The sequence below is a fragment of the Mytilus edulis genome, chromosome 5 (assembly GCF_963676685.1).
Source record: "Mytilus edulis chromosome 5, xbMytEdul2.2, whole genome shotgun sequence".
Classification (NCBI taxonomy): Eukaryota; Metazoa; Mollusca; class Bivalvia; order Mytilida; family Mytilidae; genus Mytilus; species Mytilus edulis.
In genome coordinates, this window is record NC_092348.1 from 14496904 (window position 1) to 14641082 (window position 144179).

At 32.0% G+C, this 144179-nt stretch overlaps 3 protein-coding genes and 2 long non-coding RNA genes across 5 annotated transcripts; 4 read left to right on the forward strand and 1 right to left on the reverse strand.

The window, feature by feature from the left end:
- The first annotated feature begins 18467 nt into the window (after positions 1–18467).
- On the forward strand, positions 18468–24569 carry LOC139524946 (E3 ubiquitin-protein ligase TRIM45-like). The gene is made up of 4 exons (XM_071320120.1): positions 18468–19280; positions 22239–22322; positions 24124–24198; positions 24425–24569. The coding sequence occupies exons 1-4, from the start codon at positions 18490–18492 to the stop codon at positions 24567–24569; spliced, it is 1095 nt and encodes a 364-aa protein (XP_071176221.1). The 5' UTR covers positions 18468–18489.
- A 3135-nt stretch (positions 24570–27704) lies between these two features.
- On the forward strand, positions 27705–34448 carry LOC139522299 (uncharacterized). The gene is made up of 3 exons (XR_011664375.1): positions 27705–27764; positions 32484–32513; positions 34094–34448. It is a non-coding gene; the product is annotated as an uncharacterized lncRNA (long non-coding RNA).
- A 4590-nt stretch (positions 34449–39038) lies between these two features.
- LOC139523043 (ERC protein 2-like) lies at positions 39039–68195 on the forward strand. Its single transcript, XM_071316793.1, has 12 exons — positions 39039–40200; positions 41083–41166; positions 46726–46809; positions 48927–49001; positions 50070–50141; positions 52229–52303; positions 57019–57081; positions 60103–60177; positions 65367–65441; positions 65663–65746; positions 66592–66642; positions 67942–68195. Exons 5-12 carry the CDS (start codon positions 50098–50100, stop codon positions 68063–68065), a joined length of 591 nt encoding a protein of 196 aa, XP_071172894.1. The 5' UTR covers positions 39039–40200; positions 41083–41166; positions 46726–46809; positions 48927–49001; positions 50070–50097; the 3' UTR covers positions 68066–68195.
- A 7260-nt stretch (positions 68196–75455) lies between these two features.
- LOC139523044 (protein IMPACT-like) lies at positions 75456–99380 on the reverse strand. The gene is made up of 10 exons (XM_071316794.1): positions 99242–99380; positions 97453–97572; positions 96882–96934; positions 93847–93909; positions 92560–92636; positions 91490–91615; positions 90495–90589; positions 84701–84874; positions 78312–78446; positions 75456–75784 (listed from the first exon to the last, which is right to left on the reverse strand). Exons 1-10 carry the CDS (start codon positions 99266–99268, stop codon positions 75734–75736), a joined length of 921 nt encoding a protein of 306 aa, XP_071172895.1. The 5' UTR covers positions 99269–99380; the 3' UTR covers positions 75456–75733.
- On the forward strand, positions 84999–89759 carry LOC139523037 (uncharacterized). The gene is made up of 3 exons (XR_011664551.1): positions 84999–85972; positions 87946–88130; positions 89625–89759. It is a non-coding gene; the product is annotated as an uncharacterized lncRNA (long non-coding RNA).
- Positions 99381–144179: the final 44799 nt, after the last annotated feature.

Consider the following 144179-nt stretch of genomic DNA (forward strand, 5'->3'; position numbering starts at 1 on the left):
ATACTACGTGAAAATTAAACATCGATGCCATAGTTGCTTGGGATGACATTTACTTCACACGGTATCATAGCTTTTTTCCTCCATTTGCAAGTCTTGGTTGTGCACGATCCTTTTCATTTACATCTTTTGTTTGCGAGTGAAAAGATAGCTTTTTTGTAGCTGCGTACAGTGATATCGAGGTTTTGGGCCATTCCGATATGTCTACGATGTTTTTAAAAAGCTATAGATCTCAAATATCGTATCATGACTGCAATACACCATATTCACAAGACAAATTAAGTAAAGTATGTTACTTTCCAGTGCCTTCAAATCTTGTGTAACAGTTCAAGAAATGTTTATTTTTTAAGTCACTCGTAATAAAACAAATCGGTATAAAATGTGTTTATCATAGTTTTCGTCTAGTAAAATAAAATAAAATTAACTATGTGAAACTTCTATATGATAGCGTCTTTTTAATGAACTGTCATACCATATGAATAGTTTATAAGTTTAAAAAGTAAACTGTAACAGAGTGTAACAGAGTGTTAATTACCCCGACCATACGCGTATGGTCCGACCGTACGCGTATGGTCGGACCATATGAGTATATACGCATATGGTCATGTCTAAATTATATTAAAATAAAAGTCCGAAAAAACAAATATGTAACACACAGGATGAAAAATGTTAGCGGAATTCCCTTACATAGGACAGTGGTGTAACAGTAAAACATAAGAAATAACCATAAAAATAGGTTGAAAAAACTTAATTTATCAGATGGATACAAATAGATATACATAAATGGAACACATAATGGACGTGGCTGGGTACTCAGAATTCCAACAATAAAAAAACACTAAGTACAAATATGAAAGTACTCGCAGTTACTGACAGCTAGTTCAAAGCCACTGACAACTAATTAAAAAATAATGCATCTAAGACTTAAGTGATTGTCTGTTTTTCGTCTTAAAATCATAAGAGAAACAGATTCCAAATCCAAATATCGTGCAACACGATATTTATTCTCTTGGCAATTAAATTCTAAATATTTAGCGATTCTCGCTTGAAAAAATTTAAAATTGAACAGCCTCCAGTAAATAAATATCGTATCACACTTGATGCAGGCAGTGGTAGAATCTATATTTCTAAGGTTAACAAACAAACGACATTTGAAATGAAATGAAATGTGTATAGCATATTTACTTTTCAAAAGTTGAAACATTTTATGCATAGCAATTTTATATACCATTTCAAAAATTGAAGTTAACAAAATATGTAAAACGGTTTTTTTTTCAATTTACACATCGTAGATCATGTGTTTTAGTAGAGGAACTATTGATATTTATTGAAGAAATTGTCAATTTGGTTTCAATGGTTTCATCTATGCAGGTGGCACGGTAGTATTTGCATTCCAGAATTTAGGCTGCTCTTTTGTGTACCCTACCTAATTTATTATATCTGAACAGTATGATTGGACAAAAAATACAGTTTCAACTGAACACACTTTCCCAAACTGAGGGATGAATCAGGTGTAGAAAAATATGAAATAATTTTACAAACAGATGAAAATGAATTTTTGACAATTTTTAAATTGCGTATTCACTGCATGATAAAAGACATAAAAGCACTAGTGGCTTTAGGTTTATAAAAATAGCAAAAAGAGTAAACGGTCATGATACACATTCAAATTCATTTCTGAATAGTAAAAGGAAAGTACTTCAGTTAACTATGAATGTAAATTTATTTGCAGTGTCAGAAAGTGGTGAAAATTCTAAAAAGGCTATCATTATCCCTTATGGGCTAGGAAATACTCGCGTGTCACCTGCAGACATGTGCCAAAACGCAGCAAAAATGTTGCTTAATATGCCGTCTAATTCTCTTATGTGGAAGATTTTAAAAATAAAAAAACATCGATGCATAATTTTTGATATTCAATTTTTTATCTGGTAAAAGTAAAAATGTATTTCGCATTTCTGTATTCACAGGCAAGCGGCTGCTACAAATCCAGAATCTCCCCCTTTTTTGTAAGTATTTTTTATATAAAAAAAAAGAAAATGGTAAGCAGCATTAAATAAGAGCTAGGGTTTTGTCAAAGAAAATTTCGTCATTTTTTCATGGCACCTTTGATAAATATTAACTTAATTAAGGCGTTGTCAGTTTGTTTTAAATTTATGAGTTTGACTGTCCCTTTGGTATCTTTCGTCCCTCTTTTAACTATGCTGAGAACCACCTCCGGTTGCGGGATTTTCTCGCTGCGTTGAAGACTCATTGGTGTTCTTCGGCTGGTGTATGCACTTTGGTCGGGTTATTGTCTCTTTGACATATTCCCCATTCCCATTTTCAATTTTATGTATGCATAAAGCTGTTGGTATTTCTTTTACTAGAAAAGGTTGGTTCTTAGGAGCGATTCGGACGCGAGAAGATTTGCTTCTTACAGTGTTGTTTCAATTTTTTCTCTGGCATTTCATTTAAATGTGCGTTACGGTCATGAATATTCAAACATAAATAGGTTCGTCATGTTCTAGGAAAATATATAACGAAACGAACTATATGCAAGCCGTCCATGGCCGATAATCAATTACATTTTTGGGAAATAAGTGCAACCTACACCTTTGAGGAGAAGAGGACGAAATAACCCTTTTGTAAATATTTCACTCGTGCAAAGCTCTGGTTTCTTGCGCGGAATTGGCTATTCTTTGGGTTTTTTTTATACGGTCTTGAACAATTGTGTCATATTTTGTATATTTAAATATTTTGAAATCAGTCAACACTTGAGTTATATCCATTGTCAAAATGCGCATCCGGTGCAACTTAGTACCGTTTATGTTATCAAAATGATGGTGTTAAAACATTCCCAAAACCCCAAAAAGTCAAAACGAAACAGCAATATAAATAGTCGAGGTAATATATGTCTAATCAAAACTGAAGATATTTTTTATATTTCTGATTGGTTTAAAAGAATTGACATTTTTAATTAAACGAGAGATGTTTTTGTTTCCTCTATTATAATTTAATATTATGATTATGATTGGGGCTGATATATGAATCAGTTGATGCCTTTTCGCTTTTTATTATTTTTATAAGTGTCATTATTGCGAATGTTATATGAGTCAATTGTAGTTTTTTGCAAGAAACTATCCACGTTTCAGTTATAATGAACTTAATTTGCTATAATTCAAGATTTTTTTGAATATGTCTTATATTCTTTTGTAGAGGTCAATGCTATGAATGTAAAGAAATTGGCCATTATCGTAGTGAATGCACCAAAGTTCAATGTTATCATTGTTACGAGAGAGGCCATTATTTAGCGAAATTTCCAAACAGAGTGTGTTTTAATTGTGAACAAAAGGGACACTTTAAAAGTGACTGCCCAAATTAAGATTTTAATATTATTGGTATCAGCTGTATTGAATAACAATATTTTGATTATGGTGTGATATCTCTTTCTATATGAACGCTCTATAATTCAATTATACAATTCAGCTTTAATGTGTTGTTAAAAGCAGGTGTACCCAAATCAAAATTGTAAATGATTTATTTTTTGCATATTCGATCACATAATGCATTTTATTGTTCTTATGATTAGAAAGAGATCAGTTTAATATTGATCTTCATATTTTTTTAAATAATTTATCATCTTATGAATTTGAGTCAAGAATACCGGGCTAAAGTGCTGTATGTTAATTAAATGAAAGTTTGTCTTTTCAAAACCTTGAAATCTTTTTTTTCTTTTTTTCTTACACTGTTCTTTTTAAGATTTTAGCTTTGACTCGGGAAATAGGATTTAAAATAGTTTGAAATGAAATTCAAATTAAATTAATAGTGTTATGACAAGTTTTTCATTCTTTCAATCAAATTCTGTTTTAATCTTAAAACAAATATGTGTGATGCTTTACATAATGACTTTATTAAGTAAAAAAAATGCATTTATACCACATAAAATATGTAGCCATCCTTTCATGGTGGTGACGTCTTTACCAAACATTTTGGTTTGTTCCTCTTAAAAAAAGAATGTGAGACAAAATATTTATAAAATCATCATGACAAAAATAGCAACAAAGCAAAAATATCGAATGAAAATTAAAACGGAAAGTCCATTATAAAATGGAAAAATCAGAAGCTTAAACACATCCAACAAATGGAAAACAACTGTCATGTTTCTGATTGATACAGGCATTTCCGTATGTAGAAAATGTTGTATTAAACCTGGACAGAAATGGTAAAGATCCATTTCTAAAAAGTTTAGTATTGTAATGATGAAGAACAAACAGACTGGTCATAAAGATTATATTAAATTAGATTAAAAGATTCATATTCAACAAGATTCTTTCCACATATATCGTGTGGCTAGTAGTAAGGAGGGTAGATGAAAAGGTATCAGGCGATTCCTTGATACTTGGCAAGTCCCTGTCTGCTTGGCATAGGAGACTTCCCTTTCAGGATACAGATAGACAAAACACAAATTGATCAACCTGTAAAAATGTTATCCATTTGTAAGTTGCTTCTGAAAGACGTGGCAATATTAAGACTTGAATTATCAACCTAAATGCCACGATCTCAAACTCAGTTGAAAAAATCAAATCCTAGGTATATACTTGAAATGTCCTTTCCAGGCCAGAACATCTTACTGATAAATAGTACTGAATATCCTTTTAGCTGGCAATTCTTTGTAAGTAACACAATATTTATATACAAACCACCAAGATCGTCCATGTTAAGTCGGAACTGTGCTTCTAGAATTATCGTTTGCAAGTTAAATATTTATCTTAAAATGCTTTATGGTCCGCTAAAGTCAAAATAACAACTAACACATATTATGATGATGCAGGCCACAGATGTGACAGTTCATGTTTCAAAATCAATCATATCAAAAGATACATGTATAAAATTTGCATACACTACAATTATAAGTACCAATTATGAATTTAAATATACACTACTATCATTAGACTTTACAGTCTGAACCAATGAGCATATTATGTAATAAATGAAAAGACAAATGTCATCAATTATTGAAATTGAATTTTTTGAAAAGTCAATCAATTTAGAGTTATCTCCCCTTGACTATAAATTTGTTAATAATAGTGTAACATTTCAACTTTTGGGAGCAGATACCGCTCTTTTTGTCTTCATCTAATTCAACAATTAAAAAACCTCTTTTCAAGGTGGAAGAAGGGGGAGGGGGAGGGGATTAAAATATTTTATGAAAATTGAATGTCACCAAATTTCTGTGTGTTCTTCCTTTGGCAGCTATTTGGAAAAGAGGCTGGAAATTAAAACATGTGCTTGAAGCAGCGCCCCCTTATCAATTGCAAAATTCCAAAGAGTTTCAGGTTAGATAATCACATATGTACCATCCGTAAATTCTTCTACATATTTCTAAAATTTACAAAACATGATAACACAAGACTGAATACAATTAAATTTAGTCTTTCATTGTACCATAAAGTCACCTATGCTGCACATAAGTGTATTTATGATCCGCTAAAGTCAAAATAACAACTAACACATATTATGATGATGCAGGCCACAGATGTGACAGTTTATGTTTCAAAATCAATCATATCAAAAGATACATGTATAAAATTTGCATACACTACAATTATAAGTACCAATTATGAATTTAAATATACACTACTATCATTAGACCTTACAGTCTGAACCAATGAGCATATTATGTAATAAATGAAAAGACAAATGTCATCAATTATTGAAATTGAATTTTTTTGAAAAGTCAATCAATTTAGAGTTATCTCCCCTTGACTATAAATTTGTTAATAATAGTGTAACATTTCAACTTTTGGGAGCAGATACCGCTCTTTTTGTCTTCATCTAATTCAACAATTAAAAAACCTCTTTTCAAGGTGGAAGAAGGGGGAGGGGGAGGGGATTAAAATATTTTATGAAAATTGAATGTCACCAAATTTCTGTGTGTTCTTCCTTTGGCAGCTATTTGGAAAAGAGGCTGGAAATTAAAACATGTGCTTGAAGCAGCGCCCCCTTATCAATTGCAAAATTCCAAAGAGTTTCAGGTTAGATAATCACATATGTACCATCCGTAAATTCTTCTACATATTTCTAAAATTTACAAAACATGATAACACAAGACTGAATACAATTAAATTTAGTCTTTCATTGTACCATAAAGTCACCTATGCTGCACATAAGTGTATTTATGATCCGCTAAAGTCAAAATAACAACTAACACATATTATGATGATGCAGGCCACAGATGTGACAGTTTATGTTTCAAAATCAATCATATCAAAAGATACATGTATAAAATTTGCATACACTACAATTATAAGTACCAATTATGAATTTAAATATACACTACTATCATTAGACCTTACAGTCTGAACCAATGAGCATATTATGTAATAAATGAAAAGACAAATGTCATCAATTATTGAAATTGAATTTTTTGAAAAGTCAATCAATTTAGAGTTATCTCCCCTTGACTATAAATTTGTTAATAATAGTGTAACATTTCAACTTTTTGGAGCAGATACCGCCATGACATATGAAGCTCTTATGGAGCTGAAAACGCTGCCCCAAAGTAAATCTGCATCATCTATCATCCTACTTATGCAAATGATAAAACTTATGATTCTATATACAGACATTGAGTCACTCGAATGTCATTATCCTAAAAAATCTACTTGATACGAATCAAAAATACTAAAAAGGAACAATTTACAGACATTGTGTCCTATCGATGTATCTACTTGATACAAATCAAAATATACTAAAACGACACAATTTACAGACAATGTGTCCTATCAACGTATACTAAAAAGACACAATTTACAGACACTGTGTCCTATCAACGTATACTAAAAAGACACAATTTACAGACACTGTGTTCTATCAACGTATATTAAAAGACACAATTTACATACACTGTGTCCTATCAACGTGTACTAAAGAGACACAATTTACAGACATTGTGTCCTAACAACGTATCTACTCGATACAAAACAAATATACTTAAAAGACACAATTTACAGACACTGTGTCCTATCAACGTGTACTAAAAAGACACAATTTACAGACATTGTGTCCTATCAACTTGTTCTATAAAGACACAATTTACAGACACTGTGTCCTATCAACGTATACTAAAAAGACACAATTTACAGACACTGTGTCCTATCAACGTGTACTAAAAAGACACAAATTACAGACATTGTGTCCTATCAACTTTTACTATAAAGACACAATTTACAGACACTGTGTCCTATCAACGTATGCTAAAATGACACAATTTACAGACACTGTGTCCTATCAACGTATACTAAAAAGACACAATTTACAGACACTCTGTCCTATCAACGTATACTTAAAAGACACAATTAACAGACACAGTGTCCTATCAACATATCTACTTGATAAAATATGAATTATCCCAGAAAGACACAATTTACAGACACTGTGTCCTATCAATGTCTCTACTTGATACAAACTAAATTATCCTAAAAAGACACAATTACAGACATTAAGTCCTATCAACGTATCTTCTCGATACAAAACAAAATTATACTAAAAATACACAATTAACAGACACTAAAAATACATAATTAACAGACACTGTGTCCTATCAATGCATCGTCTTGACACAAGTAAAAAAATAATAAAAAGACTCAATTTACAGACGGTGTGTCCTAACAGCATGAAAAGTGTATCTCCTTAATACAAACCAACATATGATAAAGAAAACAATTTACAGAAATTGTTTCACAAATAACTTTATTTCCTAATATATTCTTATAATTTTACTGTCTCATACAACTAAGTGCAAATGGGAAATTTTAAGATAACAGTCCTGGCAAGCTAGCTTCTGTCAACTTCCTCTGAGTAATAGTTGATCATCTCAATGGTAAACACATGATTTCCTGGTTTTAGGTTGTCCTTGTATCAGCTTAAATGAGCGTCATAATTCACCTTTCCCATTTGTCCACTGTTTCCATATAATACGAACTGTTAGTCTTTATGCGATATGTAATGAGCTGTGACCCACAAGCCCTGTACAAAATATAAAATAATAAACGGCAGTAATTCATTTTCAAAATATGTCATTACATGATCAGTTGTGAGACAAATAAACATGACTGAAGGTTAGAAAATTGTAGTTTTTGTTGTTGACTGTCATCCCACCCATTCTTAAAAAAGCATGTTATGCTAGGGTGAACATTGCTTTGAATAGAAGTTGATCATTCCTATTAGATATTGTCTGTTTCAATGCATCTATTGATTGATTCAAAATCGTACTAGTGATTGGAAGTCTCATATTTTGATTTCTTCCCTAGTGCACTGATTTCAGTACCTTATTGATAATGAATGAATCAGTTGGATCAGGCCAATTTTGCTCTTAAATATAGTTCTAGGTGTGTACTCCCCCATTGCGCTTCTCCTCTTTCTATTAATTTCCTAAATTCAATATCATAAAATTGCCAGTTCCCCCCTTCTCGTAACATTTCCATGATTAATTCCATATGGTGGGGAATTACAGACCCTAATTCAGGGGTTTTAGTGCAAATTATTGATATAAATTTATTCCAGGCTGATAGCCATTGGTTTAGAGTTAATGTTTTCTTGTTTTGTTCTTCTGTAATGGACAATTCAGGGTTGTCCGCCCTATGAACCAGTTGTAATCTGTATTTTGTCTCATCATTTTCCAATAGGGAATTGAAGTTAATATACTGTTCGGCCCAGATCTGTTGTTTTAATTTAACTGATATGTTTCCCCCTGGTTTGAGTGAGCAAATAACAAAGGCTGATTGTCCCCCAACAACTTGTTTATCAACATTTGGTTGTACAGCCAGAACCTCTGGGCTGACAACTTCATTGTTACTGTCATTGTTTTGCTCTCCATTACCTTGGATGTTTCTGTTCAGATTGTCCACATGACTTTGGACCTCAGCTGCCTGAACATCTGAATTGCCATTTTTTTTAAGCTATCTTGTGAAAAAATTCCTCCATCCTCCTTTCCATACGGCTAGCTACCCTTTCTGTTACCCTATTGGTCAACTCCTCCATGACATCTGGTGATATAACTGTTATATTATTTGGGGGGATTGAAGGCCCACTTTGTATAGCGGTTGAACTTTTCTTCCTCTGGGCAGCAGTCTTCATTTTCTTAATGGCACATGCAACTCCATACGAGGATTGTCTTTTTGGAGGCATTGTCTGGAATATACTTATGTTAACTTAATACGATAGTCGGATACTTTCAATCATAAATAATATCATAATAGGACTATTTTGTTTTATTGAATGTGTATTCATTTTTCTTTGTATTTCAGCTTGATTATTCATGTTATTGTTAACCTGTTTGAATAATTAAATAAATCTGGACGATACTCATCCGTTAAATTGTTTGTTTGTATTCAATAATGCAAGTTTCTGCTTTGTGTTGTTATCTTGTATTAATTTATGGTTAGTGCCACTTGAACCATGGTTATGCATCATTGTCATTTTGTTGCGATTGTCCACCGGAAGTTTACAAAATATTACAAAATTTTCGAGTGCGGCTCAGATACGTGTAAATTTCCGTTCTCTAATTATTTCATCTTTTGCAGGCATTGATAACTGCTCCTCTTATTGACTTGTATAAATGGTATTGACCTTTCGTATTCATGTACTCCATTAGAAATAAATTTATCTTTGCATGAATATTAATGTGTCGTGTCGTGATCCCGAAAGATAAATTTCGATGATTTTTCAACCTCGTTTTTTATCATTTTATTTATTTCTTGTGCTTTTCCGAAATACATATTCTTGTATGCCCCATCTCTGACACTTGTAATTTTCTCGGTTGTATCCATCTTTCTTAAATTGGAAATTAAAATATTTTATGAAAATTGAATGTCACCAAATTTCTGTGTGTTCTTCCTTTGACAGCTATTTGGAAAAGAGGCTGGAAATAAAAACATGTGTTTGAAGCAACGCCCCCGTATCAATTGCAAAATTCCAAAGAGTTTCAGGTTAGATAATCACATATGTACCATCCGTAAATTTTTCTACATATTTCTAAAATTTACAAAACATGATAACACAAGACTGAATACAATTAAAATTTAGTCTTTCATTGTACCATAAAGTCACCTATGCTGCACATAAGTGTATTTATAAGTCTTAAGCTCTGCACTACTTTAGATAATAAAACATTCATAAGCGTACATTATCTCACTTTATTATTATTCAAATAGTTTACATTGATGATCGTCACCAACCAAAGTCAACACACAAAAGAGGATAAAAATACGACAGGTAAGTTTCAATTGAAGAAATCCCCAGTATCTATGTAATGTGTAAATAAAAACGCAACAAAGATACTTTATACATATGTGTTGAAACACCTATTTCTGAATTAAAATAACTGTTGGTGTATATCACTTAAGGAATCACCGTTTAGAATTTTTCCTCTAAGTCCGGTATTTTTTTTTCATTTTTTTTTAACATAATTAGTTTATTTGCCAATACCATGATTGATCCTGTAATTAGAAATGATTCTTGTTGCTGTTGCCCTTAGTTAAAACATACAATTTCCTTAACAATGAAGAGTTAGAGACGATTTTTTTTCTGTACGTAATGTGTTAAGTCTTTTCCTTTTCAATTTATGCAAGTTTGATGTCAATAGTATTTTTTTCTGTTTAAAAATGTTAAAACGCCTATATCCGGTCAACTATTCATGTTTCTGTGTTAAGAGTACGTAATTCGGAATCAATTGGGTAATTCGAAAAATTACTATTTTCAGCACTTCGTAAAAACACAACTGAAAGAAGTCCATTCATGATGTATCCTTAAAACTTCATAAGATCGAACATACGTCCAAACTTGGCTTTTTCTTAATAGCTCGAAATTGTAATGGCTCTTTCTGAATAACCAAAAGTCGTATATTACAAACATGCAACTGTTGCTAATATCAGGTAACCCTTTCTGATAAAGACAACCGAATTTAAACCATCCGACCAAGGGGGGATTGTTTTTAATCTCTTAATCTCTAGTTATTACTTCTTGTGTGAATTAAATATGCATTAGTAAATTAATAACTTCGAAAATATATGGAGATACAAATATTTGTAAGAAAAGAATTAAATTTTGGAAAATGGACACAATAACATAATTGCCATTAAACATATGAAATGAAACACACATCTTATTTTGTCGAGACAGTTTGCGTTAAAAAAAACCCACCTAAATATTTTTGAAATTGTTGCGATTTTAAGATTTTCTCGTTTTGGCAAACTGATACAATCGTCTTATATATTAAAATCTAAAATCATGTCCAAACTTTCAAAATTTAAATATTAATAACAAATTAATTTTGATAATGAATAATGAGGATCCAAATGTACTATTTGCATTTTATAAATATATAGGAGATACCAAGAATTGAAGGACATCATAATCTGCAATAGCTAATTTCAATATAACTCTTTAATATGAATTTGGATACCATGTTACATACTTTTTGGAACTTTTGGATTATAGCTCTACATCTTTTATATAAGCTTTGGATTTTACATATTTTGGCCACGAGCATCACTGAAGAGACATTATTTGTCGAAATGCGCATCTGGTGCAGAAAAAATGGTACCGTTAATGTTATTACTACCACTGGGTCGATGCCTCTGCTGGTGGACTGTTAGTCCCCGAGGGTATCACCAGCCCAGTAGCCAGTGCTCCGGTACTGGCATGAAAATACGGACTTTTTTGTGTTATTAAATTTGCTGTTACAAAATGTTAAAAATTATTATAAATTAAGGAATGTATCTCCCTCGTGCAAAGCTCTGGTCCCTTTTACGGATTTGGCTATACTTTTTTGGAACTTTTGGATTATAGCTCTACATCTTTTATATAAGCTTTGGATTTTACATATTTTGGCCACGACCATCACTGAAGAGACATTATTTGTCGAAATGCGCATCTGGTGCAGAAAAATTGGTACCGTTAATGTTATTAAGCCTGCACAGATCATAAGAAGAATTTCAAATTCTCTGGCACCGTCCCTTGATGATCCTTGCTGGCTGGACACAGTATCTATAATCTTAAAAATATGTTTTTAAAATATATTTGAAATAATTTAGAAGTTTGACTCATCTGCATTAAGTACAAGTAGGGACTTCCCTTTAAGCACCGACTCTTGATGCTTTCTGCAGATAAGTCATATTAAATATCCTTTACTATAAAATAATCTTGTTATTTGCAGTATACCTCATAGTCAAATGTGCAAAGTTTTGTTTTTTTCTGTATTTTTTTTTCTGTTTTCTCCGCACAAACTACTAATGCCTCTTGTTTGTCTTTTCAAAGTAAAAATACACTAACCGGGTGCACTTGACTCAATGTCAACATAGTATTCATTGAATAATAATACATTGCTACTATTTTGTTGAGTGTATTTTCTGTAGTATATTATTTTATTTTTTTATTTTTTATAACACTTGTTACATATCTTTTATTGTCTGTGTATTGCATATGTTATTTTTTATAATAATATTGTCTGTATGCTGTATGCCCTCCTGGGGCCCTAATTTGGTAAATAAAAATATTCTATTCTATTCTATTCTATTCTATATATTGTCTGCTTCTTATGAGGATCATTATTCAAATATCGGGATTTATAGCAATAAGAAAATCTTGCTTAAAATTGTAGGAAGATATTTGACAAAGATTCCCTATCTGATATACAAGACTCCAAAGAGGCTTCAGGATTCCTATATAACATAAAAAATAATAATTTCACATTCTTCTGAAAATAGTTATCAAAGGTTCCAGGATTATAATTTAGTACGCCAGACGCGCGTTTCGTCTACATAAGACTCATCAGTGACGCTCAAATCAAAATATTTATAAAGCCAAATAAATACAAACTTCTCCGCCAATCGACAAATAATTCACACCAAAACTGTATAAACATTCATTAGAAATATTTGGCATATCGGGTTTAATTCAAATGAACATATAACTAACCAAAGTAATAATTAGATTTTTAAACATCTTTCTTTTTAAAAGTACAAAGCCAAATCTTATTCAAACAAAGGGAATAATTATTTAGAGCGCTTTTATTGCTCAATAGTTGATGACTGAGCATGTAGCAAACATAATGACAGTGATGCCACATATACTCCAATGGAAGTACAATTCTATCAATTTAATCAGACTCAATATACTCTGCTGAATATAATATTGTGATGAACATTTAATATTTGAAAACAGTTATTTTTATTTACTAGCATGCACTGTTTCGATAACACTACTGTTAGTCTATTAACCAAGAGAGTATCACCAGCCCTGTAGTTAGAACTTCGGTACTGACATGATTTATAATATTTCCTCTAAATTCCCTGGTATGAAGATAAGAAAAAGTAAAAGGACAAAAATACCGAACTCTGAGGAAAATTCTAAACTGAAAGTCCCTAAGTAAATTGCAAAACCAAAAGCGCAAACACATCTAACGAATGGATAACAACTGTCCTATTCATGACTTGGTAAAGGCATTTCCTTTTTTAGAAAATGGTGGATTAAACCTGGTTGTATAGCTATCTAAACCTCTCACTTGAATATCAGTCGCATAAAATTAGTTATATTGTCAACGATGTGTGAACAAAACAAACAGACATTATAGGTAAAAATGTTAAAAATAGTGGTACAGCTATCAAAATTGTGTTATAATCTTAATCATTACAAAATCAAGCAAATATGTCATCAAAAACAAACAAAATACATGAAATCAAAGCACATTAGCAAAAACGAAAGGGAAGATTTTTTTGTTTACCAGAACAAAATACAATGAAGGGATGTACACAGCTACTTTTGCATAGGTACTATTTCTGTACTAGAAAAATGCAGTACTGGAAATTTACTTTTAATATTTAGTACTATTTCTTTACTTTAAAACTAATGTAATATTTAGGTACTTGTAATTTACAGTACTCGATTTGTACTTAATATTTTGGTACAGAAATAATAGAATATTCCATGTTTGAAAATCATTACTTTAAGAGATTTGAAATAGAAATACTTTCAAAATGCTGAAAATGTAACGGTAGTAACCAAACATCTGTAGTTCCTAAATTTCAAATACAAATAAAGTACTGTAAAATACAGATACCTAAATATTACAATAATTTTAGAGTAACAAAATAGTACTGAATTTTAAAAGTAGATTTCCAGTACTACAAATTTTTTAGTACAGAAATAGTACCTATGCAAAAGTAGCTGTTTACAAGTATCGTGCCATTTCGAATGGATACTGCCAAAATAGGATAAACAGTAAAAGTATTTATCTACTAAGTCAAATAAAAGAAAACAGGGGGCGTTCCCCAGGGGACCTCTTGGATCCGCCTATGCCAATAAGTAATTAAAACGTGTGTGTTCATCGAAATTATATCGTCATTATCATTGCAGTCAGATTTTTCTTAGCTTAAACCATGTTATGCCTTGTTCAGAACTACAATTTAATCGTCTGACATAGATAGTGGATCATTTGTCATTGACTTTTATATTGTACGATAAAAACAATCAGTCTGAAGCTTTGACGTAAAATTGGATTAACATATACAGATATTATTGTAACATTAACTTATTTTCTGCCGAAATAAAAAACAAAGTGTATTTGTGAAAATAGTAGCATTTGGTCTGGATCTATTTTGAAATTATAAAACATTTATAATTCCGTAAACAGCATATTAAACTGATAAAATGCCTGCTATTTGATATGCATATCACTACAACGTTTAAACTTAAAGGTGATCTGTACTTCACGTGTGCAAATGATTTGTAGACATGTTAATGTTATTAACTTTTTTTTATTTCAGTTACTAGGAATTCAAAAAGATTGGATTCAAAACCTTATAGCCAACGAATACATGTTTTGCACCAAGCTTGCAAGTCAAGACTATATCAACAAAAAGCGAAGCTGAAACAGACAAAAAGGAAATATCTTTTGTACAACAAACAAAACAATTTTTTATTTTGTTTTGTGCAGAAAGTTGCATGTACATTCTGGAAAAGATTTTTTCTGTCTCTAGAAAATAAGATCGTCACAAATCTGACAGACACATCTCTTGTACATAAAATGGATTTGCCAATAATCTCTTGGGAGTACACTGATGTAGATGTGAAAAAATTCTCTAAAGCAGCGTTGAGGGTTCAGTCTTATTTGTTAGAGATCCTTATTCTAGACTCTTTTCTGGTTATATTGACAAATTATTATATCCAAATCCACATTACTGGAATGTATATGGAACAAAAATTATAAGCAAGTACAGGAAGAACGCTACAGTAGAAAGTATGGAATGTGGATATGACGTCACATTTGCCGAGTTTGTAGAATATGTTGTAGATACTTATGAATACAAACCACGCCTTCTTGAGGATCATTTTAGTCCTATACATCAACATTGTAGACCATGTGAAATTGATTATAAAATAATAGGAAAAATGGAAACTTTTAATGATGATGTGAATTATGTTTTAATAAGCTCGAAGATGATGATTTAAAGCGATTAAGTGCGGGACACAATTTTAATGAAGAACTGCTACATATTGCAAACGATTTACACTATTATGGGAATATCAACAAGACCTGCTTTGAAGAAGTTAATGTGTTTGAACGAGTTTTAAAGACGCTATATCTGCGCGGATTTATAAGCATGGACAGAGTGTCAAACTTCAATATTTCGACATTGAAACCTTCAAATGTTAATATTTTTTCTAAACTGTTATATAATAAAATATCAAAAACAGAGAAGCGACAGCAGTTGGTAGCACACTACAAATCTCTTGGAAAATTATTACTTGATAGACTGAGAAGCTTTGTGAAAGCAGACTGTGTATTGTTTGGATACGATGAACGTCCCGGCGATATTTTCAATCACTTATATCAATAAACTGCTTTCATGTGGCTAGACGGAGAAGTTTTAAGATAATCTATATTGTACTCACTGATAACCCACAGGCTAAAATAATCAGTCACTCCGTGACATTTTCATTGAAAAAATGTACAAATGAAACACGGTTACCAATATGGAGGGTTGAAATTATAGATAAACGATTTGTAATGAAAATAATTTTGCATCAACAATCTATACTATTAATCTATCTATCTATACTATTAAACGAGAAGACCTCATTTTGTGTGTCGCTTCTCTTCCTTCCACGATAAATTAATCATCATGCCTCTGTGTTCTATAGGTAACATGCATAGTCGCATTTGTCATCCATTTTTATGATTATTCAGATTGAGTTATTTTTGGAGAAAAACGTCAAAAAAGGAGTCTGAATATTGATTCCGTCATCAGACTGACTTTTAGTCATAGATAAGACTTCCGGTTTGACACATGCACAAGTACAACCAATCGTATGATAGATAACAAAAATGAAAAATAAATAAGCCAATCAGAGCGTTCTCCATATCATGGTGTTTAGATCGCAAGAACCACAACTATTATACCTCCTTAGAGAGGACAATTATTTTTCGCGTTCATCAACATGTAAACTACGATTAGACTACTTTAAATAAACTCATCATAGATACCAGGACTGATTTTAGTATATACGCCAGACGCGCGTTTCGTCTACAAAAGACTCACTTAATATATAGAGACTCTCTGTATTCTGTCTACTCTTTGAAATGTTTACTATTTAAGGGTTCATACCAGTTGCATATATATTAAAATAAGTAAAACATGTGGAAACAAGAATGTGTCCATAGTACACGGATGCCATATCGGCACTATATTTACTAAGTTTCGAGTTGATTGGACTTCAACTTCATTAAAAACTAATTCGACCAAACACTTTAACCTGGAACGGGACAGATGGACGGCCGAACTAACAGGATAGGGCTTTTGATACCTTTTATGAAATTATCCATACATATGTTTTACAAAAAAAACAGTTTACAAGCTGTATATATGCCCGCGATTTCGCGGGTGTGTTCTTGTACATTTTAAATTGAGTTAGATGTATCTGTATAATAGTATCGAATAACAATTAACATGCTTATTATTGCTTTCAACAACCAATGTTGTTATCTTTATTCACGCCTGTTAAACATTCAAATCTCAACCAAATTGTTAAGCGAGAAAAAATGGTTTACTGGCGAACATGTGGAAAAGTGATCCCGATGTAATTTCAAATGACATTGGTCCGAGTATTAAACGAGACACGCTCTCATTTAGTTTTCTATGGCATGGTATTCTCCGTTGTAATAAAAACCAAACACAGATTAACAATTAATTGACGAAAAGTCGACCTACCCTATCAATATTTTTTTATACCAGAAAAGCTCAATAGGAAGAGCCAATTAACATTTTTCTTATTTAACTATTTGGTTGCGATTTGATGGTGTTATTTTTATGTTAAACATGTTAAACTAGTCATTTCTTTCCTCTATTTCTTTTCTCAAAAACTGCTTGTAATTAATGTGACAAATCTTATCTTACATCATATATCAAAACAAAACTTTTGATAGAATACACATGTCTTCTGATCATTTAGCTTATTTGAACAATTATCACTTTGCTTTACGTTACAATACGAACTAAACCAAGCAGTTACGCTGCTCCTTGGCCACTTAGGCTTACAGCCAAATTTCGAATACGATTAATGTATTCAGACGCAGAAATCACAATTTGACGTTTCCATCAGTACCGAGTAAAGATATTCACTGACCATAAAGATGTCATTACTATGTTTTGAAGAGATATGCTTAATCAGTGTTTTCAATCACATGAGAACTATTGACAGATTCAAAATATTTACTTTTATTTATAGTCACTTTAATTCATCTTAACTGTAAAACGGGATTGTTCATTCATATGATCTGAAACATCTATTTTATAATGTAAAGTTTTATAAAGGAGAAAACCATACCCTTATAAGAGGCATACAATGTATGTATCGATGAAGATATGTTTCCTGTTTATACCCTTTTATTTTGTTTAAATATTTTACTTCGTTTGTTTGTAAAATAATCGTTAACACTTCAAAACAAATAAAGCAATATGACTTTAATTTCTAATATTAGATCAAAAGATCTGTAAATTTCAGAATGTTCACTTTGTAAACATTCCCCCTTTTTAGCTTATCACTAATGACTTAATTATCTAAGTGACTGTTTTTCTCCGATTGGGCATTTTGCGCACAATGTGTTTTTTTTTTGTTTTTTTAATTTTATACTCTTGGCTTTGAAATGTTAAGGTTTGAGAGTTTCTGATGAACAAAAATCCAGAAAAGCGCATCAGACGCAACAACGTTATAAAATAATTCCTCTTAAGGTATATTTGTATTCAAAAGGGTGTATTTTGTAGGCAAACGCTAAAGGACATATACATGATATTATGACATGATCAAATGTAATCTGTAATCTGTAATGCATAGTTTGATAAGTAACTTAAGAACAGGTGAATACTACGTCATTATTTACAAAGCAATAAATTACCTTTATATACCATTTCCGGAAACGTGATCAAGATAAATCGAAAAGGCTTCCTGCATGTCATGGCACAAATTTCTACACAAATCTGTCGTCTTTGCAAAGAAAATAGTGGTGTGTTTTATTGTTATGAATGTCAACATGCATTATGCAAAATATGTCGTGAACGACACGATTTGATCCCGGCCACAAGTGGACATACGATTACAAATTCCAGCAACATAGACCTTGCAGTTTTTAGTAAGAAGTCGAAATGTTCTACGCATAATAAAGAATTCTTATTTTTCTGCGTGAAGTGTAATGAGTTTATATGCAGTAATTGTGTGATATCAACACACAAAGATCATTCATTCTCTGGGATTTCTGAGGCAGTGGCAGAGGAAAGAGAACAGGCCAAACGAAACTTAACTGATTTAAGATCAAAAATTGAAACGACACCTAACATCCAGGATAAGGTGAGAAGTTACATTGACCAACTCCCAGCTGACAGCAAAAAATGTGTTGAGACAATACAGTCTGTCAGTAAAGATCTTCAAACCTTTATCGAAACAAGAAAGAATATAAAAATAACAGAAGTCGAGGATAATGAATTTTTTGCTCTCCAAACCCATGAATCATTTATTAAAGATGCTAAGACGTCGTATAGACGATACAAACAAATAACATCGGAACTTGAAAATCTTCTTTCTGAAAAACATGACCCAACTTTTCATTCATGCTTTGGAGTTATTAAAATTGACATGCAAAATTTAGCTGATGTACCAGCCGAACCATCTCTGACACCAGTGCAGTCTTTTGAAAATAAAATGTTGTATAAAGACATCATAGAATATATGGAATCTAAAGTCGATGGCAGGTAAGTTGATAATTTCAAAATTACATATCGTGTATGTTTCATTAGAATCCGTAATGTTGATTGGCTAACAACAATCACGAGACACTCTCATGTCAAATAATTCTTATATAATTTGCATATTAGGAAATACATTAATATAATTGGTCGAAAGGACTTCCGGTAGTTGTTCCTGACGTTGTTTATTTTTCGATAGACGACGTTCACCGAACGTCTTTTCGTAACCAATGTAAACAAGATGGCGGCAATAATAAAACAATACGGATCGACGCTATTTTCACTTCGCGTTATTCGTTAAATCAAATAATAAACATAAAACATTTGTTTGAATGATAAAAACAGTTTTTGTGGTTTATATTTGATCAGAAACCGAATTTCATGGAATAAATATTTTTACGTTGACCAACACATATATGGATGCGCCAAGTCTATTCAATGACTCAATTATACAATGTTTGTGTGATAGAGGTAACGAGGGTTGAAAAATTAATGCCTTTTTTCCAATTTTAAAGAATCACAAGAATTGAACGCCTTTTTAAAGGAATTTATTGGTGTATAAACTGGACCCAAGTCACTCACAAACATATCATATCAGTCCTTCGGACTTTTATTTGTTTGTGCGTGAATTGGTCGTGTTTATACACCAATAAATTCCGTTAACTAGAGGCTCTTAAGAGCCTGTGTCGGTCACCTTGGTATATGTGCATATTTAGCAAATAACACAAATGGATTCATGACAAAATTTAGTTTTGGTGATGGTGATGTGTTTATAGATCTTACTTTACTGAACATTCTTGCTGCTTACAGTTTTCTCTATCTATAATAATCTTGGCCCTTCTGTTACAGAGGATACTATTTTGAAAAAATTTACAAAAATTTACCAAATTAATGAAAATGGTTAAAAATTTACTATAAAGGGCAATAACTCCTTAAGGGGGTCAACTGGCCATTTTGGTCATGTTGAATTATTTGTAGATCTTACTTTGCTAAACATTATTGTTGTTTACAGTTTATCTTTATCTATAATAATATTCAAGATAATAACCAAAAAATGGCAAAATTTCTTTAAAAATTACCAATTGAGGGGCAGCAACTCAACAACCAGTTGTACAGTACATCTGAAAATTTCAGGTCAGATAGATATTGACTTGATAAACAATTTAACTGCTTGTCAAATTTGCTCTAAACGCTTTGGTGTCAAAGTTATAAGCCAAAATCTACATTCTACCCTTATGTTCTATTTTTAGCCATGGCGGCCATCTTGGTTGGTTGTTCGGGTCAGAACACACATTTTTGAAACTAGATACCCTTATTATGATTTTGGTTAAATTTGATAAAATTTGGCCCAGTAGTTTCAGAGGAGAAGATTTTTGTAGAATATTACAAAAATGTACGAAAAATGGTTAAAAAATTACTATAAAGGGCAATAACTCCTTAAGGGTCAACTGACCATTTTGGTCATGCTGACTTATTTGTAGATCTTACTTTGCTGAACATTATTGCTGATTACAGTTTATCTCTATCTATAATAGTATTCAAGATAATAACCAATAACGGCATAATTTCCTTAAAATTACCAATTTAGGGGCAGCAACCCAACAACTGATTGTCCGATTCATCTGAAAATTTCAGGGCAGATAGATCTTTACTTGATTAACAATTTTACCTCATCAGATTTGTTTGAATGCTTTGATTTCAGAGTTATAAGCCGAAATCTACATTTTACCCCTGTGTTCTATTATTAGCCATGGCGGCCAGCTTGGATGGTTGGCGGGGTCCCCGAACACATTTTTTTAACTAGATACCCTAATGATGATTGTGGCCAAGTTAGCCAGGTGAGCTAGAAAGGCGTTTAATCCTATAATATTATTTCCATGTGAAATACCAAAGCTATAAACGTATGTGCTATCCGTTACAATGTTATAATAATGCATTAAAAAACTAGCGAAGCATAACATGTAATTATGAGATGGTTCTTATCATAATTTTGTATAGTTGTAAAAACATTGATTGTGCGCACAGTTCTAATATAAAATGATTTTGTCAACACATAAAGATATCTCGATACATTCGAACAAAATTATAAGAAATAAGCATTCACTGGCTTATATAAGTAAATAAATATGATCTTGCAGCGAGTTTCAAATTTCATTTGCAAACGATAACTGGTATATATACATATTTAGTCATAGAAAGTTGCATAGCTAGGAACTTGGATACTTACAGTATGTAATAATTAACAAGTTCTTAAGAATTTATTGTATTTAAGTTATTGAATGTTTTGTAATTTTGTTTGGGAACTAAATCGAATCACTCCTGGTTAGCCCACCTTCACTTGCACTAATGAACAATAAGTGAATAAAAAGGTACTAGTGTTTTTGTATCTGCAAAATTAATACAAATATTGTTTTAATTATTCAATATAAGACGTAATTGGAATCAGTTGCCTTTTACTTTACACAGATACATATACAATTATAATTGATTCATAAAAAAAATTTCTAATCGACATTATAAAAAACCATATAAAATTGAAAAAAACGCAGTATATATATATATTAAGATCTTTTTATTGCATTTGTATGGTAAAATTTTAAGAAATAACGATTCAAATCCAGCCTTTAGTTAGTTTTCTATGGATTGTTTTATATTTGTTATGAACAGGCAGTCATCATAGAATTTTATGTAAATTAAAATATAATTCTAGAATGCAAAGTAACGGAATATTTTGAGACACTAGTTTCATGAGTTTAATTAAATCTAAATGTTTATTCAATACGGTTAATTTTTCTGTGTACAATTGCGGAAAATATTTTTCGAATGGTCATTTAGATTTTATACTTGTAAAATCTCTCAATACAGGAGAACATAAAAATGCTAATATTATACAGACATTAACACTAAAATACAAACAAACTATATTTTAATCATTCAAAACACCTTTAACATGTTTTATTGTAGCGTATGTCAAAGCTGCACGGATCTTCATGAGAGACTCGACAAAATAATGAAAGAAAACGAAAGTTATCAACAGCATCTTCGATGGTAAGATACTTTTGCTTGATACAATGTTGAAAACTAGTAAAAAAAACTAGGATGTATTTTTGGTTTGATTCTCTAGTTTACTTCTTTATTGTGGTCTGTTTTGCCTTTTATTGCCCTTACTCCCTTAGTATGTTTTAAAGGATGCTTATTCCTATTTTATAGGCCAGACTGTCGGCATCCCAATGGGAACAAACTGTGCCCCTCTACTTGCCGACTTGTTTCTTTATTATTATGAGGCTGACTTCATGCAGGAACTTCTTAGGAAGAAAGATAAGAAGTTAGCAATATCCTTTAACTCTACTTTCCGCTATATAGATGACGTTCTTTCACTAAACAATTCAAAATTTGGTGACTATGTGAAACGCATCTATCCCATCGAATTGGAGATAAAGGATACTACAGATACAGTTAAGTCGACTTCATATCTTGACTTACATCTAGAAATTGACAATAAGGGTCGGTTGAAAACAAAACTTTACGACAAAAGAGATGATTTCAGCTTTCCAATTGTGAACTTTCCATTTCTAAATAGCAACATTCCAGCAGCACCTGCATACGGGGTATATATCTCCCAATTGATACGATATTCCCGTGCTTGCATTCCCTATCATGATTTTCTTGATAGAGGGTTACTGCTCACAAGGAAGCTATTAAACCAAGAGTTCCAAATGGTGAAGTTGAAATCATCCCTTCGTAAATTTTACGGACGCCATCACGAGTTGGTTGACCGTTATGGAAAAACCGTTTCACAAATGATATCGGATATGTTCCTTACGTCGTAACTACAATCCCCTTTCCTTTCATATGTGACCTACCGAATTATTACTATTTACCGGATTTGTAATCACATAAGCAACACGACGGGTGCCACATGTGGAGCAGGATCTGCTTACCCTTCCGGAGCATCTGAGATCACCCCTAGTTTTTGGTGGGGTTCGTGTTGTTTATTCTTTAGTTTTCTATGTTGTGTCATGTGTACTATTGTTTTTCTGTTTGTCTTTTTCATTTTTAGCCATGGCGTTGTCAGTTTGTTTTAGATTTATGAGTTTGACTGTCCCTTTGGTATCTTTCGTCCCTCTTTTATAATCAAATATGTAGTGTCATATCAGTCTCAAGGTAGAGTGTTTCAGTTTTTTTTATAAACAAATCCGAGCTGTTGATACAGATTGTTATTTAACATAAACTTCCAAAAGATAAAATTAAGAATGGAAATGGGGAATGTGTCAAAGAGACAACAACCTGACCAAGCATGGAACAGAAAACAGCAGAAGGTCACCAACAGGTCTTCAATGCAGCGAGAAACTCCCGCACCCGGAGGCGTCCTTCAGCTGGCCTATAAACAAATATATATACTAGTTCAGTGATAATGAACGCCATACTAAACTCTAAATTGTACACAAGAAACTAAAATTCAAAATAATACAAGACTAACAAAGGCCAGAGGCTCCTGACTTGGGACAGGCGCACACATGCGGCGGGGTTAAACATGTTTATGAGATCTCAACCCCCCTATACCTCTAGCCAATATAGAAAAGTAAACGCATAACAATAAGCCCGTTAAAAGAGCATACGTTGATAGAGTTTGCAATCTTAATACAGCTTTAAGCAGTTTCTATAGAATTTTCTTACCAATTCGTAATAGATATATTCCTGTATGTATGTAAAGTTATGTATATTTTGTTTATGTGTATATTAATTTGGCTTGTGTAAATATTTTCTTCTAAAAAAAGAATGTATTTTCAATCCATTTCCCCTCAAACACTGTTGGCCACTGAGTGTTCATGTATCATTTTTTTTATAGCAATGCAACACACATGAGAGAGCAGGATGATGAAATCAGAAACCTGATAGGCGAAAACAGATATCTAAAGTCTAAGTATGAGTGATTAACTTAAACTGACGATTCTTTTTCGAAAAAAAAAGAATCTGTTCGTATTAATCCTTTTATTTTTTAATAAAATGCATCGAATAAAGTTCTTTTTTGTAAAATGCAAGTTTCTTTACTCTCTTTGGTTTATGTTTATTTTTCAAATATCTCGACAAATAAACATACATAAAATGAACAAGACATCAATATTATACTTTATTTATACTACTTGTAGGTTGAGCGATTCTGATGAACGACGATCCGAAGAGCGTCCAGCTATGCCATGGTCAGTATTGCTAGTTATGATTATTGTTAAGTGTTTAAATATTATATATAACATACCATATGAACTGATAGATATCGTATCTGGAAAGAAATGAAGATATCTTCATAAACCAAATCCAATAATCATTTGATAAATCCAAAATTATTAAAAGACTATTTGACTTATTTCTAATCAATGAGGATTTTTTTCAAAACTATTTCAGGTCCTTTTTGTTCACTAAGCTCTTCAACTGTTTTGTTTTCGTGATACATCCTTTGTTATGAGAGTTCCCAATGAAAGTAATACCAGAAAAGCGCCTCGGATGCATGCAATTTATCAAGTGTTTTTTTCAAATTGTAGTTTTTTGTCTATTTTCTTTTAAACTATTAAAAAATACAGAAACTGTTTACAGTAACACAGGATCTACACATAAGCCAATTTATTTGGGATTTGATTCGGTGCAGGAACTGTGACTGGTTAATCACAATTTTTTTCTCATTTGTATATACGATCTTCAAATAAGTCAAAAATGTATTTTTATTGACTTATTATGGAAATTATTGTTACTAGATGATTACTTTAAATCGTGTTTGCAGCATATTTTACAATAATTTAATTTTGTAACACGTCTACTGATTGGTTGATGTCGTTTTGTTTATCAGCCCGTAGACATAATTTTGTTATGTGACTGTGTGACGTCATCAACGTTTTTTCATGATTTACTCTGGTTTAAAATGGATTTAAGAATTTTTTCTGCCTATTCGAAATAACATAAAAAATGTGGTGCACACTTTAAATAACCCGCTATGCGGGTTATTCAGTGTGCACCACATTTTTGATGTTATTTCTTCATAGACAAAATAATATAACAGTCATTCCTAAATAAGTAAATGCATGAACCAAGTTATGAATATGATATTTGATGTGTTTCACTTGTTTTTAGATTTTAGTTTGTAACCCGAATCGGTTCGCTTAACTGATTTATGGCTATTGAACAGCGGTATACTATTGTTGCCTTTAATTGTGTTCCATACAGATTTTTATAGTCTATGATTTTGCTATTTGATAAAGGAATTTTCTTTTTGAAAATCCAGTTTTTTTAGGGTGTTTGCTTTACTATTTTTATTTAAAAAAATACATATCTGATAAAAAAATTGATTGAAGAGAACCTTCACCAATACAAGATTTACCAAAACAATATTCTTAACCGAATAATTGACGTCATATCCCTTTAAGGATGTTCGCTACTCTGTTTAAAAATAACAAGCTTTTAAAAAGACTGCTATGAATTGATAGTATATAAATAAAGAAATAATAAAAGCTGAAAAAAAGGGAGGGTCAGTGTGCTTGTTTTCGAGATTTAAGTCATATGGGAAATAATTCAATCTAGATTTTTCATACTTTTAACATTGGCACCTTTTTGTTCAAAAACTACGAAAAAATAACAAGGATTTTATAAGATTTTGAAATATGGCTGTTTGAACTTTATGTATTGAAATTATAAAAAGAAAAGTAGGGGTTAGTTGGCAAATTTTGTTAATGGCAATACATGGATAAAACCAGAGGATTCCCAAAATCTGGCGAAAATTAAAAAAGTAAAGGAGCAAACATCCTTAATGAGGATTTAACCTATATTTTTTAAAGTTATTATCATGAAGAGTGAAAAAGATAACTCTTTAAAGATATCTTTCTTATGCCAGAGGTGAGTTTCGTCTACGAAAATCTCATCTTTGATGCTCAATTAAAACAAAGTTAAAAGAATGAATTAAGTACGAAGTTTAAGAGTCTTAAAGACCCAACATTTCGAAAGGATTTGCCAAATACAGCTATGGCAATCTATAATTCCTAGGATTGAAAATCATTATCATTTCGAAAAAGGAAAACCTTTTTTAACAATAAGTTTATATTATGACTAAATCAATGACATTGCATGTTTTTGACGTCTGGACTTATGATACCACATTGGAGGAGAAAACCTCAACTGGGAGTTCCAAAGACCCAGTAATTAAAAAAAAATTAAAAAAGATGTTAGGCTTATTATTTTGTACACCAGACACGCATTTTGCTTACAGAAAACTGTGCTAAAAGTGACGCTCGAATGAAAAAAATAGAAAGCTAAATCATTTACCTTGTCAAAGTGCATGCATCGATGACCTTAACAATCCTATTTTATCTAATGGATAAACAGATCGTGTAACTTGGCGGAGACGTTTTAAATAGGTTTATCCTCGGGTTCGTACCAGTTTTCTGGGATTTGAAAGGCAATGCAAAGTCAAAATATAAAACAAATACTACGTTAAACGAATGTCAACACCTATTAACTTAACCGGAACCTGGTAAATTGAAACAGTTTAACCCTTTCAGTCTGCAACTTATTTAAACCAGTTGTTTGGAGCTATAGGCTGAAACCTCAATATACGGAACTGAAACCGCAATATATAAATCTGATCTGAAACCTAAAAGTATGAAACTGGTCTGAAACCTAAATGTATGAAACTTGGCTGAAACCTAAATGTATGGAACCTATTTGAACTGGTGTTTACTTTCGTATGAAACTTTATTAAACTAGAATGTGTATAACTATCGAAACAACAAGGTAGCACTAAGGTATGGTATGTCAGCAAACAATCACTGCAAAAGTGAGAGATGTGAGACGCAAAACCTTAGCTCCCGCCCTGGAATGAATGAATTCCATAAAAAATGAACTTTATTAAAAATCCAATATCATTTCGAAATGCTGTGCCAACAACTTTACATTGAACACTTTTCGTATGTTTATGCTTGTATTATAGAACTGGCTTCTCGGCTGATGATTTTTTTTTCTTCTTTTATGTCCAACAGCAGAGAAATCAACCCGGTGGTACTAATAACATTAAAGGTATCAATTAGATAATAATTTAATTTTTATTCGTCTTATTGAATAATATTTTAATCGTATTAGAATTTTTTATGGCCTGTTGTATGGAAAAAATAACGTTGTTTTGTTATTCTCTTAGCCTTTTACCTTTTTCTTTTTACATCTGATGGGACTCAAACTAGGAACGTATCTTGTTTTTAGTTGGTTGAAGCCCTGATGATACCTCTGGGTAGAAGGGAGATTGAAATCATTGGAATATTTGACCATTTGATTGTAATGACTTATCAGATTAAAGTCTGTTACTTGAATGAGTATTGTAGCTGACTGAAAAACACAATACAAAACAAGGACACTAAATTGTTCTTCAAGTATTTATCTGGTATTAAACAAAATATTTTCATATCTCTTTATTTTCAGGAGAGCATCTGGTTATCAACAAGATTATTGGTCTGAGTAAGTATTTCTGAAATAATAGCAGTAATAGTTTGTAAAAATATTTGTGAAAAGTTCACTAGAGTAAAGGAGGGACGAAAGATACCAGAGAAACAGTAACACGCGACAAAATGAACTCTTTACTCTGGATAATGTACTTTATTCTTAGTTGAAATTAGTTTTGAAGTTATTCTCTGTGTGTACTCTGAAGCCAGTGTCTATAGTTTCTATTTTAAGTAAGTAAGTAAGTAAGTAAGTAAGTAAGTAAGTAAGTAAGTAAGTAAGTAAGTAAGTAAGTAAGTAAGTAAGTAATTTTTATTGGTTTGAAATCCAAAATTACAGGATTGATACCAAGACAATACAAAACATACAAATATATATATCATACCAAATTCATAAACATTGTATATTTATATAAGGAGGTGGTACCACAAAGTTATTTAGTACTTAATAAAGCATTTCTAGAAATGTACATGTCGCTTATAAATTTAACAATAATTCTAATTATATCAGTCTCACCACACGTATACAAAAATTTAAATCTTGCTTCATTAGTCATATTTAAAAAAGATGGAACTATTTCACTAATTTTGGAAAACAATTGGTCTCTAATTATATTTAGTTTTGTACATTTTAAAGTGAAATGAAATTCATCTTCTACTTCTATGAGACACAAAGGACAAATTCTTTCTTCTACAGGGGTTTTAGTGTGACGCCCTTGTTCAATTCTAAGAACACTATTACTAATGCGAATTTTAGCAAAATGCCCTATTACTTTTCTGTCTATATTTACCAATAAATAGGTTTCCAATTTATAATTTTCTTTAATCTGTCTATATGTTCTCAGCTTATTATCGTGTACTGATTTATTATCACAAAAAATATTTTCTTTCAAATAATTAAGATATCTATCATTAAGTTTGGTATGAATTGCATATAATAAACGCCTTTTTGAAATAGTATCATGATTTTTCCAAACATGTGAAAAACTTAATGCAGCAAGTAACTGTTCAATCTGTTTAGCAAATCCATTGGTTAGTTGCAGGTTTGAACAATATACATATTTAAGTAAACAATTATTATTAGATTTTATTACATGCAACCAGAAGCCAATTGACAATTTTAAAGCTTCTATAAAAACTGGATACTTACAAAGTTCAGCTAGTACTACTAAATAGACAGCTGATTTATTTACTCCAATTAAAGTTTTTGCAAATTTAATCTGAACTTTGATGGTAGCCAATGACTAATATTTTGACTCTAGATTTGTAAAGATTTTTATCATATAAAGAGACCACACTTCACTACAATAAAGAAGTATAGGTTTAACATAAGCATCAAAAAGTTTTATGTGAGGTAATACATTGATATCTTCAGAAAATAACAGTTTTCTAATACAAAATATAGCTTTTGAGGCTTTTTTACAAAGAAGTCTCACTGCTTCTGTAAAACTACCAGATGGTTTAAACAGTATACCCAAATATTTATATTCTGTACAGTGTTCCAAAATGTTATCACTAAAAACAAATGTGTCTTTTGTAAGTTTTTTACCTGATTTGTTAAAAATCATAATTTGGTTTTGTCAAGATTAACTGTTAAATCCCAACTAGTACAATATGAACTAAGCTTGTCAAGGCATTTTTGCAAGCCATTAGCAGATTCAGAAATCATCAGCGTATAACAGACATTTAGTCTTAGATGCAAGATTTTTTTATTAGTTGTTAATGGCTTTGAACTAGCTGTCAGATAACTGCGAGTACTCTCAGATCTGTTCATTGTGTCTTTTTGTGTCGGGATGTATAAGTACCGGGCCACGTCCACTTGTATGTTTGTCCATTTGATGAGTTAAGCCTTTTTCAACTGATTTTTATAGTTCGTTCTTATGTTGTACTGTTATACCACTGTCCCAGGTTAGGGGGAGGGTAGGGATCCCGCTAACATGTTTAACCCCGCCACATTATTAATGTATGTGCCTGTCCCAAGTCAGGAGCCTGTAATTCAGTGGTTGTCGTTTGTTTATGTGTTACATATTGGATTTTCGTCCATTTAAATTTTTTTTTTTTACATAAATTAGGCCGTTAGTTTTCTCGTTCGAATTGTTTTACATTGTCTTATCGGGGCCTTTTATAGCTGACTATGCAGTATGGGCTCTACTCATTGTTGAAGGCCGTACGGGACCTATAGTTGTTACTGTCTATGTCATTTCGGTCTTTTGTGGATAGTTGTCTCATTGGCAATCATACCACATCTTTTTTTTTTATATGATATGCTATTATCATTTAACTTGGATGGTTCACATGTGGAGTCAAAAATAGATGGTAAATCATTAATATATAAAGAAAATAATGTAGGGCTTAAAATACACCCTTATTTTACCCCAACTGAGGAATTAAAAAAATCAGTGATACCTTCCGAGATCTTTACCGTGTACAAAACCACTTTATACATATCTTTCATTCTACTAAAAAAGGGACCATCTATGTTGTAATAAGACAATTTGTAAAAGAGGGCATCTCTGTTAATAGTATAACATGCCTTCTTGAAATCAATGAAACAGGCATATATCTTTTTTGATGATTTAAATGATTTATCAATTATGGTTTTTAAAGTTAAAACATGATCACTTGTTCGACTTCCCTTTCTGAATCCAATTTGCTCACGACAAATAAGTTTATTTCCATCAAGATACCTTTCTAATCTGTTATATAAAACTTTAAGAAAAAAATTTCCTAAACAACTTGAAAGGGCTATACCTCGATAATTAGATGGATCATTAAAACACCCACCCTTAAAAATGGGCTTAATAAAAAAATGTCTCCATAAAGTTGGGTAGATACCAGACTTAAGAAGTATACTCTTTCTTATCATTACAAACATTTTTTTCATAATTAATATTCATTAGTTTATTAAAATATTCAAACCATTCTTTAAGTTGTATGTTAGAGCTTGGATCCTTGAAGTTCTCCTTTTTCAGTTTTTTACTTGTTTTCCAAAAATCATTTGGACAGCTATCATTTGAATCTATAATCTGTTTTATCATTTTATGTCTAAATTGTCTATATTTTTCCTTATGAGTTTATTCAGTTCCCTTTTATGTTATAATACTTTGTGTCTAAGACTGTCATTCCAGGGCTCAGTACATAATTTTCTAGTCAGACTCTTTAGGGACCTATATTTAGATTCACATTTATTATCATAATATGACTTTGTTTATTTTCCTTCGTTTACTTCTCTTGTCTTTAACAGGGGTCCTATTAGTATTACTTAAAAAAGTAGCATTGTATAATATTGATGATATACTGGCGACGGTGTCATTAACACTCTGAGTTACATTGGAATTAAATGTATTATTCGCATCTATTTTTTGGGTTAAATTATCTACATCAGAATTAATAGTTCTGACTGTCCCTTTGGTATCTTTCGTCCCTCTTTATCCCTATTTTACATACTAATATTAAATACTGAGAAATATAACTTCTGCAGAAGCTTATGAAAATGATAATAATAATTAGAACCCATAATGAATTCTTAATATATATATATAGACCAAAATACATATTTTAATTAGGAATACAAATAATAAATTCTGTTATGGTCTACATTCTATAGAGTGGAAACATTTGCAACTGATATTTTACAGTGTGTTCTTATATTGTAATATAACACTACTATCTCTGATAAGAGGAACGTTGGGCGCTCCAAACTCACAAACATGTTTAACCCCGCAACATTCTGTATGTGCCAGTCTAAAGTTAGAATAGATTGTGTTACAGTTTTTTCACGTTTTTATTGTTTCACATTTTTTGTGGTGGCCTTTTACAGCCCACTTTACGGTAGAGGTTTTTGGTTGTTGTTTAAGACAGTAAGGTGACCTAAAATGTCTTACCCACCACGTCATTTTAACCATAGGGGATACTTGTTTCATTATAAATTATATCACACTTTCTTATTTGAAAATAAATAGTCTGAGAAAACATTGTCACAAGATGTACTAGTATTCAGTTTTAAGGAGTTAAACATTATCATTGAAATCTTTTAACTAAATCTATCAAATGTCCCTTGTAAGAGCTCAATACCGACGAGGAAAACTTAAAACCGATTGTATCAATGACCCGATGACGGTTAATCAATCTATTTCAAACAAACCTACACAGATATTTACCAAGCATTGGTCCTTTACTCTTTATCACTAGTCTACAGATAAACTACGTACACCGGAGGCGCTCCTCCAAAGATGTTGACCCCGCCACCAATTCCTATTCGTTATGTGTCTGTTCCAAATTTGGAGTCTTTATTTAAAAGGTTGTCGTTGCTTGCCGTCTATCATATTCGCTTTATCATAAATCTTGAAGCTGATTTTTTTTTTTGGGGGGGGGGGGGTTTAAATTGTTGCTTAATTTGTATAGTTGCCTACACGTCAGTAGTGTTGCCCTTTGTCAATAGCTGTATGGTGACCTATATTTACGCCAGTTGGACTCTGTTGGATGGTTGTTTCATTGGCAGTCATACCACATCTCGATATTTCATATACAAGTTGATGTTACCTTAACATTTCAATACATTCTCTAAATGATTCTTTCGATGTAGTTTCGGTTGCCTGAAAAAATGGTATGCAAAAATATTTGGAAGATTGCAAATAAGTCAACTATTTACCAATACCCAAATGACGATAATGTTTTATATGAACACAAATCAAAAGTCGGAATATAATTTTAAATATAAGTATTATTTATTTTACAGGTCTGATGACACAGATTCAGATGGGCCTGAGTATGTATTTTAAAATCTTAAAATCAAGTTATGCGTTTGGTATGTTTGAGTGAAATGGTCTTTCGGAAACAGATTTATAAATGAACAATCAATGTAATGGCAAAATTTATCTTTGATAATTAGCTGTAATTCAAACAGAATATTCCGGAAAATGTTAATGTAATGAAATACCATATTCACCAAATATTTAAACGTATTTAAGAAATGCAACTATCTACCTGCATCTGTTTTAATTCGAGAAAAGCAAAATATCTTTGAAAAACAATTTATATTCTTTTGATAATATTCGACTAGTCTCTAACATACCCACTGGAATATGTATCAGAAATATATGATAACGTCAATGAAGTTCCAATGACAATATATGAAAAGGTATACATTTTTAAAAACTAAATTATATGCGACAACCCTATCATGTGAGTATCGAAGAGCCACCCCGCCCCCTTTTTCCGCGGGTTAATACATTAAACATATTCAACTATTTGAGGGTCAAACCTGCTAGCTGCTTTTTACAAACTAACTGCATAAGAAGAACATGACAATTTAATGTTTTGTTGTTGCCAAATTTCGTTTATGGTAGAAGAACTTAATTTTTCAAACAGTTACAACATTGAATGAAAGTTTCTACATACTATGAGTAATGCGTCGTTTGTCACTAGTAGAGCATGATCTGTTAATACAGCCGGAGCATCTGATGGGTTTCGCGTTATTCAGTCTTTAATTTGCTGTGTATTCTTTGTTTTAATTGTTCTGTCTTTTTGTTTTGAGTCGTCTTTTTTCGACTGATTAATACCGAAAGTCATTTTGGTATCATTCATCTGTCTTATTTTTTAATGAAAGCTACTTTTATGAAAAATTACGTTATGAACTGATATTTTATGTCAGCATGAAAAACCTGATTATCTATTTCCGTTTCAAAAGTAACAACAGTATTGCTAAGACTCAAAATAGATAACATTAAATTTTTCCTTTCCGTCCATATCGAAATGTTCATATCCGGACCGTTAGTCAAAACTACCGAACAATAAAGTCCGACATCAACGGTAGCAGGTAGTATTGAATTGTTTCCTTTAGTTTGTTAGGTTTCCTGTTATCTTTACGTAGACTTCCGGGCTTCTGTCCGGGCGACATATAATATACGCTAAAGTATTAACACACGCATTTGGTGCATTACATTAGTATTTTTCGATATGTTTGGGCGATTGATTTTTGCCATTTGATAATGGATTTTCCGTCTGTAATTTTCCTTGTTAAGTTACTGTTTATGATGTTACAAAAGATAAGGTCTGTTTCATTTTCCTGTTGAGTTTCAATCAAAGACGGAAGATCGGATCTGTCTTTTGTGTACATGAAAATCAATCATCCTTTAATGTACCAGAAATACAAATTTCAAATGTTTCTTTTTAAACGTTTCATGAAATTTTACCTGTCCTTCTCTTATTACTATTACTTTATTATTATCAGAGTTATTATTTTTATTGTCGATAGCTTTTAGCACAAAAAGATTCTAGGATCAGTTTAAAATAGTTTGCCTATTCTGCGCATTTTGTGTCTGTTACATTTTTGTTCAATTCTTATAGCGACAGATGTTATAGATGTAGAAGGCATGGTCATTATGCCAGAGACTGTGATGAACCACGTGGTGTTGAATGCTATAAATGTCATGAAATTGGCCACTATGCACGAAACTGTCCGGAAAATAGAGTAAAGTGTTACAGGTGTGGCAATTATGGACATGTGTCTAACGAGTGTGACTATTAAAAAAGATTAACAGTTGATTTGAATAGCACAATTTCCAGCGTAGTTGTTTTACTAACAGGTTCAAAATCTTAAAAGTATCACATCCTATCGGGAAATGATTTTAAAGAGTCTATATTATATAATGAAAATGTTATTTATCAAATTTACATGTCCAGAAAAACAAGATGATAATGATTTCTGCCCATCATTGATTGTAGTATTTTTTATGCAAAATCGCAAATTTTACATGGTTTACTAACTAAGAAAAATCAAATTGTATACATAACTTCACTTACATCAGAATTTTGGGTTATGTAAAAACAATGGCCTTCATAATGTTTGGCGGCATCTTCAGGCGTTAGTGATTTAGTGATCGGTATAGATCTAAGCAAAGAACCATCAAGTACGCATATTTGTGTTTTTTACCAAAAATAAAGTGAAATTTAGTTAAGGTGAAAGATTTTTAGAAATTTCGATGGTGTAACATAGAAATGTGGTGCAATTTGTCATACCTATTTACTAATCAATTTTATATCGCTAAAATTATAACCAGAACGTTTCATATTTATGTATTATACAATATGGCATTAATTTATATATTATTATCATAAATTAAGGCACATATCATTTTAGCCTATCGTTTTTTTTTGTATTAAATGTAATCACAAGTCTTTGTTACATTAGAGTTTGGATTGGTGTATTAAACAAATGTCATCTTTTAAAAAAAAAATGAAGGATATTTTGAAATATTTTGGTGTATATTTGGATCTTAATTTATTAATCATATCTGTATCCTTCTTTTCATTAAATTCATAAAACAAATATTGCTATATTTATTCCATAAGGGATGTCCCTATGAAGTTTGATAACATAATATCAATCTCATTATTGGTCTTTTTTTTTCATGGCGTAATCAGTTTATTTTCCACTTATAAGTTTGAATATCCCTTTGTTATCTCTCACAGCAATAACTGTAGTTTCAAAAATTGAAACACAAAATATATACTTATTTTCATCCTAAAATACCAAACTGTCGCTTTGGCAATGTGAAAAAGAACCACCATTTGCTGGTCCTTCATATACATACACAAAACAAGAATGTATACCGAACGATAAGCAATCACCAATAAAATATCTATCATTCAGTCAATAACAATAATGTCAGTCATTGACTATCTTCACTTTTAAACTGTAAAAATTGACATTTACATACTATGTTAATGATTTTAAGTACATTTACGTTTCGGACAAAACAACAATTATTTATTTCTTTTGTCTTTTTTTGTATGTTTTGGTATATGTGTTATAGACATATCAAAATACATGTTTATATCATTGAATTTGCGTGTTACAGTTCCTGTTAACTATCTGTATTTTCATTGTACAAATGTTGATTTTTATTTCAAGAATGACATTTTGCTAGAATTCATAAATCGAACGACTTGATTAAAAATTAAATGTTTATGCATAATATTAATCAAATAGTGTAAATGTAAAAAATAAAGTTACATTGTAATGCATACCATTGACCAGATGACTTGATTGTTTAATTGTAGATTGTAAAAGATAATCACGTTTTAATGCACTGATAGATCAAATGACTTTTGAAATTGCCAAATTTCACATTTTAATGTATTTGATGTTTAAATTATAATTGAACTAATGCATTATAAAATGTAAAAATCTCATTTATATTTATTGCAAAAGAGAAGTGAGCGATACCGAAGGGACCTTCTCACCACAGCCCCCCCCCCCCCCCAAAAAAATTAAAAATAAACTAACAATGCCATGGCTTAAAAACCCTACAAAAACAGATAATCATTAAAACAAACAACAGAACACAAAGCACATTATAGAAACAAGGACTGAACAACACAAACCCCACCAAAAACTAAAATTGATCTCAAATCCCTTGGAAGGGTAAGCAGATCCTTCTACACATATGGCACCCGTCGTAATTATGTAAGTACACATTAAACCCAGTGATAATTCTTATTAGGTAGGTCATATTAGGGTAAGAGGGATGGGGTTGTAGTTACAACAATTGAAATATATCCGTCGTAACCGGTAACACAGATATTCCATAACGGTCAACTTACTTGTGATTGCGTCCGTGAAAACGGTTGATTTCAACTATACAGCCTCGTACTCTTGCTTTATAGCTACCTTTTAGACAACAACAACTCTGTTTCAAGGAAATCATGCTATGATATAAAAGTCCTGAAATATCAACTGTGAGATATATATTCACTCCGTACAAACGAATGAATGAGCTTTATTGTTTCTGGAATCTTGTTAAATAGAAATGAAAAGCTGTCAATAGGGAAGTTTAAATCCTCTATTGTGTGGTAAAAATTGTTTTTCAACCAACCCTCACTGTCAATATCTAGGTTTGAGGCAGACTTGTCTATTTTTGTCGTATTCTTTATCTCAAGTTCAATATGATACATGTATTCAACATAGTGACCAAATTTTGAAATATTCAGTGACTGAATATCATCTATATAGCGGAAAATAAAGTTAAAAGATATTGTTAATTTTTTTCTTTCTTCTTAAAAATTTCCTGCTTGAAGTCAGGCTCATATGAGCAAATGAACACGTTGACAAAAAGACGAGGGGCAGTTTGTTTCCATTGAAATGACAACTGTTTGTTGAAGAACACGTCATTAAAACGTATTAATATGTTGTCAAACAAGATCTGAAGCATCTTGACAATGTTAGTTTTAAAGAAATGGGAATGAGGAATACTTGTGTAAAGTGTAGAAACTCATCTCTTTTAACGCTATTGCAACCTGAATCTTAGATTATATTGTACTCTAAACTTCTTTGGAATGTTTTATAAACAACATCTGATTCAGTTCGTCATCTTTGGTTGAACTTCCAATGGAACATACAGCTGAGATATGATTATTCAGGATTTCCTCTTTAGCAAGTGTCGTGGGGATATAATTATGTTGAGTTTCCATTTGAATTGTCAATAACTAAATCAAATCAGGCAGTGTACGTAATATGATTTACACACAAAACGATGTTGCTTTTATTAACACACATTTCCGACAAGTGTTATTGCTACTATTTAGGTTAACAGTTACTACGTGACCAGTCGGATTATATCTGAATGGGGAACTGCAATAGGTACAATCATGTGTGTTCAGACTAGAAGTGGTCAATATTGAGATCCTACAACACGTTTTTGGAATTAAAATGCTTAGTTGCACTTGCTTTGGTATAGGTACAAGAAATGATACGAACAGACTTGTCTTTAAATTAGGAGGGAACTAATTCATGATTAAGGATATTGCCTAAATTGATGGCATCAAGACATTTTTTGTGAAAGAAAGTTTAAAAAAGGATATTTTCTCCTTTTCATCTTATTTTCTTTTTCTCATTCAAGTTGTACATATATCAAAGTTTTGAAAGGGGTAATGAATAAAGCTTCATGCGAATATGGTTAATACCTAACTTTTTTTTTTATAAACGACAGCATGTTACTCATATAGACATCATGGAGAGTAGATAATGTAAAATGACGACGACCACGACTTCGAGAAGTAGAGTTGAAAATGTTAATCACATTCACAGAGCTACAGTATAAACTAGCGATGATTTATAGTCTATCGATGTCTAGTTATTTCGCTAAGAGTAGAGGGTAGTCTACAAAATTTTGTCTTTGCTATATGATCAGGCTTCTGAAAGACCGTTTGAAAAAGGAATGGTGTTGTTCCAGGTCACATCTCCTACATTTCATTTATGGGCATTCTATTTTGTGGTCTGTGTGTCCGTTCGTTCGTTCGTCCATCCGTTCGTTCGTCCGACCGTCTGTCTCGCTTTAGGGTAAAGTTTTTGGTCGAGGTAGTTTTTGATGAAGTTGAAGTCCAATCAACGCGAAATAAATTTAGTAAACATGTTCCCTATGCTATGATCTTTCTAATTTAAATACCAAATTAGAGATTTTCCCAATTTTCACGGTCCATTGAACATAGAAAATGATAGTGGGGATGGGGCATCCGTGTACTGGGTACACATTCTTGTTATTGATAAAATAATGTTCTACAATAATTAGAGATTCAAAAGGAATCGTTGAATGCGTTTAACGGTTAAAAAATGTATTTATCAGTTAATTAATCTCAAACATCACAGTATATGACAGCAAATCTTTGGTAGACAGGAATGCCAAAGGTGAAAAAATTGAAAACGATTCTCTTATTGAAGATCTGTTTTGCAATCTGCTAAAATTTGAACTATCCTACTTTGAGCTAACCATTGAGTCAAAGTATTAGTAAGACATTTGTGTGTTAGTGTGTGTGTGTGTGTGTGTGTGTGTGTGTGTGTGTGTGTGTGTGTGTGTGTGTGTGTGTGTGTGCAACAGGAAAACATAGACTATCAAAATTTAGGGGGGACCAAGCATTCTCATTAAATGCCATAAAATAAGGCTACAGTAATGTTCGAATCTCGTAATTCGATGGATTCGACAAATCAAGTCAACAAATCTAAACGGAGGAATGGCATATACTCCAAACCTAGCGAGACCGAGTACTTTGACAGTTTAAGCATGCAGAACTCGCCTTACAAATTCACAATCTGTAAAAAATAATCTTTAAAAAAAATAATAATTGGAAGAACCAACATTTAAAAAAAGGCCTATTACCATCGGAAACTTTGAGTGAAACTAACACCATTTGCACATTTGTAATTTCAATAACAAAAAGTTAAATGACCTTCATTAGACACGTTAGACACAATATATTTTTCATATATTTATGAATCATTATATTATATTTATATATTGAATACTGTTAATTGAGAACACAACATCGATAGGAATAACATATGTTTGGTATATTATAAGAATAAGCCAACACGACAATTTTCATTGATTATTTAGGAAATTAATATGTTTTATTGTAATAGATATAAAATAACGTTATTCACAATATTTAATTGTTCGTCAACGAGAAAATCCATGAATTAGAATTAGAATATTTTTGATTTGTTTATTATTAAATGAGATATATTCCACTGATACATAGACAATTCTTTAATATCTGTATGGAACAGTTTAACTGAGTATAACCAATTTCGAAAGAATAACTTTTAAATATACCGAAATACACACCCGGTGACGTGACCACGATTGCCTATATTGTGTGGTTGCTATGGCTCAGGCTTCTACACAAATCTGCCGCCTGTGTACCGAAAACAATGGAGTTTATTATTGTTATGAATGTCAAAATGTATTATGTACTATATGCCGAGAACGACACGATCGTGTGTCAACTTTAAGTGGACATACGATTACAAATACCAGCACCATAGACCGTGCAGATTTCAGTAAGGAGTCCAAATGTCGCACACACGATGAGGAGTTTTTATATATCTGTATGGTGTGTAATACTTTTGTTTGCAGTAAATGTTTGATATCAACACACAAAGATCATTCACGCGTGGAAATTGATGGAGAGGTGTCAGATGAAAGGGAAAAAGCAAAACTACAAATTGCGGATTTAAGAGCCAAAATTGAAGCAATACCGAAGATCCAGGAAAAAACTGGATGCTACATTGACCAACTACATGTTGACAGCAAACACTGCATTGTGACCATAGATTTTGTCTGTGAAGATCTACAGACCTTTATCAAAGCAAGAAAGAATATAAAAGTAACAGAAGTAGAAGATTATGAAATCTTAGAGCATCAGAGCTACGAATCATTTATTAAAAATAATGAGCTGATACATAAGCAATACACGCATATAATATCAGAATTAGAAAATCTGCTTTTTGAAAAACACGGCAAAACATTTCACTCATGTTATAAAGTGATTGATATCGATATTCAAACTGTAGTAAATGTACCCGCCGAACCATCAATAACACATGTTCAGTCTTTCGAAAAAAAAATGTTGTATAAAGAAATCATAGAATATATGGAATCAAAGGTCGACCACAGGTAAATTTATTATTTCTATTTTATTAACCGATTATAATCTATTAATAACAATATTAACCAAGCCGGTAACTTTTTATACTATGACAAGCTGAAGTATTTGGTGAAGTGAACCATACTGAATGATTTTAATTAATTCGTACAGTGCTATACATGTAGAAATTCTTGCTGTTTACTCAATACGAACGACTCCATTTTAGATATCAAACTCATGATGACAAAGGAAATAGTCAGCCACCTGATACCAAAATACGATGTTGTAAACTACTGTAGATCATCATACGTCATTCAACAATGAGCAAAACCCAAACCGCATAGTAAACAGTAAAATCCTTAGGCATGACACATTTTTCAACAAGTACACTCCTGAGTTGGAACATGATGATGTTTTGATTTTAAAATTGTTAATGTGAGTTTAACCATCAACGTAAACCGAGTCAGTGGTATAGCAACACAACCTTTGAAAAAAATGTTAACATAATTTGGAATGAATATGGATCATCAGACCGAATCACGCAAAAAAGAAAATTAAAGAAGAAAGAAAGACATCAAAATAAAAAAACCTAATTTAGGAACAATTTGCCGATCTAATATTACTCGCATTTATTCGAAATTAACATAAAACAGCTCCAACCTATAAAAAACTATGTTCGTATGCTTAAATATAATTCTCAACACATACAACGGATTTTGTGTAAAGGCATCAAAATAGTCTGAAAAAAACATGATTATTATAAAAATATGAAAAAAAACACAAATTTCATAAAATGAATCAGTCAGATTATATAATTGTAGTTATTACACATATACCAACAATTATAAATGCGAAACCTGTTTTGAGCTGCTATTTTGAACACGATTAATATAACTATTTATGTTTTAAAGCTTGTGTCAAAAATGTGATGATCATCAGAAGAGAATTGACGAGTTAATAAGAGAAAACGAGAGTCTAAGAGTAAATATTCAAAGGTAAGACGCTTGAACGATTAACTGCTGTAAACTTTTTCAACAGAATTCTGTCTTTGGCTTGATTTCAGTTGTATTATTCTACAGTTTGATATATTTTTGTTTGTTTGGCTGTTATCACATTTCTTTTTCCATCAGAGACAAACTAACGTAAAAGATAAAACATATAGGTCAACGTATGGACATCAACATTGGACAAAACCAATTCTGCATAGTAAGTTGTACTAAAAAGACCCTCAGTGATAAACGTAAAACAATTGAAACGAGAAAACTAACAGCCTAATTTATGTACAAAACAATTACCGTAAACCAAATTTGATGTACAGATCAAATGTTTTGATTGATATTGTGTCATTTGTCAGTTTTTCTGGACCTCTTTTTAAGCGCCACATAGGAGTATTATGCTTTTTTTTATATGTGCGTCTGTTCGTACGTCGGTCCGTCTGTCCTGCTTCAGATTAGATTATTTTGTCAAGATAGTTTTCAATGTTGAAGACCAATCAACTTGAAATTTAGTACAGATGTTTCCTATGGTATGTTCTTTCTAATTTTAATGCCAAATCAGAGTTTTGATTCCAAACGCACGCAGCACTGAACACAGAAAATGAACGTGTGAGTGGGTCATCCGTGTACTATAGACACATTATTTTTTAATTTACCTAGGAGATCGATTGTTATACTTTTTTACATTATAAAATGCATATTCAAAGAAAATACATTTTAGATGAATTTTTTTAATTTATTAAATGTTTATTGTGGATTTTTTTGTTGTTAAAACACGTTATTAGTTGTCAATATATTTTGGTTATTATTGCATATTCCTGCTCATACATGCAGATGTAAAAGAAGCAAATTTTGATAAAATTTTAAGTTGATATGCAGCTTAGTATTTTTTTTAACTGCGGCCTGTCTTGTTAATTTTTTGATACATATACGTTTGTTTTTTTGTGTAGATATATATAGGACGATGTAGTATGAGTGCCAATGAGACAACTCTCCATCCAAATAACAATTTATAAAAGTGAACCATTATAGGTCAACACGGAGCCTTGGGTCAAACCGAACAACAAGTTATAAAGGGCCCCAACATTACTAATGTAAAACCATTCAAACGGGAAAACCAATAAAATTTCCGCATATTTGACAAAATAAAGCAATGATGAGTTTGGGTTTTTAAATTGTTAATTTTATAAAGTCCTAGTATATCATAATCTAAAAACTATGTATCAACTATATTAAGAAATGCATATAAAAAAATTGCAATATACAAGCAATATTCGAACTTTAAATGTATCGAAATGAGCTTAGTATTAAGCTATAAATCTATAATACTGGTATAAAAATCCAACTCTAAAATTTCATATTAAACAAATGCATGGAAAATGGCTTTTAAAGAATGCATAAAAAGAATACAGACCATAACAGGTCATATCAACAACCAACGCTAGATAAACAAAATATGGTATGATTGTCAATGAGACAACACTTTACAAAAGGTCAAATGACACAGAAGTTAACAACTATAGGTCACCATACGGCCTTCCTCGTTAAGCAAAGGCCATACCTTCTAGTCAGCTATGAATGTCTTAAAATGATAAATGTAAAACAATTCAAACGAGAAAACTAACAGCCTAATTAATGAACAAAAAATGAACGAAAAACAAATATGTAACACTTATATGAGGATGTAGTCGGGTTGTTGTCTCTTTGACACATTCCCCATTTCCATTCTCAATTTTATTATTCACTTGACCTCGACCTCTTTTCACGAATCAGTGAACAAGGTTAAGTTTAGGTGATCAAGTCCATATCTCAGATACTATAAGCAATAGGTCTAGTATATTCGGTGTTTGGAAGCACTGTAAGGTGTACATGTCAAACTGGCTTGTGTCATCTGACCTTGATCTCATTTTCATGGTACAGTGATCAAAGTTAAGTTTTTGAGTTTTAGTAATTTTTTTCTAATACTATAAGCAATAGGTCAACTATATTTGGTGTATGGAAATATTTTATGATCTATATCAGTCACGCAGGTTCTATTTGACTTTGACCTCATTTTCACGGTTCATTGCTCATGCAGTGTTAAGTCTTTGTGTTTTGGTAAGTTTTTCTTAAACTATAAGCAATAGATCAACTATATTTGTTGTATGGAAGAATTGTTAGCTGTATATGCCTGCCTGGCAATGTTCATCTGACCTTGACCTCATTTTCATGGTTCATTGGTCAATTTTTAATTTTCTTGGTTAATGTTAAGTTTGTGTGACAGTTGTAATAAAGCTTTATATTTAGGACTATCAACATAATATCAATGAAAAGTGAGGAAGACGAGACATTTCAGCACGTTCTTTTATTCACAATATGTAAATGTGGTTTTTGGCTTTGGTTCTGACCAATGCTTATTTACTAAATATATATTTATATGTGACTATTATTGTTGTTGTTGTTACCAATAATGTAAATCAGTTGTATCTTTTATGGCATTTATGGCCCTGTAATTTTGGTGGAAAATATTCTACTCTATACTGTTCTATTATATTCTATATATAAATAGACTCTTATTTTGAACAATAGGACAACTAAATTTGGTAGAACCATGTCATGTGTAAATGTCTGTTTTGAAGGTTTTATATGTCATTGGGTCTTTTTTTTTTATGGTGGAACTGTTCTCTGAATGATAGTCTATATATAAGGAATGACTGTAAGTCTTTCATTGGCAATTCTACCACATCCTCTTACTTGTATATTTATAATCTTCTGCAGTTGTTTTTTTTGTTTTGTTTTTTTTTTCAATCGCAACGCTTGTTTGTAATTATCAGCGTGTGATTTATGCTTTGTAATCTCATTGTGTTTTTTTCCAAGTGTAAACTTTTTGAATGATGATCTGTATTATTCTTCGGTATTTTGTGTCTTATTTAAAGTATAACTAAGTTTGAAACTGAAATACAAAGCTTCTTTTCGTAGTTCAACCGCTAAATGGAAAAATTATCATTTCAAAAAATCGCGAAGATATGGGTAACTGTATAGACAGATATCTGCAACTGTAATAGACGTTTAGAGGAGGATATATGCCCACAAAGTTATAACAACATTAGCAAAATTCCACTGTTTATGATCTTCACACTAAATCCTTCGGATGTTGGATGTGTTATAAATAATAACTTAGTCTTAGATGCATGATTATTTATTAGTCTTTAATAGCTTTTAGCTAGCTTTCAGTACTTTACTCCCTGATCTGTATTTCCTATTTAGTGTCTGTTTGTTTTCGAGATGTACAAGGACCCTTCCACGTTCACTTTGTGTAAAATTTATTTTTATTTGTATCCACCTGATGAGTTGAGCCTTTCAAACTGATTTTTTAGCCTGCTCTTATGTTGTACAGTTACACCACTGTCCCAGGTTAAGGGAGGGTTTGACGCCAGCTAACATGTTTAACATCGCCATATTCTGTATATGCCTAGGCCTAACCAAAATTATGAGCCTGCAATCCAGTGGATGTCGTTTGTTGCTGTTACATATTTGCCTATCGTTATTTATTTTTTGTGTACCTAAATAAGGCCATCAGTTGACTTGTTGAATTGTGCTACATTTGTCTTTAGGGGCCTTTAATAGCGGTATAGACATAGCTCACTGTTAAAGACCGTACAGTAACCCATAAGTGTTAGTTTCTGTGTCATTTGGTCTCTTCTGAAGAGTTGTCTCATTGACACTCGTACCACATTTTCTTTTTATTATATATATGTTCATGACGACAAAAAGTTCAAAAAAAATAATAGATACAGAAGGTACGTACATGTACATGTAAGTTTTGCATCAGAGGCCGTCCTGGATGAAGGTCGAAGACATTTCGACTGCCACGGGAATAGCAGATTGGATAGAGACAGAAATTGATCTTTGCCACATGCCATCTGTTGACCCCTCAAATAATTGTTACAAGGGCTATTAACGTACAAAGAGCACGGAATTCTCCGTACACGAGGCATCTAATTTAACGTCCCAATTCTGACTGGACGTGGATACGTACTTGTGCATCCCGCACAGCAAAACGGACGCTCCACTTTGACTATGGTTTTCGTGGAGGTATCTACCAATGAATACCATCTCTCCAATCCTCTGTCACTCTTGGGGGTCTTGAAATGTAGTGTTTTGTTACTTGTTGTTTATCAACTGATGTACGTGCTATTGTGCTTTTGTGTTTTATCTATCATGTCTGTTTGTTTTGCTAAAGAAATGTTGTTAATATAATGGAATTCTATATGACTCTCGTATACAAGTGAGAGGCTTAGCTAGTAACACAACCAGGTTAAAACCATTTTCCACATAGGAAATGCTTGTACCAAATCAAGAATATGACAGTAATGATTTGTTATCAATTCGTTTGGTGTATTTGTGTTTGTGATCAGTAATATATATTTTTTTCACAGGCACTTGTCTCAGAAAAAAAATTACCTATATACCTTAATATAACGTGATTTTTTTTTCTGAGACAAGTGCCTGTGATTTTTTTCAATTGCTAAAGGACTGTCCGATTTAAATTTTACTTATATATTTCATCTATAATCTCCGAACTTTACTTCGCTATAAACATAAAAATTTGAGGAATCACACTTAAATATCAAATAAACACACACAAACATATTGAATACATTTATGACATAAACAAGCAGATAGTTACGGGTTTTTTTGGGGGGGGGGGGGGGTCTTTTATTTATTTTGTTAATATGTTCAAGGATTTGTATAGTGTCACTATGGCAAAACAAAACAGTAAAGCTATACAGAAAAAAAGAAATAATAATTCAGAAAACACAATAATCAACATAGGCCGAAGTTATGGTCCGAATTCGGCATAGGCCGAGTTAACGAGTAGCATCATAATCGCCCCAAAATTCAAATCAAAATGGACTTGTCTCCCTTTCGGGTTCGGGTGAACATTTTTTTTAATATCCACGATAAAAAGTTTTCGGCAAAGTTGTAAAAACAATTTTAAGTAAAGTATGGAAGATTATTACATTCAGGACATAAAATAATAAAGCGAATTTAAAACACTTAGGTAGAGAAGGTTTGGTTAAAGAAAAACTTTCAGGTTCGGGTTACCACTTTTACCGAGGTGGAAATGAATAAACCTTAATTTTATCTTTGTTAGTGATGTTTTGACAAAAATCTTTTCACACATGAGATAGAATTTAATTATACATCAAATGCATAAAAGTTAGTAGAAAAAATCGAAACGCAAAGAGCATAAAATTCGTAAAATAGATTTCCGGTTCGGCAAATTTCCGGCAAATTCCGGTTCGGGTCCGGGTTCGGGTTACCACTTTTACCGACTACCTGTAGAATTTCATGAAGTCAATTAATCAAATTAATTCGTTTTGGGGGAAACACACAATAAAGATGATAATTGGTGTTGATGCGAAACCACTGCTCTTAGGTAACGCAAAATGTTATCATAAAATACAGTACTATTTTAATACAAAAATAAAGCAGAATACATAAATGTAAATATCATACTTTTTTCTACAATTCATTTATAAACTTTCATTGTAAACACTTATTTATGTTTCAAAGCCTGCGCCAAAGAAATATAGATCAACTGACTAGGCTTGACACCATACTGAAAGAAAACGAAAGTTTGAAACAAACAATCCAAAGGTAAGACGATAGAATGACAACATATTGAACACTTCCACTTTCACAATTAACAAAGCCCATACCGCATAGTCAATAATGATGAAGGCCCCGAAATGACAAATAAAAAACAATTGAAATAATAAAACTAACGACTTAATTTATGTACCAAAATATTAACAAAACAAAAATATATAACACAGAAACAAACGACAAAAACTGAATTACAGACTTCTGACTTGCATTTGGGACAGGCACACACAAAACAAATGTGGTGGAGTTAAACATGGTAGCAGGATCCAAACCCTATTCTAACTTATGGTGTGTCATCAGTATAAAATAAAAACAAACTATAAAAATCAGTTGAAAAAGGTTTAATTCATCAGATGCAGATGGATACAAATATAAATACATTAATCAAACCAAAATAAAAAATAGAATAGACGTGGCCGGGTACGTGTACATACCAACAATCTAAATAAAATAAAAACAGATCTGATAGTATTTAGAGGACTGCTAGTTCAAAGTCGATGACAACTCATAAATAAATTTAAATTATAAATCAGAAAATATCCAACATCAAATGCTTTTAGTGTAAAGACTTCATAAACAGTATAGAAAAAAAACAAGACCTTGTTGTAGCCACTTTTGAAAAATAAAAAAAACACAAACTTAAACGAATACATAATGGTCTTGACAGTCTGACCTAGAACCATCACAGAGATTGATATGATATATATATATATATATATATATATATATATATAAATGATCAAGGCAAAAATAGCTTTCTAGTTTTCAAAACTCGTAAATCAATTGATAATAGACGAATCGAGGTAAAGAAAACTGGAGGAATAGCATGAACTCCAACAGCAATAAAACAAGGTTCATCGACAAAAAAAATTCTGTAAATTCAGCTGCTTAATTTTACGTCGAATAGTTCTATTTTTCTGTATTAAACAATACTTATAAAAGAATAGAAGCATTTTGCTATCACTGTTTATTTGCCTGGGTGGGGGATTGGGGTACCTATACCTGTTGGTAATATTACATAGCGATAAATGGCATTGGTTCTAATCAGCAGTACAAACTCTATTCTTGTAATTTCATTTCATTTAGATTTGGAAATCGGTTTCATTTAAATATGGATCTGTAATATTATGAATTAGGTGCGCAAAACAGATGACACACAAAGAAGAGGAAATTAAAAGACTGAAATTAGAAAACGACTGTTTTAAGACTAAGAATAAAGAATTAAGTAAAATGACTTACAACTTGTCATTCTGATTTCTAAATTCCGTTTATAAAACTCTGAAATATGCTCCAAATAATAAACCTTGAATTAAGCTCAATACAATTATTTTTTTTTTTGCAAATCGTAATACAACCATGAAATTTATGACCAGCAGTTTTTTTCTTAATAAGTATACAATAATGATGCGTCGTGCTAATTTTCATGCTTGTATCATCATTTGCACAATACTCTCGATTTTGCTTGCTAATATCTTCCACTATTAGTGATCGAAAATTTTCTGGAAAATATGAATATCTTTATGTCTTTTGAACATCAACAGTGAAAATTTATTCTTCTATTTTAGTCATACTGAACATTAAATTTTGAAGACAGCTGTTAATGGGAGGGCTTTGTGACTCTGTTTAAACCTGTTGCATACTTTAATTGTCGAATTGAACATTTGGTATATCTACGGTCTGGTCACATACCAGGAAAACACATTAAATATAAAAGTTGAGCGCTAAAATATATCATTTTTGTCCGTTATGATAACTTGAAAAACTATCAATAACAGAACTGTGCTATTTTCTAAGAAGATTCACATTCTGTTTACCTGTGTTAATAGTTATCAGGATTATAATTTAGTAAGCCAGACGCGCGTTTCGACTATATAAAACTCATCAGTGACGCTCATATCAAAATATTTATAAATCAAAACAAGTACAAAGTTGAAATTAGAGCTTGACACAGTGCATATCATTAGAACCTATTTTGTTTGTACTTATATATTTGTAAATGCTCCATATAAGCAATCCAACGGTTTGAATATTCAATTTTCGTTTAAAAACGTATCATTACATCAGAACTAGTTACATTATAAAAATTTTAAAGCAATATTATTAAAAAGGTATACCAAACAGATAATACAAAAGGATGAAGAAATCAGAAGCATGAAAGGAGAAAATGAATGTCTTAAGGCTTAGTATGAATTATAATCTTTTACCAACAGTTTTGTTTTGTTTAAACGCCGTTTTCGTTGAAATACATGATAAAAAGAGATAAATAAACGCCTAAGAATATAACTCGACACAATAATGAGTTAAAGAAAATTGTTGTTATATTTCATATATTAATGCAATATTTTGCTTAACAAATTAGCTGCATAAGGCTCATTTAAGTGTAATACTATTAAATCATAGTACGTAACAACCGGTTGTATACGAAAAGGTATCAACATATATTCCCTTGAATCTGATAGATGTAGGAAGTTAATGCGCCATTCTGTATACATTTATGAAAAGTGCGAATTATACAGAGACTTATAGTGGACATTCAATGGTGGAATAACACCTGCAGCCATTTAGATGAAAATCGCATGCTGAAAAGATTTTTTGCAGCTAACTGCATATATATATATATGTCCTTTAAATATAATTTAAAGCTGATTGTACATTGCGAATATTAAATCAAAATATTTACGTTAGTTAGATAGTAAAAATTTCAAGACTTAATTCCTTGGTTTTGAATAAATTGATTTTCTCTAATTCAGTCCATCAGGATCAAGAGTATGTAGGTGTTGTATCCTAAATCTCTCACTCTCTCTCTGTTTTCTACCTTTTTTGTCCCAATTTTGGTTGATATCTATTTACAAATAATGTACTGTTCTTAAGAGGAGTTTTATGGTTCGGCAGATTCTTCCGTTGGTATGAAGCAACCGAAGACTATTAAGTCTGATATTGAAATTAGTTTCTGTTTCGCCAAGATATTGCACGTTCCAGAAGTAAGAATATAAAAACTATTTGGGTCGGTTCGATAATATACATTTCATTGGAACGAAACATTTAACTTTTCTCAATAAGGCTCCTATTTTTTTTTACGCATTAATGATGTGTAACTTCGATTTGTTGAAATAAATAGATTGTTTGATTTATAGATTTAAAAAAAACCGACAGCAATATTGTAGTTATTTCACATCTTTCAACAAAAATAAATATAAAAACTGAGCTTACATGTAAACGCGTTCGAAAAAATAGTTTAATTTTATCTACAGGTGCAAAGATCATCAGAACAGAATTGAAATGATACTGAGAGAAAATGAAGGCTTTATAGAAGAATTCCAAAGGTAAGACGCTAGAATAACACATAATGACAACTTTTCCAAAAGACGTGAAAATGAATGATTACTGTCTTTGGTTGATTTTTTAATGTTTCTTTATTCTTTTGTTTTGTTGAGTGTCTTTTATCTTTTCGCCTTTTTTTAAGCCACTATTTTGTCCACTAGTGTCCGTTTTTGTCTCTTCTTTCTCCTAGTATCTTTTATGAAGATAGCTAATCATGGTTTTGTCAAACTACTAGTGTCATAATCATCAAAAATGTATCTGATTATTTCTGTGAAAAAGATAAATGTTTTTTTTATTTATCATAACTTTATTTATGTATTATCAGAATCTTTAACCCTTTAAAAAGTAATTGTATTCTGTAGAACAAATCGATTCACTGTAAATATCGATTGTTGTAGAAATATTTTGCAATTGAATTGTTAGTTCTTGATATATATAAAATTGAGAATGGAAATTGGGAATGTGTCTAAGAGAAAAACTCGACCATAGAACAGACAACCGCAGAAGGTCACCAATAGGTCAACAATGCAGCGAGAAACTGCCGCACCCGGAGGCGTCATTCAGTGGGCCCCTAAACAAATATCTATATAATGGACGTCATACTAAACTCCGAACTATACACAAGAAACTAAAATTAAAAATTAGACAAGACTAACAAGGCCAGGGGCTCCTGACTTGGGACAGGCGCAACAATGCTGCGGGGATAAACATGTTTTTTGAGATATCAACCCTCCCCTATATCTCTAGCCAATGTAGAAAAAAACCGCATAATAATACGCACAGTAAAACTCAGTTCAAGAGAAGTCCGAGTCCGATGTCAGAAGAGGTTATAAAAGAAAATAAACAAAATGACAATAATACATAAAAAACAACAGACTACCAGCAGTTACTAACATGCCAGCTCCAGACCCAAATTAAACTGATTGAAAGATTATGTTTTCATCATATGAATATCAGACACACTCCCTCCCGTAAGGGGTTTAGTATTATACAATCATAAAATATATGAGATCAACATAACCCGTGTCATGCCAACAACTGGTTTTAAAATGAATGTGTTTAATTCCGATGCAAAGACCCTATATGTGAATCAATATCACAGCGGATTCCATTGAGTGTGTAGCCAAAGGTAATATATTTAGTTAGCTTGCTTGTTAGCTGAACCGTGAAGTCATTGTTAGGTAAGGTATACAACCCTACTTTAAGAATAGACTCATCTGACAGAAAATCAATCGATCTGTCTGTTGGACTATGCTACTTCACGGTTCAGCTAATAAGCAAGCTAACCAACTATATTACCTTTCGCTACACACTCAGTGGAATCTGCTGTAAAATTAAAATATGCAATTTTTAATAACCTGGCAAAAGTATCGTAACTATATCCCTTCTTAATAAGTCTGTTTGAAGGTTTTGTTAGCTTCTGAGGTGAATACTGACATTTTTGTGCTTTGTATATATATGATTTTTTTACTATGGTCTGTATCCTTGATTTTGTATATCATTATCCATTTTCTGCAAACTTTTTACTTTCAGTCCTTATCCTTCATGCATTTGGAACTCAGTATATTGACCACTCATATGACTCTTGAAAATCTCTCTGCCTAAACATCTGAACATATCTCCATTAAAATTATGCTTCCGAAACTGTTGGCTCAGTATAAGTTTATACCAAAGACCAACCCGCAATATATAGTATATAATCTATTAGAATATGAGAAATTACTATATTTTGAAGTAATAAAAGTAATAATATTTGTGAAACGATACTGATAAATATATATGAATATTTCGACTAAACAAAATTCATTTTCAGTATCACTGTTTCTATCACATCCGATTCAATTATTTGTTTTTCATATTTAAAACCAAGATGCGCATTTCGACAATTATGTTTTTCAGTGATGTTAGAAGCCAAACATTTAAATACCAAAAATTAAATACAAATATTGAAGAGCTGATAAAATAAAAAAAAGACCACTGTTGTATCTTAAACTTTAACTGTTATTTTGCAATGTTTTTCTTTGATTGTATACTATTAGGTTCTCAATGGAAGTTGTACTTTATTTGATCATGTTATACTATTCAATAGGTGTACAGAAGAAATGGAAGAAAAGGATGATGAAAATATAAGCCTTCAAGTGGACTTTGGATTACTTAAGGATAAGTATGGATTATTTACTACATTTGACAGTTTTTCATTTTGTTAGGATAATCATTGAGTGCATGAAAGACTGAAATCTTTCTCGATGCAAAACATAAGACTAACTTAATACTAAATGTATCATCAGAGTGTAGTATTCAATATTTTTTGGTACGTTGTGAGTGTTCTATGTGTCGTATTCTGTATTCTCGTCTTCGAATGAGATCACATACTTAACACAATATAATGAAAAGTTTAGGATAAATTTGGAGGAAACTCGTGTATGCTTTTCTGAATTAAGAGATTGAATGCTTTATGGTATAGCATATATCCTACAATTTAAAGCTTTTTTATTTTATCCTGTAACATGGTGTTTAGACATTTTGCATGTTTCCCTTTCTACTATTGTCTTTAAAAAGTAAGCTTTATGAAAGAAAAGAGTTTTTTTTTCTTCCGTTTTATTTCATAACATTGCTTATAATATTTTTAACCAACATTTATTGGTGAACTTGCCTTTTCTGTGTAGCAAAATTCCAGTACCGCCTTCATATCTTCAAGCTGATTTCCTTGATAATGAGTTGTTGCTTACACTTACAAAAGAAAACTATCAATCCGAGAGTTCCGAGTGGTGCAGTTGCGATTATCCTTCGAAAATGTCAAGACGCCTGACTATTGTCAGTTTTAATGTCTATTTCGTAACAATTTTTTAAATAATTTTTAAAATGCACAATTTCTTTTGAACTGTCTTATATGTATATTTTCTATAAAAGCTGTGAGAGTGGGGACTGCATTTTGTGGTCAGATATAAGTTGTAGATAATAATCAGAAAAACAGTATACCCCTTTTGCACAATCGATGTTAGTTTTGTTCTTACCAGTTTTGGTTGGTTTCATTATGATACTGTTATAAATGACTCGCTTTTGTTAGTTACAAGAAAGGCAACAGTAGTATACCGGTGTTCGATTGAGAGAAAACAAATCAGTATTGCAAAACAAAACCGGGGGAAACACAAAAACTATCAGAGGAAAACGAAGGAACAACAGGAAAAACCTGAAGTGCAAGAAAAACAAACACCATTACACATAGAAACGAAATTTTCTATAACAACTGCCAATCGCTGAACAACAAAGATCATGTTTCATGACCGAAAAACACCTTTCTGACGTACTTACGTACAATGTAACTAATAGTAACAAACATACAATCTGCAACTTTTAGGTAAAAATCAATTTTCAAAATATTCGTCCAAAATTTATTTTCAAAATATTCGTCCAAACAATTGTCATGCCAATGATAGTTTGGAAAAGACATTTGGGCTACAAACGATAAGACACATCAGATTATTTAACCGAATCTAAATCAGAAAAATCAAAAATAAAATCCATGAATGTTGGATGTACAAAACACAAAGACACGACGCCCAGCATTGATTATCATATCCTGTGTTAACCTTACAGGTAACATAACTTACTGTTATATTGTAAAATATGCTTTTTTGGAATTTTTGGTCCTCAATGCTCTTCAACTTCGAACTTGTTTGGCTTCATAACTATTTTGATATGAGCGTCACTGATGAGTCTTATGTAGACGAAACGCGCGTCTGGTGTATTAAATTATAATCCTGGTACATTTGATAACTATAAACAGTAGCACGATTGCACTTTCTCATATTTCACATACATGACATAGCTCTATATGATTTTCAAGGGATAATGTATTCGAAATAAATTCAATTGTTCAATTTTATCTGTATTCGCAAGTTACTCCTAATTTTTCATTAATGACAATCTTGATCGTTAGTTATCAATTTTTATTAGATCAAAATTAACTTACCAGCTTGACATTTGTACAGTTTATTTATACAAGTAGTTGGATAATGCTATGCTTTTTTTCAATTGGAAAATATTGCAAACACATTAAGAAAATAAACAAGTCACTTGATGTTAAATATATATGATTTATGTTGATCAGTAGATGTATATATAGACTGATACGTAGATTTGTGTCTTATTTGCAAGATTAGTAAGTTAAAATTCAGAGAAATATGGGTTTCAACCATTCGAAACAACCTTTTTCTGATGCAAGAAAGTAAAACATAACAAAATATCCGAGGTTAATTAATAAAAAAGAACACGTAATCAATTAATGGAACGAGTGAAAAAAAAAACACTGTCATATTCCTGACTTAGTGTAGGGTTTTTTTCTAAGAAAGTTAACTGTAAATTTTATATCCTGGTATCTATGATGAGGTTTTAACATAGTCGATCGATTTGAAAAATTTACAATTTTGTATTTTTTTAGGCATATTGTTATTGTTGAAATGTATGTTAGTTTATATGTCTGTTGGTTAAATTGTCGACTGGTGACTGTCTCATTGACGTAAACCCAAAATCTTTGTTATAAAAATAATGAGATTGTTTCAAAGTATGTCTTATGAATTTCTTTTAGATTAAGATCAAGTCGTAATTTTAAAATGTTTTTCTCGTTTAAAATTTTGTAGAAGATGATGTTACCATATATCTTGGTATCATTTTGGTTGCTTGCAGATATGAATAGGCTTGATGGTTTATTCTTTTTTTCTCCTTATTCGAAATATTATCTGACCGAAGAACTTCAAAATTGCTTCATCATTAAGACAAAATCATATTAATCTGTCATTTATATGCTGCTAGACATCTTTACTGTGTATGCTTGTATGGTATACCGGGGCGAAATTATATAATGTTACACTTACTTATTCTAAGGTACAAATGAACAAATTTAAGAGCTGACATAATGATTTTAGATAATGAGCAAAATATTAAAAAGCATAGTTTTGCAAAATTATCAAGTTTAAGGTAGCACAATACAAAGATTTTTTTACTTCCAATCACTAACCTTTGAAATGCTGTAACTTTCTTATGAATGCATAGAAAATAATAAAAGCGGTATATATAGATAGATAAAAGATTAATCTTTTAAATGGTTGCAATATTTCTATTATGCAATCATTATGTAATCAATTATTATGTAATTAGTGGCAAAATCTTGGTAAGTTCACTTGAATGAATTTAGCTCTATCATCTCTTTAACTAAACAGAAAATTTTAACGAAATCTTAATCAACACATCACGGGCTTCAAAAGGGTGTCTCAGATTGTCTCTATGGTACTCCTCTGCTCATAAATCTCTAATTAGTGTAAACATCCTAACCACATAAAAGAAGATAATGTTTAATTAGGTGTAAAATTTGTTCTATACATTCTATCTGAAATCTGAGACACCCTTTTGTAGATAATGGCCATATGAACAACATATAATAAAATCAACCCTCTAGGGATACCTATGCAGAAGCTAATTTCATTTGGAAGTGGAAATTTGGTGAAAAATATTTTAGACACAGTTAACATTATAATTGGTTACATAATTGTTGCATAATACTAACATTGCATTTATTTGAAAGAGTAATCTGTTAGCTATCCAAAACTACCACTTTTATAAATTTTCAAGCATTATTAAGAAAGTTACAGCATTTTAAAACTTGGGAGTTGGAGTTATAAAATCTTTGTATTGTGCTACCTTAAAACATCTACAATTTTTTTCTGTGGATTGATAATTTAGGATGGTTTGTTAGTGAACACATGTAAAATTATCTGTTTTCCCGGATAACTTTAAATGATAAAAATAAATAACTTGAAAATGCAGATGTCTAACATTTGCAAATATAAACGGAAATAAAGACGATCATTGATTAGTTTTCTTCTTTATGTTTGAATTTCATTCCTATCAAGATTTTTCAAATAACTTTTAGGCATTTATGATACATTTTTAGAAAACCTTTGTCGAAAGGAATGGTAGATCTTGTACTTGTTTTTAGATCTCTGATTTTGCTATTCTCCTATGATAAATTCGAAGAATACGATAAATCTGACTTATATTTTGATGGTTTTCAAATCTGATTCGAAAAAGAACAAAAAAGAGAAATGCGATATTCATCCTTTAGACAGCATTCCTAGAACACAGGAAAACCAAAGTTTTTGTTAAACTTGTAAAATATTCTGTTAACTTTAGCTTACACCGAAAAACAATCTGTAAAGGGCCAACAATTACTAGCGTAAAACAGTTCAAAAAGAAAACAAATGTAAAAACTTATGTTCCTTTTGGAGCTCACCCGTCTTTTTTTTTTATTAGTTTTGCCTCGTAAATCATCATCAAGTCGGTTATAAAATTCAACTTACGTTAAAATAAAAAATGGTGTGTAAAACCATTATTTAAAGGATATTTCAAAAATGCTTTTTTCTTTAGGTCTAAATTGATATTTATGCAATAAACAAATGGTAGCTTATGTACCGCAATAATAACGAATACAACGAATGTGTTTGATTATAAGAAAAAGGACGAAGAATGGATCAATGTCAAAAACCTTTTAAATCAGACATAAGCAAACGGGCAATATGGGCTCTTGCAATAATTTGGCATCAATTTGATTTTGTTAACTTTAAAAAAAAATTAGCCATTCCTAATCGACAGACAAAATTGACTCCAAGTTAGTAGGTATTATGTTTAATGTGTTTCTAATAAGGTTGGTGTTTTCTATTGACACTTAATATGCAACATGGCCGCAATGGCTGAAGATAATACATAAGAAAAACCGTTAACCTTGTACTTAATATGTAAGATTTTCGTTTAAAAGCAATTAACCGAAATTCGTAGAAAAAAATATTCACATTTTAACAATTACATTTAATTTATATTCAATAGGTGTTCAGAAAAGGAAGATGAAATCAGAAGCTTGGAAGAAAAAATGGAATCGCATATGGATAAGTATGGATTATACACAACAATTAGTAAAACTTCGATTGCTTACCAAAAACCCCAGGAAACGATGACAGTATCTGTATTTTGTACAACTTTTGGGAATTACTGTCCTAAGTGCTCTTCAAATTAGAATTTTGTTTGGCCTTTTTAGCTCACCTGGCCCACAGGACCAAGTGAGTTTTTCTCATCACTTGGCGTCCGGCGTCCGTCGTCCGGCGTCCGGCGTCCGGCGTCCGTCGTCTGTTGTAGTCCGTCGTCGTTAACTTTTACCAAAATCATCTCCTCTGAAACTACTGGGCCAAATTAAACCAAACTTAGCCACAATCATCATTGGGGTATCTAATTTAAAAAAAATGTGTACCGTGACCCGGACAACCAACCAAGATGGCTGCCATGGCTAAAAATAAAACATAGGGGTAAAATGCAGTTTTTGCCTTATAACTCAAAAACCAAAGCATTAAGAGCAAATCTGACAAGAAATAAAATTGTTTATCAGGTCAAGATCTATCTTCCCTGAAATTTTCAGATGAATCGGACAACCCGTTGTTGGGTTGATGACCCTGAATTGGTAATTTTAAGGAAATTTTGCTGTTTTTGGTTATTATCTTGAATATTATTATAGATAGAGATAAACTGTAAACAGCGATAATGTTCAGCAAAGTAAGATTTACAAATAAGTCAACATGACCGAAATGGTCAGTAGATCCCTTTAGGAGTTATTGTCCTTTATAGTAAATTTTTAACCATTTTTTGTAAATCTTGTTATCGTTTACAAAAATCTTCTCCTCTGAAACTTCTGTGCCAAATTAATCCAAACTTGGCCACAATCATCTTTAGGGCATTTAGTTTACAAAATGTCTGGTGACCCGGTCATCAAAGTAAGATGGCCGCCAGGGCTAAAAATAGAAAATAGGGGTAAAATGCAAGTTTTGGCTTATAACTTAAATACTAAAGCATTTAGAGCAAATCTGACATGGGGGTAAAATTGTTTATCAGGGCAAGATCTATCTGCCTTGAAATTTTCAGATGAATCGGACAACCTGTTTTTGGGTTGCTGCCCCTAAATTGGTAATTTTAAGGTAATTTTGCTGTTTTTGGTTATTATCTTAAATATTATTATAGATAGAGATAAACTGTAAACAACAATAATGTTCAGCAAAGTAAAATTTACAAATAAGTCAACATGACCGAAATGGTCAATTGACCCCCTAAGGAGCTATTGTCCTTTATAGTCAATTTTTAACAATTTTCATAAAATTTGTAAATTTTTATTAACATTTTCCACTGAAACTACTGGGCCATTATAAAAAGAGATAATTGTAAGCAGCAAGACTGTTTAGTAAAGTAAGATGTACAAACACATCACCATCACCAAAACACAATTTTGTCATGAATCAATCTGCTTCTTTTGTTTGATATTCACATAGACAAAGGTGAGCGACACACAGGCTCTTTAGAGCCTCTAGTTAACCTTAGCGAATGGAGCACCATTGGTGTGGCATTTGTGGACGAAATGCGCGTCTGGAGTTCTCAATGATTCACTGTCTAACCTAGTGTTCATTATCGTCCCTCAAACGTTCCAGGCTTATAATTTGAAACTTCAGACGCGTGTTCGTCTACATAAGACTCAACAGTGACACTTAGATCAATATAGTTTGCAAGACATGCAAGTATAAAGTTGAAGAGCATTGAGGAACCAAAACTGTTCTTTCAATAATCTATACTATGACAACACTTATAAAAAACCAAAGCTGGCCTGAATCAAAAATACTGTGCCTAAAAGTAGCCATCAATGACGAATATTTGGTGCCCTCTGTTGATTTGATTTAACAATTCCTTATTTGGATTGATTTTAAAATTGGATACCTGAATGAGAGCATGTTAACTTTGCCCTTGTATATTGGTAGATATAGACTTCAATTCCTATTGTTTTGTATGAACAGCCGGTTATATATAACAGCAGTTCTACTGTTATTTATTGAATATTCACGAAATTGACATATAAACTGTTTTTAACATAGAGGTGAAGTAACATTCTACAAAAATTCAGTCTTTTGCGTTAATCTACAGATCACAAGAATGTGCATATTTAATAAATATTTCTGTTTGTATAATCATGAAATATATACAAACATGAAAATGAAATGCTTAAGTATACCATCATAGAAATAAACAAATACATGTCGCATCGTATATAATTTACTTTACTTGAAAAATGTCCTTGTGATGTGTATTCTAGTTTATAGTACACGTATTTATCATTAATTGATTATCTACCATTTAATGAAGCTATTTAAAACTTTCGCATGTATTTTCACATTCATCGAGAACTATTTTCACATTTTACATTTTTTTTTATCAAATCACAAATGTAATATCCAATATTTTTGTCATCGGTACTAATCAAAGAATTAAAACACAATTTATCACAGTTACAAAAACTTACTGTTCTACAACCTGTCTTTACTTATATCTTGGCATTGCACCAGGTCATGTTTTTCTAGGCTGATATTGACGTCTATACGTTAAATTTATTGGATGAGTTATGATTGGATACATGATTTTTCAATAAGCTGTTATTGTTGTGGAACTAGCCTTCAGTGACTATGTGTACTCTCAGATCAGTACTTTGCTTTGATCTGACGAGTCAATCTCTTACATTTATTTGTACTATATTTCCGTTATGTAGTGTTGTCATTTTATAGGAATATTGTGTATGTGTCTGTCGCAAGTCATGATACTGTAATTCAGTGGCTGTCGTCTGTTTCTGTATATCATATACGTTTGTATTTTTTTATTGTTTTGTACAGAAATCATGCTATTGGTTTTCTCGTTTGAATTGTCAAATGTTTTGTTATTTCGGTACCATTTGAATCATTACTATGCAATATGTAGTTTTGGGCATTGTTTAAAGCTGTTCGGTGACATATAGTTGTTAACATCTACACCATATGACTTCTTGTGGATAGTTTTATTCAAATGGAAAATATTCTCATGTATACATGTTCTTGTCATATTATTCAATAGGTGTACAAATCAGAAGACACACAAGGACAATGAAATAAGAGGCCTGAAACGAAAACTGGAAGTTCTGAACGCTAAGTATGGATTAATAACCATTATTTACAGTTTGTCATCCATATTAAACATTTCGTTTGTGAGGTACTAGTATCATTCATGATACCAACAATTACATTTAACTCAATGCTGATTGTTTCATCAATATTTTAAAAACTCACGTAAATATCGAGGTTTTTTTTGTCATTATTTTCTGTGTGAGGGGTTTTAATAAAACTGAAATGACAGATCTTAAAAATAAGAAAGTGTATCTCAAAATTCGGAAGATATGAATTTGGATTGAATTAGCACAATAGAAAATTTGCAATGCTGCTTTCCTCTAATTTGATATTCTAACAGAAATATCAAATATTGGAAACAAATGATATTATAAATAATAAGTTATCAACAAATACATACTCTCTCTCAAACACATTATAAGAAGCTGGGAAAAATTATTGGAGACGTTAACATCAATTCTCTGTATGCATCAAACAGCTGGCCACATAAAAAATAATTTGATAGAAAAACTACCTCTAACATCAAAGTTAGTTGTATTATTCATAAAAATCAGATTAAAATCTTTATCATCCCAGTCCTTATTGTCGGTTGCTAAGGAACATAATTTTCCTTAGCAACCAAGGAAAAATTTACCTCAAAATGACCAAATTTCAATTATGAAAAGCTCATTTATTATGTCAGATAGCGTTTAATAGATTACCATTAAATGAACAACAGAATATGCTTTATAAAGATATATTTATTAAAGTACAGAAGAGAATGTCAGATTTTAGGTACTGTGGATCTTTTAAGCAAAAAGAGTCAAATTCGACCAAAGTTGGTCCCTAAAATATTTTTTTTACAGAAATATAGCCAAAACATGACTCACTACACTTAAAGATTAGGTATTTAGCTAATCATTAATGAAAAAATATCTCTGGGTAAACATATTTTAAATCAATGGCGGATAATTCAATGTGGGTCATATTAGGGATGTAAACTGTTCATGTAGGTCAATTTTTCATATGTTTGCTATCATACCAGACAATTTCCACCATATAAACCAACGAACATGTTATATTCATGTTGGTGTTTGTTGAATATCTTTGTTCAAATTACTGACTTATGGTTGACAATAAAAACCTTAATGCAAACCTTTAAAAAAGAGGGGAAAAGGGGGGGGGGGGGGTATAGTGACATAAAATTTTTTTTTTTTTTTTTTTTTTGGCACAAAAAATTTAGAAATAGAGAGGCACTAAAATCAAAGAATTTTGGGATGGATACTATAAATGATTTTCTTTAAATAAAGCTATAAACAAAATGGGTTCATCACTAGGTTCATTATATTTATGGAAAATTTGGGTTTTATGTTAAAAATTGGGGATTTTGAGAATCAATTTATTTTACAGGGTTTACTTTGAGTAATTAAGTAAAAACTCCTTTTAATCAAAACTGAACATATAACTTGGTAATCTTTTTCTTCAATTCAATTTAAAGTAAAGGTTAGAGGATAAAATACTACATCTTTGTTGAAAAACCGTAATTCTGGAATGAAGTGTACTTTAGGCAGATGCTAATTTTAATAAGAATCCCTTTTTAGCTCACCTGGCCCGAAGGGCCAAGTGAGCTTTTCTCACCACTTGGCGTCCGTCGTCCGTCGTCGTCGTCGTCCGGCGTCGTCCGTCGTCGTCGTCGTTAACAATTTACATTTTGAACTTCTTCTAGAGAACCACTGAATGGAATGGAACCAAACATGGCATGAATGTTTCTTATGAGGTGCTGACCAAGTGTTGTTACTTTGTTGCCGATCCATCATCCAAGATGGCCGCCAGCCGGGGACTTAGTTTAACATAGGACCCTATGGGAAATGCATACAAATGACTTCTTTTAGAGAACCACTGAATGGAATAAAACCAAACATAGCATGAATGTTCCTTATGGGATGCTGACCAAGTGTTGTTACTTTGTAGCCGATCCATCATCCAAGATGGCCGCCAGCGGGGGACTTAGTTTAACATAGGACCCTACGGGAAATGCATACAAATGACTTCTTCTAGAGAACCACTAAATGGAATGAAACCAAACATAGCATGAATGTTCCTTATGGAGTGCTGACCAAGTGTTGTTACTTTGTAGCTGATCCATTATCCAAGAAGGCCGCCAGCGGGGGACTTAGTTTAACATAGGACCCTATTGGAAATGCATACAAATCACTTCTTCTAGTGAACCACTGAATGGAATGAAACCAAACATGGCATGAATGTTCCTTATGTGGTGCTGACCAAGTGTTGTTACTTTGTAGCTGATCCATCATCCAAGATGGCCGCCAGCGTTGGACTTAGTTTAACATAGGACCCTATGGGAAATGCATACAAATGACTTCTTTTAGAGAACCACTGAATGGAATGAAATCAAACATGGCATGAATGTTCCTAATGTGGTGCTGACCAAGTGTTGTTACTTTGTAGCCGATCCATTATCCAAGATGGCCGCCAGCGGGGGACTTAGTTAAACATAGGACCCTATGGGAAATGCATACAAATGACTTCTTTTAGAGAACCACTGAATGGAATGAAACCAAACATTGCATGAATGTTCCTTATGAGGTGCTGACCAAGTGTTGGTACTTTGTAGCCGATCCGTCATCCAAGATGGCCGCCAGTGGGGGACTTTTGAATGAAATTAAACATGTTCCTTTCCTTATAAATGAGGTTGTGTTGCCACTTTTAGCCAAATTTTATATTTTTTTATATGATTTCAAAAACCCAAGTAGAATCAGGTGAGCGATACAGGCTCTCGAGAGCCTCTAGTTCTATGTTGTGTTGTTATGCTATTGTATCAGAACTAGAGTTTCTAAAGAGCCTGTGTCGCTCACCTTGATCTATGTGAATATTAGACAAAGGAAGCAGATTGATTCATGACAAAATTGTGTTTTGGTGATGGCAAGACAAGACAAAATATTTTATTTCCTCAGACACAAACGTGTACAAGAGGTCAAACCATAATAAAGTATACATATAAATCGATGGTGATGTGTTTGTACATCTTACTTTATTAGACATTCTTACTGCTTACAATTATCTCTATCTATAATGAACTTGGCCCAGTAGTTTCAGTGGAAAATGTTAGTAAAAATTTACAAATTTAATGAAAATTGTTAAAAATTGACTATAAAGGACAATAACTCCTTAGGGGGTCAATTGACCATTTTGATCATTTTGACTTGTTTTAGGTCTTACTTTCCTGTACATTATTGCTGTTTACAGTTTATCTCTATCTATAATAGTATTCAAGATAATAACCAAAAACAGCAAAATTACCTTAAAATTACCAATTCAGGGGCAGCAACCCAACAACGGGTTGTCCGATTCATCTGAAAATTTCAAGGCAGATAGATCTTAACCTGATAAACAATTTTATCCCATGTCAGATTTGCTCTAAATGCTTTGGTTTTTGAGTTATAAGCCAAACTCTGCATTTTATGTTCAATTTTTAGCCGTGGTGGTCATCTTAGTTAGATGGCCGCGTCACCCGACACATTTTTTTAAACTAGATAATCCAAAGATGATTGTGACCAAGTTTAGATTAATTTTGGCTAGTAGTTTCAGAAGAGAAGATTTTTGTAAAAGATTACTCAGATTTACGAATAAAACAAAATATGTTAAAAATTGATAATAAAGGGCAATAACTCCTAAAGAGGTCAGCTGACCATTTCGGTCATGTTGACTTATTTGTAAATCTTACTTTGCTGAACATTATTGCTGTTTACAGTTTATCTCTATCTATAATATCATTCAAGATAATAACCAAAAACAACAAAATTTCCTTAAAATTACCAATTCAGGGTCATCACCCCAACAACGGGTTGTACGATTCATCTGAAAATTTCAGGGCAGATAGATCTAGACCTGATAAACAATTTTACCCCCATGTCAGATTTGCTCTAATTGCTTTGTATTTTTCGCCATGGCAGCCATCTTGGTTCGTTGGCCGGGTTACCGGACACATTTTTTAAACTAGATACCACAATGATGATTGTTGCCAAGTTTGGTTTAGTTTGGCCAAGTAGTTTCAGAGGAGAAGATTGTTGTAAAAGTTAACGACGACGGACAAAGATGTTCAAAAAGGGGAAATAACTCATTTTTCGAAATTACATCCAAATTAGTTTGAGCATAAACTTTTCAATTGCTAGAATATGTTATATGATATATTTACCCTTAATACATCTAAAAATAGTTTTTTTTCATAAGAAAGGACTATTTTATCATGAAAATATTCACATGAAAAATATTTATTTACAAATAGAACCTAAAAAAGGGGAATTTCAGGGTAAATTACAATGACTAGTATTCCTGTTTTGGCAACTTTCTGCAACATTTACCCAAGAATTTTTTTGCAGCATTTTGTTGACAAAACATCCATAATTTATATTTTATAGTCCTTTATGTGAGGATTTCTGCGTTTTCGGTAAAATCAGCTGTAAAATATGACAAAAATCGGGAAAAATCATGCCGATTTTTGTGTTAGGTGGACCCCTTTTGTACCAAAAGAAACGTTTTTATTCGAAAAATTTGTCCGTTAGCAGTTTAAATGATTGAATTCTTCTTTTATACCCATGAAAATAACAAAAAATGTTATGCTTTATCTCATTTTTACCATAAAATACGATGTTAACCATTTCTCCTTGCTATACTAATATATACATATGATGTCATGTTGTTTCCATGGCAACCAGACTATACAGATTTTTTAAATTGATTTTTTTTTAATTTGACAGTTAGTTTGGACCATTTCAACTTAAAAAAAAGTAATCGAAAAAAAATAATCTGGCCAAAATTTTTTCATATTTGGTCTATTATTACAGAGAATTGATGTTAATATGCATGCTTTCCTGAAATTGCTTGATTTACAAAATTGTATACACCTCCAGAGCTCAAGTCTAGTCTATTTGTCAATATTTAATTAAAGTGATTTGTTTTCTAATGCATGGGCGTATAACTCATACAGCCATACAAGTGAGAGGTTTAGCAAGCTTTAAAACAGGTTGTATCCACCATTTCTACATAAGAAAACGCCTGTACCAAGTCAGGAATATGAAAATTGTTACCCATTCGTTTGATACTTTGAAGCTTTTGATTTTGCCATTTTATTTTAGACTTTCCGTTTTGATTTTCCTTGGAGTTCTTTATTTTTGTGATTTTACTTTATACATGTGCATATTATATTTGCAATAGGTGTACCAAACAGCTGACACAAAAAGATGAACAAATCGAAAGCCTGGAATGGGAACTAGAATCTCTAAATGATAAGTATGGACTATCGACTACAATTTAAAATTTATCAAAACTAGGTTATTATAATTTGTGTTAATTGAAATTACCGCTCTTTAATATACAGACCTAAGATAACATTCAATTGTAAACTAAATATAGATTAGAACACAGAAATGCATGTATTACAAATATTTCTACATAAATAGTATGAAATATGTTTCAAGCTTTCATTGCAAACACTTATCTATGTTTCAAAGCCAGCGCCAAAGAAATGCAGATCAACTAAAACGAATTGACACGATACAGAAAGAAAACGAAAGTTTGAAACAAACAATTCAAAGGTAAGACGATAGAATGACAACATATTGAATTTCCTGCTTAGTGTTTGATTCTTCAGTATTCGGTGCTGTCTGTTGTTGATGCTGTTTGTCTTTTACTTTTCATCGTTGTGTTGTCTGTGCTTTCTCGACCTACATTGTATGACGTTTTGCCTTCTTATTCCTTCTATTTCTTCTCACTCTTGACAAATTTTGATTTGACTTGTATCTTCAATTGAGTATTATCCTATTATTTATTGAATAAGATTACTGTATAACTTTATAAATAAAATCTATACAACCCTGACTGTGGAACTGTATTTGTAAAACACTAATGATACTAAACTTACCACTCAAGATGTGTTTTTAAATGAGACCAAAACTTTTTAAAACCAAAATGTTATAGGAAACGTTCAAGACATGATGAAATCATAAAAGGACCGAACATGTAGTCAAATCACGACCTCTGAGCTGCGCTTTGTGTGAGGGAGGTCTGTCTATTAATCTAACAATCTTAAATTAAAAAAAAATATTTGACAGCAGTTTCAGAAAAAAACCAAAAGCAGTTTATTTACTAGGCTAGTGTTAATAAGCTGCTGATGTTGTATACATAAATATATGCATGCAGATATGAACAAATGTGTGTCAATTGAAAAATTGTAAATAAACTTTATTTGGCAATCTCGATGCAGCTTTCATTGATGATTACAAAAAAAAACTCCGCTAAAACCTCCTAAGACTTGAGTGAAGATATACTGTTAATATTAAATATGCTTCATATCACACAGTCAACATTTTCTGTTAAAGGCATTCACTGATATTTGGAAAATACCGATATGTTTATATACTTTTATTATAATATTTGATAGATTTCAAATGCATATGACACAACAGAAGGCTGAAATAGAAAACTTGAGACGGTAAATCGAACTTTTGAAGGCTAAGTATGGATTTTTAATTTATTGGGAAATCGATGATTTAATTAAACACAATTGACCCGGAAAATTTAAATATAAAATAAAGTTTTTGGGAATATTTCGATTCAATGTTATATCTGGCTCCATGCTAAATTTCGTACTTTTGACCTATAATTGTTAACTTTTTACACATTGTGACTTGTTTAGAAAGTTTTCTCTTTTGCACTCTGACCACATCTTCTCATTTCTAAAGTACAAGTTTTACACCCAATGCAAAAACTCTAAACAATTTTATTTTAGATTATCTTTATATGCTATCCTCATCGTGTGCTTCGTTAAGAAGAAACATATAACATTATATGGAAATCAAGTATTTTTCAATGGTGTATTTTATTATAACTTACAAAAAAAATATTTTCCTGTATATTCAAAATGGATGGCGTCATCGCTGAGAAAACTCAAAATATTGAATTGTATTGTTATCTGTTAAACTATTAATTAAATCACAACATATTTCCCACTAATGTCAAAACTTGTAACATAGAAGCAACAGATTGAAGCAAACCACCTATTCAACATGCGTTTTCCACAGCTTTGATCGTAATTCTTAACCCTGGATCTGTTTTCGCAAGAAATTTTTTACTATCACACGATCAAAATATATAATTATTCAAAGTTTTCCGATTAAGGAAAAAAAAACAATAATCTCAAGATGTTCGAAATTTTAAGATATAATAAGCCAAAATTGATTTGGTTGTCTTATATGTTGTGTATGTATTATTTGTAGTAAACAAATTAGTTATTTTTTGTCGATAATATTTCAAATTTTAGTATATAATTATCAACTTTTTTACATTAATAATTATAACAATAATCAGAAGGCCATGAGCACGTAATTTAATTATCTAATATCTATAGACTGGTACGTTCAAGGTTATTGTGATAACCATTAAATCTGATAGTATTTGCATATTACTTTCTTAATAATTAAACTTGACATTCACAGTTCAAAAAGGTAAACAGGAGAGTAACATTCTTTTTTGAAAGTAACAAGATTTGTGTTCTTAGCTGTCTTTTTTTAGACAACATGCTATATAAAACGTGTTGTTAATCAAATTCAAACAAAATTTAAATTTCTATCCGGATATTAGTAAATACTTGAATACAAAAATATAATAATATAAAAATAATAAGGAATATGAAAGATAATTAATAAACTACTTTGCTAAAATAACCAAAAGTGATTGGTAAGTCTGTGACATATTTTCTTATATCTAATGCAATATCATTTTATTCTTGTAGCTACGTCTGGTGTAATAGATGTGGCAACTATGGTCATGTTGTTAGAGAATGTCGGAGTACCTGTAGTGTTCAATGCTATAATTGCAATCAAATTGGCCACTATTCACGTAATTGTCCAAACTGATCATGTTACATGTATGGGGATTCGAGACATATCGCTAAAGATTGCTATGGAAAAGAGAGATTAATGAAGACTTTTAAAATTGAGTGTTGATGATACAAATAAAATCTTAGATGTGGTTATTTCAAACTCAGTTTGACTTGTTGTGCTTTTATGAGATTGGCATATTTTAGATAGACAATTGTATATTTTTATGTTTATCAAATTTTATCTTTCATTTATATCTGTATTCATTATGGTTCATTAATAGTTAAGGTTTATACGTACATACTATTTGGATGAAAAATACCATATTTAATAATTTTGAAGCTTTCAAATTTTTAATTTTTTCTTATTAAAAAGAATATTGACAACAACAATGTGTGAACAAACATACATACAGGTCATAGGCAAAAATGTAAACAAAAGTGGTACAGCAGTCAGCAATATTTAAAATCTTAATCACTATAATAAACAAACAAATATGTCAACAAAGAAAAAAATAATAGTATATAGACAAAGCACACATGCTAAAATGAGTGAAAGATTACAAAACATGGCCACAGCACAACAGCACATTATCGGGATCCATCTTTACCGAGCCGACCCAAAAGGACATTACCAAAAATGGACTAAACACATGAAACAGTTACGGTTAATAATTTACAAAGACAAATAAAAGAACACAAAAACACAATTAAGATGTCAAACAACGTCAGTACCTAGAATAAGTACTTCAAGACCAGCATGCATTATTTGTATAAGTAAAATCACATAAATACTGAACTCCGAGGAAAATTTAAAAAAGAAAGTCCCTAATCAGATGGCATTATCAAAAGCTCAAACACATCAAAGGAAAGGAAAACAAAATTATCAAAATATTTTAGCCAAATTAGTCGAATAACGTCATCATGTGTCTGATTTGTTCAGATCAAAAACTTGATAGAGATATAAAAAAAAAAAAAAAAAAACATACCATGAATGGACATATTAATCTGGGTGGACATTTTTCTCATTTGGCAAGCATTCATAACACATCTAACATCTAATCCTGTGCATCATAAGTTGTAAATTTGTTTGCGTTTTGTTGTGGTGCATACATCACAAATTCAGCATTGTTGTACAAGTATAATAATGCAACTCATAAATTCAAAACACTTATCGAGATAACAGAGTTAAAATAGACATAGATGAGGAAGAATGTCAACGAAAGCTAACTAGAAAAGTCTAAATTCCACTTATCTAGGATGACATTAAAGAACTGTATAATGTTATAGCCTCTTATGGAAATATTGTTGCTTTCGAAAAGTGGCAGTGAATAACTTACAGGTACTCTAAATGACAACATGCATTTTACGTATTGTGCAGCTTAAAAGTTTACACAACTTTTGAAAGCGCATTTTTGTTTGGCCTTCGAACAATGCTCCCCATTTCGGAATAGCTTTTCTGAACATTTTCATGTGTTTATTGTTTGTAGAAATTATTGTAACGATTAAAGGAAAAAGGAAAATTGTATACAAACAAAGTACTTTTATATATTATCTTTTTTTCAGAAATTAAGATTCGAATTTAATCTCGTATCATTGGAAGGACTGTTATGGTGTTATCAGAAAGGCAGTGGCTATTTGACCGGCACCGGCTAAATAGCAAATTTGCTATTTGACCGGCACCGGCAAAATAGCAAATTTGCTATTTAGCCGGCACTGAATAAAACTGTTCATTGATGTGATAAGTAGAGAATAAAAAAGCTTAATAATAATTTAAAATCATTTTATCACAATATCAAGCATTAGAAATACAGTACAATCAAAAATAAAATATTGAAGATGTTCATAAATGAATAATTTATAACTTTATAATATTAATTAAAAGCATGAAAACACATTTGTATATACATTACTAAATACATTTTTTTCTAAAATGTTAAAATCTGTGTTAAATGTATGGTTTAATTATCCTGCCCTGCGATAAAAATAGTGTTATTTAAAAGTACGTACATCTGACATAAAAAAAGAAAATATTAAAAGTTATTTGCTACCGAATTTCAAAAGGACAGTCACATGATTTAACATTTGCAATTGTTACAAAACCAATTCTTTGCCTTTGGCAGTTGTTTTAATCTAGCACAAGATAAATGTTGCCACTCCAAACAGGACCAGACATTACACTGGCTTCTTTTGAATCTGCATCATGTGTGCATATGTTGCATATATAGATAGGGTTCTTTTTCTTCTCATTATATACGCTCTTAATAGCTTCCCATGCATCTTTGTGACAATACCTTTTTTTTTTTTTTATTAAATCAATGTTAACAATTGAGTCCAAACAAGAGGCAGTTAAAAGTTCAGGTCTTGCTTCAACTTGTTCCTCGATTATTAAAATGTTGTTATCAACAGCATTTTTAGCCAAATCGCTTCCAACAAACCAGTCTAATAAAAGGAATCCGATTTCTTTAGAACTTTTCTTATGAAAAGGTACACAATTGCTTTTTCGGGTACGCTTTTTTGGAAGACCGATGAAGTTTTGGTCAAACCTTTTGGCCTTCCATGTTTCTTCATATTTGGTGGAAGTAGTATATGCGAAACACGCCACCCACAACAACTGGAATCCAGTAGGTGTTCTTCTTGTTGAGCGGTATATTGTTCTTCTTGGGAAACTAGTTTTCGTGAATTTTCGAATAAATGAACATGCTCAGCATCATTTTCTTTATTGTCTGTTTCATTTATATCGTCATAGATGTCGTCAGTATCCTCATTAACATTTTGAGAAATTTTCCTCACTCTTTTTGGTGTACATACATGTATGATAGAACACACTGATGACTGGGTTTCTGATACACCGGTATCATCAAATAATCTATGTGATTTCCTGACTGTGTTTATCTTCCAACGATCTGACACTGCTTCAGCAACAAACAAATTTTCTTGATTAAGTTTGAGTATATGCCTACAGGGGAGAAGCATACTTTGATGAAACATACAAGATCAACTTTTTGAATCGACTCTCACTTGGCCATGGCTTGTTGTAGCTGTCCATATAATTTCTCTATCATCACTCTCTTTCTGCTCCAGTTTTACTTCAGACCTGAGTGACAACTGTTTAAGGATATATGGCCAAGCATATGGTGTCACCAACTCTTTTTAGGTGTTGTATCATCCATTATCACACTATATACTGACCAAATATTTAGGTTGAAAAGTACTCACCCATATTCAGTTCACTTGGTTTGTAATATTTTTCAAATTACATAAAATTTGCCCTAAGTCATATATAGGTACATGATAGTTTTTTTTTTCTAAAGGAGAGTTGTATTCTGATTTTTAGAATAATATATTTAATTTGATAGTTAAAAGTTTAAGTGTTTTATATATAAGTAACAGTATTAACAAAAGTTTTTAAATATAAAATTTTTATATCTAATTATTATTCTTACATTTTAATTCAAGTGAGATATAATTTATTCTCTCTTTTTTCGTCCCTCTTTTATTCAGTGCCGGCTAAATAGCAAATTTGCTATTTTGCCGGTGCCGGTCAAATAGCAAATTTGCTATTTAGCCGGTGCCGGTCAAATAGCCACTGCCTATCAGAAAAGTCTAAAATTTCATCACTTGAAATGTAGTCCTGTATTTTATAAATATCGTCTCATATACCATCACCAGAAAAATTCATCATTTTGTGAAATTGTGTGCAACGTCTGTGCTCTTTGTCTCTAAATTCTCCGTTCCATTTTATTCATAAACTTCAAGGATTTTTGTAAGGACAGGGTCTCTTCTTAATGTTTTCTTAAACTTCTCAAGTAAATTTGAATGCCACAGAGAAGTCTTAATATGTAGACAGAACGCGCACATAAAGAACTCCAAACTATAATTTGATGTGTCAAAAACTATTTTCTGGGTTTTTTAATCATAGGAATATGTGGTATGATAGACAATGAACCAACTTTCCACAAGATACCAAATGACAAAGAAATTAACAACTATAGGTTACCCAACTATTATAAATATTGAGCAAAACACATATCACAAAGTCAGCTATAAAAGGCCCATATAAGCAAATGTAAAACAATTCATACGAGAAAACTTATGGCCTGATTTATGTACAAAACAATGAACAAAAAAACAAACATGATTTACAGCAACAGACGACAACCACTGAATTACAGGCTCCTACCTTGGGACAGGCACTTGAAAATGCAGCTGGGTTGGAAATGGTTGTGAACGCTCAATCATCCACCTCACTCAGGATAATAGTATAACAGTGCAACATAAGAACAAACTATTAAAATCAGTTGAAACAAGAATGTGTCCTAAGTACACGGATGCCCCATTCGCACTATCGTTTTCTATGTTCAGTGGACTGTGAAAATGGGGTAAAATCTCTAATTTGGCATTAAAATTAGAAAGATCATAACATAAGGAATATATATATATGTGTACTAAGTTTCAAGTTGATTGGACTTCAACTTCATCAAAAACTACCTCGACCAAAGTTTTAACCTGGAGCGGGACAAACGGACGGACAGACGGACGAACGAACGAACAGACGGACGCACAGACCAGAAAACATAATGCCCATAAGTGGGGCATAAAAATCGATACAAAGCTAAAAACATCTAACAAGCATTTTGAAAGTATCCAATGGCAATACCTAGTCCACTACGGGTTTTAAAAAAATGCATTGTAATGGAACAAAATGTTAACTACGACTTGTAATGGTGTTATCTATAAACAAATATCAAATCAATATCTTCAAGCATAATGAAAAAAGTGTGGAAAACTGCTTGTTTTAGTGAGTTTAAATTATCAAAGGACCATAACTCTGCTCAGTTATGCTCAAAATCATCATCATCTTGATCTGTAAGTTGTCATAACAAACCTTTATGCCAAATATCTAATCGATATATCAACAAGCAGAACAAAAAAGTGTGGACCATACCTCTCCACAAAATCATCAAACCAGAACAAAATTCGGACTTGATCTGTAGCTTGTCAAAATAAAATATAACACTAAATATCAAATTAATATCTAAAAGGAGGAAGAAAAGTGAGGAAAACAGACAGACAGACAGAGGGAGTGCAAACCTGAAATTCACTTAAACTTCGTTGCTAGGGGACTATAAACACAGCACTGTCATTCACAAATACTGCAAACTTTCGTAAAACTTATAATTGTGTATCATTGGTAAAGGACTGTTCTAATTATATATTAATTGAAAGAACATTTATATCTGAATCATAATGTACACCAGTTTTATTCTGATTAACAAAAATAAAGCACCTTTTGACATATTGACATTTTAACATACACACTAGATTTAACTATAACTTTAAAAAATCATTCACACAAATAAAAATCAGCATTTGTTGCAAACTTCAAATAAATCATAGACAAATAAATAGGGAATGTGTCCATGGGACACGAATGATGCTCCCATTTGCATAGCATATAAAGTCATAAAAGGACATAACTGAAGAATGGTTAAATTGATGCTACCCAAATTTGTACTTTTTTTGTAGAGTTTTGCGGTTATAAGTATTGTGTATCAGTTTCATAACATTTGATATAGGCAAACTTAAGTTAGAGAACAGAGACTAAAAACTCTGCAACTATTCTATTTGTAAAGGGCCAATTCTATAACAGTAAAAGTGACAAAGACAAAATGTAAACTTGATCTGTGTTTTGTGGTAATAAGCATTGTGTATAAGTTTCATAACATTTGGTTGAGGCAAAATAAAGTTAGTGAACAAAAACTAACTTCGGGACATATGACTAGTTTTCTTTCAATTTTCATTGTAAGGTTATTTTTGTGAAAAAAATGTTTGATGAAAAGCAAGTAAAATAATCTGATTCATTAACAAAAACACCCTCTCATTGTCTTCCAAAGTACCTCAGTCAGTAATGAATTATAATCACATCTGCAATGATTATTAACAATAATAAAGTAAATTTAATATTATATTCATCAACACCAACATAAACATAAACAAATTATCAGATGTCCTTAAAACTGAATTATATTAATAACAAGAGGCTCTCAAGAGCCTGAATCGCTCACCTGAATTTTTTTGGTTTAATCTCTCATCAATGATTATTTTGGCTTTTCAATTTATTTAAATGTTCTTTGAATCGTCCTATTTTCTTCAAAAGCAAAAAAAAAATCATTTTCTCCTATGTTCTATTTTAGCCATAGGAGCTATGTTTCTTGAGATACAAGGAAATGAAATATAAAATTTATACTAGATACTCTGAAACTCTAAAACTCATTTAGCCTAAGTTTGGCTGAAATTGATACAGCAGTTTCAAAGGAGAAGATTTTTTAAAGTAAGTCAACATGATGAACAAATTGTGAAAAAAGTCTTTAAAGGGCAATAACTCCTTAAGAGGTCAATTGACAATTTTGGTCAAATTGACTTATTTGTAGATCTTACTTTGCTTAACAATTTTGCTATAAACAGTTTATCTGTATCTATAATAATATTCAAGATAATGACCAAAAACTGCAAAAATTTCCTTAAAATTACCAATTAAGTGGCAGCAACCCAACAATGGTTTGTTTGATTCATCTGAAAATTTCAGGGCTGATAGATCTTGACCTAATGAACATTTTTACCCCATGTCAGATTTGCTCTAAATGCTTTCGTTTTTGAGATATAAGCCAAAAACTGCATTTGACCCCTATGTTCTATTTTCAGTAACGGCGGCCATGTTTTTTGACGGATTAAAAATCGAAGCACACACTTTGTGCAGGATAATCAAAGGAACAATCATGCTAAGTTTCATCCAAATCCACTCAGCAGTTTCAGAGGAGAAGATTTTTTTAAAGTTAGCAAATATGATGAACAAATTGTGAAAAATTGTCATTAAAGGACAATAACCCCTTAAGGGGTCAATTGACAATTTCGGTCATATTAACTTATTTGTAGATCTTACTCTGCTGATCATTTTTGCTGTTTACAGTTTATCTTTATCTATAATAATATTCAAGATAATGACCAAAAACTGCAAAATTTCCTTAAAATTACCAATTAAGTGGCAGCAACCCAACAATGGTTTGTTTGATTCATCTGAAAATTTCAGGGCTGATAGATCTTGACCTAATGAACATTTTTACCCCATGTCAGATTTGCTCTAAATGCTTTCGTTTTTGAGATATAAGCCAAAAACTGCATTTGACCCCTATGTTCTATTTTAAGTAACAGCGGCCATGTTTTTTGACGGATCAAAAATCGAAGCACACACTTTGTGCAGGATACTCTAAGGAACAATCATGCTAAGTTTCATTCAAATCCATTCAGTAGTTTCAGAGGAGAAGATGTTTGAAAAATTGTTAACGACGACGACAACGTCTATGACGACGACGACGGACGCCAAGTGATGAGAAAAGCTCACATGGCCTTTTAGGCCAGGTGAGCTAAAAAAATAAAATGCTTAAATATATAGTCAAAATTCATTACTCAATGATGTATCATTCTTTCTGTAATAATCATTAAAAGATCATAACTAAAGCTTCTACAAGTCTGGTATTTTACTCAAAAGAATATATCCATTGTTGTCACTATTTCTAAATATCTAAAGATTATTTTTCAAAGTCCTTGGATACTGTCCCACAAATTGTCAAAACACTTCTGTGCACTTTGTTTCAGCAGTAGCATTAACCATAAATAACTAGAACAAGCTACTATGTATCACCATTTACTTTTTCTTTTTCTTCCCACCAGAACTCTTTGGTCCTTTCTTTTCATCCTAACAAAACAGAAATAAATAAAATACAGTACTGTAGTCAGTTATTTTAGAATAGACAGATTAAATGCTATAAAATTAATTAAGACAACATAGCACATCATTTTGTCCCTATTTAATTTTTTTACAATGGCATTTAAATTCTTTATATCTTTCATCTATTTGATTATAAATAAAAATAATAAGATGTAATATGATTCCATGCCTAATATGCAAGGAAAATACTTTCAGGTTCTTGATCATAAATTAAAACTTTTCAATTTCGCTATAAATACTGTCTCTTCGTCTTTAGGTGTCAGACCACCAATTACTCCCTCCAATTTAGAATGTATGTAAAAGTAGCCCTACTCTGACACAAAATAGTGCTTTTGATGTTCTTGTTTACTTAAACTAACCAACAAATTTGAAGAAATGAAACTTTTGGTGAAAGAGAAATATATCTAGATCATTTTGAGCCAAAATTTACTAGTCTATGAGTTTTTATTAAAAATTGAGGATTAATGCGTTCCATAGTATACTAGTTTTAGATTTCCAGAAAACCAGTTTTTTTTGGAGTACCTCTGTTTGAAGGTCAGTTATTTTGTTAGAAGGCTTTAAAGGTATGGTGAAAATTGGCATGTAGAAAGCTGATACATTTGCAATTCAGGATATACCTGGTTTCTATGAAGTTAAACTTAAGGTAAAATATTTAGAAAGCTGTGAAAATTGCAAAATTTGGTTGAACAGACAGGGATTTTTAATTGGTGGTCTGACACCTTTACAAAAGCTTCTGTCCAAATTGCTTAAATTTCCATAAGATTTGACAATGTTATTGATGTCTAAAAAAATTGACCAAAGACTAAACATAAATGCTGATGACTCTGACAATTTTTTGATACTACTAAAAATTCTACTTGAAAAATATGACCTTCTAGTTCAGTGGTTGTTGCTCATGGTTCATGTCTGTCATATTTGTTTTTTGTAATTTGTTTATTACAAATTAGGCAATTTGTTTTCTCAATTTCATATTTTATTAATGTCTGAGCCTTTTATGGCCAACTATGTTTTTTTTTCTCTCATTGTTGAAAGCCATACAGACTTATAATTGCTGACATCCACTTCATTTTAACTTTTGTGTATAAGTTTAATAATATATGGTTTAGGCAAACTAAAGTTAGAAAACAGAAATGAAACTAGAATGTGTTCAAAGTACACGGATGCCCAATCCACAATATCATTTTCTAAGTTCAATGAACCGTGAAAATGTGGAAAAATCTCTAATTTGGCATTAAATTTAGAAAGATCATATCATAGGGAACATGTGTGCTAAGTTTCAAGTTAACTACCTCGACTAAAAACTTTAACCTGAAGTGGGGACAGACGGATGGAATAACGAACGGACTAACTAACAAACAAACAAACAGACGAAAGGATGGACGGACGAACAGACGGACACACAGACCAGAAAACATAATGCTCATAAATGGGGCATAATAAATGGGGCATAAAAATTAGCATTTTTTCCATTTATAAAAGGGCATAACACTAGAATGGTAAAAGTGACACTACCCGAATTCAAACTTGATCTGTGTTTTGTGGTAATAAGTATTGTGTATAAGTAAAAGGATAGAGAACAGAAACCAATTATGGGACTTACAGATGGACAGACAGATCGACGTACATACAGATGGACAAAGGTAAAACTTAATGCCTCCACCACTATGGCAGGGGCATAATAAACTAAGAGAGCCTGTGTCGCTCACCTTGGTTTATGTGCATATTTAACACAGGACACAGATGGATTCATGACAAAATTGTGTTTTGATGATGGTGATATGTTTTTAGATCTTACTTTACTGAACATTCTTGAGACTTACAATTTTCTATAATAAACTTGGCCCTTTAGTAACAGAGGAATATATTTTGTAAAAATTTACAAAAACTTACTAAATTAATGTAAATTGATAAAAATTTACTACAAAGGGCAATTACTCCTTAAGGGGTCAACTGTCCATTTTGGTCTGGTTGACATATCTGTAGATCTTACTTTGCTGAACATTATTGCTGTTTACAGTTTATCTTTATCTATAATAATAATCAAGATAATAACCAAAAAAGGCAAAATTTCCTTAAAATTACCAATTCAGGTGCAGCAACCCAACAACCAGTTGTCCAATTCATCTGAAAATTTCAGGGCAGATAGATGTTGACTAGACACACAATTTTACTGCTGTCAGATTTGCTCTAAATGTTTTGGTTAAAGAGTTATAAGCCAAAATCTACATTTGACCCCTATGTTCTATTTTTAGCAATGGCGGCCATCTTGGTTGGTTGGCCGGGTCATCGGACACATTTTTCAAACTACATACCCAAATGATGGTTGTGGCCAAGTTTGGTTAAATTTGACCCAGTAGTTTTAGAGGAGAAACTGGACGCCGGATGATGCCTGATGCCAAAGTGATGAGAAAAGCTCACTTGGCCGTTTGGGTCAGGTGAGCTAAAAAATGATATCACATTTTTAATGATGACTCAATTTATTTCTATATCTTACTTTAGATCTAATAAAGCCATGTTGATCTAGTAGTATTCTAGCACAGTTATTTATATGTTTAAATCTATCAGGACCTAAATGTACACCACCATACCATCTTGTGACTACCACCATTACATTTCTGGCATCTACTATCTACAATAATAAATATCAGGTACTTATTCACATATTATTCTTTGTTATATTAAATTAGTCCGGCCAATTGGTGCAGATATAGAGCAGAATTGCTCACTTGATGAGGAAAGCATGAAACTTTGCATAGTAGTTCTTGATTATATACCCTTTGATTTCAGCTATGGACCCACTCTGAAAAATCCAATATGGCTGCCATTTTCAAGATGGCGGAAAAACGGTGTAAATATCAAGATTGTCCTATAGGTATTCTATATAATTTCGGAAATTAAAGTAATGATTCTTTAAAAATGGACTTCATGTTTTTAAATATGTTATCAATTAATTTTAAAACATAAAAAAAATTATTTGGTTATTTCTATAACACAAACATTTGCAAATATGGCTGCATATACAAAAACAAAAAGAGAAATTCAAAATGTTAATCAATATGTTACATGTTATTGTAATTGTTCTTTAAACGCTTTCAGTTTGAATGGTTGGAATGAAATAGGTTTAAACGAGTCGATTGAAAGTTAGTATATGTCGATTAAATGTGGTGGAATAGTAGGTAACTCATTTGAACTTTGAGGCAGTGCCGAGTGCACCTGTCTCGTGTCTCTTCAATGCCACGTCTTGAGTCATTTATCGAGTTTTCATCTGCCGTACCCACTGCATCGTCAAATCATTCTATGTAATCAATAGGTGTACCTTTCTTCAGGGGGATTAGACGATTGCCTTCACTTAAAACGGTTAAGGGGCAACTATTTCCTTTTCCAACTACGTGCGAAACAAATTCGCATCTACTCAGCGAGCATGGTCCTAGAATGCACTCCTGGTCAGCACTTTTATTAGTTTTAATGGTAACAGTCATTTTTTAGTTTAGCGGAACTGTGATGGTTCGTTTTATGCAAACTTGCTGAGTTGAAATCTCGTTTTCATTGTTAACAAATGCCGCATTTATCACTTTATTGTTGATGGTAATTGTGGGAGTACTCAGGTTTATCACTGCGCTCAGTGTGTCCAAAATATCTACCCTAAGTATAACATCGTCTGTTAATGGCTCTTTGCACAGATCCCATTGTATGTGTACTCTATTAATGTCGAGAGTCGTTCTTTATAATCTTCCCAATAACAAGCTGTTAACCAAAACCACGTAGCGCTACGTTCTCCAAATCTCAAATTTTTTGCCGGAATTAATTTCTCATTTACTAATGTTATCATTGCAGCAGTGTCAACAATCATGCTCACATTCTGGTCATGAATAGTACCTCTTACTGCTAAACTCTTTCACATGGTTCGTCTGATGACAATATCTGACGAGGACGTTGGCATCTGATCGATTTTGTGGTGAGGTGATGTTTCATGGCCAATAGACTTTGGAATCGTGCGTTGGTCTACTGGCCCGACCCTTTGCTGTTTTAAAACTCTATTGTTGGGGTTGCACTTTGATTTGCTCCGTATCCTGGTGAAGGTGACCGTTGTCTGAAATAAACGGGATTTCTGGAGTTTGTCCGTGGAGATGCTAACCGTTGTCTTTAGAGGCCATATGATCTTTAGCTTAGTGGGGGTGTTGCTGATCGATAGGCATTAAGGTTGGGTGTATTTCTATCTTGCGATCTACCGCGATTGTATTGCTCAGGAGATCTTCCACGTGTATATTGATCAGGTGATCTTCCACTTAACTGGTGATCTTCCATGATTACTGGATCAGAAGAACCGAGGTTATATTAATCGGCCAATCCACGGTTATGCTGATTACTGTGAAAGTACTTTAATTCGTGGGTATCAATTTTCGTGGTTTGAGCAATATTTACATGTTCGTGGGTTTTTAAATTCGTGGATTTTAGTTTTCTAAAAAAAAAAAATTTGAAAAATTGAAGCCTTTAGAAACGAGGGTTACAAATAGTCTAGATTGAAGGAAATTGCAAAGTAAACATTGACCCGTGTAAATCGTAGTGATAACACTAATTAACCCATGATAAAGTGATCAACAGATTAAAGACCATCAAAGGTGTTAATTAGGCCATTAACATGTCACCTAAAGAAAACAGTAACATAAATAAATGCTATGAATTGCCAAATAGTTCTTAGCAAAATCAAGACCAGCATAATTTTTTTATTTCTTATACGTACGAGAACTATGAGGATATAAAATGAACACTTTATCATACTAGCATATCAATACCGGAAATCTGACTTTTATTAATCAAAAACAAAAGTTGTACATTTTAGGTTATTAAAGATTAAATGGGTATAATCCTGCATGCGTTTGTAGTTCTGTGACTGCTATTAAAGTATTCTCAGAGTTGGTGCTATTCAATATCTTCTCTTAGACTAGATCATACATGTCATATCAGTAGTCAAACCTACCGATTGGGATGTTTCCAGGTCTTGATTTAGACAATGGTTATTTTATTTCGTTGGACACTTAAATTCGTGGATAAAGTCATCCACGAAAACCACGAAAATTGGTACCCCACGAATAAAAGTACTTTCACAGTAGTTGAAAGCGTAACATCAGCTAGTTTTGTGACAATTTGTGTGAAGTTATGCACCTCATTATCCAAAGGACTGTTCATATTTCTTTTGTCGATCGGTGATACTGCGCCATCAGCAAAGTAGACTTGTCGATGGTCATAATTGGTCACTTTTTGATCCAAATATCGCCATCTGGTTTGCTATTAAGGTTTTCAGTTGTTTTAACGCCTTGTTTAATGTTTCTGGGTTCCTCTCTATAACATGTGTTATAGAATCTTTGTCTTTACATCCTCGACGGATTGCTATAGTTCCAATCTGGTCTGATCTTTCTTGCTGAAGCGCTGCTTCAAATGAATGCTTTTTTTAAGGCCTTGGAATGATCATCTGTGTTTACCTTGCGAGCGTACTCAAAGCCAACATCAGCCTGGCAATCTGGGGCCTACACACATTTTTCCTGTTTTACCATTGTCATCTACCGACAGTTCGTTCAAATTGGTAAATGAACGCCGCCCAAGTCATGGATCCTCTTCAATTGAGTTTTTGCATTTTTAGGAGGTGGGCTTCGGCTCCGGTCCCTTGCACCAAGATTTTCTTGCCATCGGGTATATTCTCTCTCTAATGAGGAGTCTGAAGAAGAGGTGTTGCCACACTCTTTTGATTTCCTCTGCCCTTTCCTGGATCGGTCAGTGGAGTCAGCTTGCTTTTATGGGAAGCCTATTAGAGCTCCAGGAGCTGACGAAGTTGTCATAATTGGAGTGATAAATGTGGGATTTACCGTATGACTCGACGGGGATGATACCGTAAGTATAGGCACTGCATTCAACATTGGAGAAGCTTGATAGAATCCACTTGCAGCCAATTGTTTTTGTAATGGTGTGCTGCTCTTAACTAAATATTATTGACTCATAGTAGATGTTAAGTGTGCGTAAGAAGACACATAAGCCTTTTTGCTGGTATCCTTGATTAGTACTAGAGGTTTATAGTATTTTCTTAAATAGAGATTGTTGTTGAATAATTTGAACTGTCTTATGCAGGGCCAAGGGCCCTGACATAGGACTTTTGACTTATGGTGAAGACACCTTCAACAGAGTTGGTGCGGTTGATGGTTCATGCGAACTACAATAGGGGAAAGACCCAAGGCATGGATTTTGTTGTGTACTTTTTGTAAACTTGCGTTGTACTGGCTAAGGTCATATTTTGGCTTAGATGATGTGTCCATTGCAGGAATCTTAACTTCATTATTTCGATTGTCCAATAATTCATTTACAACAGATGCCAGTTGTTGGAAGGTACCCTGCTGTTCAAATGCACTTATAAATTGAACTGTGTCTCCTTCCTCAGTTGTTGTCAGCTTGTCCATTCATCTCACCACAACATTGAATATCGTATTGGTCTTACCATCAATTCCGCCAAGCAATTATTACTAGCCTTGTGGTCTATCATGTCTTCAGACTGCTGAAGTTGCCGAGATATTGATTTCATCTGTTCGTTATTAATATTCAGTGCCTCTTTCTGTTCAAATTAAAACGTAATGAGACCAACACATATTTTATCAATTCGCGCTTCGCTCTGTTTTATATTGCGTTAAATCTCAACTGTTCTTTAAGCATTAGATTTTCTATCTACTAAACATTCCTCGTACAATAGTTTAATAGTAATTTCTGAGCTGTCTTCTGTTAAAACGTCTTCAGCTTTGGGTTTCTCAATATCCCCAAGTGATTCAGCTCCTGCCATTTTAATGTTCTTGTCCGTGTTGTCCTCAATTCCTGCCATTTCACTGATATGTGTTTAAATGATTCTCAATTCACTGTTTAATATCTCAAATAGCAAAATATTGCGACCCAAGAAATAAGATAGGCACTGAATAATATCTTAAGGCAGATAAATCCCAAACCACAGCTTTTATGTATGACCCAAGACAACAAACAGTGCAGCTTTTAATGAAAGCTACTACTGCAGCTTTTTATGAAAGCAACTACTTTGTGTATGAAATGACAAGGAAGGCAAAATCAAAAAGAACAGAACTGGGACAGATACTATAAATGACACTTTACATCAATAAAATGCTTATATTCAGGTCAATTCTGACTCAATAATGAATATTTGCTTATTTTTCAAGGCGGCCATTTTGAAAATAGCCGCCATTTTGTATTTCAAAGATAGATCAAAACAAAATCTTGCTAAGTACACCAAGTCATACAAATATATTGATTTTTGTGCTTCTAGCATCAAATCCACTGTGGTTTATGCAATATTGGAAAATATTTTAGAACGTACGTTAGCCATCTTGAAATAAGCCGCCATTTTGAATTTTGAGGGTGGGTCCATAGCTAAAATTGTTCAGTACACAAAAATGTACTATCAACCAAAATTTGGTGCTTTCCTCATTCTTTGAGCATTTTTTTCACCGATCGGCCGGACTAAATAGACTACAGTTGGAAATATCCAAATTTTTAGATAAAATATGCATTTACCCTAAATTTCATACTTTGAGGCTATCAAAACTGTGAAACAAATCTGTTGTCTGTGATTCTCTTGTAAAAAATTCTCATACAAGTTGATGGATTATTGTCGTCATAAATGCTTTGAAGCAGACAATTGCATATATTCACACTGATTTTCAGCACACATCTCATAGTTTTTTTAACTAAACTTTTATAACTTTTATTATATGTAAAATGTTGTGTTCGGTATATAATGACTTATGTATCTTCCCTTTTCTTCCCTTTTTAGTAACAAGAGTGCACACGCTGAAATGTCTCACCTTCTTTACTCATCATTGATATCATGTTCATAGTCCTAAATATAAAGCTTTATTACAACTGTCACATAAACTTAACATTAACCAAGAAAACTAAACATTGACCAATTAACCATGAAAATGAAGTCAAAGTCAGATGAACCATGTCAGACAGGCATGTACAGCTAACAATTCTTCCATAAAAAAAATATAGTTGACCTATTGCTTATAGTTTAAGAAAAACAGACCAAAACACAAAAACTTAACACTGATCAATGAACAGCGAAAATGAGGTCAAGGTCAAATAAAACCTGCACGACTGATATATATAGATCATAAAATATTTCCAAACACCAAATATAGTTAACCTATTGCATATAGTTTTAGAAAAAAAGACCAAAACTCAAAAACTCAACTTTGACCACTGAACCACGAAAATGAGATCAAGGTCAGATGACATCTGCCAGTTGGACATGTACACCTTACAGTGCTTCCATACACCAAATATACTAGACCTACTGCTTATAGTATCTGAGATATGGACTTGACCACCAAAACTTAACATTGTTCACTGATCCATGAAATGAGGTCAGGGTCCAGTGAAAACTGTCTGACAGACATGAGGACCTTGCTAGGTACACACATACCAAATATAGTTATCCTATTACTTATAATAAGAGAATCTAACATTACAAAAAATCTTAACTTTTTTTTCAAGTAGTCATTGAACCATGAAAATGAGGTCAAGGACATTGGACATGTGACTGACGGAAACTTTGTAATATGAGGCATCCATATACAAAGTATGAAGCAATCAGGTCTTCCACATTCCAAAATATAAAACTTTTAAGAAGTTAGCTAACGCCACCCCCACCGCCCCCAGATTGCAGGCTCAACAAAAAGTGTTCATAAAACTATTATGGTCTCATGCCAAAAGCATGTCATTTTCAATTCTTTTAACATTAAAATGAAACTTCATATTACTCAGTGTTCTGGACTCATGAGAATATCATCTCCATATAATGGAAATTAAAAAAACAATAATTGTATATCATACCTGTAATAAATGAAGTAGACGTGACCCAGCATGAGTTTCGCCATCATCTTCACACATCTGATAGAATGTAGGATGACCTCCATGTTCATCCTTTAATATTCTACAGGCATATATATTATGTGTAGCAGCCGCTATCTTCTTGTTTTCTTTTAAGGAAGACAGCATCATTTTTGTCTAAAAGAATAATATCATTAGAAGAACTTCTTATCAGAGAAAACATTTTTTGGTTAAAATAATGCAAACATTCATAAATAAAATAGAGTATATACATTATATAGTTATTATACAAATATTTATGTACGTGGCGGAAGAATTTTATCGTATGATAATTCTATTAATATAACAATAGAATTGTAACAGGTTTTATGAACCCGAGTGTATTTAAATACGGTGGACTCGATTTGAAATTATCGATAAGGGCGTTGACCATTCGCATGTACACACGTAGTTTTTGTTAGTTAAACCTGTATTGCCGTAGACGTACGTTGACAATGTCTGATATGGAGGAGGAAACCTTAGATTTAGCGAGTGAACAAGGTACGTCTACTAGAAATCCGCATGAAATGTCTAATGCAGACTTATTTTCGCTTCTCAAAACATATATGGATACTAGACTGTCGGGTATTGAAACATCTTTCACAGATACCACGCATACTTTGGAGAAAAAGGTTAAAAAGGCTGAAAATTCGTTCAAATTCAAGGGTCATCAGGTCCAGTACAAGCTGAACGTAGATTTACAGGATTTGGTACAGAGGGCGTTGGATTACCTAGGGAGAAACAAGTCGGATAAAGCGGTAACTATTCTGAATGAGGCTCTTAACACGCTAAAGAAAAGAAACAAGCTCATAAGAATTGCTGATAAGTCGGAGGGAGGGTGGAAAACCGTACAAGAATATTTGTCCGATGATTTAGCCAGCGACTCCGAGGACGAAAAGAAGATAAGGGCAGCTGATACCCGGGCGGTGAAAAAGTTAAAGTCCGTAAAATCTGCAGACAAGAAGCAGAACGTACGAAAAAGACCAGCTGAAGCTTCCGGTTCTACATCGCAAACAGCTCATAATGCAATTCCAGTTTCTGTAAGCATGCCGCCCTTTCGTGGGAGCAGACCTGGTTACGGAAACCAGGTCAAAAGGTCCAGGGAAGGAGATATGTGTTTCAGATGTGGATTTTTTGGACATTGGGCATCCGACTGCAAAAAAGACACCAAGACTGGATTTGGAGCTCCCAGAGGAACTTCATAAGGATTTCAGCGCTCATACGGACACTTTACAGGTACAAGATGTTTATGAATCTTATTTTGAATATGAAAAGGGTTGTTCAGATATTTTTGTTAAAGACAGGCTTAAAAATTCTGTAAACTTTTGGAAAAGTATTAACGCTTCTAGTTTTATTGTTGATATTATTGAAAATGGTTACAAAATACCTTTGTTAAAAGAGCCTGAAAATATGTATTCTAAAAATAATAAATCTGCGTTAGAGCATTCAGATTTTGTTTCAAGTGCAGTTAAAGAGCTTGTATTGGGCGGTTTAGTAAAACGTGTATCAATTATGCCACACGTTGTTAACCCTTTAACTGTTTCAGTTAATGGTAAAGGTAAACACAGATTGATTTTAGATTTAAGACATGTAAATAAACAAGTGATTGTAAACAAAGTTAAATTCGAAGATTGGAAAACTTTATCACAATATGTTACTTTGAATTGTTACGGATATGTCTTTGATTTGAAGTCGGGATATCACCATTTAAACATTTTTGAACAACATCAAAAGTATTTAGGGTTTTCGTGGAAAGGAGAATTTTATGTTTTTACTGTGTTGCCATTTGGTTTAAGTTCCAGCGGGTATATATTTACTAAAACTGTGAGACAATTGGTAAAGCACTGGCGTAAATCTAGCATAAAGGTAGCTGTTTATTTAGATGATGGTTTTGGGGTCGAAGTTAGTTATGAACTATGTGTAAAACACGCTCGAAGAATCAAAGCAGACTTGATTGCTTCTGGTTTTGTGCCAAACAAAGACAAGTGTGTATGGTTACCTTCACAGCACGTTGAGTGGTTAGGTTTTTCTTGGAATTTAATTTCTTGCAAATTGCAAATTCCTCAAAGAAAAATAGATGATATATTGAATTTGGTAGCTTTTATACTAAATTCTAGTTACAGGGTAAAGGTACGACAGTTGGCCAAAATCTGTGGTAAGTTAATTGCTTTAACACCAGCAGTAGGTAATGTTACCCAGATCATGACAAGAAACATTTTTTCAGTTATTAATATAAGAGACTATTGGGATCAATATGTAAACATCAGCAAGTATCCTGATTGTATCAATGAGCTTATTTTCTGGAGAGATAATTTGCCTTTACTAAAGGCGGTTGATCTGGTAAAGAATATTTCAAATTTTCATATTTTCAGACGCTAGCGACACGGGCGCTGCTGGTTTCATACAAAATTCAACAAAAATTTTGCACAAAATGTGGTTAGAAACTGAGCGAGGTAGGAGTTCTACTTGGCGAGAAGTAAAAGCAATTCAGTTATGTGTCGGTGCCTTTTCAAAACTCTTACAAACAGTATTGTGACTTTTCACACAGATAACAAGAATGCTGTTAGCATTATAAATAAAGGTAGCAAAGTACAAGAGTTACAACAGTTGTCCTTAGAAATTTATAGGTGTTGTTTACTTGAAAACATTACATTACACATTATCTGGTTACCCAGAAAAGAGAACGAGCAGGCTGATTTATTAAGTCGGATTATAGATATTGATGACTGGGGTATTTCTTCAGAGTACTTTCAGTTTTTAGACGACCTCTGGGGTCCTCATACCTTCGACAGGTTTGCCAATATGGACAATAACAAAGTAGATAAATTTAGTTCGTTGTACTGGAACCCTGGTTCCTCAGCAGTAGACGCTTTCTCGTGCCACTGGGCACAAGAAAACAATCTATTAGTACCACCTGTGTCTTTAGTTTGTAAGTGCATAAACCATTTGGTCAGATGCAAAGCAGAGGGAACACTGATAGTTCCGAGTTGGCCGTCGTCTCCTTACTGGCCATTAATTTTTGATGAAAATACAGAATACAGATCGTACGTGTTAGACGTGCTCGAATTTAACGAGGTAGACAGAATTTTAGTTTCTGGAAACAATTTAAATTCTATCTTTGCAAACGGAAAATTCAAAGGTAGAATTTTAGCTGTTCGTTTGAAAGCTACTGATTGATATTTGTGATAACTTTTTATTACTTTTTGCAGATTTTACTTACTGGAGGTTCTCTATTCAGAGATGTGGGCTTACAGAAGCTGATTGATGTATATATTGTGTCACTGGACGATATTTTTTGGGCCACAGGGTCTGTAGATACCACTGGGTATAGTTATGGTCACTGGACCTGTTTTTTTCTGTTTGATGTATGCTGAGCAGTTACGCATATTTCAAGGTAAATATTTATTTAATTTATAATTATTTTACAGAAAATATTTTCAACGGGATTTTGGAAAAATGACACACAAGTAAAGCACACAGAACTTAAGATTTTGTTCAGAAAAATGAAGAATTCAGTTATTGACTCTAAAGCCAGAAATACAACTGTTAAATATGCATACAGTTTTAAGCGTTTTGTAGTGTGGTCTGAAAAGTATACAGAAATCAAGTCTGTCCTTCCTGCCAACGAAATTTACGTCAGTTTATATCTTCAATATCTAATGCAAAGTGCTAAACACTACAGTACTATAGAAGCTGCATGTTACGCTATAAAGTGGGCTCACAGTTTAGCTGGGTTTGAAGACCCATGCGCCTCGGATATAGTTAAATGTATTGTGGAGGCATCTAAAAGAAAGCTTAATAGGCCTATTCAGAAAAAAGAACCGATGAATGCAAACATCATGCTCAGTCTTTTTAAGAAATTTGGCGGTACAAATAGTTCGTTAAAAAATCTTAGATTATTAGCTATGTGTTTTCTGGCTTATTCAGGATTTTTAAGGTACAGCGAATTATGTCAGATTAGAGCTAAGAACATCACATTCGGAAACGATCATATTGATATCTATATTGAGAGTAGCAAAACCGATTGTTATAGAAAAGGAAAAAACGTTTTGATAGCTAAACTTGATCAAGCACACTGTCCTGTTAGGATTTTAAGTGATTATTTAGACAAAGCTAAAATAGACAGGTCCTCAGATGATTTTGTGTTCAGAGCTTTATCGTATTGTAAAAGTACAAACAACTGTAAGCTGAGAAAAAAAAAAATATACAACTATCTTATACTAGGACTAGAGAGATTGTAAAAGGGGCTCTATCGGAAATAGGTTTAAACGCAAGAATATTTGGTACACATAGTTTTAGGGCAGGCGGTTGCTCAGCCGCTAGTAATTCTGGTGTCTCGGATAGATTATTAAAGATTCACGGAAGGTGGAAATCTGATATTGCAAAAGACAGTTACATAAGCGACAATTTGAAAAAACGCTTATTAGTTTCAAAATCTTTAGGTTTATAAGATTTATTACTGCAATTTCTTTCTTTGTACAATCGAGAATGGTCATCGTGCCTGACAAGTTCTAAAACTAGTGTTTTAGTTATTTATATTATGAATGAGATGAGTAACCGATTGGGCCGAGGTATATAGAAATTATATAGTCTAGTACATAAATAATTTATGTTCGTTTGAACGAAGAGAATTTAGAAAATAAATATATTTATGTACGTGGCGGAAGAATTTTATCGTATGATAATTCTATTAATATAACAATAGAATTGTAACAGGTTTTATGAACCCGAGTGTATTTAAATACGGTGGACTCGATTTGAAATTATCGATAAGGGCGTTGACCATTCGCATGTACACACGTAGTTTTTGTTAGTTATACTTAAGCACATATATATTCGAAAACAGTATTAAATACTTTTTGTAACATTTTTTGATTGTTTTTTGTAGATTGTTGAGGCAACCTTTTTTAGTTTATTTAAACAGAGGACTTATTCTGAGATGTGGACTGTATCTACACAATTACAAACATTTGTAATTTGTTATCATTTGATAAACATGTATTGAAATTATTTTATATTATATAAAAAAAGAATGGTCATCGTGCCTGACAAGTTCTAAAACTAGTGTTTTAGTTATTTATATTATGAATGAGATGAGTAACCGATTGGGCCGAGGTATATAGAAATTATATAGTCTAGTACATAAATAATTTATGTTCGTTTGAACGAAGAGAATTTAGAAAATAAATATATAAACACTTTAACTTCATGAGAATAATTTTTGGAAAAGTAGATGGTTTTAATTTCCAACTGGCATAAACTGTTTTTCTTCTTCTTCCATTATCAGTAGAATGTTGTATTTATAACTTTCTAAAATCCAAGGTAATTCCCAAAATCAGCTGACCTTTTGAGTCTTCCTTAGACTTCAAAAATACTCAGAGGCAAGATAATGAAATATTTACCAGGACCAACCCTATAATTAGATTTGTCTGTATTTTCATGTACAGCAAGCACACTTTTTTTGTGTAATATCTTATTTATTATGGTACAGAAACATTTTCCTGATTTTTAATTTTTTTTATCATCTTAAATCAAAAGGCTTCATCTTTTTAAAGAAGTGAAGCATGCAAAAATAAAACTGCTACAGTATAATTTGAATTGTTTTAACTTACAAATGTATTGCACTTGTTTAAAAACCCTGAATACAGGAGCAATGTGACCTTCACATATCATGCTTACATGGCATTCATGAAATGATTGCAATGTTACCTATTTCTGTTCAGCATTAAATACTAGAGCACTGTAACTTATGATGTACCTGTTTAACATGTAAAACTGTTGCAATGTGACCTACAAATCTACTGTTTCTGTCGACAAGCACCTCTCCTGATGTTATAACAGGACACTCCCAATCTATCAAATGAAAATGTAAATAGCATTTAAAGTTATTTTGTTAATCAATAAAGTAATAATAGGGCACCATGCCCTGCTAACAATATCAAATGTCCATGTTCAGTACCAGTAATAGCAAAATCTAAGTAAAACTCTAATTTGGTGCATATTTTTAAAAGTTCATATCATAATGAACAGGTGCTCAATTTTCAAATTGGTGTAAACTCAACATTCTTTTAAACTACCTCTTACCAAAATTGTAAACTGATACAAAATGAATCAATGGACAGAATGACAGAAAGACAACTTTAAAGTACATGTAAAGTGCTGTGGGAAAATAATATTTCTAAGTCACTGATTAATTCTATCATATTGCAATAGACTACTTTCAAACTGAGTCTTGCTGTGTGTTTTGCTGGGTATTTGCTTTCCACATCGGCAAGAAAGGTGAGGGTTGAGATCTCACAAAAAGTGTTTAAGCCCACTGCATTTTTTCAACTGACTTTAGTGAAGAACCTCTAGCCTTTGTTAGACTTGTGTGTTTTTCTAGTTTTGGTTCATTTGCATGTTTAAGACATAACTGTTTGTGTGTCCATTTTCCTGAACTATCGCAGTATACATTGTTAAGGCGCCAGGTAAAGTCCACCTTCAGGATCAGGCTTTTCTTGCTGCATTGAAGACCAAGTGATCAGGCTGATTCCATTCTCTATTCTATCATATACTAGTAGATTTTTTTAAAATTATGTCTGTATAATTGACAGAAATGAGACAGCAAATCAGCAACAAAATTAACCAAAAGGCATAAATAGAGCAACATTGTATTTTATGATATGATATTATGATGTAACATTCCAGTATTTAGCATAGTCAATCAAATTTCATTGCCTCTTGAAAGAAGAAATCTATAACAATATAATTTACCTGAGCCATCGTCTGCTTGTTCTATTGATTCAGGAGATGTAAGTTCTAACTGAGCAAGACGAATGTCTTCATCTCCAAAACAGAATTCTTCATCTGAAGAAACATTTTCACTTGGTGATTTATTGCCTGGGAAAAAAAACAAATAAAACTAACATATGTAGAAAGTGAAGGCGATATACTAACAAGTTGAAAGGTAATTTTTTAAGGAAAACTTTACAAATGTATGATATGTAATCAATCGATTTTCTTTTAAAGATTCCTACTCCTGATTTTTGTACAAGTTGTCAACTGGTGCTACAGAAAAAATCAATTTGTTGATATTCTATTTATATCTACACCTTATAACTCTAATAGGGTTTTAAAAGCAAGGGTAGATAAAATTTGGTACAAAGAGTTATCTCCTCCTTCATGATATTTTTCTCAATTTGAATTGTCATGTAAAATTTGTATCAACTTTTCTATACAAACAATAATTTGTCAACTCTTACAGGACTAATCATTACATGTACTTACAATAAAGTATTGGAAAAATTAAAAGAAATTGTGAGACTAATTTTTCAAAGGGGGAAATTTGATATCCATGTCAGAATACTGATCCTCATATATTTCTTTCTTGAAATAATACTTGGAGGTTCTCAATGATAACGAGTGAAATGACACTTAAAAAGGTCTTATTTTTACTTCTTTGCATGTGCATGCATTCATTTTGAAATTAACTTAAAAAAAAATTTCATATGATTTTACCATTGCCTGGAAAAACTAAGACTTCAGTAGTGTTGCATTACAAGAACATGCTTGTTTTATTTTCCAATGTTTCTGGTTCATTCTGTTCCATTTGATAAGGGTGTCAAAGGGTTGTTTCATGTAGCTTGTTAAACATTTATATTTCATTTTTTCTTTTCCTGTTTGAGGCTTTATTATTCATTATGTTTTGTGCAAATTGTTAAAAAAAAAGCCACATGTAAGCTAACTTTGAATTTTTTGTTGATAGTGAAATGGTCATATTATTTCCTGTTTGCATGTTGACATGCTGTCCTTTATGACAATCTTTTAACAAGAAATATAAATACCAGTTTCCAGTGTTTCTTGAACTAATTCTCTAATCTTTTCTACCCATAGGTATATTAGACTTTCACCAAGATTTTCTCTTTAAAACAAAGAAATATTAAATATGACAATAATATAATTTTAATTCACAATTTTCAGTTAATATGTACTCTTATAATATTTATCTTTCTATTAATGCAAATAACTTAAGGATGTACTTAGGTGAGGTTTTGGAATTAGTGTCAAATGTTCGGACTCCATGGTGTTTTTCCATACAATAAAATGTAAAATATTTTGCCCCATAACATCCATAGACTTAATAGTTCATGAAAGGTCATTTGCCAAAATTTTGGAAGATTCTTGATTTTCTTTCTTTTGTTTTAAGACCCAAATAATACCAATGCAAAATATAAGGTAAAAGTCAGAGTCAGCCTTTTCCCACCATATTTTAAATCTTAAATATCTCGAAAAGGAGGTCCATGACCTATCAATATTTTTAGATTATTTTTATCCTTAATTGATGCTCTACCAGCTTATAGTATCAATTTAAAATTCTAAATTTGTTAAATTTTACCTAACCTTAAGGTTTTATTGTTGTTATAATTTGCATTATTTTATATTCAACAGCAAACTTGAAAAGTAGACGTCTTGTAACCCATGTTAACAGCATTGTGTCATCAATAAACCCAATTAAGATTAAAATCCTTTTATAAGAATTAACTTTAAATTAGGTTAGTCATGAGCATCAATAATTTCATCACTAAGTTATTTTAACCCCATATTAATTATATGTCAGTACTAAATAAGACTACCCTGCTTAATGTTAATGAAATTAAATATCTTAAGTTTTTGTCTTTATGTCAAAGACTTGTCCACATAGCAACACAGTGAAAGAAAATAAGTCAACTGAAGGTCAACATAACCAGCATTGTGACCTCAAGGATAGCCAATATCTACACTTTGTCCAAGTAGTACATAAGTTTTGAAAGTTTTCCATTTTCTTTCTTAGATTATGCAATATGTATAGCAATTTAAGATGGGGTTCGTGTTGTTTATTCTTTAGTTTTCTGTTGTGTCATGTGTACTATTGTTTGTCTGTTTGTCTTTTTCATTTTTAGCCATGGCGTTGTCAGTTTATTTTAGATTTATGAGTTTGACTGTCCCTTTGGTATCTTTCGTCCCTCTGTTTGTTTATCTTTACATTTTTTATGGAAAGTTAAATGACAGTATTGCCCTTTTACTCAATCTTCTGCACTAAATGTTCTTATGATAATAACATATTTTAAATCCATAAATATTGTTTCACTTACAAGTAAACATCATTTAAAGCATTTTCCATCTTTTGCCTAGATTCTCCTTTTAACCATGGTGCACTGAAATGACAAAACATCATGTTATGCATTTTTTCTGATTTTATTACATGCATTGAAAGAAAACTCTGAAATTATTTTATTTGAATGATTGGGCAGTTCAAATGACTTCCAAATATAATCTTAGATTTCACAGTACTTTGTGATTGACTTAATTATGATGTTATAGTGGAAGATATTAGCAAGCAAAATCGAGAGAATTGTGCAAATGATTATACAAGCATGAAAATTAGCATGAAGCATCATTATTATATACTTTTTAAGAAAAGCTGGCCATGAAAAAAAAATTATTTTCAACATGGCCACTGTCTTTTTATAAATTGGTTTTCCAGGTCAAAAATACTTTTTTTCTGGAAACTTTTTCTTTGAACTTCATTCAGTGAAAAATATTATCATATCAGGTTTAGTGGCTACATTCCTTGCATGACGTGACATATTTATCAGAAATAAATAATTGACTCTTCAGGTTTTGCGCATGCGCGAATAATGAAACAAAATTTACACATAAACATTATTCAAATGTACCTAGACATGCACATAAGATCTATAACTGCATGTCCTTTGCTTGAACCATTTATGTCTAAACGCAGAAAATATAGTTCATGACTCTGTGTCGTTAGATTATTTGATAGACTGGTGCAAGGAAAGAGAGAATTTCAACCACAATTTAATTTCTGGTGTTCAATTATGAATAAAGAATATTTTGTGCATTCGGTCGTACACTCGTTTTATGAGTGAGATGGTGTACGTGCTCACAAACAGTCCATATCAAGTATGGACCATATTTTTTTGGTCCAGATCTTGTTTATTATTCTCGATGATTACTGATTCATCTCCGATATATGACTTCTCTTCACAAACATCATCCACAAGGGGGCAAAAAAAATTGCAAAATGAGCGGTGGCCATCTTGAAAAAATGGAAATTTTTTATGGCCAGCAGCTGATTTTTTTTAATAATTGTTTCCATAATATCTCCCACCATTACTGAACCTGTTACAGATTATTGAAATTTCAGTCTGGGAAAACTTTGATTTTTGATTTTCATTTGTTTAGGACTTTGTTCTGACTTTCAGTAACTCTGTGTATACTTAATTTCAGTTTCATTCCTTGGGCTTAGCTTTAACATGTTAATTGTAAATTTTGAACATCAACTTTAAATAATTAAAAACTTTTGACTCTCACAGATCTGTTGTTGAGTCAGCAGTAAGCTGGAATACCAGTTTAATTCTTGGGATTACATTGAAATACTTAATTGTATCTTCATTCAATTCATAGTTTTCATGAATCAAAGGGCTGATAGCTCTGAGGTGGAAGAAGGTGAATAAAAGGTTACTTGAATTACCATAAAAGCAGCCCCACTAACCCAGCCTGCTTTGTTCCATTATCGTTATGATGTAATTTTTTTTCTTCAGACAAGAATGTGTCATAAGTACATGGATTTCCCATACGTACAATCATTTTTTATGTTCATCGGACCATGTAAATAAGGTAAAATCTTTAATTTGGCAGTAAAATTAGAAAGATCATATCATAAGGAACACATGTGTACTAAGTTTCAAGTTGATTAGATTTCAACTTCATCAAAAACTACCTCGACAATAAACTTTAACCTGAAGCAGGACGGACGAACAGACCAGAAAACATAATGCCCATAAATGGGGCATAAAAATAGTAAAAGGGTCAGGTTGGTCTTTGTGAAAAAAAGAATAGTACATTGTGCTTTAAATGATTTAATTGAATATAAAAATAAAATATACATGTTACAACAAGTATTATGTCAATAAATTAGTGAAAAAATACTATTTAGTATCTTAATGGTAGTACTGCATCATTGAATTTTGTCAATCAGCCATGCTTTTATCCTTAAGCTGTGTAAGAACCTCCTTGCAGATGAAAATTCACCTGCCATGTTCACGATTTTACAACTAGATGAAAACAACACAAGTTCAAAATATAACATGTTAGAATAATCTTCAGAAAAAAAGCTTTTGATTGGCTTCTTAATTTGATCATGAGAAACACAGAATTTGATTGGCTGAACAAGATTGACGTACCTTGGGAACAAAATAAGGAACAGATGATTTTCACTTAATCGTGTTTTAGAGGGTTTTTTTAACGATACCCTTAATATTAATATTTTTAAATAATTGCAAGGACGTATTATAAAATGTCCTTGATAAGAGCTTAGAGAATGAACACAGGGTGAACGTACTATTATACGGGCAAAAGAACTCTGGACGAACAGACCAAGGGTGAACATGTAAACAGGGCGAGTTGTCCCGATACAAAATTCACGTATGAGTACTACAAATATCTACATTTAAAACATCCGGTTACAAGTAAACAAATAATGTTCATGAAGATGAGATGAAATCTAATAATTTACATAAATAAAAAGGTGAATTTTTACGATAGTGACTGTTTTTCAATCCTAATTTACAATTGAAATGATTCAGATGCTTAATCATGTGTTAAAATTGGTGTCAAGAATCAGAAGTTGGTATGAAATTGTAATACACAGAAACGGATGTGGCATACGGAGGTGGTAATGGTTCAATGATTTTAAAGTCGGCACCATAGGCCTTCGTAAGACTTGAAATCTTCTTACACCAAAAATGGAATGAACAGGTTCTTTTCTTACAGCAATTTCATTCAGGCTTTTTTCTTTTTGTTTAATCTTGAAAATTATTTAACTTGATTGAATCATTCTTTTTGTGGTATTAACAGAACTGATTGAAGTATACATGCAGCATTCTGTCAAATGATAGACTATCATTCATGTATGGTAATACAATGTAACAAAATCTAATGATCCAGTCACGGTGACCATTATTTCTTAATACTGGTAAATGCAAATCTTTGACAAGTAAAAGATGTTTCAATAATCAAAATAAAAACTTTGAAGTAATTCATTAGTTGCTTGTCCCAAATCATCATTAAACTGAAATTACAAAATTTATTTTATATACTGTACCTTATCTGGTAGTTAGGTGGACCATCTTTTGGATAGCTATCAGTAAAAATTATCTGAAAAACATTGAAGATATCCTTATGAAAATAATGATTTGTGAGGTAAATTTCAATGAAGCAGCAATCCAACGACCCAAATACATATACATTATATTGATTGTTTCAGAATTCTTATTTCTCATAAGAAAAGAAGCAATTCTTATGATATGAATTTACAGAAATAACTGTTCTCTGCAATTATTCATAAAAACATTCTCCACCACCAATAAAAACATTTGTAGAAATCATTACTCATAAATACCTTGAAGTCTTTCTTTGATCCAAAGAAATCATACTCAATAAAATGTATTGTTACAGACCTAAGTCATTCATATAGTATAGATTTTCATTCAAAATGTAATGTATTTAAGTAGTAAGTACAGGGACTGTATTAATTTATCTATAGTAAATTTTCAGGTTATTTCCCTTTGTACTTTATAAAGTTTGTTTATCTGCAATCTTCCCCATTACACATTTTTTATGCAAAAAATCAAAAGATCAAACAATGATCAAGACAAATGCAAGATGGTACTTACTTCTAAATTGACCCCATGAGATTGGTCATTTTCAGGAGTTATATGTATGTTATATTCATGATCACTAATCATCAGCCAATCATCTCCATATATAGATGTCAAAGCTTCTATCTCTTCTTTCTATAAAATAATTCATAGATAAGGTCTTTAAAATTTTTAAATTCAAATATCAATTGCAATTTTACTTTGTTGGAAATCTGTGTTCAAGCTTTAGACTGAGGTAAGCAAAAATGATTAAGTCCATACCAAAAATATCAACAAAGTTTTCAGAGGTATTCAATGTCATGATTGTAGGCTGCCCTAATTACTATAAACATGTATGTATCTTATTACAATTTTATACATATGACTATATGTTCCCATTCCTGCAAATGCCTTAATGGTAGGTTGATTTCTCTAAAAAAAAAACTGGATTCCTTTCTTTCTAGTTATTTATGCAGTAAAATTTGGTAGAAAAATCCAAGTTTTACAATACCCTATAATACATATGATACACCTTTAATATTCCTATTATTATTGGCCATGCATTACATGCACAATCAACTAATTTTTTTTATCTGATTCCACAAAAAAAAAACTGATTGTTGTATGATGTCAATTGTTGCATTTGATGTAAATTCTCAAGTCAATTGTTAAAGGAGGGTTGTAATGGGGGGACCTTCATGACGAATAATGGTAAAAATTCTTTCCAAATGACGTTAACAGTAATTTTTGGAGTATGACGGTAAAGTGTACACTTTCTTTTAGACAATAGAGACATTGACTAATTTGAATAATCACGTTTATTTTTGTCCAAAAATGACAGCAACAATAATTATTTAAGACCTCTATCAAATCAGGATAAGGATATTTTAACGAATCACAGTAAAATTTTAACCAATTTGAAGCAAACAGTAGCCGGAAATGACTTAAAGAATCACAAGCATGGATAAAGATCATGAATATATCATGTTTCAAGATTTTACATTTTTCAGAGCACAAAACAATAGTTTCATGCAGGATTTCGTTTGTGATGTGTAACGGAGATGCGCAGCTGTGTAATAATCTCCCTTTGCTTAACACGGAATGACGCAAAATGAACTATTTCACTGTCAGAGAAAGGAATGACAAGGTGTATATTTAGATAAATCATATGGTTATGATTTGGAAGATGTTTCATCCAACTTGCTGGATATTTAGAAGAAGATTTTGCCATTCTCATGGAGCAATTATACCTTCTCAAATGGACTTGTGAAAAGAATAGACCTGTTATAGAAATATTTTGTACTGGGTCTCAAATAGACCACTTGGATTTATCATTAATCCGTCTTACATTTATTACTACATGGATTTATCATTAGTCCTATACATAATCAAATTTATGGTTTTGATTCACTGTATTCATGTAAATTATGTAGAATATATTTAATAAAGTATCTCAACACCTGTATTTGGTCTCATTTGCCAGAGCTTAGTCGCAGCAGAAAGAACCATTAATCGACAAGAGGGAACGGTGACGCATAGCCATCCGACCCTCCTGTTACAGATGCAAGAATCACTCAATGATCTTTTTTTTTTTTTTTTTTTACATATATATATATGAACAAATTGTTATGTTATCCGCTGGTAGAAGAGAAATACTATCTAGCGATGCCCAGCTTTCATTGTAAAACCAAAAATTTACTATACAAATCCTTGGTAAAACCCATCTAGTAAAACGAAAGTAGAAAACGAAACTACAGCATTGTGAAGAAAATATTGTATAATCTTGGTATTTGCTGATCTTTATTATCTTATTTTAATATATTACCTGTCTCTCAAAATTGGTTTCAGACATGTCTTTTAAAAACTAAACTAACTTAAAAAGCTGTCATTTCCAACAGAATCTAATGCAACCTGATGAACGTGGCTATGCTTCCAGAAAATCGCCATTTTAAAAAATAACAATATTGATCACGTGTAAAATCACGTGGTGATTAAAATACGAACACTACTTTTCAGTACGATTTAATCCATCTATGCTATAAAAGTTAAACCATGGAAGTATTATATTACTTCCATGGTTAAACTGACAAAAATAAAATTTTGTTATTTAAAATAACCACAGTTAGCTCTTTTTAAATTTATTAAGATCTAGTGACTGTGCTAACTTGAAATCATGACATGACTCTAGAAAGTTGTAATGAGGGGGAGGACAGGGGTAAGGGATACAAGTGTGATGGGATTGCTTCCCTTAGAAAAACTTAGTAGATACTTAGTCAGCCGTAAGCGGTTGAGAGCTAAGGAAGTACTTCTTTAGCTCAGTCGGTTAGAGCGCTGCCTTGTAACACAGAGGTCCCGGGTTCGAGTCCCGGTGGAGACAAGCAATTCTGTAATGAAATTCGTGCTCTCCGGTTACATTGGCGCCCAACAATAATAACCCACGGTTAGAAGAATTACCTAGCCAGGTTAAAATATAAATATAAAAAAGATGAATATATCATCATTATAGAATATAATGACTCTTGAGGTGGGGGAAGTGTGACGGGATTGCTTCCCTTAGAAAAACTTAGTAGATACTTAGTCAGCCGTAAGCGATTGAGTTAAGGAAGTACTTCTTTAGCTCAGTCGGTTAGAGCGCTGCCTTGTAACACAGAGGTCCCGGGTTCGAGTCCCGGTGGAGACAAGCAATTTTGTAATGAAATTCGTGCTCTCCGGTTACACAGGACATACAGGGAAAAAGGGGGTAGGAGAAAGGAGAGGAAGGCTGGGAGAAAGGAGAAAAAGTTGGAGAAAGCCCGTGAGAAAAAATAATATATCTCTCCTTTTAAAATTTTTTCTAATATTTCAAGAAAAAATATCTTAAAAGGAGATGTTTTATTCGAATGGGAGAAAGGAGAACGGGGTAGGAGAAAGGAGAAGATGGGTGGGAGAAGGGAGAAGGGTACCCCCCTGTCCTCCTCCTCTGTAATATCAAAATAAGAATATTTTTTTAAAGAAAATTAAAGCCAGAAAAGGCGAAAAATGAAAACAATCCCATAAATATCCTGAGCCAACACATTTGGCTGAATATTAACATTAATAGATGTGGAAAGCCATTCATTTATGAAAATTATTGTTATGATGGTATATTTTTTATAAATGATCTAATCTCAGATGAAAAAAACCATATTGACATTTGAACAGCTTAAAACTCAGTATGCAGTTAAAACCAATTTTGTTGAATATTATGGTCTTGTTAGTGCGATTCCAGGTATCTGGAAGAAAACAATTTCAGATCAAGGTAGATTAGATACTACTGAAACAAGGCCGTAGCGTAGGTTCCTTTAAAGTGAGGCAAATCGCCGAGCGAAGCGAGGCGAAAAAATTTTGAGCCTTTTTTTAGGGGGTTCGGGTGCCTAAAACGGGAGAAGTTTGTTTCAGCATTACTATTTATCATAATAATAAAAAAAATATAATAGAAATGCGAGCTTTTTTTTATAAGCTAGCCTAAAGTTAAACTGTTACTCAACCAAAACTTTCCGATTCTACTGTGACCTGTACTATTGAAAAGCTTCAACACACGTTATTATGTATATATATTATTATATTTATGGCCAAAAGCAAGTTATAGGCTTCTAAAGGACAAGAACATATTATAAGCATCAGTTAATAGATTTATTTAGTATACATATCATTAACGATTACACCATAAGAATAGGTACAGAGAGGACAGTAGACCAACATTGTTACTTAAAATTCCGCTGGAAGACATGTCAACCTACCTGGACATTATTCTACCAACTTCAAGTCATTGGTTTGACCTACCCGAGTTTGAACCCACGACCTACCGCACTAGAATCAATGGAACACGCTAGCATACAACCAGAAAATGCTGATCATAATAAAAAAAAAAAAGAAATACGAAATAATTTTTTTCAGACAATACCAAAATTATATTTCATACTTTTATTAAAAATTAATAAAAATCATGAATTGCTTTATACATTAAAGACTTCCACAGAAAAGGCGCTTCATGATTTTGATTAAATTAATTATAAATAATTATTATATTTTTGGTCAATGAATTATTTTATCGATTAACATTTGTTGTTCAGTGAGTTGATATAGTGTAAACAGCGTTATCGATTCAAAAATAAACCAAGGAAAGTAATAAGCCAGCATACTTATAGGGGGTGGTTATACTCATGATTTACCTTTTTCGTCTTTTTTTTTCACTTAAAAGAACCTGTCTTCAACCAGTTTTGAAACGACATTAACGATTATTTTGATTTGTATTTGGAACACTTATTTTTTCTACCGTCATCGCTATGGTAAAAGCCGCAATCGATGCTGCAGAGTGGACACATTGTATGTAGTGTGCCGGTAGATAATTTGAACCTCGAAACTCTCATATTGATAATGTAAAATACATAATTGAAAAAAATGACACTTCTAAAGTTTGGTTGTCGTTTCAAAAGTGAGGCATTTGCCTCATTTGCCTCCATTTCGCTACGGCCCTGCTGAAAATTATATTGTAGAAAGACTTAAAAATGATAAAAAAAAAACATGTAAATATTTTTATCAACTATTTGTAGAAAATCCATCAGGATCACAAAACAAATGGTCTGAGAATTTATGTGTTAAAATTGATGATTGGGGGAAAATTTACTCGATGGCATTTCAGGCAACAAAAAACACTAAACTTCAAAATTTTCAGTTCAAGTTATTACATAGAATTGTATACAAAAACTCTTTGTGCACTTTTTGTACTGAAACCAAAGAAAGCTTACTGCATATTTTTTTGGGAATGTATATACAGCAAAAATATTTGGATAGCACTCCAAAATTTATTATTAAAATGTGGTTTTAGCCTTAAATATATAGATTAGAGGCAAAAAATGTTATTTTTGGTATTGGGGAAATTTTGAGCCATATAATGTTGTACAACATATAATGTTGATTTTAAAATTCTATATTTATAGCTGTAAAAAATGCAGGAGAAAAACCTTCTGTGAAAAGTAGTATTAAAATTGAGAATGGAAATGGGGAATGTGTCAAAGAGACAACAACCCGACCAAATAAAAAACAACAGCAGAGGGTCACCAACAGGTCTTCAATTTAGCGAGAAATTCCCGCAACCGGAGGCGTCCCTCAGCTGGCCCCTAAACAAATATATACTAGTCCAGTGATAATGAACGCCATACTAATTTCCAAATTGTACACAAGAAACTAAAATTAAAATAATACAAGACTAACAAAGACCAGAGGCTCCTGACTTGGGACAGGCGCAAAAATGCGGCGGGGTTAAACATGTTTGTGAGATCTCAACCCTCCCCCTATACCTCTAACCAATGTAGAAAACGGTAAACGCATAACAATACGCACATTAAAATTCAGTTCAAGAGAAGTCCGAGTCTGATGTCAGAAGATGTAATCAAAGAAAATAAACAAAATGACAATAATACATAAATAACAACAGACTACTAGCAGTTAACTGACATGCCAGCTCCAGACTTCAATTAAACTGACTGAAAGATTACGATTTCATCATATGAACATCAGGCACAATCCTTCCCGTTAGGGGTTTAGTATCATACCATCATAACATATATGAGAAGAACATAACCCGTGTCATGCCAATAACTGTTTTTAGAATAAATGTGCTTAGTTCCGATGCAAAGACCTTATCAGTGACTCAATATTAACGCCAAAATATGCAATCTTTAATGACTTGACAACAGTATCGTAATTTCTATTCAAAGGTTTTGTAAGTTTCTGAGGTGAATACTGACACCTTTGTGCTTTATAAAGAATATTTCCATAAAAAATTGGATGTGAAATACCTGAACGTACGCGTATTAGAAGTCTGCATGTTGAGCTATATTTACGAATGATGTCTTTATACCGATGATAAAATTTAGTAAATGTTTTAACTAGTTTGTGATATCGAAAACCCTGGTGTAATAATTTTTCAGTAATACATAAATTTCTCTCGTTAAAATCTAAAACATTGTTACATATACGAGCGAATCGTACAAGTTGAGATATATAAACACCGTAAGATGGTGACAAGGGAACGTCACCATCTAAAAACGGATAATTAACGATAGGAAATGAAAAATCATCCCTTTTATCATAAATTTTAGTATTCAGCTTTCCATTAGTGATATATATATATCAAGATCGAGAAAAGGGCAGTGGTCATTGTTAGTATTAGCTTTATTTAAAGTAAGTTCAACAGGATAAATTTCATTAATATACATACTGAAGTCGTCATTATTGAGAGCCAAAATATCATCCAAATATCTAAAAGTATTATTAAATTTGTTTATCAGATGTTGTTTCGATGGGTCTTTGCTTATTTTTGTCATAAATTGTAACTCATAACAATACAAAAACAGGTCCGCAATAAGTGGTGCACAGTTAGTCCCCATTGGAATTCCGATAATCTGACGATATACGGAATCCCCAAAGCGAACAAAAATGTTATCTAGTAAAAATTCAAGGGCATAAATAGTATCAAAGCATGTCCAATTAACATAGTTTTTTTGTTTATTGCTACTAAAAAATGACCTAAAAGAGTTTGAACATATATATTCACATTCTGATTTTTTGAATGCCCATTTAATTAGGAGTGTGAATTTTTTCTTAATGAGAATGTGAGGCAATGTGGTATACAGGGTAGAAAAATCAAAACTTTGAACAGATTCAAAATCACCAATATAAGCATGCAATTTATCAAGTACTTCCAACGAGTTCTTGACACTCCAAAAGTAATTTATTCCACTATTTTCGAAGGCCTTATTTGAACAATTTATTATCAGGTTTTTAATTGTACCAAGTGTGCTGGTAAGAAGAATAGACAATTTAGTAGTTGAACAATGGCTTGAAGACGAAATAAATCTATATTTGTAAGGGGTTTTGTGTAGCTTCGGAAGCCAATACATAGTTGGGACTTTCATTGTATTTGGCTCTGCTTGTAAAGCGGTGGCTAAAAGTTTATGTTTGTTACAGATTTCGTTTTCTGAAAATGGAGTCAGTTGGAATGTTGGTGAATTGGTGATTTCCTTTTTCAGAACCTCAATGTAAAATTTACGTCAAACAATAATAATATTATTAGCAGCTTTATCGGCCGGGACAAAAAACAAATTCCTTGGCTAGTTCTTTTAGTTTATGTTTGATACGAGAAATAGGTTTATTGTTTATAGTAAAATTTTCTTTAAAATGTTGAATACGTATATCAACTATCTTCATTACTGAATTAAAAAAAGAGTCCAAAGATATTTTGTCAGCTTTTTCCCGTTTTATCCATTTCATCAGTAAGTATGGAGTGAGTCGTGGATGATATTACGACACTCATTCCAATTAATAATTGACGGGGGACGATATTTATGTCCTTTACTGCTTATTTGAAATACTGTATAAGAATAGAACAACATACAGTGAATTTCTTATCGGCCTACACAAAAAGAATATATAGATAAAAAATGGTTGCCATTACAATCGTTCCTAGGTGATTTAAATATTTCATAACTAGTACGAAAAATATAGTTATATTTTTGCTTTATGTCTTGCTATTTAGAGTTGAAGTAATATGATAATGTCTTGAAGATCATATTCAAAACTGTACATGTGATCCTGCTTGATTGTTTTCTGTCTTTATGTCAAAAATAGTATGAAAAATTCTCTGAAGATTTACAAAATACAGGATGACAAACTCACATCCAGACCCTCGTTTGTTGGATCCCGAACGTCTTTATACGGGGGCCCCTGACTGACATAAGGGGCCGCTCCAGTCATGAGGGTTTGGATGGGGTTAAATGATTAACATGATTAAAGAATAATGCCCTTAAAAAATGAAGATTAGAGAATAACGGGCTAAAAAAAAAGATTAGAGAAATGCGTGGTCTAATTTTTGGAAGATTAGAGAAAAAAGGGGTGAAAATTAAATGTTTACATAATAACAGACCCCTCCCCCCAATCCAGACCCTCAGTCATGCTTCAGTGATTCTCTATATATAGTGAACCAAATTTTTCCTACAAAAAGGACCCCGTCTGTATTTATCACATTTCTTTACGGAAACAAGATTTTTTTCCCCGATAATGCACATGAAACTATATAGCCTTCAATCTGAGATTAAACATATCTATAAAAATCAATTTAAGGATATATATAGGTGTTGAAAAATTCATATTTGTCACAGTCTAAATTAGATTTTCATGCTGATTTATTTTCTATCAAAAGACCACTGCTTACTAATTTTTACCTTTTGCAGAAATTAGTTTAGTGTATTGCAAAAGAAGATTTTTCTATTTTAATTGAACGCATTTTATCAGGAGATCAAAAAAGTCAATGCCAATTTAAATCACAAGTATCATTAATTTTAAATCAAATACATCAGATGTATTTTTCTAGAGTTAAAATCCATATGGTAAGATGGCGATGGATGATTATTTAACGTCCAGTGGCAAACTAAATGCTTTTTTTTACTTTTATAGATAGTGACTGAGATGGAGAGTTGTCTCATTGGCACTCAATTACTGCCAGTAGTAGGGATATTAACCGCCATATAAAATATTTTCGTGTATGACCATGAACCGTCTGTGAGACATAAGTGTGGTATCTATATAAATAATGATACACGATGTAGCTAGGTAATATATTTTACCCAAAACAATGCTGAATTATTTCTTAAAAGGTAATTTAGTTAAGTTTAAAGCCAAAATAAGCTTCTTCATCCAAAGAACGAATGAAATAATAAAAATAATATTAATAAAAAATAATTATAAATCCCTTTTTAAAATTGCATATATATATTTGTTATTATGTGGCACACTATAAATCAGAGGTAAGTAAACACTTGTTTACCGATGCTCAACTCTTATAAATTCATTAAGAAGATACAAATAAAGTAAAACGAAATTTATACGGAATCGTTATAACTCAGTCCTAAAAGAGCAAGAACGGATGCGTCGAAAGAGTAATCGTACGTCTCCTTCATTGCATAATCACCCGCGATGCTAATCAACATTTGTCAAAATGTCTCAATCGGGAAGTTTACTGCATACAAGAACTTCTTTTGAAGAAAGATAAAAAGTTAGCAATAATCTTATTTTAATTTCCGCTATATAGATGATGTTCTCTCACTAAATAATTCAAAATTTGGTGACTATGTTGAACCCGTCTATCCCATCAAACTAGAGATAAAGGATACAACAGATACATCTAAGTCTGCCTCATATCTTCACTTACATCTACAAATTCATAATGAGGGTCGGTTGCAATTGAAAACAAAACTTTACAACGAGATGATTTAAGCTTCCAAATTGTGAACTTTCCATTTCTATGTAGCAACATTCCTGCATACGGAGTACATATCCTAACTGATACGATATTCTCGGGCTTGTATTTCCTATCACGATTTCCGTAATAGAGGGTTGCTACTCACAAGAAAGATATTAAACAAAGAGTTCCAAATAGTGAAGTTGAATTCATCCCTTCGTAAATTTTACGGACGCCATTACGAGTTGGTTGACCGTTATGAAATAACCGTTTTCCAGATGATATCGGATGTGTTTAAAAAACAAACAGATATAAAAACAAACTTTTACCATGACACAATAACGGGATGTTAAGTACATGTATAGCAACGTCACATGCAAGAAAGAAACACAAAAAGGCACACAGACAAAGTAAATTACAAAAAACAAAAGAAAAGAATACAGAAATTATAATTGAACAATAACACAATGACAGGATGTAGAGTCACGTCATATGTAAACAGGAAACACAAAAAGGCATACAGGAAAAGCATATTTATATATTACCAAAAATGTAAGACAAGAATTCAAACATTATCATGGAACAATAACACAATGACTGGATGTATACCTTCCGAGCCACGCCAAATGGATACCAACAACAGAAAAGACTAAACATTACAAGTAATATTTATAAAGACAAACGAAAGAATACTGTATCGCGTTATTAAGATGATAAACAACGTCAGTACACAGAATCTATACACGAAACCACTTATCCTATATAAACAAGCAGTATGAATAAAAATGAATAGCAACTAATTTAAAGACGTCTACAAGATATGAAATCACACCAAGATAAAAACAAAATAGTCCTAACAACTTTGATGTAGAGTTGAACGGATACGTAACTGAGCTACAAAAAATCCGAGATCAATAAAACTGAAAAAAAACCTGGTTCTCTGAATGATAAATTACAAAATAGAAGCTGTGATGCAGACATGAACACCACAAACAACATATCCATGTATGCTAATATGCTCAAAATGGACGTACAGACCCTTGAAATCTGAAAGATCAACTTCTAAAATTATCATGAAAATGACAGATTAGAGAAGCAATAAAAAGCTGTTGGGAAATTAATTTAGAAAAGGACACAAATAATAAATCAACATTGAATTATCGGTATATCCTCAATTATAGACATAGGTTATTCTCATACAATCTAGAACAGTGGAACAAAGAGGCATCGACGAGATCAGGAAAGAAATAATAGAAGCAAGTCAGCCTCTATGTACCGTAACACATATATCATGTATATTCAAGCACCAAAAATAAAATCGTTTCTAAATTGTGAATGTTGATGATACATGCCAAATTTTTGCAATTTATAGAAAAAAATACATCATACGGTTTCTCATTCGTCTTCAGTTCTACACGGAATATGAGATTCTTAGTATTACCAAGAGACAACCAATCTGGAAAATTGGGATAGCAAACTGTAATTCCAATCGACAGAACAAGTAATGCTCAGCTAATTTCTGGTGGTCAAAAAGTGACTTTTTTTCTGATAAAACTGAAGAAACAAAAACAGAAACTTATATGTACTGATTATCAGGTTGCTTGTATGTTGATATCTTTTAAAATATCAGCTGCAAGACATAATATAAAGCTTTTTGTCGAGTGAGTGCAGCGAACGTGATAAAAAAAAAGCCTTCATATTGTGTCGAACAGCTGATATTTTACAATATCAAAACGCAGATAACCTAATAATTGATTTATCGGGCTGTATTTGCGTTTTTTGGAAGTGTTTTCTTTGTTTCATCAGTAACCGGAAGATGACTTGATAAGTTCGGGTCAAACTTATCAACGTCGGTTCAAACATTATGACGTTGCTGATATGTGAAATATAATGCCCAATCCGAGAAAAATTATCCAATAATGGAAAAGTTTTTTCAAATATTAAACAAAAGTTATACATATTCGATTAAAAATATATTAAACATATATCTATTTCAAATTAAAAAAAATATATATTTTACAGAGACAACGAATGATAAGAACTGGTAAGCATTATTGACTATCATTAGTTAAAACATAGCATATGCACTACCTGTGGTGCTAATATTGATTACATTGATAAATCAAAAGTACGTTAATCATGTTGAACTAGAGCTTTAAACAAAGCTTGTTGAACATTCTCGTGTCATTTACCCATGTTTTGTTTTTGCTTTGTAATTACTTTGTAGATGGGTTTTGAAATATTTACTTACTGGGTGCAAAGAAGGTCATATTCTATAGTATCTTATTTGCAAATTCCCTATACATTCAAATAGAAATATTTTTGATTTTGAAATAGCATTCGACTTCGTGTAGCCTACAAGAAAAGGAATAATAATAATAAACAAAGAACGGGATCAACTCAGGTTACAAGTTCATCATTGTTTCTAATAATTTTCTACCTCAGAAATAGGTGACCTTAGCTGTAGTTGGCAAAGCATTTAGGAATTTTGGTCCTCAATGCTTTTCAACTTCGTACTTTATTTGTCCTTTTTAACTTTTTTGGATTCGAGCGTTACTGATGAGTCTTTTGTAGACGAAACGCGCGTCTGGCGTAAATACAAAATTTAATTCAGGTATCTATGATGAGTTTATTTTCGCCCAAAATTTAAAACAAAAGGACAATATCAACAATACAAAGTAATGTATTATCATTTCCATTTGATTGATATTTTTCAATTGAAAAAAAAAATACCAAGTAAGTAATGTTTTTTAATGGAGATATACAAGGTGACAAATGATTGAATCATCTAAATGCAACTCTACTTAGAAAAAAACACCAATGACAAAAGGTGACAGCATTTTTTGTTTGTTTATATGATGGATGTTTAAACAGGATGCTTAATGTCTAAGATAAAGCTGTACATGTTTCATTGTAAAAGTTAAATAAGGTTGACCTAAAATTAATCCAAACTTGAAAATTTTGAAATACTCTTTTTTGTAGTTGAACGTGTATAACGATTATTTTTGCATGTCTGCATATAGACAGATGAGCAACGAGACCACATGAACATTTTATGTCATGTGACTTTGTAATTGGGTCACTGTCACGTATGTCGTGATCGATTGACAATGGGATTAAAAAAAAAATGGTGATTATTTAGTGATAAACGAACAGTGTGTAAGTACTTACAAAGTAGGAAATATAAAGAATATAAACCGCATACGATAAATTATCGGTCATCCCACTGTCTGTATCAGTCTGTCCAGCTCTTAATAAATTTGCATATCACGACTTTCGGTTTTAATAAGTTTGTCGAGGACATATCACCAACGTCATAATGAATTAAACGAAGTAAATAAGTTTAACCTACTCCAGTCAGGATTCTACTTTGTCAAAATTATCTCCCCATTACGCCAGTTCATTTTCACAATCGTAGAAATGGAAGCCATTGTAGAGATGACGCGCTGCCAATATTGCTCTTGAAAACCGATAAATTTATCCACATAGCTCCATTACGATCCTTATATGTCAGTTGTATGCTTATGCGCATCAGTTAATGATCTTTTCTGTATTGATTCAACTTAAAACTATTGTCTGATCGGTAGTCAGGTGGAATATACATTAAAAAAAAACTAATTGAATATTATGTGGAAGGGCAGACTAAAAAGTTTCAGTGCTTGAAGATTATAAACCCTAGTTATCACACACACACATATTTTTTTCGAAGATATGCATTTTCATCATCCAACTTAAAAGACTGTCGTCAAGTACTTTTAGTAAAAAAAAATAGCTGTTCGAACACACCTAGCTACTCTGTTTTTGTGATTCATTAGAATTACAGATATTTTACTTGACCTATATATTTCATCTTTTCGGACTATAATTTTTTTATGTTTTAAGTCAACCTGTAGCTTTGATATATAAAAGTGATAGAATGATCAATCTGAAGCGAGATGATATATAAAATACTCTTGCTTTGTATGTTTTAAAGACAAAATATACACATCAAACACGCCCTAACATAAAAAGGTGCACTCGATGTTCTCTTTTCGATACAATTGTAACCAATTTTTGGAATTTTTTCTTGAATCACATAATGGAAGGGCAGACACGAAAATTACTGAACTAATAGATTGATATGTTCTCCGTTCGGGTAAAAAAAATAATAAAAAAATCGGAGGTTATACATTTTCATCATCCAACTTGATAGATACCCATGTCGTCGACTTGATATATAATTGTTCTGCATTTCTATGCAAAAAATAAATTGAAAACTTATGCAAATGGTGTTTTTAAAATAGAACACTTCGTAATTGAGAAGAAAATTCTCGTGTTATTTGTTTCTATTAACGTTTTAAATTTTTGTTATTACAGTAAACATTTACCGCCTTCTCTAACAAAGGGCTTCGATTCTTTTGTTCTATCTCGCCTGTACTCTTATTGTCAAAAACAATTAATGACCTACCATCAACTCCATTTTCTCCAAATTACCCCCAAAACATTCCAGTACCACTCACGTTATTTCTGATTTGTCAAATCATTCTCTTTATGTTTTTGACACAGGCGTTTGGTACTTTGTACCAAGTCAGGAATATGACAAGTTTATTTTTTATTCGTATGAACTTTTGATTTTGGGACTTTCACTTTTGAATTTTCCTTGGAGTTTCTTGTTTAACTTTTTCCATTAAATTGTGAATTTATTATACACAATACACAAAAAAAACCCTTGGTTTTGCGAATATTTTTCTTTCGAGCATGAATGAAGAGACATTTGTTTAAGAATTGCGGCTCTGATGCAGTGACATTTTTACTGTTAACGTTCTACGCTTATCAAACAATATTATTTTGGAACACAACGGGGGAAATCTAGAACTCGTTAATTATCAGCATTACTGTTTTATTTTAAAAGTTAAATGAATGGCTTTAAAGAAAAATGTCTTTAAAATCTATTTTAACACTAGATTGATGATTCACAAAAATGAGGAGTAAAGGTAAAAATTTCAAATTGCATTTTATTAGGTAATTACCAGCGCTCCTTCGGATCATGCTTTCGGATAAAAAATATTGAACTACAATTTAACACCTGGATAAATCTTTTAACCCATACAGGATTGATTACCTTCCTTTACTTCCGTTGTAGACTTTTCCGTTACAAACCCCCTACACTTTCCTCTTTATGTCTGGAGTGCCAAACCTCTCACATGTAAGGCACATGACATATGTATGGTCGGTGACCATAGATACATTAAAAACATAAAAACATAATTACAAGGATACGCTCAATCATTTTCTACTGTTTTATCTTTTTTTCTTTGCATGTCATTATTTCATTGCACATTTTTACACTTACACATAATCAAATACATAAATCTTCTTCACACAACACAGGATTCCAGAGAATGGACCCCCTTTTTTGACAAACCTTTTTAGACATTTGTAATGTGTTCATTGTGTTATACATCAAATATTACAATGACAGAAGTTTATATATATATTTATTACATTGGTTGCAATGAATTACATTGATTTCCCAGTTAAATAAAAATCAATTATTTCACATGTGAAATAAATAAAGGCAAAAGTAGTATACCGATGTTCAAAACTCATAAATCGATAGAAAAAAAAATTCAACTCGTGAAAGAACAACACTGATAATTAACTCATGCGCTACGCCCATTCGTGAATTAATGTGTTATTCGGTCACTCGTTGAATATTTTTCTCTATTTGAATTCTTCGATTAGTTATTCTATAAATATCCCCTTTTTGACGAACATTATTAGAGTGTAAATAAGAGAAATGATAAATCTAATCAAAACTTGGAAAAAAATTGTCGTAAATATCTTGAATATAATTTGGTGTGTTCAATAACACAAGGACAAGACAGAACTAGTGCAAATAAAGGTCCATAAACATACTTGTATTATCATGTTTTGGTATGATGAAATATTGCCCTCTAGTTAAACCTTTGTAACTGTTCATACTAAAATATAGCAGAGCCATGATATCGGAACAAATTTGATGCATCAAAATATGCATTAAGAGATTTATTTCTTCTCAGTGAAGCTATAAGTATCAGTACATTGCTCGTTGCATTTGATCCTTATTATAGACATATCGTCATAATGAACGGAAGTAGTATAACACTGTGTCTTTTATGCTGAATAAATTGAAAACCGAAAGTGTTGTCGAGCTTTATGAGTTTGAACAGCGGTATACTACTGATGCCTTTATTTATGACCAAAATGGATCCAAAATAAGTCATTTCATCAAAGGTCAACTTTGTCTGATAGTTTTCTTATAACTTAGAAATTTATAGATTGATACTTTAAGAAAGATTTGTTATAAAATCATGAAAGTTTTGAACATTGAGTTGATGCTACAGAGCTATATGACCAAAAAAGAACCTAAAATAATAGCCGAAGTTAAGGGTATAATTTATAGGCAGGTATTTGATTTTAGTTGTTTTTGACTTTGAACTAGCTCTCATGATCAGGTATGTGTGTATTTGTGCTTTAATTTTGTGCATTGTATCAATATAACGAAGTAAGCCATTTCAACTGATTTTTTTTATGTTTGTTTGATCGACAAATCCAGTATCATTGATTTTATCAACAACTTTTACCTTTTATATTTCATAATCACAAAATGAAAAAATGAAGCATCATTAAACCCACATTTTAATTATTTGAAAAACTATCACGTCATTAAATGACGACAGGACTCGAACTATCGCAATTCCTTTTCGGTGTTTGATACCCATTAGAACGATTATCTATTCATAAGAGGTGTGTTCTAATGTCACTTATGTTCAACCAGTTTTGCTGCGAATGCATTGTTTACCAAACATGTTTTTCAATATATAACAATAACAGTAATTCGTGTACTTGTTAAATATATATAATTGAATATAAAATGATATGTGAAACATTGAAATAGGTGTTGAAATGATAGAAATGACCAAATAGACCGCACCCGTGTATCATTAAACCTAAAATAGCGAACAAAAACAGAAATGTAATAGACTGTCAAGCAATTCTAGGAATAGTTCGTGCCGAGGCCAAGCTCTCCTGCCTAAACATCACAAAACAGATCAGAAAATGATTAGAAAAGTGTCAGAAAATGTTAACAAATCCAGATGCAAAAATTCTAGAATGCAAACAACGCTTTTGTTTTAAATGGTCTCTGAAAAAGTCAGACGATGAGTTTTGTAAAAGTTTATTCTAACATTTTCTCCGGAATATGCCTCTACTAAGTCAGGAAAGTGTGGGTGCAGTGGTTTTCACTTTTTCTGTCGATTAATAATCCATGATTTTATGGACCTTCCTTCGGAGGTCGGTATTGTTATTATACGTTTCGAAGTTCTACGTAATGTGTTTTTGTGAAAGTATGCAGTAGTACCCTCATTTACATCAGAATTCTGAATATATAGAAGAAAGGAAAAGTCAAATTCTAAAATTTGTGTTAGACATTGCTAATAACTGTCTGGTAGACTCAAGTAAATAAAACATAGGAACAATTAAGAGTTGTTATATTCTTTGACATTGACAATGACGAGGGAAGATGTATGATACTATATGTACATAAATTTCAGTATACATTTTTATAAAAAAATAATAATGAAAATTAAACATGAAGTAATTTTTTTTGTAAAAAAAAACAATAAATGAGAATTACACTCATCTGTAACTTTATATAGGGCACCGTCAGAACCTTAACTGCGTTTACAAATCTATGAGTGAGCAAGCAAGAAAATGTTCACATACATTATATAATGGGAGATATAAACTTCCCAAATGTATATTTAAATTATATGTGAAAAAATAGGGATAAAAAAGAGTCAGATGACTGCAACACATTACATCAAACTTTCCCCTGGGTCAATCATTTTTTTCGCCACCTCTCGCCAAAACAATATATTCCCCCCTTAAATAAGATAAATCTGCCCCATTGTTGTCTATAATTATTCTCTTAAACTTAACCTAGAGTCTATATTGTAATGAATAAACACTAAGCATTTACTTTTAAAAAGAGGAACTTTATTTTTTAACTTAAAAGGAGACCATTTACTTTTATTAATAAAGAAGATATAAGTCCCAGAATATGACAAAATTCTTAGACATATTTTGAACATATAATACCAGGACGATGTATAGTTCTTTGGGAAAGTTTCATAAAAAGAAAAATATGTACCATTTTTTACTAAGAACAAACGAAGAAGTGGTTTTTACAACAAAACAAAAGCTTTTATCACTTGAAATTGATCCCTCATTTTAGGTGAAGTCATTACATTGAAGGGTTACTCTCATTCGACGGGTTGTTCCCAACTATTAGTATAGATCTCTTCATATCGACAGTTTTCTTTTCTAGATCATCGTAAAACTATGCTTGAAACACGTCGTGTCACTCAAATGACTTTAGTTGAAGTACTTTCTCAAATCAATTATCTATATCAAAGTCAAAGGATAAAGTTTTAAAACGGAGATTTTTCTTGCTTTTGAACATTTTTCGTCATAAGTTAACAACATTTTCTTTTCTGGACTATCATTAAAATAAGGAGAGGAGACGTCGAACACGACGTGCGTCGCAAAGTGGTTAATAGATCCTTTATGTGATATGTAACGAACGCCGTTTAACCATATCATTTTGTCAAACAATTCAATCAACACCATTATTAATTAGTCATTTGTTGTTGAAAGCTATAAAATGCAATCAGCTGATTATTGATTTTCTGTCAAAATCTTAACGAGCTCAAGTTGAATTCCGAGTATTGTCTGATCAGGTAAAGTCCGAGAAACTCGAAAAAAAAATAAACAAAATGGATGAACTTAAATCGTTATATATATTTATTTCGCCAAATTCTTTCGCAAATGACAAATTTTAATCGCCACAATTATTATTTTTTTCGCAAATTGCGAAAATGGCGCCAGCGGAAACCTGCTTCCAAGATAAATAGTTAGGCCTACATGTAAAAAAAAACCCAACAAGATTGATGGGACTAGACGCATTGCACCTCTTATAAATCTAATATTCACAAATACGGAAAAGGTTTGACTGTTCCTCTGGTATCTTTCGCCCCTCTTTTATCAGTGATAATGAGTACCTACGTTTCCAGGGGAGAATAATTGAAAATAGACAATAGAACAAGATATATACTATGATAGAGGCACCATTCAGGCTTTCATAAAGAAATAACAGAGATTACCTAAGATGTATCAATGAACCCAATAGACAAAATAGACAAAATATCAATAAGAGCTGGACTGAATTGCGCAAGAAAATATTAAAAATGGAGAAAAGGTATTCCCTGTTAGAAAAACAATAAAATAAATATTCATTAAAAACCAAAATTCATTACTTGAATATAATAAGGAACGCAATCCCGCAATGACTAGGACAAATAAACTGAATAAGACAAGGAAATAAATCAACAAATAGAAGAAAAATCTAAAGCAATATTGAAATACAGTAAGTCGAGATCTAAGACACGAACAGGAATAGGAGAACTGTTAACTAATCAAAGTTATTAAATATCTAGACAGTCTGATATTGACAAAGACAAGGTTGAAATTCTAGCATTATTTATCAAAAGTGTTTTTACAAAAAAAAAAACGAAGATGAGGCTCAGAGCCAAATGCTACGAATTAGTATAAAGCAGAAGTATTAAAGGAAAAGAGGGTTCTCAAAGTTTATAAACCACCAGGACCAGATAGGTCATACCCTACACTACTGAAATAGCTAGCCAAAGATATACTTCTTTTGTTCTTATAACGTGACTCTGTACTTTAAAAGATCCCGTCAGTATGATATAGTTCTATTATATGTCATTATGATATATTTCTATTATGAATTACTATATACGTTGTCAAAATCATTCAATCGCGTAGTGGAATTAACTATTTGTGGATTCTTATAAATTCTATATATAACTTTTGGACTAGTTTAAATCTCGGTCTATTTCTGAAATTTATTCTTACATACTTTTGATTTTTTAACCCTGTATGCTAACGTTGCCTATGTAAAATTTTAAAATCGTTTGTATGCACATTGAACGACAAATTTGTGTTACGTATAAAATTTTCTGACGTCAGACACTCAAATCAATGAATGTGTTCGTAGATAGTAGATGTTTTTGTGTTCTGTTAAATTCTTCCTTTTAAAATTGTTATACGATGATGACTGATGTACCCATATTTTGACTATTTTATTTATTGTGTCTGTTCTTTTAACGCATCAATGTAAATATAACGGAATTTGATGAGACTGTCATTAAGGTGAGAGGGTTAGCGCTATAGAACCAGGTTTAATCTACCATTTTCTATGTTTGAAAATGCCTGTACCAAGTCAGGAATATGACAGTTCTTTTCCATTCGTTTTTGATACCTTTTTTTTTTATTTTGCCATGTGACTATGGACTTTCCGAATTGATTTTCCTCTAAGTTCAGTATGTTTGTGATTTTACCAAGTCAGGAATATGACAGTTCTTTTCCATTCGTTTTTGATACGTTTTTTTTTTATTTTGCCATGTGACTATGGACTTTCCGAATTGATTTTCCTCTAAGTTCAGTATGTTTGTGATTTTACTTTTTTTAGTACTCTAATGTCTTATATTTATCAATCAGGAGAAGCCAGCACTAGTCTACGTAGTTGGAAACAAATTCAAATACAATTTTCCAAAAAGGCATAAACAAGTGTGACCGGTACCTATATAAATATGAACCTGACGTCTGGTGTATGCTCAGTAATTGAACCATTAGTTTGTGAATACATTGGCAAACATATGAAAATCAACTAATTTTAACTGATCGAATTGTATTAGGAGCAATGACCCTATAATTGTAAAATGTCATGGAGAACTGTAAGGATATCCTTTCATGAAAAATATATGTAATGTTAATACATGGAATACAGGAAAGTATTTGCAACAGTATAATATAAATAAGTATTGGACAGTATATTCACTATTTAGATGGGTAGAAAGTCTCTTAATCGACAGTATACGACATATTTCAATATACAACAATAAATTGTACTTCAGTATGGCCAAAACTATCCTCACATATACCTCAATTATCTGTGCTCGATCTTTTCTTTCATAATATTGTTGAATGACTTACCTAACCGTGTGGACACTTTTGCAAATGATACTAACACAATAAGTCAAACAGATGATATGGCACTAAATTTACAAACTTACAAATAACAATATTACAAAAAGCTAATGAAGAAAATAATATTAGAGTAACTATTCGTGTTGCTCAGTCTTTATAGTGTGTTTTGATTTTATTTTTGGTATTTATTTTTCTTTGTCATAGTGATGTCATTTTAGGTTCGACTTGGGAGTTTACATGTTCCTTTGAGATATTCGTCTCTTTCTATTTGACTACAAATTAGATTTAGGAAAAGAAAAAGTGAAAATGTAATTAAGGAAGATTCTATGTTTTCACTACAGATAAAGAGCGAGGCTAAAACAAATTTGAAGGGTTTTGGAGCCGCTGAAGGCCCAAGTTGCTATAGAACTAATGATGCAAAATCATGCTCTTTAGGTGTTTCCTATATCCTTTCTTAATTTAAAAATGGAAGTTCTGTTTAAAATTTTTGGGACCATATTTTGGTCTCAAAGCAACATGTATATATTCAGTATAAGACTAAAGTTTTAAGGAACAACATCAAAAGACAAAAATATAAATCATGATCAAGTGAATAACAAAATTACTAAATTACAAAAGGAATGCAACACTAAAAGAATACAGAAGGGCAATAAATAAACAAAAGACAAATAAAGAAAAAAACATTGATCCCCCAAAAATATAAGCTACGGTCTGAGGGAGAACAAAACTTGCTTCTTGCAAGACACTTGCCGTGAAAACATTTGAAGACAAGCATTTGGTTTTGAAATTTCCTACATACGGCATTTGCCTGAATGTAGTTACTGCCATGTAATAAAAAAGTGAGTTAAGTGTTCCTGAGACAATATACCTCAAGTTAAATGAAATCCATTTTCAGACATTTCAAGTATTCTAAATAATGTTATACTTTCATTATTCAAAGATTTGGGAAGTACCACAGAACAAACCATTTATTTTTGTGATTATCAAGGCTGGCTTATTTATTTTCAAAATCCCCCCCCCCCCCCCCCACCAGAATATCAAATGGTCGTCAAGTTTTATATTTAGTTAGGAAAGTTTTTATTTTATTTCAGGTCCCGCGCGCGACTTTGTCTCGCGCTAGGTTGTGGCGTCACGTGACGAGGCTTTATAATAGCGAAAACTTATATATTTCTTTCTTTTTAGGTGGAGACGTTAGACAGACAACATGTATATAACGAGGGAATACACACGATGTATATTTCTTTTGTCATTGTAGGAAATTGACGTTTCGATTACAGTTCACGAGCAGTGCATGCTTTGGATTTAATTTATCCTGTGTAACTTTAAAACACGATCATTGATTATTTTCTTACAATGTACATTTCTCAATAGCAGCTTGTCACACACATTTTGATATAATATAGGAGCAGACATTTTATTGTAGGATTTCATTAAAATTAACAGACCTAGAGAGCGATTTTTACGGCATTGCAATTTCTTGGGAGGTAGCTGCACCACGTTGTTTTGTGAAGATTTATGACATGTATGCCCTGCTGACTGCAAATTTTTAGGTCGATTGGACCTGTAGTTTCAGAGTATATCAGATAACTTACAAGCATGTGGATTTTTTTTCAGAAGAGATCTATGTAAATACAATATTAAAGAGGAAAAAAAACTGAAGTGTCGTTCTTCTCCGTTGAAAGGATAGATAGCACCCAGCTTCATTCAACAGTTGTAAGTGGAGGGTAAAACAAATTCGGGAGGGGGGGGGGGGGGCAAAAGGAGGTCCCAGAGGGACATTTTTAAAAATAAAAACGGTACATACAAATGGTTAAAAACGCCGTTTTACAATATGAATCAATTGCTAAAGCAATTGTAAACGGTCTTCCCCACCCCTTTTCCCTTAAGAAACATGATTGATTGCTTAATGTGTGAGTGTTTGTTTATTTGTTTGTTTGTTTGTTTGTTTGTTTGTTTGTTTCTTTCTTTCTGCAAGGGGTTCATATTATTGAGTTACCTATGCCAAGAAATCCTCGCTAAAAATTCCGGTCGACCTCCTACGGCAGTCATTAGTAGCTAAAGATTTGATTTCATTCAAGAAATTAATTTAAGACCTTCATGTACGTGTCGCTTAGAACACGGCCATATACCAAATGGTCAATATTAATCATCCATGTAATTTGCTCTATGGGATATTTGCAGAATTTCAACGGAGGCAATTTCTTGGCATGTCCCTTATAAAACATGGAAGGACAAGGAGAACAGGTGTACGAGCTAACAGTTTGCAAAATCTATCTACAGAGAGCCTTTTCAGGTTAAAGGAGCAATGCCTTAAATTAAAATATTGTATTTTCTAAATCTAAGAAAAATTGGTGAGAGACAAGTAAATCATACTAATGAAGTCTTCTTCATATAACAATGTAAGTATATACACAATAACAAAACCATGAACATGCAAGTAAAACGAAAACAAATTCATCAAAGATTATAAGAATAAAAGCAATAGTATTTTACCGGTGTTCAATATACATTGTTTATGAACTGTAAATTTTTAAAAAGAATGAAATCAAGAAAAACGTCCGCTTTTCGAACGATAACACATGAAAATTCTGCAAGAAAATGTATCCTTGCAATCAAATAACTATTATTATACAAATTACAGGTACATGTACACAAATGCCATTTTTGCTTTATCTTCAGTTGTACAAATAAAGTTTCCTGATACATCACTTAAGCGAACAATGATATGACTATCTGGTGGTTTTTTTTTACAGTTTCTTGTGGTCCGTTCTATTTTGATCTTTTAAAAATCGAGACATCTACATGGATTTTAACAACAAAACCTTAAAGTGCCTTGTGTTAATTACAGGATGAAAACAATTAATATACATAGTGTCGGTATGGAATTTATTTGAACTTGCTACAAAACAGGAAAAAAGCTTGATATAGTAACATCATCCACAACAAATGCGTTCTTATGCATGCTTGGTACATACTGGATAAAACACAAACAATGATAATTAAGGACTATAATATTATAATCTTCTCTAATAGAAAAGAAGTAGATGTCGAGACTGATCAAGGGGAATCAAGTGCCCTTGTACCAGTTACAGCTAGTTTAACGACAAAACAAGGGTGAAATTATTTTTTGTTTTTTATTTCTCAATTTGGTCATAATAATCATAATCTTATATTAGATAACGATGTTTAATGGGTAAAAAAAGGTTTATAACAAATTTGATAAATTACCTTCTTGATGGATATACTATTTATATCAAGTAAAATACGTGCCTAAACTATTTAAGCTACCGTATTGAACAAACAATTTGAGATAACATGTCCAACAAGTTATTGGTATGAACGCAACGATTTAATCGATGCCACAAAATAAAGTTTTTCGGTATTTTCTTTTTAAATCTTTAGCTTCAATTAGTATAGTACTTAATATAGATGCATGTTTTACATTGTTCATAAGGAGACTACTATATAGTTTTGTCTCATATGTCTTGTCGGTTGTTTTTGCGGTGTCATGCCACATGAACAAATGAGTTGTCTTCCCCATACCCATTTTGGTTCATAACACAATGTGGCGCTGGACAGGGGTATTTGATCATGTAAATGAGGGGACGGGAAGCAGGAGTCAAGGTTGGGATCCAGGGGAATAGGTGGAGTCAAAATTAGGACATGCCAAAGAAAAAAGAATTAAGCATGTTTTACCGTTGAGTAAAAAAGGGGGAATTGGGAGTAGTGATAAAGGAAATTGGAACAATTAGGAAGTAGGATTTGCACTTGGAAAATATAAATGAAGGACCCCCTGTCCACCCTCTCTTAAAATACTAAGTAACGATGTTTGATGGGGTAAAAAGTTTAACAATTTTGACATATTACCGTTTAATGGATTTTATATTATATCAAGCAAAAAACGTGCCTTAAATATTTTATTAAACTTATGTTTCCTTAATTATACATGTAAGCACTTCCTTCCTGCAAAAAAGAAATCTGATAATGACAAATGAGGTTCCGGAAGTCATCTACTACTACACAAGGCACTCTTGTGTCGTAAATTTCTTAATAAGAGTACTGTGTAACACATATATTGTCAAGTTAAGCTGTATATTTATGCACATGTAAATTTTGGCACAAAATGGCATAAATATATTTTTCATTCAGCTAAAGGTCTTCTTGTCCAACATTCTTCGTTAGTTGATGTAAACAACAAATTCAAAAACCCTATTCTAGTCAGAGTAGGACTACGTTTGAACTAGTGAAGTGACACCTTGAGAACTCGTGATATGTGTCGTATGTTATAATGTAACGATTCAACATAAAGGTTATTGAATTGTATGGTATTGTTTTGTGCTTTAGTCATCAATATTGCTGGAAACCAGATGTTATTAGCGACAAACTTTTTTAGAATCAACATCTCCAAAAGCAATTAGTAACGCATGACAGACGAACAGATTTTTTGTGTGAATATTACCCCTGAATGTTTTGTTGCATATAACTTCTATCCAATTTTTAATGATGAGATGACTTTTTTAGATCTTTTTTCGTCTAATTTTTGTTTGACATCGTGTCGAAGAAGATTCATGTTGCCGATAAAAGGGTATATGGGCTATACGTTCATCAGGCAATCCACCAACAACAGTTGGCATAAAAAAGTCACTTGACAAACTCTAAAAGTGAACACGATATGACGGATAGTGGTATGGTAATATGACTGAACCCAACAACACTAGGTCACCAAATAGAACGTCTAGAGGTCACACAATCCAAAAGTGCACCGTATGACAAAATCTTCTAACGTCTAAAAAAGTTGTGAAATACATCACATTAAAACGTCTGTATTGACTCTCTTGTGCTGTGGTATACAGCGAAATTAGGCATGTATAAAATGTATCTCATGGTCATCGATTTTCTTGAAACTTGGCCTAACCATACTAGTAGGTGGGTTTTATTTAATATTTTGGATTATGCGTGCTGCAATATCGTCGGTGCTTACAGTACATATAATAGCTATTGAAATAAAGGACAATAACAATCAAAACCAATAAGTAAACAAAGACTCACAAAACCAAGGGACATTTACATCAACAGTTATAAATAATAAATAAGAAACAACACGAACTCCACTAAAAACCGTGAGTGAAATCAGGTGCTCCGGAAGGGTAAGCATTTCCTGCACCGTATACGGCACCCGTCGTGTTATTTCTTTGTTCAGTTCGGTAATGATTGAAGGTTATTATGACTGAAGAAGAATATCAGATATGATTTCTGACACACTTTTGTCATAATGGCCAATCAGCTCATGATGGCGACCGTAAAATTTCTTGAGTGATGACCTTAATTTGATTGATTCATAGCCCTGTCTTAGCAACTTTTGAGAAAGCAGTATTCCTCGTTCAACAAAATCAACGTACTTTGAGCTAGCTCTAGAGTAACGTATAAATTGAGACACATATACTCCATATGCTGGTGCCGCTGTGATGTTGCTACACAGAAATGGAAACTTGACTATAGGAAAATTAAAATCATCGCGTTTGTCATAAATTTTGGTATTCAACCTACCATCAGTAGTCATTTCGAGAAAAAGGTCTAAATATGAAGCAGATTTATCTGAGTCGGTAATATCTTTAATTTCAAGTTCACTTGGATATATTAAATGTAAGTGATCACTGAATCTATTAATATTAAGAGACAATACATCATCAATATACCGAAAGGTGAAATTAAAAGACTGGGCTAATTTCTTTTCTCCTTTCTGTACAAGATAAATTCTGCTTCATAGGAATATAAAAACAAATCTGCAAGTAGAGGAGCGCAATTGGTAGCCATTGGGATTCCAATAGTCTGTTGAAAGACCAAACCTCCAAATTCAACAAATATGTTGTCAATTAAAAAGTCCAGCATGGTGTATTTTTCCTTGACTCTGTATGATTTTTCACAAAGTAAGCTGAATTCCTGCCAAAAACTAGATATGTAAAGCGTCTAGTGCCCTTTTTGTTACAGGAACATAAGCTGACGAGTTCTTTCAGTCGAGCTTTAAGTTTAGTATGTGGAATAGTGGTATAAAGAGTTGACAACTCAAAGGTTTTAATGTTTGTACAATGTTTGAATGATTGAGATTGTAAATTCACCAATAACTCTTTTGAATTTTTCACTATCCACATCTGATTAACACCACTTCTTGAATATGCCGTTTCGGAATGTTTCTGAAGTCCTTCTTTGACTGCAGTGAGTATGGCAGTAAGAACTTTAGAAAGGAGCTTAGTGGAACACTTAGAAGAACCTGCAATATACCTTTCCTTATAAGGATTCTTGTGAAGCTTAGGAATCCAATATACGGATGGAAAATCCTGGTCTTCATCCTTTGGATTAACACCAAATGAGATTAGAAACGATTTGTGGTTTCCAGATCTCCTGCTTCGTAAGCGTACTTAGTGTATATGTAGGATTTCCAAGTGTATTATTTATCCCCAGTTTCTTAATCTGGCAGTCAATGTAGTGTTTCTTGCAAACAAAAACAATATTGTTTGAGGCTTTGTCAGCTGGAACGACATCATATTTGTCATGAAGGCAAGACAACTCCTCTATGACCTGAGGGTCTTTAAAGATGGAAGGAGCTTTGGTGCTCATTGTCCCTTTAAGCTTACTTACTCTTATCTGAATCAATGACCTCACTGATTGTACCCACTCCGAAAGAGTGTTAAATCTTGACAACTGTCATATAAGTGGAAGGTTTACCAAGCTATAAAACTAGGTTTAACGCACAATTGTCTTTGGGAAGTGCCTGTACCAAGTCAGGAGTATGGCAGTTGTTTTTTTCACTTGTTTCGTTTATTAAAAACGGTTGATTGGGTCAGTTTTTACGGACTTTCCCTTTTGAATTTGCATTAAAGTTCGGTATTTATGATGTACTTTTCTGTTCATCTAATATTTTCTATCATTATACAATTATTTTACCTTTTTAACAGCGATATCTCTTCATCCTTATTTCACTTTCAGGCATTGCTGTGGTTAAGCCTATCCATTACTGTTGTCCATTTCATTCCCATTTGTCACTGTAGTTTACCTTCAAAGATTTTGGGGATGCCTTGTAATTATTTGATTTATTATAACTTAATTTTTATTAAAGGTAATATAAAATAGGTAATTTGATATTGTTGGTGTGAATTTGCAATTTCTTTGAAAAATATAGGTTAATCAATCGATTTATATATATTAAGTTATCAATATGTCGCTCACGTCTTGGATAGATTATGACAACAAAATTGATAGATGATTTTTTTAGTGAAAAAGAAGACCTCAGAAACAGGATAATGAATTATTAAAGGTACAAAGAGTACAAAACTATAATCGCTAATATAAAAATAAGGAGATGCTTGTGTATCCTTGTCAATGATACCAATTATCCACCATAGTTCAGTCCAAGGTCACCATACGACCTCAACAATGAGAAAACTATATCATAAAATTATCTACAAACGGTCCCGGCATGAAAAATGGAAAATAAATCAAATGAGAACTACGAATTCAATTTACGAAAAACAAATATGGCCGACATGAAGAAACGACAACCATCATAAGTACAATTTTAAAGTATTTACAAACTTGGTGGAGGAATATCAACATTTCCAAATTTAATAAAAAAAAATCCATTATGCTAAAATTTAACTTCTCAACTTACACAGGGTATGACATAGACACTCGCCTTTTGATAAAACTAATATGTTTATTGAGTAATAGTAATTTTTAATTGTTTTTCACAACCTCGAAGCTCATTTAAGATTACCTAGTAAAGAATAAAATGTGAGAATGTCTATTGAATACATAAGATTTTAGTATGGATTCCTGTCCTAAATTTATCAACATATAACTTGGTCAATGAAAACTTTAGCAACTGGTTGACAAATAAGAAGCTAAGTAGTAAAACTTTACAAAGATCTCAAACAAAGTTCCCGAGAATGTCTGGTTTCATTTGTAATGTGCTTCTCATGACTGTCTCCCTATATATTTGATAAAGTCTTAGTCTCTTTGTAATAAATCGCACTCCAGTCTATGCCAAAATTAATAGTTAATAGGTTTAAGATGTATCGATTCCATCTCTACATTGTAACACTGCACTTTTATATTGTATATACTTGTTATCCGTTCGTTTGATGTGTTGTAGTTTTTGATTTTGTCATTTGATTAGGGACTTTCCTTTTTGAATTTTCTTCGGAGTTCAGTATTTTTGTGATTTCACTTTTTTCTTGTTTATGTATTGGCATAGCATATTCTTTATGCTTTTGCAAATAGAAAATTCATTAATTCAATAATAGTTCGATACTATGTCAATATTACACGCGCAAACATTCAGTTTTCGGTCACTGCATTTAATTTTGTTTAGCGGTTCTCTGTCATTTTCCCCTATATATTTGGCACAAGCATTATATTCCCAACAAAGATCAGGTTCTTTCAATTTTTATTAGATACTTAAATAATGCATAAAGTAGCATGAAACAGATATATGTTATACTATTTAATCACACTTCAAGGTTGTTGTTGTAATAATACCTTAGCGATCCATCTTTTTTACTGTCCATTTCAACCTTACATTTCTTTGGTAATTTTTTTATTTTACTATGGACTTTTTCGTGCATTTGCGATCACGAACATAAATCTTACAAAGAGAGCAATGTATATAGGCCATCATTCTATTTTTGTTTTCTCGAATGTGAGGACAAATATAGAATTCTGCCGATGCATTATATAATTAGTTATTCAAGGCTACGCGGAGTAGGTTGAATATATAAGAGTATGTCGAATTAAAATGCAAACACTTTTATGTAATAGTTCAGAAGATAGGAAAACCTGTAATCATAATCGGACACGAGGGGTGGATCAAGGATTTTCGAACGGGACCTAATTCCATTACATGGATTACATAATATATGGACGATTTTTTGCAAAAAATCATAACTTAAAAAAAAAAATGATTTAACGTATAAAATTATTCTGATTCCAAATCGCCTTCTTTACGCTTTCTTCTTAATGTCGTATGCTAAACGGAAAAACAATCTATAACAATTGTCTGGTATTTAGACGGGGATCGAATCCATATGTCCTCTCGCAACTTAGCAGGGCACTTGTCGTTACAACAAGAACAGAGAGGTGGTAAAACTTTTTAGATATCGGATGACTTTGCTTACTTTTTGTTTTTTTAGCATGCGTGTTATTATTGACGTTTTAAAAACGTTTTGTGGATACTGAAAAATTTGAATAAGAATCTTTTTTATCAGTCTGAGTACGCATGTACTATTTTGTGCTGGACGTTTAGCGGCCGCTAATCACTCAACATCCCATTTGTGGAAATGATTTGTTCCTTTTGTGATGGAGTACCTTATTAATCTTGGTAAATATAAACAAATTTTGAGAAAACTCATAATATAAAATAATTTATAACTTTATAATATTATCTGTCATAATTATACACTCTACTTCTGATAGACAATTAAGAATGGTCCTTGTTTCAAAATGATGAATTAACTTGAAAAAAAATAAATAGAACAAAGCATTGTATATGTAATCTGCCGACCACTGACTTTTAATGACACAAAAATAACTTTTAACATTGAAATAAGTGTGCGGTTCTAACTTTCTAACTAAAAAAGGAAATATCGAGACCATTGGGACTTTTATAATCTGTTATGAGATACATTGCAATACAAACAAAAATAGATACTTTTTATATCAAATTGTATGTTAATTTTTTGTGATTATGACATTTTGACCGCTGATAGTTTTAGTGTTTTAAAACCCTATAAATCTCCCAATAATTTGACACGCCCATTTCAAATTGAGTTTAATGTGAGCTGTTACATGTAACACAACTACATATTCGCTTATTTTTGTTTACTATAATATCAAAATTGAGCTAAGTACATGTTATTACAAATTGAATGCTTATTTTCTGTAATTTTATTGGCGTGTAAGATCATTTGTAAAAGAGATATCTCCTTCAGAAAAACCTTGATACGCAATTATTACTCATGTAAAAAAGTCACATCGTTGTCAAAAAATGGAATTATATGCGACTGTCATACAAGTTACAGGTTTAGCTAGCTCTAAAACCAGGATTAATTCACGTTTATCTACATAAGAAAATACCTGTAACACCCCAGGGATATGACAGTTGTTATCCATTCGTTTGGTGTGTTTGAGGGTTTTGTTTTGCCATTTGATTAGGAACTTTCCTTTTTTCAATTTTCCTCAGTATTTAGTGTTTTTGTGATTTTACTTTTAACTAGATCTAGCAATACAAATCCTACAAAAAAGGCTTTGAAAAGAGTACGAGCATCTGCTGTTCAACTATAGCACCATCTCCTTTAATGCTGCTCATAAGGCCTGAGTAAAACATTCTAGCGATGAATCGTATATTCTGTGATACTGCATGAGCAAGGGTCGAATGACGAAATGTTGTGTTTGACTAATGAAAAACTACATGGTTATTTGTTATTCAGTATACATTATACTCATAAGTTGTTATTTATGTATTATTGTCATTTTATTTATTTTCTTTTGTTACATCTTTTGACATCAGACTCGGACTTCTCTTGAACTGAATTTTAATGTGCGTATTGTTATTCTTTTACTTTTCTACATTGGCTAGAGGTATAGGGGGAGGGTTGAGATCTCATAAACATGTTTAACCCCGCCGCAATTTTGCGCCTGTCCCAAGTCAGGAGCCTCTGGCCTTTGTTAGTCTTGTATGATTTTAAATTTTAGTTTCTTGTGTATAATTCGGAGTTTAGTATGACGTCCATTATCACTGTACTATTATGCATATTTTAGGGGCCAGCTGAAGGAAACCTACGGGTGCGGGGATTCTCGCTACATTGAAGACCCATTGGTTGCCTTCGGCTGTTGTTTGCTCTATGGTCGGGTGGTTGTCGCTTTGACATATTCACCATTTCCTTTCTCAATTTTATTACTACATTAACTTAGAGAGCAATTTTAATTTAAACGTAATATAGGGTTGTTTCCATGAAAACATCATACAAAACTGGTTAAACATAGACAAATTCAAATCAAACATTCGTGTGGTAAATGATACCGCATTCATATAAAATAGAAAATAATAAAGAAAACCAAACAAGTGTATTTATAATAATTAATACATATATTTTGAAAAAAACAACTATCAAATTAAAAGAAAGGTTTAAGACATCAAAGGGACATTCAAGCTCATAAGTTGAAAATAAACTAAAAAAGAAGAGTCAAACGAACAAACAAACAACACTACGCAAGACACAAAAAACCCACCCCAAAGACCCCAACAAAAATTGTGGGTGATTTCGGGTGCTCTAAAAGGATAAGCATGTCCTGCTCCACATGTGTGTCCCTTCGTGTTGCTAATGATGGTACAATCCCGGTAAAAAGTTTAATTCGGTAGGTCATGTCAATAAATTAAAATGCTTTTCAATCAATAGAGAAAATACTTTTATAAGAGCAAATAATAAATATGAATAATAGAAGAAATGTTTAAACAACTATAAAACGAGAATGTGTGCAATCTAACTGTAATGTTCCGAAGAATTAGATGACATTGGTATGGTCTTATTTTGTAATTTTAATGAAAACAACTCAGTTCCTAAGTCTTCTAAAAATAAATTAAAAATCTTAAACACTATCTAAATAGCAGGTGCACAAATTAAATATTTTAGTTTCAGAGGTCTGGGTTGCAAACTGTAGTAGTAAATATTATAAAATTTGTTTTTTTATTCAAAAAAGATTTAAACAATGTATGAAGTTTATGTCAGATCAATTTATGTATTATGATTTTTTTTGTGTCGAATATAAGCGGTCTAAATGAGGCGTCACCATTGAAAACAAGCTTCAGAGCTTTATGGGTTATTCTTGATAAAATATCAGATTTTTTTCCGTCCACAAAGGGAACCATTATCTGCAAAACAAAATGCTCTACTTTATCAAGTATGTGTTAGTTTATGTCTTTATGTATTGCCGTATAGACTAGTGTCTTGTAAAACTTACATTCTTGATATTTTATTGAATAAAATATTAGTAATATTATACTACATGGAGTAGTAGTTGGTTGCATAAAATAGGTACTCACTATTTCCCGCCTGATTTCATCATACTATAAAACCACAGGTGTACTCTTAGCTTCGAAATTCCGAAAATGTACGATCTAAGAATAGATCCATTAAGATGATTTATTGGCGGGAGACAGGTCATCCCAAATCCATCTAACAAAGTTTCTTTATCTGTTAAAATGAAAATAACTATAATTCATAAGTTATTAAGCATGATAGAAGGGGCGATCTGGTCTTTACATGCTACAGGAAACCTACAAATTCATCTTTAAAACTATGTTTTTGCCTTTTGTTTTAAGGCTGATTTTTCGTTATATATGATGAAGGAACATTACGAACAGTGAATGTCAAAAACCACGACAAATAAAACAAGAGTACAACATCCAATTGTTGCAGCCAGTCACCTTTAAGAGTTCATCGGGCCTCATATTATGATTTGGCCTAAATTCAAATTAGTATAATATTAGCATAAGCTAATTCCACCATTGATAACCTAGATTCCGCGCCAATGATGTATGGACGAAATATAAAAATGCTATAAAACTATCGGCCAGGTGAGGATGTATAATCAATCACGACTTAAATGCAACTGTCAACATGACGAACAGATGTCCAAGAAATGTCATTTGGAATATAATCAAATAAAAATCCACATTTAGCATCTTTAAAGGGAGAAAGGCTGTAAGATTTTGTACTGAATTCTACTTCATCCGCCACTTTTTGTTTGTTTTGCTTAATTTTGGTTTCAAGAGATGTCGATTACATATTTACTGCGACTTTCGGACATTATCAAACACATTTCGTTAGTATCTCTCAAAACCAATTTCTCATGTCCTTTTAAAAACTTTTTACGACACATTGATTTTTTAAAGTTTTAACATTCAGTACACCCATGAAATCGTAGGTCAATTTTGACCACAGTGATCCGGTAACACATATTCTTCCTCATTATTTATAATGCAGTAAGTTGGTGTTCTCGCATTTCCTCTGAAATTAATGTAGATTAGTAAAATAGAACCCAGTGATGCAAAATGCTTGGATTTTGAAATGTATATTTGGCACATATGGTCAAAATGTCTTTTAAAAGTTACTGAATGACTATGTAAACTTGTGTACAGTATTTTAAATTTCTAGTAGAAGCTTTAATAAATTCTCCTATTCGGCTATAGAGAAGTGTGTAGTATTTTTGGCTATTCCAATTATTGCGTTTAATATAAAATAAGCAAATGTGGTATAATTGCCAATGATTTGCCAAATTCCAAACCGTGTCAAAATAACTTGCATTTGAATTAAACAAAATAATAATAAAAAATGAAAAAAAAATGTATAACCAAAAAATACCGACTAAATAAACGTAATACAGGCCCCTGACTTGCAGCATGCATAATTAGAATGTGGTATGTTGGACATATTTGTAAGCGTTTTGTCCTCCCTATAACCAGGAACTTTGATTTTATAGAGCATCATAAGATTTCACTGTAAATATAAGCAATATGGCTTTACTTTTCCGATTGGCACGAAGCACAAAACCAGCCCATCAAATATAAAAACAAAATACACGAAGTACTGATCTATGAGAACTCGCGACTAATGGTAAGTAGTATGAAGCCAATAAAAACTTAATCATTTAACACCTCCATGATATCACTATCAAAGATTTTATATTTGAACAACAGCACGTGTCCATGTCCATCATTGTTTTTTGAATTTCAACAAAGATATTTCATTTTGTGGAATAATGAATCATCAATGGTCATGGTATCTGCGGATTTGTATTGCTTAATGATTTTTGCTGTTTCTTGTTCCTATTGACCTGAACTGTAACAGCACAGTTTTATTTGATGTATAATGCATCATACTCGTAATTTCGTTTCTTTATTTTAAGATATGAATTACATGTTATCATGTAAACTCTTCCTATTCATTTACACTGTTATTGGAAGTTTTTGCTTCTCATTGTATTCATTTTTTTCTTCATCCTGAGGTATTTATTACCACTGTAAAACAGAATAGGCTTCACGATCTTTTAGGAAAAAATTGTACATGACATTGTCGGCAATTACGACTTAGAAGTTTAATCTTGATTTATTCACTATTCCACTGTATTTGTAAATACAAACTACACTTTTTTTCTGTTTGTGGTTCAGGTATCTTATACAATGTATTGGCATAGTTACATATTGTAAACGTGCACTAATTTTATCTTAAAAATGTGTATATAAAGTGAATGTCCTTATTGCAGATATCTTAATACGTTTACATATATTTAGCGCAAAGGTAATTCTTTTTAAGGATTGCATCTAGTGTAGTTTATATATTTTGTCTACATGATAGGCGCATGAGTGTGAGAATGGGAATCATTATGACATAGTTTGGTTAATCTTTAAGACCTTTATACGGATAAAATTGTCACATGTTTAAAGATGTACATATGTTAGTTATAATTTGAGATGACGGCATGGTTAGAAACATTATTGTATTTTACGGCAGCCAAACAATAGCTGATCTGAAAGGCATAACATCTACTTGCCACGATAATTCATGTTTTTATATATTAAAACTAATAAGTCGAATACAATCTGAAAATGCCATGGCAAAAAGCGTAATACCACCAAATCTTGGTACGTCACATCCGATTGTATTCGAAAATAGGTCGAAAAGAAATACGCCCTTGAATTTGACAGTTGTAGGTAAATAATGCTTTATTTTATTGCAGTAAAACATTTCTGGGTCATAAACATATGTCTTGGGTATTTCAAAGCACCATATTTTTTTTTATTTGGGGTTTCTATAGAATATTTTGGAAACTTGAGGTTACATGGTTACTAAAGCTTATACACAGGTTGAATAAGGGGGGCATTTGGTTGGTTAACTTTCAGTGATGGTTATTTTCTTATAAGCAATGACATCATATGTAATTTTGATAAAACTTTATTTATGCCAAGTATTTCTTAATTTGAAACAAAGATAAATTCTGTACAATTTTTTGAAAAATGCAAATTTAAAAAGACTAATAGGGCAAACTCAATGGTGGTATTACACCTTTACACGACGAAAAGATAAACAACACTGAACAGAACACAAAACACAACATTGAAAACTAAAAAACTGAGCAGCAAGAACCTTAGCTGATCTAAAAAGTACACCATCTACAGTTTGTAATCGCATTTTTTCTTTCTGTTCATGTGTACTCCCTCCACAACGATAAAGTTTAATTTCTAGCATTTGACATTGGCACCAATCTGCCAACGAAATCATCACATTGGAATTTACCAGCGCGAAGAAATGAGCTAATTGCTCTGATTTTTAATTTATCAAGTCCATTGAAGGTATTTAATGCCTTATACACAAGAAGGATAATCTTTTATAAGCGTAGTAGCACATTCGAAAAGTTTAATGTACGAGTCGACATCCATACCATCTGACTTGAAAAACTTAATATATACTAATGATCTAAGAGCACGTCTACCTGATATTAAGATTTCGTTCACACCAACGGAATAATCGAAAGCTTTTCCCAGTGGAAAATCAATGTATTGATATTACGGTGTGTAATCTACTGTTTGGCTTAACTTAAAACAATAGCCATTATACGCATCAGAAATGCTTGTCTGTTAGAGATTGGTCTGATCATTGTTCATTTTCAAAGTCTGTTGTCTTTGAACAGTTACTACCAAGAACACCGAAAATGTATGATTTAATAAGCATACACATGCTAACTTTTGTTAAAGAATATATCCATTAAGATGATTTATCGGCTGGAGACAGGAGAAATCCATCTAACAAACTTTCTGTTTATATTAAATGAAAACGATTATAACTATTATTTATAATTTAGTACCATGCATGGTATAAGGGTCGTTTTGTGTATTTATATGCTACAACAAAACTACAATTACAGCGGTAAAACTGTATTCTATTTTTTGTTTTAAGGCTGATTTTGAGAAAAACAGCGTGAAGGAACAGTCGTTTCCCGCAAATTATTTGTATTTGTAATTTCCAAAAACCATGACAAAAAAACCCAAGCATGCACAAATATTGCAATCAGTAACCTTTGGGAGCTCATCGGGCTTCATATTATGATTTTACATAAATTAAAATCAGTATAATATTAGCATAAGCTAATTAAATCTTTATGTCCTAGATTCCGTGCAAATGAAATATGGACGAAAAATAAAAATGTAATAAAACTCTCAGTTAGGTGAGGATGTATATATAATCAATCATGACCTAAATTCAGCTGTCAACATGGTGAACAGGTTTCCTAGAAAAGACATTTGCAAAAAAAAATCAATTATAAAGGAAGACCGTTAGATTTTGTTCTGATTTCTTTTTTGTTCACCCTTTTCTGTTTCTATTGCTGGCGTTTTGTTTCGAGAGATGTCGATAACAAATTTGGTAAAGGATGTTTAACAGGTCCTTTACTCTTAGATCACATCGAACACATTTCGTTATTATATCCCCTAATCAGTTTTTTATTTCCTTCTTCTGACAAATGCGTTTCGTAAATGTTCGTTCACAGCGATCTGGTCATGTTTTAAAGGATTTGTTTCCTCCTCATTATTCATTAAGCGGTATGTCCGTTTAGTCGCATTTCCTCTGAAAATAATATGGATTGGTATAATGGAAACCAGTGGTGCAAAATGTTTGGATTTTTTAATGCAGATTTGGCACATTTGGTCAGAACGACTAATAGGAGTTACTTTCGAAAGTGACTATGTAAACCAACTAATTACCGGTATTTTCAATTTTCAGTGGATGCTTAAAAAAAGTTTTTTGTTCAGTTATGTAAAAAAACTCATCATAGATACCAGGACTAAAATTTAACACTTACGCCAGACTCGTGTTGTGTCTACAAAAGACTCATCAGTGACGCTCGAATAAAAAAATATTTAAAAGGCGAAATAAAGTACGAAGTTGAAGAGCCTTGAGGACCAAACCTTCCTAAAAGTTTTGCCAAATACAGCTAAGGTAGAAAAACCTTAGTATTTAAAAAAAGTTTTGTTAACAGTTGATTTATTATTATCCACATATCATTGATACCTTAAGTCAACTCAGTGGCATCGACCCAGTGGTTGTAAATAAACTCATCATAGAAAAACAGTGTTATATTTTGTGAGATTCCCACTAGCGCGGTGAATATAGAATAAGGAAAGGTTGTAGGATTGTCAAATATCAAATTGGGTCAAATTTGTATGTTTTTAAGCAAATAAACATCACTCTACGGCCTATGACATATACTGTTCAACCTACGAAGTCTTGTATTATAGGACTATTGTATGACGAAACATTAAGCGAAAATGAATATTTAGACATGATTTTGACAAACCCAACTTCCATAAAAACCAATGACACGAAGTAATGATCTATGAGAACTCGCTTTACTTGAAGCTGGTTCCAAGCCAATAACAACTTATAAATATATACTTAATTTTCGATCTGAAAACACCCATGATATCACCAACAAAGATTTGGCTTGTATAACTCAGTATTATAAAAAAAAATGTTGGAAAGGGGGGTATATGACCATGATCCTTAAATTAGAAGAAACCATCAAGCGTCCATGTTTATCATTGTTTTCTGAATTTCAGGAAGGACATTTCATTTTGTGGAATAATGAATTGATGGTTATGGTTTACACATATCCTCAGTGATTGATATAATCTTGCATCCAGTTCATGTTAAGTTATGGGCATAGAAAACTCTAGAGGAAAGAACCGAATACAAGATAATATCTATACGTTTCAGAAACCAAAATGTGGACTACTATGCACAATGCAATGCACAAGAGCTCACTGGATAAAGTGCGCAGTTGTTTCTTATACAACTACTCTGGAGCTCATAAAATTAAGCATTATAATCAACATTATTGTCATCCGAGATATATAATCTTATTTTTACCATTGTAATGAAAAAGTAAGCACAGACATACCAATACACTTGATTGTTATACGATGATGATTGATGTACCCATATTTTGACTTTTATTTATTGTGTCTGTTTAGTTTACGCATCAATGTAAATATAACGGAATTTGATGAGACTGTCATCAAAGTGAGAGGGTTAGCGCTATAAAACCAGGTTTAATCCACCATGTTTTACAATTGAAAATGCCTGTACTAAGTCAGGAATATGACAGTTCTTGTCCATTCGTTTTTGATGCGTTTTTATTTGATTTTGCCATGTGATTATGGACTTTCCGAATTGATTTTCCTCTAAGTTCGGTATTTTAGTGATCTTACTTTTTGACCTATTTGACCTTTCCCTTAAAAATCGATAAAGCGAAGGAGTGTTCCATCAACATGATCCCATGGTAATGCTTATGGTTTTTTTTTTAATGTTTTCTCGTACTCATCAACCCAAAATGCATACATGTAATACCAATATTAAAATATGAATATAAAAAACAAATCCACATTTTGGTACTTATGGGTGGGAGAGGGGGGAACTTATCAAGATTCTCATCAACCCAAACAGGCAATAGGCAATATGTATTGCCTGACCAAACATAGCCCTTAAACCAACCACCACTTGGATATTGAAAGAATGAGGATGTATCACATGTACTTCCGCCAAAGATATCAACCAATGAGGTTATACACATATCCTCAGTGATTGATATAATCTTGCATCCAGTTCATGTTAAGTTATGGGCATAGAAAACTCTATAGTCCATACAGCATATTTGCAGGCCAATCTCAAATTACACCACTAGCAAGGCTTTCCCCGAAATAATAGTATTCCCAATACTCAAAACAAAAATATCTTTTAACACTTTTATTAAATATTATTCCTTAATTACTTTAAAATAAATCTAAAAATTTCAAGATACATGTACACAGTTCTGTATAAATACTTCATAATCCAATAAATTCTCATGAATTTGACCACATAGACTTTTAAAGTTCGAGTTAAGGCAATGAAATCATATCAAAATGAACATTGTCATTTTTAATAACATCTTCGGCATATGGAAAGCTTGTAAGCAAAGGGACTTCACCTCCAAGTGTAACCTATGCTGGCTTGTCTCTTTCTTTACTGCTGTTGAATCAAACACCCATTTTACTTCCTAATCAGGAACATTGACAATTGTATTTCCACTTGATTCTTCACAACTCTGCTGAAAATATATTAACCAATAACAAGCTGTTTATTTGTACTTAAGACAGCATTAGTCACACTTTGAAAAGGAAAAATCCCTTTGCCTACAATCCACGTGGAAAAACCACTAGGGAATCAGTGTCCCTCGAACTGTAGACAAAGAAATTTAAATTAAAAAATTTAACCATAAATAAAATTTCAGTATACATTTGTACTAGTAAACAAAATCATTCAACATATATATTTATTAAACAAAACAAAAAATAGTACAACCATTATTTAATCTGCCAAGACAACAGATTTATGTGACACATTTTAACACATCAATGCAATTATATACACATCCACATGAAATTACGGACAAATTATTAGAATTACTTAATAGGTTCGTTTGACCATAAAGCTGCTTCCATCAATTATTATTATTATTATTTTTTTTTTTTAATACCGTGCCATATTGACTTCTTTTGCCTTTCTCAACACAGACATACATAATTTAGTGTTAATATATCCGTATTTTTCCCATTCATTCTATTCAATTTTATGAACAATCAAACAGACCGCTGAACGCGGACCTCGACGAAGACACCTCATAATTCAATACACATCACTCCGGTAAATAACAATAATATCAAGTGACATGTCACACTTTTTCTAACAAAGTCTTTAAAGAGCATTTTTATCAGTATGTACGATGTAATTATCAATGAAAAGTGCACAACACTCAAAAGAAACAAAAGAAACTATTTACGCTATAAACAATTTATTATTCTCCTTTCAATTACAGGTTCCCAAAATGGCCAGAACCCCAACTTCCACATATATTTTATATAGCGATAGCACTTTGTCCTGCGTTTACGGCATAACAAATATCTGACCACCTGGGTTGATAATAACTACCGGCCAAGGTCCAAATCCCAAAACATTTGCCACCAATGTCAAACATTACTATCTAGTTCTATCAAGAAGCCGTCAAGGCAAATATAAATGACAGCCAAGGTCTTGACGCCCCAAAGGCTAGTATTTTTAATTTAATATTGCCATCAAGGCAAATGTAAAAAATTATAAAAATGACCACCTAGGTCTATTGCCACAAAGGCATATAAAAATGACCACCTAGGTCTATTGCCACCAAGGCATATATAAATGACCACCTAGGTCTTTTGCCACCAAGGCATATATAAATGACCACCAAGGTCTTAAAGCTACCAAGGCTATATTGCCACGAAGGCAAATGAAAGTAAAAGTTAAAGAATATAGTTACTTTGCCGACAACACGTGGAGCACGACCTTCCCACAGCTTGGATATTGAAAGAATGAGGATGTATCACATGTACTTCCGCCAAAGATATCAACCAATGAGGTTATCTGCAGTCTCGTATTGCATCACATGTTTTGCTATTTATGTTTCATATTGATCATAGCACAATTTTATTTGATGTATAATAGATCGTTCATGTTGTTTTATTTATTTATTTTGAGATAAGTAAACTCATTATATGCAATTCCCTTGTTGTGGGAAGTTTTTGCCTCTCATTGTATTTTTTTTTTTTTTGGTTCTTCGTCGTGATGTATTTATTGCTACTGTAAAACAATCGGTTTCACAAATTTGTGTAAATTACATTGTCGGCAATTACGGCTTTGAAGTTTAGTCTTGATTTATTCCCTATTCCACTGTATTTATAAATATAATTGGTTTTTTTCTAGTTCTGGTTCAAACTATCTTCAGGTATCTTATACAATGTATGGGAATTGTTACATATTGTAAACTAGGTGTACTTATTTCATCATTATATGAATTGAGTGTCCTTAAATAGCAAAAGTGTAACACTGAAGGAATCCATTCATGATCAAAATATTGTTTTTAACTTATATCAGTATCGTTCAACACATCTTAAGACTTTTCTTTATATCAAATTTTACTCTTTTAAGGGATTTTATCTGGTGTAGTGGATAGACTTTATCTACAGTATAGGCGCATGGTCGTCGTTGAAGGTAATATGGCTGTAAGTTTGTCTCTAGTAAGAGTTAAAATCTTTGAATACGTGAATGATTTCAGAGGTGTAAGTTACTGTGACATTATTTGGTTATACTATAAAACCTTTATATGGATACAGTTTGCAAATGTGTTGTGTTGATATTAAAACTCAAAAGTCGAAAACAAACTAACAATGTCATGGTATAAATCTAAAATAAGAAGAAAAAACAAACAACAGAATACAAAACATAAAAGCAAAACATTAAAAACTAAAAGACTAAGCAACACGAATTACACCATCTGCTGTCTGTTGCGATTATTTTTTTCTGTTATGGTTTTATAATCAACAATAAAGTTAAATTACTAGTACCTAATATTAGCATCGATCTACCGACTAAATTCTTCACATTGATAAGGACGTAAATTTACCAGAATCAAGAAAAAAATGGCTTGATCTGACTTTATTCATCTAAAGTATTTATGCCTTATACGCCAGAAGCATAATCTGTTTTAATAGTAGTTGCACAGTCGATATAGGAGTCAAAATGTATACCATCTAACTTGAAAAACTAACATACCAAGATCACGCCTACATAATGTTAAGACTTCGTTCATAATTATAAACTAAGTGATTACAAAACTTCAAATTTTTGAAAAACTAAGGTTTTCTGCCTCAGAAATAGATTACCTTACCAGTATCTGTATTTGGCAAAACTTTATGATTTTTTTTTACCGCAGTGCTCATCAACTTCGTATATTATTTAGACTTTTCACTTTTTTTATTCGAGCGTCACTGGTGAGTCTTTTGTGTAACGTTTACATTCTTATCAACTGATGTACGTCAAACGCGCAATTCTACGTCAGAGTAAATGTTAACATAACCATGTGCCCGTCGGGGTAAACATTGGATCCCGGTACTTACAATCTTTCAATTCTTCATGGGTGAATTTAACATAGGTTAATAAAATCGTATAATAAAAAAAACAAAGGATGAATTTATTAAATATGATGTATGCCTTTTTGTGCGTCTTTGTAAGATATCTGTTTGTTTTTGTAGTGATTGAGATTATAACACAATGTTGACTGCTGTATCCCTTTTTTGAAATTTTTTACCTAAATGTCAGTTTGTTTTGTTCATGCATCGTTGTAAAAATAATGGAGTTTGATGCGACTGTCACACAAGTGAGAGGTTAAGCTAGCTATAAAACCAGGTTTAATCCACCATTTTGTACATAGGAAAATGCCTGTACCAAGTAAGGAATATGGCAGTTGTTCTCCTTTCATTTAATGTGTTTGAGCTTCTGATTTTGCCATTTGATTAGGGCCTTTGCGTTTTGAATATTCCTCGTTCAGTTCAGTTTTTTTGTGGTTTACTAAGCATTAGACAAAATCCTATGAGAATAACAAATATAACATCAAAACCAAATACATGAATTTGGGGATAGATGAGTACCGTGACACGTCTTATAGTAATGTGAATTCACTCAAAAATAAGAGAAAACAAAAGACACAACGGAAACACAACGTTAAAATGTAACACACACAGAAATGAACTATAATATAACAATGGCCATATTCCTGACTTGGTACAGGACATTTTTAAAGGAAAAAATGGTGGGTTGAACCTGGTTTTGTGGCATGCCAAACATTCCTCTTTTATGGACATGTGAAATATAACATTAAAATGAAACACAACATTACAGGACTACAATATACCGACTAAATTCTTCACATTGATAAGGACGTAAATTTACCAGAATCAAGAAAAAAATGGCTTGATCTGACTTTATTCAACTTAAGTATTTATGCCTTATACGCCAGAAGCATAATCTGTTTTAATAGTAGTTGCACAGTCGATATAGGAGTCAAAATGTATACCATCTAACTTGAAAAACTAACATACCAAGATCACGCCTACATAATGTTAAGACTTCGTTCATAATTATAAACTAAGTGATTACAAAACTTCAAATTTTTGAAAAACTAAGGTTTTCTGCCTCAGAAATAGATTACCTTACCAGTATCTGTATTTGGCAAAACTTTATGATTTTTTTTTACCGCAGTGCTCATCAACTTCGTATATTATTTAGACTTTTCACTTTTTTTATTCGAGCGTCACTGGTGAGTCTTTTGTGTAACGTTTACATTCTTATCAACTGATGTACGTCAAACGCGCAATTCTACGTCAGAGTAAATGTTAACATAACCATGTGCCCGTCCGGATAAACATTGGGTCCCGGTACTTACAATCTTTCAATTCTTCATGGGTGAATTTAACATAGGTTAATAAAATCGTATAATAAAAAAATCAAAGGATGAATTTATTAAATATGATGTATGCCTTTTTGAGCGTCTTTGTAAGATATCTGTTTGTTTTTGTAGTGATTGAGATTATAACACAATGTTGACTGCTGTATCCCTTTTTTGAAATTTTTTACCTAAATGTCAGTTTGTTTTGTTCATGCATCGTTGTAAAAATAATGGAGTTTGATGCGACTGTCACACAAGTGAGAGGTTAAGATAGCTATAACACCAGGTTTAATCCACCATTTTGTACACAGGAAAATGCCTGTACCAAGTAAGGAATATGGCAGTTGTTCTCCTTTCATTTAATGTGTTTGAGCTTCTGATTTTGCCATTTGATTAGGGCCTTTGCGTTTTGAATATTCCTCGTTCAGTTCAGTTTTTTTGTGGTTTACCTTTTTAAGACGAAACGCGCGTCTGGTGCAAATATAAATTTTCAATCCTGGTATTTACTATGTGCATATTCACCCCAATCAATAATCTTAAGTTCTCCCTGTGTGCATTCAAGATATATATATAAAACGGTGTGTAATCTACTAAGTTTCAACTAGCGTCAAATGGAATTTGGTGCGAATGTCATACAATTGAGAGTTTAAGCTAGCTTTAAAACAGGAATACGACAGTTGTTATAAATTCGTTTGATGTGTTTGAGTTTTTGATTTTGCCATTTTACTTAGAAATTTCTTTTTGAATTTAAGTTCAGTATCTTTGTGATTTTTCTTTTTTTTTATTAACTGTAAGTTTTTTTTATGGATACTTTGCGTTTTTGTCTCTATGTTGGTTGTTCCTGTACTTCGAGGTGATCAGATGAGTGCAGCCATTTCAAATTAGTTTCAACAGTGTGGGCCTATGCACTATAGTTCAAGGTAAGTTGGATGGTTGAGAGATCACAAACAAGTTTAACTCCCAATATTCTGTACGTGTCTGTTCCCGCTCAGGAACCTGCGATTCGGTGGTTATTGTTGGTTATTTCTGTATCTTTTTTTGTCATTTATCAGGCACGTTTTTTTTCTCGTTTGAATTTGTTCACATTTTGTCATGGCTGGGTCATTTTATATCTGACTATACGTTATGGGCTTTGCTCATAGTTGTGACTGACTGTGACTTATGATCGTTTAAATCTAAGACATTTGCAATCTATGGGATATTTTTCTCATTGGCAATCATAGAACACCTCAATATTCAAATTTGCTTACCGGATTTGTTTTGTCACAAGGTTGTTGTTGGTTTTTCTTCGACTTGTGAATGTGTTAAAGCCTTTTACTATCTTTCACTTCTTCATACAGAAATTGATAAGGCGAGAACAACTGTTTGGCTTGCATTCCGTGATATACCATTATTCTGTGACAAACGCAAACAAGTTTGAACCAGACTATAAGGTTTATTATGTTACTAGAGTTGTCTATGCAGATTTTAAGAAAATCTTCTTGTTTAAATTTCTATTTTTTGGTAAATTTCTGTAATTGCGTTTTTGTAAGCGTTTTTTTTTAAACCGCATGGCTGCTCAAATTATGATACTTTTTAAAAATGTTTCTTTGGATGATTTATTGTTAAATGCAAGCAATCATGCTATATATTGACCTTTTTTGCTTATTGTATTATACTGTTTTTGTGTGTCGGCTACAGATCTAGAGCTTATGTTATTTGTAGTATACAGGTACCGACTATAAATAAAGGTTCCACGTCTATGTCTACGTCTATGTCCTATTCTTAGATGTAAAAATTAGTTGCATCATTAAACAATATCTATCACAGCACAAGCAGTTAATTTAGGTGTTTAATAAACTAGAAACTTTAAAGTTGAGTTACATATTTCGACCTAAGTAGTTAATTTTTGTTGTATGTAATAAAAGAAATATTTAATTTGACATTTTTCTTTTTTCTTTTCTTTCTTTATGTACATTTCTATCATTAAAACTCAATGTTTATATATAGCTGTTCATTTAAACGAATAATGACTTGTCATATTTTTAACACTTATACCAAAATTTATAGAAAATTCGACATTTATACAATGAATGTTGGTGCATATAGTGAAAAAATTTCTTACAAATCATGATTCTGTAACAAATAAAGGCAACAGTAGTATACCGCTGTTCAAAACTCATAAATCCATGGACAAAAAACAAAATCGGGGTAACAAACTAAACCTGAGGGAAACGCATTAAATATAAGAGGAGAACAACGACACAAAATAAAAATGTAACACACACAGAAACGGACTAAGCATTAGACAAAATACAAATAGTTTAACTTTTCAATTTATACGTAAAAATAAGGAGACCTGATATGATTGAAATTGCCAAGAGAAAACTCACCTCCAAATGACTTAGAAATTAACAATTATAGGTAAAAAAACGGCCTTAAAAAAACCAAAAACGTTTTAAACTCATTCTACTTTGCAATTGTCTTTTACGATTTTTACTATTCTATTGGGGTTTTTCAGTGTGAAATTACAACATATTTGTTTTGAGTCATGATTCCTTCATTTAACTATTTTTTTTTTTTTTAAATACATCCTTCTGGCATAGTTTTGAACACATTAACCTTTTCATTTTCAATGTTTAATTTTACAATTTCAGTCATAAATTTCAACATATCTGTTATGCGTCATGTTTCATCTTTTTATTTAAGACATTGGTTTTTGTACAAACTGGCGTTAACATTACAAAAAGATTTCAAAAGACATTCTGATTGTGTAATGTCACTTTCTTATTTTTTACTTTCCAATTATATTATTGAATTTCTACAAATTCTTTGCTTATCATAGTGGTAATAAAAAGTTTTTGTTTTTTTAAAGCAAAATTATTATCTAGTTAAATGGTAAACCTTATTTCAATAGAAACTGTACACATAGACATTTTGCATTTAATTCAGTGAAACCTCCAAATACATAAGTGAAAAAGCCTATCAATATCGCTATCATTAAAGATAAGATAATGTTTCACACTAATCT

Coding starts and splice junctions, on each gene's coding strand:
- LOC139524946 (XM_071320120.1), top strand. CDS start 18,490: ATGGCACAAATTTCTACACAAATCTGTCGTCTTTGCAAAGAAAATAGT. Junction 19,281..22,238: donor GAATCTAAAGTCGATGGCAG/GTAAGTTGATAA, acceptor GTTTTATTGTAG/CGTATGTCAAAGCTGCACGG. Junction 24,199..24,424: donor AACAGATATCTAAAGTCTAA/GTATGAGTGATT, acceptor TACTACTTGTAG/GTTGAGCGATTCTGATGAAC.
- LOC139523043 (XM_071316793.1), top strand. CDS start 50,098: ATGATACTGAGAGAAAATGAAGGCTTTATAGAAGAATTCCAAAG. Junction 50,142..52,228: donor TTTATAGAAGAATTCCAAAG/GTAAGACGCTAG, acceptor ACTATTCAATAG/GTGTACAGAAGAAATGGAAG. Junction 66,643..67,941: donor GAAATAGAAAACTTGAGACG/GTAAATCGAACT, acceptor TTATTCTTGTAG/CTACGTCTGGTGTAATAGAT.
- LOC139523044 (XM_071316794.1), bottom strand. CDS start 99,268: ATGTCTGAAACCAATTTTGAGAGACAG. Junction 96,935..97,452: donor CTCATGGGGTCAATTTAGAA/GTAAGTACCATC, acceptor AATGTTTTTCAG/ATAATTTTTACTGATAGCTA. Junction 90,590..91,489: donor ACAAGCAGACGATGGCTCAG/GTAAATTATATT, acceptor TTCATTTGATAG/ATTGGGAGTGTCCTGTTATA.